General features: G+C 39.5%; 2 protein-coding genes, 3 long non-coding RNA genes and 1 other non-coding gene across 18 annotated transcripts; 4 read left to right on the forward strand and 2 right to left on the reverse strand.

The window, feature by feature from the left end:
* The first annotated feature begins 993 nt into the window (after positions 1 to 993).
* ERCC4 (ERCC excision repair 4, endonuclease catalytic subunit) lies at positions 994 to 14,269 on the forward strand. Of its 3 annotated transcripts, none has more exons than XR_014933753.1 (11): positions 994 to 1,190; positions 1,666 to 1,846; positions 4,341 to 4,536; positions 5,924 to 6,131; positions 7,079 to 7,259; positions 7,593 to 7,721; positions 8,319 to 8,429; positions 9,939 to 10,352; positions 10,756 to 10,848; positions 11,378 to 11,490; positions 11,888 to 14,269. XR_014933753.1 is itself a non-coding variant. In XM_085513785.1 (11 exons), exons 6-11 carry the CDS (start codon positions 7,719 to 7,721, stop codon positions 12,619 to 12,621), a joined length of 1,800 nt encoding a protein of 599 aa, XP_085369911.1. In that variant the 5' UTR covers positions 994 to 1,190; positions 1,666 to 1,846; positions 4,341 to 4,536; positions 5,924 to 6,131; positions 7,079 to 7,259; positions 7,593 to 7,718; the 3' UTR covers positions 12,622 to 14,269. The 3 variants fall into 3 exon arrangements, 2 of the variants coding, with proteins under 2 accessions (XP_085369911.1, XP_015731956.2); XM_085513785.1 differs by having other exon boundaries at positions 7,593 to 7,875; positions 9,939 to 10,530; XM_015876470.2 differs by having other exon boundaries at positions 9,939 to 10,530.
* A 9,471-nt stretch (positions 14,270 to 23,740) lies between these two features.
* On the forward strand, positions 23,741 to 93,252 carry MRTFB (myocardin related transcription factor B). Of its 10 annotated transcripts, none has more exons than XM_015876464.2 (17): positions 23,741 to 23,797; positions 25,469 to 25,521; positions 41,987 to 42,153; positions 61,406 to 61,471; positions 66,365 to 66,420; positions 66,985 to 67,060; positions 68,043 to 68,204; positions 68,598 to 68,782; positions 73,041 to 73,178; positions 74,625 to 74,872; positions 76,379 to 76,532; positions 78,418 to 79,446; positions 80,831 to 80,986; positions 83,492 to 83,650; positions 83,942 to 84,079; positions 85,819 to 85,879; positions 87,872 to 93,252. In XM_015876464.2, exons 3-17 carry the CDS (start codon positions 42,000 to 42,002, stop codon positions 88,408 to 88,410), a joined length of 3,321 nt encoding a protein of 1,106 aa, XP_015731950.2. In that variant the 5' UTR covers positions 23,741 to 23,797; positions 25,469 to 25,521; positions 41,987 to 41,999; the 3' UTR covers positions 88,411 to 93,252. The 10 variants fall into 10 exon arrangements, with proteins under 10 accessions (XP_015731950.2, XP_015731952.2, XP_015731951.2 ...); XM_015876466.2 differs by having other exon boundaries at positions 83,492 to 83,645; positions 83,940 to 84,079; XM_015876465.2 differs by having other exon boundaries at positions 68,601 to 68,782.
* LOC146758667 (uncharacterized) lies at positions 58,536 to 63,546 on the reverse strand. Its single transcript, XR_014933770.1, has 2 exons — positions 63,417 to 63,546; positions 58,536 to 58,659 (listed from the first exon to the last, which is right to left on the reverse strand). It is a non-coding gene; the product is annotated as an uncharacterized LOC146758667 (long non-coding RNA).
* Positions 63,916 to 94,584, reverse strand: LOC146758668 (uncharacterized). Of its 2 annotated transcripts, XR_014933769.1 has the most exons (4): positions 94,446 to 94,584; positions 93,741 to 93,799; positions 84,260 to 84,340; positions 63,916 to 64,053 (listed from the first exon to the last, which is right to left on the reverse strand). It is a non-coding gene; the product is annotated as an uncharacterized LOC146758668 (long non-coding RNA). The 2 variants fall into 2 exon arrangements; XR_014933768.1 differs by lacking the exon at positions 94,446 to 94,584 and having other exon boundaries at positions 93,741 to 93,870.
* Positions 94,585 to 98,545: 3,961 nt separating this feature from the next.
* Positions 98,546 to 98,617, forward strand: TRNAT-CGU (transfer RNA threonine (anticodon CGU)). The gene has a single exon. It is a non-coding gene; the product is annotated as a tRNA-Thr (tRNA).
* Positions 98,618 to 101,451: 2,834 nt separating this feature from the next.
* LOC146758669 (uncharacterized) lies at positions 101,452 to 104,126 on the forward strand. The gene is made up of 2 exons (XR_014933772.1): positions 101,452 to 101,571; positions 104,024 to 104,126. It is a non-coding gene; the product is annotated as an uncharacterized LOC146758669 (long non-coding RNA).
* The last annotated feature ends 22,962 nt before the right edge of the window (positions 104,127 to 127,088 follow it).

The raw sequence follows: 127,088 nt of genomic DNA on the forward strand, positions 1-127,088 counted from the left end.
CAGACAGACATAACCCAGCTGATCACATGTAATGAAATGCCTGAATTATTCTATTTTATTTGGACTGCTTAGAAAATATGGTTTCTAATTCAGATAGGCAGTAGCAGGACAAGGATATGGCTAGTTCCGAAATCCTATGGACTTCTTTAGATAATACTGTAGTTCCTCAAAGAAACGCCCTTTCATAAAACATTAAAAATACTATTTTTCTGACACTATTATGTCCCCAAATGAGCTTTGAATGCTTAATAGCAGCCAGCTAAAAATGAGCCAATGGACAGTACTTGGCACAGTAACTGACAACGTGAACCAGTTTACAAATCCAAAATTGTTCAGGTATCTGCATAAAAATTCAGAAATAATATAAACGTGTGAGAAAAATTTAAAATATTCCCAATATTTTCGTTATTTTTACCAGTCGATACCCATTTTCAATATTTTTATGCTTTGCTGAGTATTTGTACTGCGTGTTAGAAACAAAATGACAGTGGGGCACTTCTGAGGAGCTCCCTTAATTCTGGCAGCAGCTTTTCAGTCCCTCAGCACTACCGAGCCCTTCCCGCGCCGAGCGGATGGGAACGCGCTGAGGTAAAGGCTCCGCGCTTCAGTCTGCCTTGGGTTTGTTGTTCAAGGAATGTAAGTAGTAACTAAACATAAATAATTTGTAATACTCAAACGACTCCGGGGTTTCACATTTGCAGTCAGTACGCCCACTTCGCTATGAGAGAAAGCAACGGTGCTCGGCTCGCCTCCCTGGGAGCGCCTGAGGTGCAGCTCGGAGTGCAGCCGACTCCCGGCCCCACCTCATTCTCCACGCGGGTGTGTAGCTCCCGGGGTTGTCCTGCCTGTGCCGAGCAGGGCCGGCCGCAAAGCACCGCGCCGCAGGAGGGAGCCCCAATCAGCGCTGGAGGATCGCACGCTCCGCCCGGCAGGGGGCGCCGCCGAGGACAGCTCTCCTCGCGGCTTCGGGCTCTCGGGTCGCGCGCAGGCGCTGCCGCGGCGGTGCCGGGGCAGTAATGGCGGCTCTGCTGGAGCACGAGCGCCAGATATTCCTGGACCTGTTCCACCAGGACGGGCTGGTGGTTTGCGCCCGTGGGCTCGGCATCGACCGCTTACTGCTGCGCTTCCTGCGCCTCTACTGCGAGCCCGCCAGCCTGGTGCTGGTGCTCAACACGAGCCCCGCCGAGGAGGTGAGCCTGGCGCTTCCGCGGTCCGGAGGGAGCGGGGCGGGGCGCGGGCCTGGCGGGCGCTGTGGTTTTGGGGTTAGTCCGGCTCAATGGCTGCCCTGCCGCTGCTGCCTTTGGCTGCGGGCCCTCCCTTCCCAATGCTCCGTCCGTAAGGCGGTATTAAAATGAGCCGTTCTCTTTCGAAGTGCCGTAACGACCGGGGGAGAGCCGGGTGCTCACAGTTCCGGAGTGCCGACGTGCCGTGGGTCACGCTGATGTCCTGTGTGTTCGCTACTGAATCGTGCAGGGCTTTAGTCACCCGAATGAGGCTGGTGCTTAACCAACAAAAAAAGAAACCATAGCTTTCTTTAGGCAGCATTTCGTGCTGTTATGTTTTCAGTTGGTTCGGGGCCATTTTTCTAAATGAATGGAACGTGCATCGTTAAGATTCTCTTCACACCCGTCACGAAGCTCTGTGTTCTCGCTGTGCCTATTGTAGGAGTATTTTATTGACCAGCTGCGGTCAGATGGAGTTGTGCACCTTCCTCGGCGTGTCACCAATGAGATCCCCAATAACACCCGCTATGAGTTCTACACACGGGGCGGGGTTATCTTTGCAACGAGCAGAATCCTCGTGGTTGATTTCCTTACTGACAGAATTCCTGCAAACCTCATCACTGGTAAGAGCTTAATGAAATGAACGGATGACCTGTTTAAAAATATATGAAGTTTAACTCTGTACAGAGTTCTACTAATGGTGTTGGGGTTAAAGAAATCTTTCTTTAATAAGACTTTGGTGAAAGGTGCAAATATGTAGTTCCTTTTTTCTTGTAATAGTCATCACAGAATCACAGGGGTTGGAAGGGACTTCGCAAGATCATGGAGTCCAACCCCCTGCTAAAGCAGGTCCCTACGATAGGTTGCACTTGTTTGCTTTGTTTAGTCACCCAACACCCACATTCTTCTTAGATAGTGGATAATGCTTCTGTATGGATTTTGATGTCAGTAATCACTTGGAAAGCAATCACCAGATATATTACTACCAACATAAGAAACATAAGCATTCACACTGACTGCATTGCTTCCCAAGTAGAATAATTGTCTGCATCTGGTGAAGCAGCATCCAGAATACTCTCAGAACACAGCCTGTGATTGAAGCTGGCTGCTAGTGTGTTTGGGTGATAAGCATGCAGTTGTTTGCATTAATGAATTCCTCATGACAACTCTTCCCATCAAATAAAATAACAATACATAACCAATTTACTTCTTGTAATAACTTGGATGCTTTCTATTGTGAAATAACACTGTTCCAAAGATTCTGGAAATACCTTGTGACCTTTTGTTGTTGTGTAGATCTTGTTCACGCTTGTTCTCCCGTGTTCTGTTCCCCTTCTTTCCCTGCTTGTTTTTATATTCTTGTCAAAGGTGGAAGCCCTCTTAAATCCCACAGTGCTAGTAAAACATATTAAGAGCCAGGGATACAGGAATCTTTTAGTGTTACGTAAATGTTAACATCTTAATAATGGCTAAATACAACTGAATATTGAATGCTCACATGTATGTAAGTTTTTGCTTCAGAAACTCTTATTTTAGTCAGTATACGAGAAGTTCTAATATGTGAAACATTCTGAGCAGTTTTCATGATACAGCCAAAGGACACCACGCTCAGCTCTGTTATTTCTAGGTTACAAGAAATATAAAGTTTTGAGGCACCCGACTTTGGGTTTTGTGTTGATGAAGAGAAGAAACATATTAGAGACTTAAAAAACCAAAAACCTCCTGACCTGAAATGACCTGGAGTTGTTGCACCCCTCATAGTGCTACCAGAGGTCAGGCTGACAGCAGCCTCTGGAGATTCACAGCTCGGCTGAGATGTGCTTATGTTAGATACATACCGCCTGGATGTGAGATCGTGCAGAACCAGCAGGAACTTGTTTCTTGGGCAGCTAGCTTAGGAAAAAAAGTATGGGGAAGTGTTTGGAAGTGTTAGAGATGTGGCATGTCAAATGAATGAAGAAAGTTGTTATAAAAGTTAGACTTGTTTTAAGCTTGCTGAGGCATGTGGTGAAAGCTTTACTGTCTTTAGCTTCCATTTTAGGAAGATGTTTATTATTCCAATGGAAGCTGTGAACAGAAAAGAAGTATCATGTAGGCCTCTCCTCACTGGGGGAGTGGGAAAAGCACAATGTGCTGTGAGCCTTGGGTTTAACAAGGCTGAGTGAAATGTAAACCCCAGAAGTGTTTGTCTCAAAGGCTTAAGGCAGTTTAACTATTTCATTTCTCTGTACTAAAATAGTTTTTTCCCAGTGCTCATAGCCATGAATAAAGTTGTTTGTGTAGCCATTAAGTTGAAAATCCCTCTTGTTCACAATTGTGAATATGAATATCGGAAGGAGGGGAATAGCTCAAAAAATGTTTTCAGAAGTTCTTTGAGAATAGTTCAAGTTTTTTGATAATCAAAGAAACATATTCAACAAGTCTATGTTTATGGAACTTCTGTAATAAAAGAACTCAAAAAAGACTTGCTCTATGCTGATACTGTGTTACATCTTGCATTCAGTCTTCCTCCTTTTAAAAGTCCCAAGTCCAAGTTTTGCATTAAGAATGAAGCACTGTGGAAGCTACTGAGTCCTGCTACTCGAGCACAAGATTTTTTCACTAAAGATCATCACTAACCCAGCTCTGTAGGTGGGAGGCTCTGTGGGACTGAAAGCAAGGAGCTGCTAGGTTTCAGGAGAGGGACTGACTTTACACAGGAAAACAGTGATAGGACAAAGGGAAGCAGCTTTAAACTACAAGAGGAGAGATTTAGGTTAGATGACAGGGGGAAATTTTCAGACTGAGGGCGGTGAGCTGCTGGCACAGGCTGCCCAGAGAAGCTATGGATGCCCCCGGCCCTGGAGGTGTTTGAGGCCAGAGGGGACGGGCACTGGGCAGCCTGAGCTAGTGAAAGGCAACCCTGCGCATGGCTGGGGGCTGAAGTTCGATGATCTTTGACATCCTTTCTAACCCAAGCCATTTTATGAACCCTTGTAAGTTTGTTTGACATCATTTTAGGAGACTGAAATTGTACTTTAACAAAAACAGAACAGTAAGACAAACTTGGGGAAAAATATATAAGGTATTCAGTCTTTCATTACTACTTTTTAACTTGAAAACCATTTATTTTCCCAGGTGTTTTGGTATACAAAGCACACAGAATCATTGAGTCCTGTCAGGAATCGTTTATATTACGACTTTATCGACAAAAAAACAAGGAAGGCTTCATTAAAGCTTTTACAGATAATGCAGTTGCATTTAACACTGGTTTTTGCCAAGTGGAAAGAGTGATGAGAAACCTTTTTGTCAGGAAACTTTACCTGTGGCCAAGGTAAGGTACCTCTTTACTATGCTGAACTTAAAATTATTATGATTGTTACCATGGACTGCTAACAATGAATTTTATGTAGGCACGCTGCTAATCTGCATTCTGTATTTGTATTCACAAGCTGATTTCACTCATTTATTGACAGAAGTGATTTTAAATATGCTAAATTTCTTAAGGTATTTTTGGAAACATACTCAAGTTGAATCTATCGGAGGCAGAACCTTACAGTATGACTCTCCTAGCCAGTAGAAATCATAGTAGATATTTATCATAGCTTAAGACAAGTGTAGTTTATTGAACATCATCTTGAAGCCACAAAGTAATGTGAGAAAACAGTCTCACCATTCAGCCATGCATGAAAGAATTTGTTTCCAGTTATGAAGAAGATCCATGATTATCTCTGTCTGTGTTTTATTGGTTTGCGTTTAATCAGTCTGTTTTTCTTTGTTGTTGTTGTTGGTTTTTGTTTTGTTTTGTTTTGTTTTGTTTTGAAACCTTCCTCTTTGGGTATGTAATCTATGAGGAAAATTTCTTGATAACTGTTGCAAACTAAGTTCCCAAGCCTGTGGTATGCCTTGAGTCTTTCAGGAGCAGAGTTCCTTCTCTCTTTCAGGAGAGAGTTGGTCAATTCAGCTGATCACCCACTCAGTGCTCTTGCCTTGGGCAGGGGCTATGCAGATCTGCTCCTTCTGTTCAGACTAGGATGTGTTTCACTCCATCTTGTGTACTCATGCTCTGCACTGTAAACTCAAAATTTTAAGTTTTCCTTTTATCATTACAAAGAGATAGAAGTGGGCATAGCCAGGGTAGGAGAGGTTGAACACAAGCTCTAAATTTTCTTCCTTGGCTTCTGAACTACAGAGAGACCTGAGGGTGGTAATGTTTTTCTCTGTTGTCTTCTGTTAGTTAAAATCAGCTCCCACCCATGCAGCAAGAGCCTCGTTGTTACAACACAGCCCTTATAGCCAAGGTCCTGCTCCTTATTATTCAGAGCTACCTTATCACAGTGTTCGCCACTGGATCCATGTGATTTAAAAGGATTTATAAGCCCATTACAGTTTCCTCGTTATGAGAATTATTGTTTTTACTTCAGGATTTGTTACCTGCAATAGCGATGTGGAATCTGTGCGGTAATTCTCCAGGGATCAGTCATCACTGCTATAGGCTCATATGATGAGGATGAAAACAGCCGTAGTCGGGGAATCATCAGGTGGTTTTATGAGAACATTCATCAGACTGTAGTCTTTGCCTTTGTGGAAAGAGTTACAATTTGCATTTAGCTCACTTGTTTACATTTAATCAATTGTAACTTCAGTTTATTGAAACTTTTTTGAATTATGGTGTCAAGATAAATTCTCTCGTAAATCTTAATAAGCTGTTTTCCTTGTAGATTTCATATAGCAGTGAACTCATTTTTAGAGAAGCATAAACCCGAAGTGGTGGAAATACATGTGTCAATGACCCCTAGTATGCTTGCTATCCAAACTTCAGTCCTGGACATTTTGAACGCGTGTTTGAAGGAACTGAAACGTTATAATCCAGCTCTTGAAGTAGAAGATCTATCTTTAGAAAATGCTCTTGGTAAAGCTTTTGACAAGGTAATCATTTTAATTGTTTTGTTACATTTTGTGAAGGGATCCCTTTGTAAAGGAATGCAGATCTTTGAACAGTTTGGCATGCAAACAAGAGCATTGTCAAATAATTAAATTAGCAGACGGTGATGTTACACTTTGCCAGCAGGATTTTTGGTGAATTGGCATGATTGTTCTTACTTCATTTAGCAAGTTCCTACATCAAAAGCATTCTGATTCACAGTATAATAATAGAGATAGGTATGCCGTATTCTCGCCTTCCTTCCCTGCCCAACTTTCACTTCTTCAATTTCCTACCTGTGTTTTCTATTTTCTTCATTAGATGAAGCATGGTATATAATAGATAACATACTCATGCATGCAGCCGTTGTACTTTTAACCATCATATATGTGAATTAACTGTGTGTGTGGTGGTTGCAGACTGTCATGGCTGCAACATGATTGGCATACTTACGTATACTTTCTGTAGGGTAAAATCATAAATTTCGACATTTGCTTATTAACTAATCTAGTCAACAAGAAATGTTCTGTACTTTAGAAAATCTGGAAGCATTTCTGCATTGTATTCATCTTATGTTAAAAATTAAATGACATTACAATGTCTTCTACTCTACCTAAATAAACAGTCTTAAATACTAAAGGCAGAGGCCAGTGAAATGTATATTTATGTATATGTATATAGAATATGAAAATCATATTCATATATATGTGTGTGTGCTTATATGTATATTAATATATTAATATTTATAATGCCAATTTTTAATATGTGAAAGGAAATATGTACTGAACACATAAATATAGCTGCTAATTGTTAAATTGCCTAAGTTTTTTGTATTTTTGAATTTATGTAAAAAAATGTCTATATTACAGGTGTTTTTGTTTTTTAAAGCATTCCTGTCTTGATTAGTACAGTTGATATTTGACATCTTGAACTTTCCAATTTATATTTCTAGACAATACGTCACTATTTAGATCCTCTCTGGCATCAGCTCAGAGCTAAGACAAAATCTTTGGTCCAAGATTTGAAGATACTGCGTACTTTGCTACAGTATCTAACTCAGTATGATTGTGTCACTTTCCTTAATCTTCTGGAGTCACTGAAAGCAAGTGAAAAAGCTTTTGGTGAGAATTCAGGTAGGCACTGAATACAAGTTAATGCATGAAATAGTGAGTTGCTGATTCTTTTGATCAACATTCCTAAACATACGAAGGTATCTAATTAGGTTTTATATAACTAGCCATAAGGACGTAGGTTTTTACTGACACATAATGCTTTTATCTGCCCACGTAACTGCTGTTACTTAACAGTGTGAGATTTGTATCATATTTCTGTCTTTTATTAAGCTAGTAGTTATGTAGTGAGCAGGTAGTGCAGGTTGTACAGCTAATCCAGATAAGAGATGTGGGCTTTTCTTGGAAAAGTCTGAAGCATGTACATTTCAAATGTCATTTTCCTTCTGTCTTTAGGTTGGCTGTTTCTTGACTCCAGTACTTCTATGTTTGTAAATGCTCGAGCCAGAGTATATCGCATTGGAGATGAAAAACTGAATCAGAAAGGCAAAGTCTTTGAAAAGAAAGATGTAAAGAAGGAAAATGGTACTCATCATTCCTAATTTAAATTGGAGAGCGGCACTTGATTTTGAACAGTCTGCATATTATTATTTGTGCTGTGGTTCAATGCGTGGGTCTTACAGAGCTCTAGACCTCAATCAACTATGTAAGATATCAAGGCATAATCTTTGCTCAACAAGTATGTAATAAAAAAAAGGAAGTAATGAATAAAAGTACAAGATTCTTCTCACCTAACGCACCTAATCACTGGGAGGGCTTGTATGGGATTGTTCTTGAATTGCAGAAGTATTTAGCTTGATCTTATTCATTTCATATGAGGGGATAAGAAGTTGCCATTATTTTAATTTAAAATACATAGTTAAATATTCAAGAGTTTGAGAATTGAAGGACAAGTGAATATTTTAACTTTCTGCTTCATAAAAGCATTTTTCCCTATTTTTAAATGTTTATAATTTTAACGACAGTTCTTGAGCCCCATCAGTATAACAAGTTGCATATGTAGGCTACTGATTATTATGCTCGTCAACAGCTATCACGCTATGACATTGAACCATTAATTTAAGGTTCTGAAGAGTATTTTGGCTTGCAAAAACTGATGTGTTCAATTGTACTTTGTTTCAGAACTGAAAAGGGAATTGGTTCTAGAAAGTAACCCAAAATGGGAAGCTTTGAGAGAAGTATTGAATGAGATTGAAAATGAGAATAAAAACAGTGAAGACCTTGGTGGTCCAGGTGAGAGGTTATTAAATTATTTTACTAGTTTTAAATATAGTAATTTCTGGACTTAATTAAGACACAGAATCACAGAATGACCCGGGTTGGAAGGGACCTCAAGGATCATGTAGTTCCAACCCCCCTGCCTGGCAGGGCCACCAAACATGCACCTTTACTAGATCATGTTGCCCAGAGCCCTGTCCAACCTGGTCTTGAACACCTCCAAGGACGGGGCATCCACAACCTCCCTGGGCAGCCTGTTCCAGGACCTAACCACTCTCTTAGTAAAGAACTTCCCCCTAATGTCCAACCTAAGTCTTCCCTCCTTCAACTTAAAACCATTTCCCCTGGTCCTGCTATTGTCAGCCCTTTCGAAGAGTTTACTCCCCTCCTGGGAGTAAGTTCCCTTCAGGTATTGAAAGGCTACAATGAGGTCACCCTGCAACCTTCTCTTCTCCAGGCTGAACAAACCCAACTCCCTCAGCCTGTCCTCATAGGGGAGGTGCTCCAGCCCCCTGATCATCTTCGTGGCCCTCCTCTGGACCCTTTCCAAAATCTCCATGTCTTTCTTGTACTGAGGGCTCCACACCTGGATACAGTACTCCAGATGGGGCCTCACAAGAGCAGAGCAGAGAGGGACAATCACCTCCCTATCCCTGCTGACCACCCCTCTCCTGATGGAGCCCAAAGACAAAGACAAAGTGTTTATGTAGAAGTATTTGGTTTAAAAATTACTACAGAGACTTTATGCATTAAAACTTGACCTTTCCCAGAATAGAATCAAACCAAAAGCTGAAGGTGGTCACCAATGGTTTGTGTTGGTGCTTCCATTTGATGGAACCAGATGACTTCTCTACCACTGTAACTTTGGCCTTGCACCTAATCTCCATGTTATAACATCTCCATATTGTCTCAGTGTTATCTCCTACCCAGCGTGTTTTTAATTCCTTTTTTGCTTTTCCAGCTACCCCCTTAAATTTCACCAAGTTTTATTTTAGGAAATTGTGAGGGTAAAAAAGTGTTCTTTTCTCCCACCCACAGTGTTCTGACTGTGGATAAGAGCTGGCTCTCTCGCCTGGTACTGTAGGAGTTTATCTGAGTCAGCTAGCAGAGAATTGTTACTTAGGGCCCACAACTGTCAATAATACTGTGTAAAACATGTATTTATTACAATCCCTGACACAGATGATAGAGGCTGAAAACTAGAACAGTCCCAGATAAGCAGTCTTATTCCACATAAAAAAGAATTTATTTAAAAAAAAAAAAAAAGTCTGCTTCTTTATATACTATATCTGCTTTCTTTCAAATGATGAGAAAAAAAAAAAACTGATTTAGGTGGTATGAGAATAAGGATCTCGTTTGGTACAAAACGTGGTGTAATTCAGCCTTCTTGTAAGTCCACAGCAACAGTGACCACCAAGTGAAAAGGCATTTGACAGGCATGCTTCTAGGATCATTAAAAACTATTTGCTGAAGATGTCTTACGAAGTAACAGATTGCAAACATGATGTTGTTTCTTGACTGCAGGGCAAGTTCTTATTTGTGCCAGTGATGACCGAGCTTGTGCACAGCTCAGGGAGTACATTACTGATGGAGCAGAAGCCTTTTTAACGAGACTGTATAACAAAACACTTGGAAATGATGAGAAAATTGGAGAAGTGTGGATAAAGGACAGAAAAGTGGTCAAGTCCAAAGGAAATGCCAGACCAGACACAGGACCTCAAGCCAAAAAAGCCAAACTCCCTACTTGTTCTAAACAAAACAAACAGAAGAAACAGCAAGACCAAACTATAGTCCAAATGATAGGGAAAACTGAGGGGGAAAACAGAGAGGAGCTGGATGTGGAAGATAACAGAGAATTAAATGGAAGCCAAGAAGGCAGTATTGAAGAAACCGTTCCTGAAGATTTCCCTGTGAACTTACCCTCAGATTCTTACTATGGTATTTTCAGAAACCCGCTTACAATTATTCATCCACTGCAGGGATGCAGTGATCCCTATGCTCTCACTCGGGTGTTGCATGAAGTAGAGCCAAGATATGTTGTACTTTATGATGCAGAACTAACTTTTGTTCGGCAGCTGGAAATCTACAAGGCAAGCAGACCTGGGAAGCCTCTGAGGCAAGTTGTCTTGGTGCTAACCAAGAATGCAGGTGGTCAAATTTTTATCTCAAAAGAAAAATAAAATCTATTGTACGCTTCTGGCAACCTACTGTGCTTGAATCCCAAAGTTTCAGTAATAGCATGTGACGTTGGTAGAAGAATGAAAATGGGATATAAGTTTTTCAGGCAGTTACTGCTACTAATCTTAAATATGTCATCTTTTTTTTTCCTCCAAACCTGTAGGGTTTATTTCCTCATTTATGGAAGCTCAACAGAAGAACAGCGCTATCTCACAGCCCTGAGAAAAGAGAAGGAGGCCTTTGAAAAACTAATCCGGTAGCGATTAGCTTATTAGCTACATTATTAATTTTTCACATTGTTTCCTTACGTGCTTGTATTTTAAATGAAGTTTTTAACTGTGAGAAGACTAAGTAAGCTACCCAGCACAACTGGTATTTTTACTTAATTGTCTATGAATTTCATATTGGAAACTGTGTCAGCAGGTAACACATCTTGAAATATATTTCTAAGATTTTCATAACTTAAGTAGTATTCAGAAGCAAAAAAATTATTTTCTTGAACATTGTCTTCTCACCAGTTTATACTTCTAGTTCTAGTCATTAGTTCTAGAACTAACTAACTTAGAACTAAAAAGTTCTAAAAATAAAAAGACACTTAGAAGTGCTAAAAGTTGACAGTAAGTGTCTAGAATTTAGCCCAAACAATCCGGATTGCATTTCTTGTCAGGCTCTCAGTTAGCACTCAACTCTATGCAGTTGTGCATCATCATGAACATTATTAACGTATTTTGATGTATTCACATTTAACTGCAGTTTTTAGTGATTCTTGGTTTATGGTTCCGTAGAGAAAGGGCCAGTATGGTTGTTCCTGAAGAAAGAGAAGGAAGAGATGAGACAAACCTAGACCTAATAAGAGATGTCAAGCCTGCCTCTGCTTCCACAGATACACGCAAAGCAGGTGAGCAGTTTCTGAAATTAAGCTTGCAGATCCAAGCTGTGAAAAAGGCCTGTAACCTTCTGTGGTTCAGTGTCATCCAAAACATGTGGGTGGGTGACTGAGGCACACTGATTCTGCAGTCCTTATGGGGAGCAAATTGTATCTCATTGTCTTGTCTTAGAAATAACAATGAATTATATTTTTCTTTGAAAAGAAGCTACAGCTTGATTAGTGTTTTACCATTAAGATGAGATAACATTTGGACTATTTCCAGACAGCTTGTTGATTATGAGACCAACATTGCCTGTAGTGAGGTTGGAGAGGAAAAAAAACAGTGCTTCCATTATGTAATGTGCTTCAGGGAAGGTGGAGTCGGAGTTCATGAGTAGAGGTTAACTCAGTTTATTTTGCTCTTTAGGTGGTCAGGCACAGAAGACTGCTCAGCAGACTATAATAGTGGACATGCGGGAATTTCGTAGTGAGCTTCCATCATTGATTCATCGTCGTGGTATTGACATTGAGCCCGTTACTTTGGAAGTTGGAGATTACATTTTAACTCCCGATATCTGTGTAGAGCGAAAAAGTATCAGCGATCTTATTGGTTCCTTAAATAATGGAAGATTGTATACGCAATGCATTTCTATGTCACGTTACTATAAGCGACCAGTTCTTCTGATTGAGTTTGATCCTAACAAACCTTTTTCATTGATTCCACAAGGCTCCCTACGTCAGGAGATTTCCAGTAGCGATGTTACTTCTAAACTGACCCTTCTCACACTCCATTTCCCCAAGTTACGTATCCTGTGGTGTCCCTCACCCCATGCTACTGCTGAACTGTTTGAAGAGTTAAAACAAAACCGGCCCCAACCTGATGCAGAAACTGCAATGGCAGTCACAGCAGATTCTGAAACTCTTCCTGAGTCAGACAAGTATAACCCTGGTCCTCAGGACTTTCTATTAAAAATGCCAGGTGTTAATGCAAAAAACTGCCATGTTTTAATGAACCATGTGAAGAGCATTGCTGAGCTGGTGACACTGTCAAAGGACAAACTCTGTGACATTTTGGGTAATGCCGCCAATGCCACACAACTCTTTGATTTTATTCACATGACCTACAAGGAGGCGATATCTAAAGAGAAAGCCAAAAGGTGACAAATGGGACTGACCAGCATATCTTGTAGATAAGCTTTTCTTGTACAGTACTGTGGCAAGGTACATGAAATATGTTAAGAAGTGCCCTCTAAGATAAGCAGCTTTTTCCTACTAATGCTGTTCCATCAGGTTTAATATCTGAGCAACTTATTACTGAAGGCAGGTTTCATGAGGAAATTTTTTAATACAGAAATGTGAATGATTTTTATTCCTATAGCACTTTAACAGATTTTATAACAACACTGAATGAACTAAATTCTTCATCAAGTCCGTTAAAGTTAAGTACTAAGTCTTACTGGTAGAGATTTTCCTTTTGAAAGGGGTATGTCTTGTTAAAGCTAAAAGCTCTTCCACTTCATTTACTTTAAAGTAAATTATAGGCATACCATTGGGACTATTCTCTTATGAGAGAGCATGTCTTCTCTCATATAATGTGGTGGCTTTCTAGGTAAGGTTTTCCAAAAGTATTAAAAGTTCTTCCAATATTATCTTCTTTCCATATCCTATTGCACTTGCATTTTTATGTCTTAAGCAGAACATCTGTCAGTGAATTCAGTCAAGCTGCGTCACCTGGAAGGTATTTTAGTGTTCAGTGCAGTAAAGCAGGGAGGAAGCAGGATTATTTTGATATCTTGTGGAAGTTTACATTGTTAAAAAGCACATATTATGCACTCAACTTTGATGTGACAGCAGTGCAGCAAACTGCAATTGCCAAAAAGATCAATCATTACCAATCCCTCATTACATGCTAATAGATTCACATTAGCTGTTTACAAACTATTATCTGGAAATACTTGCATATGTATATTTTAAAATTTTAATCTATCTGCCCTCATAATTAAACAAGAAGTTACTAGTTTTCTGTTCAAGCTCAGTAAAGACCACATGTGCAATTTGAGATTCAATGTTTGCTGTGCATTTGAAGTATCAATTACAAACCTGTTAATTTACATTCTGAGCTGTGTGATGTTGAAAGTGAACATTTTTTCTCTGCAGCTGCAAACTTCACCAAAAAGATCCATACCAAATTAGAATTCATTAATTAAAAAAAAATAAATTAACTATACTGTAACTCTTCTTATTTCCCTGTATTGAGATCAGAAAATTTTTGGTTTTAGTGCATAGCTAAGATTAGGATTTCTATTGTTGTACGTGCTGCTTTTTTTTCATTTAGTATAAAAGTCCTTCCATGGGGCATTTGCTTATTTAGAGCAATAAGGCCAGAAATGTTCTGCATAGAGAATGCCTCAACAGTGGTGCTAGGATACCAGAAAACTGAACTAAAAACATGATTGTCTTGAATGCGTATTTAAGGGACTTGGTTCAAAAAAGGGGATTTGAGCAACCTTTGAAAACATGTATTGTTTGTGCATTTGCATTATTAAGATATTACACAAACTGGGTTGTTTTTTGTTTTTTTCTGTTTTTCCATTCACACGTCAGCTTTGTTGGTACTTTTTTCCTTTGGTTCATGTAAGGTGAAAATATGTGAAGATGTTGTAAAGCCTTTGCTGCATATACTAGATTAAAGTCATGCAGTGCAATCAAATAATATCTTAGATATACATAAATGTTGTTTTGAGTGGAATTTTTGTAACTTATTTTCTATTACATTTTTTTTTCTTTAATATACACTGCAGTTATTGTATGGCTTTGCTTCTTTTGTCTGGATGTCTTCATGAGGTCTGGTTACAGTCTAGGTTACTATAATCTCTGAATGCATGTTAGTGGTTTGTCCTTCTGAAGCAGTAGTAACCAGCTGTTAAGAAAGGTGGGAGATGCTTCATGTCATGAAAACACCTGAAGTTGAAATAACGGAGCCAAGGAGTCATACCTCACCTACATATGGCCAAAACAACATGGATAAATGATGAAAATCCTTTGGATGCATTCTCTGTCCTTTAGCTTTCTTTCACCAAAAGTAATGAATTTTGTGATTCTTATCATTGCTTGACTTGTGTTAAAGTTACCAAATTGCTTCTTTCTACACTTGTAACAAAGGGGCAGTTTGTTAGTTTGCACGAGGTAGGTTTCATTGTAGTTCCTATGTCTATAGTATCTGGATACTGTTCCTGGTACTGGTGACAGTTGCAAATTTTAGCTGCAAAAGCCAAACATGAGCATGTTACATTTGGGCATTTATAGAGTCTCCTGTTGTGTTAACCGCAAAAATTTGTGAGCCAGTTGCAGAGAAACTCATACTGCTCTGAGAAACTCAAACGTGCAACTGTGCTGTAGAACAGCGACTTCTAAAAGAAGCACAAAAGCTTGAATGTGAGGCCTGTCAGTGACTGAGGCTTTGTCATTTGCAGTGATAATACAACCACAAGTAATTTTCAAAAACATTCACCTCCCGACTTTCCTTTTAGTCATCTAGAATTCCACTATGACTGGAGAATAGAATCCCAAAGCAACTGTGTGCCAAAAAATAGTTATTACTATATAACTACATAATTTTTGTGCCAAACAGCATACAGAAATACTGAGGACTTTTACAGAACCATGTCCTGTGTTGGCTTCCCAATTGCCAACTCTCATTACAAGCTCCATCAGCTGGATGCTGCCACACGTCCATGTGCCCTAACACAGCTTCTAGGAGGATCTGCTCCACAATTGTCCCAGGCACAGAGGTGAGGCTCGCTGGCCTGTGGTTCCCTGGGTCTTCCTTTCTCCCTTCCTTAACAATGGGAGTAATGGTTCCCTTTTTCACTCACTGGGGACTTCATCAAACAGCCATAATTTTTCAGATATGAGATCCCTCAGCCTCCCCTTCTCCAGAGGATGGTGGCACCAGGACTGCACAGCTGCACCTTCGGTCCATGTAGCATGCCCACAGCATCATTTGAAATTAGTTTAAGTAACATCTTATGGCTTCTTCAAAACTTAGTTCTCATGACTGCTGTGTTTGCATTATCGTCAGATTTTCTCTTAAGCTTTCATCTTTCCTATGTTTGTTTTGCTTTCCTTCTCTTATCTTAAATTGATGTCTGTCTGGGTTCTCCAGTTGTTTGCACTCAGGAATGCTGCTTCAGTATTAACTGCAGTCTGTAATGTCTACTCAGCAGAATTAACATGGAGCTCTTCTCAAGACTGACTGCACTGGATCCTTGTCCAGTACTCAATGGCCATGGACTTACATCTGCAACATGTACTTTATTTTTATGTTGACTTGAGGTGTATCAAAGTTGGAAAACTGACACTTAGAGAAAAGACAGAGCAGCAGCCCACTGGCAGTTCTTGCTAAAAAACTTTTTTTCTTATATTTTTGGAAGCAGATTAACACCAGACTAAATATAGATAATGAGTGGATGATATAAGAAATTACAAACATTTTGAAGCATTTTTTACATACAACAAAATCACTGGAGTCTTAAGCATAGATAGCAGAATCTGTAAATTTTCTTCTGGCATTTATATCTCATATCCCTTTTATTGCACCAGAGTAATGCAACTGTCAAATTTTCAGAGCCAAAAATAACTCATATTCCATGTGTTATTACTTCTATCAGGATTAAGGAGGCCTAAACCAACAAGGACTATGAGCACATACTACACTTCCAGCTTCCACTCAGATGTTCTTTAACACCCAAACCCCTGTACCTTGCTCTTGTACTTGCCGAGGTACACGTTGTCCTTGCTCCATCTTTAAAATCAGTGAAAATGAAAAGTTGGAAAAAGGAATCAGAAAAAAACATCAATCACTTTATACTTGTATTAAAATATTACCTGATTCTAACAGCCAACATGTACTTCTTTACGGATGCATTCTGAAGTATATCAATCCACTTCTTTTCTTTCTTTTTTTCTTTTCCCAACTGACAGAACGTTACACTCTATTTATAAGGCTTGCAGTCTGAAAGTCTGAGACGAGAGATTCCTGTTACAGAATGGACACATGACCAGATCACCTTCAGCTACCTTAGCAGCAGACAGAAGTCCAGACATCCTTCAGGAGTCCTGCCCATCCAAACAAAACAACAGCTAGAAACATCTGAAGGCAAATCTGCAAATCTATGTGCCTTGTGCTAATCTATTAGAAAAGCCTTTTGAAATGGCAAAGATATTTCAACTGCTGCCTTGATTATCCTTCATGTAACTGAAAGCATTATGTTGCACATCACTCACCGACAAATCATAATCTGGATTTTTATTTTTTTTTTAATAATATTTTCTTCACGTGAACAAATAACTGTGACCTCAATCTTTTCCACAATGTGTTATAAACACTAAACTGAGATTATTTTTTCTTTCTCAGCCCCTTTGGCTTCTTAGGGATTCCTGCCGTATTTCAGGTGGCTTAAATACCACATGTGCTCTTACCCCAAACAGAGGAAATTCAATTCACATCCACCAGGAAACTCTCAATGCTCTTTATTTACTAGCAACTTTGCCATCAGTGTGCAGTCTTAAACATGTGAATTCACACACGTGTGTATGCAGTGTCTGCTATGCCAAGTAATAGGATCCTGTACATCTTTAATGTCTGTCTCTGAAAATGACCCTGAAAACGTAAGCTAAGCCCATCCCATTTCTATATATAGAACTGTTTGTTTAATTGGTGCACTAGGAATAAATAATGAGGTAATTTTGAAGATCATTCCCAGAATTGAGAATTGTTCCTACAACTCAGAGCTACCTCCCCTCCTTTGTGCTTCCAGTGTGTTTTTGTTTTTGTTCTCTTTCGTTTTTCAAAATAGTTTCATTATCTGAAGATGCACAGCCTCTTATCTAAATGCATGCTCAGGAACAGTGCTCTATTTCAAGGACAAAGCATTCTACACATAAGTGGATTTTTGTCTGTTTGTTTACTCAAGGTAAGACTGTTAAAAGCTTTAATCCAAAACCTGAATGTGAGGGTTCTAACCAGATGCAGGAGCACTCCCAGTCAGTTAGGGAAGACAGTCACCACATTTTTTCAAAGGAAATGAACAGAAACTTTACAGCTTCATAACTGCCCAAAACCAGGGATAGCTAAGAAGTGATATCTATTTTTTTTTTTTTTCAGCCTGGGGTACAAGTGATTTCCTAAATAAAATCAAATATACAAGGAAAAGCAACCTTGTGTTCTTTGAAGTCATGCAAAAAGACATGAAAAGTCAAACTAGGTGATCAGGGTGTGAGAAGTCACAGAGGGGGAGTTAAGGCAAGAGTTGGTGAATGGTGCTCGTTTAGACTGAACTACAAGCTTAATGAATGGCCACAAATAGAATCATAGAATGGCCTTGGGTTGTAAAGGACCCCAAGGATCACCAGTTCCAGCTCCCCTGTCACAGGCAGGCTGCCAGCCACATAGACCAAGCAGCAGACCAGGCTGCCCAGGGCCCCATCCAACCTAGCCTTGAACACCTCCAGGGACAGAGCATCCTCAGCCTCTCTGGACTGTTCCAGCACCTTGCCTGTCTCAGTAAAAAAAACTTCCCTCGACATCCAATCTAAATCGTTCTTCCTTTAGTTTAAAACGACTCCCCCTTGTCTATCACTATCTACCCATGTAAAAAGCTGATTCCCCTCCTGTAAGCCCAGTTCCTTCAGCCTATCCTCATAGGAGAGGTACTCCAGCCCTCTGATCACTTTATGACCTTCCTCTGGGCTCCCTCCAACAGCTCCACACACATTTATGTTTTGTTCCATAAAGACAAGCACACATTATGTGCAGCATTATGGGAGAGAGAGCTGAAATCTGAGCTGGAGCTCTCCCGCTGAATCACAGCCACAGCAGCACAAGTATTGCTGACGATAAAACTAGGTTGCACAACTTGACCAGCCACACAGTTCTCATCCCAAGCAGAAAAGGGACTTGAAAAGGATGGTGCTTAAAAGGTAGGAGGAACACAAATAATTTCTCTCCAAAGAGTGCAAAGCGATGTGTTCACCTTCAGATTTCCCCCATTTGTTGCTAAGCAGCATGCTTTAGTCACAAGCTCTGACTTACAAAATGAACTGCAGCCTCCGCACATTTTGCTATTTTTACATTTTGAACTGTTCTTTTTCCAAGCTTTCATTATAACAAGTAAAAATACTTTAACAAAATAAGATGTCCAAGAGATACTTGAACCCCTGGGGAAAAGGTCTTCATTACTGCCTGGGACAAGCAGGTCATAGACTCTCCAGTATCCAACGAGGAATTAGGAGACCCTTCATCTCCTAGTTAACATAGTAAGTGCTTCTTGCTTCTTGACAGAGCGTTACATGGCAAACAGAACTCACATGATGTAAAACGTGAAAATATCATACAGTTAGTTTTGTAAAGTCATCATCGGTTTTCAATTTGCAAAAAACAAATCCCAAAATTTTTTCCCCTGGTGATGGTGAATTAATTATATTAGTTCTTACAATGTGCATTAAGAATGTTTTCCCAGTGACCAGACGCGCATTTGATGCTCTGGGCATTCCAACAGAAATTAAAATTAAACCAACTCTGTGGAGAAATTCTCTCATTTAATCAGCCACAAGCAGCTGGCTGCCAGTGCTCCAAGACTCAACACCAAACATCCCCACAGCAGATATCCTCCTGTCAAACGCTTTGGTGCACTACTCAAAATTTCAGCAAATTCTAATTCTCAAAGACCAAGGGAAGCAAATGACAAGGAGTTCAGATTCTTTCACAAACTATAGCCTATGAGGAGAGCTAAGTGTGGCATCTTATTTCTGCAGTGCAAGCACATTGCACTTGCAACTCAGTTAAACAGGAGCAGTCACTTTAAAGTATGAATTTACCATCAGCTCCATCATCTTTGATATTCACAAAATGATCCAATTTTGAAGTAAGGTAATGCTGGGAGTCCTGTGACTATGTGATGTGGAGCAGAAAGTGCTTTCTGAAAAGTGAAAGAATGTATTCAGGGCTCTTCCTATATTTCTAAAGAAATTTTAGCAAGGCCTGCTAAACTAGCATCATGGTGATTAATATTATTCCTTCCACCAATCCCTTTACTGGCTATCAGTAAAGGAGACAATTCGTATTACCATCAGAGGCTCTTCTTCATTGGTTTGTTACCACTGGCAAGAGACTGGATTGAGATTCTGGAGTCTCATGTGGAAATACAGAATCTACCATCAGCTCAAGTCTTTGAGGATATAAACTGCTTAAAATGATTAAAGTGCAGAGAGAATAGGTATTTGCTAACGTATCTCCCAGTTAAAGACCTACCCAAAGAAATGGGAACTAATCTCTTCGGACAATGAAAATAAGGCAAGCACTTCCACGGTGTTTATAGAAAACTTCACTCTTGTTTGGACATGATCAAAATTCCCCACAAGAAACTTCTACAGCCAGACCCTGCAATGAATTTCACCTGAGCTTCACTTGGCTTCCTTTGTGGACTATGTATACTCCAGACATATGCTGGAAAAACTGGAATTACCTTCTGGCAGAAATACCTGCTGCAAGGAAGAAGCATTATAAAATTCTCTTCTCACTAAATGGATCCTAATAACACATAATTAACATCCTTATAGGCTGATCATTCAGTGTTAGTTGTGAGACAAAAAACTCATACACTGTCTACTAGCTGGAACACGAGCAAATGCTCCAAATGCTTTCTAGAGAAAAATGTTACAAATGAGCATCATTAATGCCTGCAGACAGGGATAATGAAAAAAAGCATTACCTGAATATATACACCAACTTTTGAATTATTTGCTAAAATTTACACTAGTACTGCAAACAGGATTCTACTGAGTGACATTCCTCAACAGGCAAGAGTGTGATTCCTTGATGTAGTGACGTATCAGAAAACCAGATTACAAGACCTGCTGAATGCAGACATGTCGAGACTGTGTGTTCCTATAAACAATGGCAGCAGGTCATGACTTATAATCAAGCCAGCCATGTGCACAGCAAAATGCACAGCATTTGCAACAGTGAAGTTATCAACTCAGGTACGTCCCTCTTTTCCACAACACTGATCATGAAATCTCTCCTGATGTGCTCAGGAAAGAACTGCTGGGAGCTTTTGGAAAGTGCAGATGGCTCTGAGGCATCACACTGCTCTAAGATTTTTACAGCTACCCCTCAGCCAACCACACTGCTGACTCTACCAGCACTGCTTGCACCTGACAGGACTCTGAAATGTGTAAAAACACACAATACTAGTGATGTTAATTCGATAACTTTGTGCTAATTACATTAATTACAGAATAGGCTTATTGTGGGCTTTAATGAATGTTCTCCCATTAACAAAACTGAACAGTATCTACATTTCTAGAAGAAATCCTTTATGTAATGTTATAGAATCAAAAGCATACGCTGTTCCTGATTTGCATTGTTTCTTTAAACACTGCCCTTCCCTAAAACACAGCTTTCAACTTTATGACGAAATAAGTACATCTCATACATCACAACAAATATTTACATTTCTGCAATAATTTGGTTTTTAAAGAACTGATATTCTTTTATTTTCCTGTTTTTCTTAACTAGTAGTTTATAGCAATGAAACACGCTGCAATAGAATGAAAGTGAGGTCTCTCCTTTCAGACAACAACTATACTAGTTAAGACTACTCCACCTCTGTTTGTTGCACTTATTTCTGTTGCAAATAGGGGAACACAGAGTTCACTGTTATTCTTGGAGGAAAATGCCAAGTTCTGTGACTGAAGTTCCCTGCAGCAAGAAGGAAGTCTCACAAATGTTTGTGCCCGAAACAGGAAAGGTGGTGCTCCAAGTCAAGAGCTATTGTGACGAGCTGGACAATTTCCACTGAGATTACATGGGAGATGCCATTTTCAAGAGATTATTTGATTCTTTAAATGCATCTTCCTTTCCATGCATTGGCTGCTGTCCAAACATCTTCAAGAGATGAGCATCAATTGCATTCAATGGAATCTTTTAGTACATCTTTTTTCTGACACTTCCTTTCTTTAGGTTTCCAGCACTACACAGTATAGCTTACTGTGTAAAACTCAGTAACTGCATAGTATAAACCACATCTACACCATACTGATGCTTTAATGCTTGCACAAGTTGAAATAAATAGAACAATCTAAGCTGCACGCGACAGTGGAAAGATTTTGCACCTCTTGCACAAGTACATTCTTCTTTATATTATGTGTATTATCTGTAATGAGGTAAAGCATTTCTGAACTAGTTACATATTTTCTAGTTTGATACACAAGACAGAAATATGGATAAATGCTGCTGCCACCTGAAATCACAGATAATCATTTTTTCCCCTGATTTTGCAATGCTATTAATTATTTGGCTAACTTAAATGTAAAACAAAAAGGTGAAGAGGCAGAATGAATATACAAAAACAATAACAGACAATAACTGCAAGTTACAAAGATACTTGGGGTGGTATGTAATTGGGAACCAATGATGAGCTCTGCTTTTGCACTATGTATGAGCTAATTATCTGCATTATAAATGTACACGTAGCCAAAGCAATAAAGGAGATTAGCTGATCATATGTCAATGACAGATATGGTCGTTTGCTTTTCTCCCGCCGTCTCCAACAGTGAAGCCTCCTTGATTTGTCCTTAGAAACTCAGTGCAAAAGACAGATGTATCCAGGTTCAGCTGAATCCTTGGTTTGTGCTGAAATTCAAACAATAAGAATCAAATGTAGTTCATTACTGATTACAAATTTCTAACTGTGGGAAAAGTGTCTTTTTGTGGAAAAAGTTGCTTGAACTAAAGGAACTGCAGAGGTTTTTTAAGGTGTGTGTCTTCTAGCCTCCCTGTAATACAAATCTCTCACTTTTTCTGCCACCTTTGTTACTGACAACGGCTGTTTGGTCACATGTAATAATTTATCCTGAGTTTAGAGCATCATTTCTCTCAACATGAGAACACGATGTTTGGTCACAATAGTTATCTGCTGAACTCGTTTCTCATATTTCTGCGTTAGCTTTCAAAGTTTTAGGATCTTCTCCAACCAATATAATGGCAAAGATGGATTAATATCATAATCCCTGTGACAGCTATTTCTGTTAGAAAAGGGAAAACCTAAAAATATTCAATTTCACCTTGTTCTATAATCCTAACTTACTGAATGGCACACATTATACTGTGTACATATTATTAGTTGCTTGCATTGCTATTTCTCACATCTGAACTGCTTTATTCAGAGGCTGACAGAAGTGAATCTAGACTGAGCCACAAGTTTTAATGAGATCCTTACAGAGTTCATTGTTGCTTCCAGGTCACTGCTGGTTTTACTTTGATTCTGAAATTGGTTACAACTGATTAAGTGTAATTTAGAGGAATGTGCAAGTTATGTGCTCTAGTTTAAAAGGCAAAACAAATACCTCCCTTCCAGCCCACCTAATTCATACAAGTCAAAGCATTAGCCTACAATGAAGTACACCAGAATGTTTAAAATCGTCTGGAATTTTAAAACTTTTTAATGTACACGTGTGTTTTGTTGAACGAAGGCATCAAAAACCTCATGAGAACCAGGAACCAAATAGGACTTGGAATCCACGAGGCCTCAGCCAGCCGCAGCCTCATGGCGAGCTCTATGGCACCAGAGCCGGCACCCAGCAAACACACACACCTGGCTCGGGCTGCTCCACACGTGGCAGCTCAGCCCTTACAGCTCCGCACTAAAAAGCGCAGAACAGAACCGGGGCTGCCAACCACGGGCACAGCGCCGAGGAGCAGCGCGGCCCGGACGGCGCCGCCCCGAGCTAACGGAAGCAACACCTCGTTGTTTGAGCTGCTTTTCCACGCAGGGGCCGCGATCCCGTCACCTTCTCCGAGCAAAGCGCCGTTTCCCTCACAGCTGTGGTGACGTTTGGCCATACTCAGACGCCTCAACCTTTTAACGCTACGGCCTCGGCTCCGGTATCCCCCCGGGTCCCCGAGGGAGCGCCGCTACCCACGGCCTCACCTCACAGCACAGCGCCGCGGGCTCCCCGGGGCGCAGGTCGGCGCCCCAGCGCGGACACCGCCTCGGGGCGGAGCAGACGGCCACGGCGGGGCGGAGTTCTCCAGCCGAGCGGAGCGGAGCACGGAGCTGCGGCGGGGCTCCGTGAGAGGGCGCGCGGTGCCCGGAAGCAGCGGCCCCAACCGCCGCCCCTCCCCGCCCCCACACGTGTGAGGCGGCCGCACGGCGTCAGCGCGCTCGCCTCCCCGCCCCCGCCCGAGGGCCAACCGGCGGGGCGCACGGCCGGGGGCGGTCTCGGCTGCGGAGCTCGCGAGAGGACATCATGTCCGCCGCGGCGTTGGGCGAGGGTGAGTGGGTGAGCGAGGGTGGGAGGGCGCGTACGAGCGAGCGGGGGGGGCGGACGGTGCCGCCACCCAGCCGGGCTCCTCCATGCGGGGTCCGCGCTTCAAGCGCTGGCGCATCGGCCGTTCGCCTCCGGCTGCCGGAGAAACTGCGGGCCGACCCCACGGAAGAGCGCGGAGGACGGCAGCGGAGGACGGCAGCGCAGCCCGTTGCCGCCGCCCGGCTCCTAAGTAGGCCGCCCGTTCGTCTGGGCCGGAGCCGTCTTGAAGAGGCTGAGGCCCGCGGCCCTGCTGCTGGGGGCCCGGAGCGAAGCGCCGTCCTCCCGCCGGCGGAGGGCGGTGTCCCCTCGGCGCGGGTTCCTGCACGCCCCACCGCGGCCGCCCCGCCCCGCCCCGCCCCTCCCCGCAGGTGGCTGCCGGGCTGGGCCCGGCCCGTGGCGTGGCCTGGAGGCGGTGTCCGTGTGCCCTCTGTTTCGGGCTGCCTGTGTGGGACTGTCCCAGACATACTCGCTTATTTTCTGTGTGGGACGGAGAAACTGATGGGTGAGGAGCCGGGCCTGCGCTGTGCCTCGGGCTGAAAGAAATCCGCACGGCCCGCCATTAGAAATGAGTGGGTTAAATGAAAGCTTTTCATTCCTCGGAGTACTGAGGCTGAGTGATCTGGTGGTCATCACCCCAATCTGCTCCTGCAGTCGATTCTATTACCTGTACAGAGGCCCTTGTATCAGGGTGTGCTGAGGTATTTGCATTAGTCCTGAAATAAGATTTGAAGTTCACAGGGCAGAGCTTCACCAAGGAGGGATCTCCAGGAAGAGAACCTATCCCATTGGCAGTCAGCCCTTAAATGAGGTCTAAGAGAGGTGCAGGCAAGCTGCACAGCTCCTGGTCACGCCACTGAATTACCTTCACCTGTGCTCCTAGGGCTGACTGAGTCCTTTCCCAGGTGATCAGTCTGGTTCAGGTCAGGACTCAACAGTTCCCATACACCAGCCTTCAAGATGACTGTGATTTTTGAACTTTCCTAAATATGATAAACAGTAGGTTTCTGCTGACATAGTCATATGTGTGTGTAAGTATAATTGTGTGTATGTGCATTCTGTAATGTGCTAATAAATGGTGATTGAACAAACGTTTGAGTTCTCATAGCGTAAAGCCAAAACATGATTGTTATCACTTTCCTTTTTCTTTAGAGATGCTCGTTTGTGTTGGTTTATGTAGGTATATCAAATATGTTTCTGATAATACATGAAGTTATAGTAAGTAAATATAACAAGCAGTTAAACTTTGAAGTGTGAAGTGTCCAGCTGTAAAGGATTCTACAAGTAGAACTTGAAGGAGCTAGAACTTGTTTGGTGTATTGCGGTTGGGTTGGAAGGGGTGGGTGGTGTGTCTCTAGTACTATTCCCCTTGCTAGAGGTAACAAGAAAGACAAATAACTGGTGTGTTACAATTTAAGCCACAGTATGAAAGGTGCTGATAAATGAAGTCAGAACGTAGTCAAAGTAGTGTACCTTAAGGATTTTTAATGCAGGAACTTCAACATAAATGTGCAAAAGCTGAGAAAGAAAAGCTTTCATTGTTAATGTCTTAAATTCTTGAGTGAAATGGTATATGTAACTTTTAAGGTAATCCTTGTGACATCTTTTGGGATCTTTGTTTTTCTTTTCCATTTACCAGAAATGTGCTGAAAGCAGACACGGCAAGAGGACACTGTAAGAGGAGGATCCAAGGTAAGTGCTGCATCTTAAAACTAGTGTAATTTCTTTTATATAAGTTTTTTTTAATCAATGACACTGTGATATGAAACTTATGGGCTTGTTTTTAATGAGACAAGTATTGAATATTAGCCATTATTATGTATTATATATGTATAATATATAGGATTATTTTATAGTCCTGGTAAAGTTGATGTTTTTTCCTATAAAAATGTTTTTTCTCATGCAAAAAAGAATTTGGGGACACAATTAAATCATGTGGGGTTTTTTTGTTTTTTGTTTTTTTTTGAGAATTGTCATGCTTACAAGCCTTTGCAGATTTTGGAAGGCTGTTTCTAAATGTTAACAGCATTTTGTTTATATTTAACAGTTACTTGACAGTGACTCAGGTTGCTCTACTAGCAGAGCATGTTACAGCACAGCACTTCTGGATTGCCACTGTACCAGTGTGCTTTGATTAAATAGACCCTGTTATAGATGAAGATGGGAAGCTGCCTTCTCACAGGGGGTAAATGAGAACGTTGTGGTAGGGGACTGTACTATGTCAACTTCAACATTTGCAGTTTAGAAATGGAATGTTTTTGCTGTTTGGCTGCTACAGAATTGGTGAACATTCTGAGCCTGCTCCATGTCTCGCCTTCCTTTGTATGGGAAGAAAGGATTTTATTCCTGGAAGAAGGAAGGGGTTTTGTTTTTCAAATAACTTAGGCAAAGCACCAAGCTGAAACCCTCCTTGATTATTTCTGAGGCATTATTCCACCTCTACTGAGAATGCCAGGCAAATTTGATAGCTATGAACTGCTCCAGGGACTGCAAGAAGAGCAACAAGTACAAACTCTTCTGGATATGCACAGAACAGAGTCTGCTTGCAGCCTAAGCCAAACTGGAATCTACCACTAGAGTACCCCAGCCAGACAATGGAATGTAGTGAGAATAGTGCAGTCTGACTTCAAAAACAAAGTCAATTTCCAGAGTTTAGTAAGAGTTTTTAATTGTGGTTCTAGGAGTGTGGTGGTCTGCCTTTATGCAAACTTGCCATTTGTGTGACCACACTGAATGAAGGGGGTACGTTTGACTTTCATAGTGTGTGAATGCTATCAAGGTACTTCATGGAATTACATTTCTTCCCTAGTCTTGAAATGCAATGAAAGCTACCAATAATGGACTTGGAAATATTCAACATATTATTTCTCTGTGCCTCACGTAATCACTTGTGAAAGTCTATTGCTCCCTTGATGGGAGAGAACCTGAGATGGTGACTTGGCTGCCTTCTAGAGGGTTTTGAATTGGATTTTTTTTAAGGAAAAGTTAACCAGCTTCTGAGAGAAACATCTCAACTGGTAGCAACTCCTAGGGTTGATGATCTGTAGAGAAATCCTCATCAGGCAGAACTCTGATTGGCAGCAGCTGTCTGGGCGGTCAGAAATATTCACTCATAGGACACCTTGTCATTTGTCTGGTGAGGGTGGCAAGTGAGGCGCAGCTGGGAAACTGGGGTTACAGATAAAAATTTAGAAGACAGAAAACACAAGTTTAAAGGAGACTAATCTTTGTAGTTTTCACTGCTCTTGTCAGTATCTGACCTTATAAAATATAAACATACCTATCTCAAAGTTCAAAAAAACCCTGATAGTTATTTACTGCTGTATTAGAAGTAATGATATATTTCCAGTATGGCTTTCTTATCCTGTGTGGGTTTGTTTCAGTGGCAACAGAATCCTCTAAGTAAGATCAGTCTGCATTATCTAATGGAGGAAACAGGAGAGTAAGTTGTTCAACTATATGTATGTGGAAGCTTGGACAGTTAACACATCACTAGTTTCAGGGAGAGTAATCTCATTTGATAAGCACTTAGCTCTAAAATCAGTAGTAAATGAAGAAATTGACTAAACAAATGAAAATACTATTTCAGTTTTTGTTGTGTAACTTCAAATCACTTTGAAACTTATTTAACTTTTCTATCAAAAGAGATAGATGTAGCATTAGAAATGAATAATTAATGATAATGTAGTCATGGTCCGCTTGAATATTATAGAACTGCACTAGAGAAAATATGGAGGTCACTCCAAAAGTAATACCTCCTAGTTATTTCAGTGGAAACTACAGCAGACATGAAGGGCACAATAACGCTATTTGAGAGAGCAAATGCTCAACTACAAAATACTGTTTTTTAACATAGTCACCAGTATTAATTAGGCGTTTTTGCCAGTAACAAACAAGACCCTGCATGCCACACTTGTAAAAATGTGCGTGGCCATCTGGAATGTGATTGAACTTTGACTATTGCCACTGCTGAAATGCACCACCTCCTGCCTCATGGGACTAATAGCCACTGTTTAGTAAATGTTTGCAAGTGCTGATGAATATCAGTGGGGGCCATTTTTTCACATGAATGAATTCAGTTCCACCTCTTTCCTTCAAAAGCACTTCCATACTAGGCGCCATTCTGTCAGAGTGCCCCTCTGCTGCCATCTGTCACACAGCAACAGCATGTCATGGAATGCTGATGGGAAGGTTCAGCCTCTGCTGCCATCCCACCAACAGCTGCCTCTGACACTGGGCTGACATCATAAAACAGGAGGCATTACTTTCAGAGTGAACCATGAATTAAATTATTGTCTCTTTCTAATTACTGTGTAGTAATTTTCAATTCTACTCAATACTGAAGTTAAATATAAACAGTCCTCTCTTTCTTGTAGTTGCGCCACACTTTGTTCTGTGCTGGTTAATAATAATGCTTTCTAGGCACATTATTCATACAAACGTAGAATTGCTGAGATAGAAAGACTGTCAAGGTCATCAAGTCCAACCTCAGTGTAACCATACTACCCTACCTCTAACAACCCTTGTGTCCCTGAGCACCACATCTGAACAGTTTTTAAACATGCTCAGGGATAGTGACGCAACCACCTCCCTGGGCAGCCCATCCCAGTGCTTAACAACCCTTTCTGTAAAGAAGTTTTTCCTGATATCCAACCTAAACTTCCCCTGGCACAACTTGAGGCCAGTTCCCCTCATCCTGTCACCAGTGAGAAGAGACCAGCCCCGCTCTCGCTGTAAGCACCTTTCACTTATTGGCAGAGAGCAATAAGGTTTCCCCTCAGCCTCCTTTTCCCCTGACTAAACAGCCCCAGTTCCTTCAGTCTCATAGGCCACATTCTCCAAGTCCTTCCCCAGCCTTGCTGCCTTTCTTTGGACCTGCTCCAGCACCTCCATGTCCTTTCTGTATTGAGGTGTCCAAAACAGTACTTGAGGTGAGGCCTCACCAGTGCTGAGTACAGGGGGGATCATGTCTCATGATAATCAAAATACAGGCTTAGGTAACAGACCAGCCTGGTGTGCTATTCTGAAAGTAATGGGGATTGTTCTCACGTGTAATTAAAGTGATGAAGTTAACACTGAGTTCTTTAGTCCCACACAGGCAAGAACTCAGATAAGTTGCAGGGCTCCTTGTTTTTCCAGCATGAAGCTGGAAGCAAAACATTTTCCTTTTTTTCTATCATGGTAAATACAATGCTAGTTTGCTCCATGTCCTGGTTTAGTCTATCTGCAACCCTTGGTTCTTACAGAGAATATATGTGCTGCTCTTAGCAACATGCCTGAAAAGACGAGCAACTAGAATTAAGCCTGTTTGCAGATCAACCATGGATGTTTCATCTTTGTATCTGTAAATGAAATCTTTCTGTGCTGCATCAAGCAGAGTGAACTTGACTTCCTGACATTGATTCTTGAGCAGTTTTCATCATCTTAGGAGCCTAAATTCCTTAATAGTCACTTTTGAGCAAAAGCTTTTCAATTTTTTCTTTTGTGATAGAGATTAACAGCTGCTGTAAAATTATGCCACCGCTACAAAAATCTTCCATATCCTGAATCTCCAAAGCAAACTCACATTACAGAGTATATTAAATTTGTGTTCAGATTATTGTTATTAAATGCAGATAAGCCGAATGTCTCTGATTGTTTATTCCATATTTTAAGATCTCATATTTGGTTCTTGGCTAAAGCTGTTAATTAAATGTTTGAAAACTGGTTTTAAATCTGGGCATGATGCCAAAAGCAACAGAGTGAGAGAGGAGTCAGAGTTGAGCTCATTTTTGATCTTCGCACCAAACAGTGAAACCAAATGAACCAAATGTGGAAAAAAAAAATCACAAGTCTGTGTTTTTACTTCCTTCATCTCAGAGTGAATTTACAAGGCAATCAGCCGTAATCTGTAGTCATTAAAAAGGTGGACAGTAGCATTTTAATTCCCTTATTTTGTTTCTGTTATTAGAAGTGTGTCGAAAGGTTAGGAAACAGTTGCTGGAAACTTGATTAAAAATTCTAGAGACATTAAAGTCACTTTGTAAGACTTACTGTAAATGAAACAGAGATTGCTCATAAAAAATTCAGACACAGAGAAACTTGTGAAAATTGAGCTTCAGGTGGTACATCCCACTGAAGTCCAGTTCATGCCCCTAAATGGCTCTTATATAAATCTCACAAAGTGACAACTTTCTCAGTATTTCCTATCCACAGAGAGAGAGACAGCAGCACACAGACAGGGAGGCACAAGCATTGCTGGCTCTATACTTTATTTTGCTCCCATTTCATAGAAAATGAAAACGTATTGTTTGATGAGGTTCCTAATCTTGCAAAGCTTTAAGAGTTCGTTTCTGACATCACACTCATTGCACAAAGTTAAACACATCCTTGTTGCCTTTCAGGATTTAGAAACAGATGTTAGTACTGCTTTAGGAAAGCAATAGCTGTGACTTAGCATAAGCCAGGAATCTATAAATATCATTGATAAGTACTCGGTGTAGTGAATTATGGTCTTAAATGTTCATATTTAAATGTAATCTGTGTGGACCTGCTGTGTCACCAGTAATGTCACTTTGTTTTAAAGCATTGCCTAAGTTGTACACGTTAACAGTATTTTTGTATGTAGTGAATGAGCGATCTTTCTCCATGTATTTGGTTTGGAATGTCAGTCACTTTGTAAGTTTGAAAGCAAAGCAGAGTTTGTGCTTTTTTTTTTTAAAATCTTTCTTCAGTTATTACAAAGTGAAAGAGGGACTTGGAATGTGTGTTTGGAACATGGAGCTTCCTGAATGTGCTAAAATTACTGTACAGAAATTAATGGAATCTTTATAATGCTTGCATTTGTCTTGAATTGTGCCATTTGTGTATTACTTAGATTTTTGACTAATAAATCTCTTTAATTATTTTGGAGCATGTGGGTATTCATTATGATAACATGTAACTTGGTGGGAAATACTTCCTTAGCTTGTTTTTCAGGGCTCTTTCTTTAAAAAAATAAAAATAAAATAAAAAATCTTAAAAGCACATCCATGAGAAATACAACCTAAACCATCAGAAGGAAAACCTCATGGTGTGAAACAAGCGATGAATGTGATAACAATACTTGCTATCCTGAAATACTGAGGAACTGATCCAAAAAGCAAAGCTGAGCAGGTAACAAGTGGGTTTGGGCCTTGCTTTTACTTCAAAAAATTCCCGTGTTTCTGGAGTTCAGCTGATACATTTTAGGTAATACTGAATATAGTTACAACATCACACAACTATGTGAAGTTATGGGGATGATTGAAAGCCTCGCTGTTTTGTACGTTAATGTATTACATGCTGCAGTTTCGTCAGTGTTTTCTGTTCAGCAAAAGGACTTTAATAACCTGTTTGTAATGGTAACGGCCACCTTGTTTCAAGTAAATAATTAACGAGAAGTCATTACTTACTGCTCAGCCTTGGTTGTTTCTGATTTTGTATCGGTTATTTAATTCTTCTTTGCATCTGTGTCAGTTGTAGCAGCAGTTACACTGTAAGTTGCAAATGCCATCAGTTTATAAAAGTGAGCAAGTTTGTACAAAAAAGCAAGTGATCAGTTTGTACAAAATGTAAAGCACCCATGTCAGGAATTAAACATCTTCCAATATGAAACAAGCTTCAGAGAATCACTCTGCACCTGTAGATGGTTTCAGCCATCTTTCTCTGCTTTTGTGAATAATGTAGTGTAGTGTAACTGGTGATTCCTCCTGGAATCAGATCGGCATGGTGACGCAAGCTGTTCTGGCTGCGGCAGATCTGAGTTGAGTGGTTAATGACTCCCTCCTTCCTCTGCCAGATGTTCCACCCTTCCTCATTTTTACCAGTTTAACCGTTTGACTGCTTTCTTACCAGGTCCTACAAAACAGGTCTAATTTTAAAAACTTATTTGTGCAGAACTGGAAAAACAGGAAGGTGGACTCTGGGAAGTGTTGAAATGCTGATGGTAACAACCTGCAACAGTCAGCAGCACATCTTTCTCTGCCCTGAGAAAGTTCTGAGCAGAAGGAAATGTAGGCAACATAGGGAGAAACTGGAAATCTGAAAACTAGGACAGATAAAGTGCTGTACAATACATACCATTCTTTTTTTGTTTGTTTGTTTTGTGTTTTTTTTTCTTTTCAGACTAAAACAACTGATTAACATTTCTGAATTTGCTGTTTCTTACATATTTGGGGCAGCAGTGGGACCAGAATGTAGTCTAAAAGACAAAGTTCTGTGTCTGTAGGTGGATGTAGTCAAGAGACTCCACATCTAGATGGTATGGCAGACTGGGCATATCTCTTTGAGCCAACAGTCAAGGGAAGAAAAGATACAGCAGGAAAAGCACACAGAGAATGTTTGATGGGTAAAGTGAAAGTTGGGATAGGTGCAATAGGAGAAGTGATTTGCTGATACATGGCAGATGGAAAAAACTAGTGAATGTGGGAAGAGGAATTGAGAAGGAAAGGGGGTAGTGAAACAATCCATGGAAGTGAAAAACTGTGATCTGTTGCTAGACATGAAATAATGGAATTAAAATTAGAAGAAAAACCTGGGCTGTGGAAATAATATCTTAGTAAATAATACTTAGTGAATATGTTGTTTTGGTAAGATTATCAGTAATTTTCTAACAGGGTCTCAAGAAGAAAATAGAGCGCAGTATAATGTAGAGTTTGGGATTTTTTTTTGTTTATTTTTGCAAAAATGTCTTTTAATGGAGTTCAGAAATATATCTTTGAGGAAGGAGAGGCGGTGGACTTTTTGGCTTTTTTTTTAAACTTATTGATTAACAATTAAAGCACTTGGTGTGTTTTGGTGTTGGTGAATTGCCTTCGCCACTGTTTAGAATCACTCCCTGATAAATGACCTTTGCTGACTGTTGGGTGATAGAAATTTCTCAGATATCAGAAGGAATACTAAAGTAAGTGCATTTTTCTTGTGCTATTGAAACAAAATGTTTAGTATACAAATTACTATATAGGAGAGAAATTGCAGCTTGAAATGTTTCAGACTTAGGAGTTTGTTAGCTGTGTGGTACTCTAGTTCTGATGCCTTTTTGAAATGCTCAGTAAGAGCTTTTTCTTCATTATGCAGAAGGATATTAGAAAATGATATTTAAAAATCTTTCAGCCTGCTCTGTAAGGGTTTTTCTGGCTGTCCCAGCAATTCAGACAAGGTCATATTAAACCAGAAGTAGGATGGTGTAATTCATCTGACAGACCACTGATTTTGTCAGTCAGCACAGCTGGTGGTTCTAACAGCAGCAGCCTGTGTTTGGTGACTGTCATCAGACCTACCTGGTCAATAGCTGGTGTTCCAGGGGTGTTCTGTGTTCAACAGCTCTTACAGTGTTTTAAGAATAAGACTGTGTAGCACTTTTTATATTAAAATGTATTAGCAGTGTTTTCCTTGTAATCTAGAAATACTGTGTTCTTTACTTTGAGGAGCAGTTTACAGACAAACTGTCTTTTACTCACATGTGAGTTACATTAATTCTTGAGGTTATTACTTTCACTGTGAATTTATAAATATTTTCCTTAAGATCTCTGGAAATGATCAGCCTTAACTGAATGAATGAAATAATTTGTTGCAGTTAAGCCTTCTCAGTTTTCAGACTGTACCTGGAAAAGTTATGTCTTTAATACAAGAGGCTTTTTTCTCTGTTTTTTTTTTAAACTTTCTCTTGAGTGGGTCTTAAGTTTTTAAGTACTTCTGAAGGCCGTTATGTTTCTTTCTGTATCAGCTTATTCTTGGATGCTGCCAGTTCTGAGAAAGGGGAGGACTTTCTTGTTTCATTCTGTATGGAGGGACATGAGAATAGTGATGGTTTTACAAAGGGAAGGTTAGGTATTTTCTTTCATCTGAAATTGTAATCAGAAATAATACTAAAAAATAGCAAACTTATGGATGTTAAAGCTGTTAAGTTTAGCAATCAGTGCAGAACTCAGTAAACAGTTCTATAGTTTGTCTCATTTATTTTCTATCAAGCAGCCATGTAGAAAATGAAATACTGAAACATACAATAGTTTAGCAGATAAGACTTCTTTGAAAGTGGCTTTAAGCAACATAAACTCTCTTGACCTAAAGTTTCTTCACTACTGGCTAATTTCAGTATGGAAAATGGAATTCCAGTTCATGTTAGTCTTGGAGTTCATGAGAAATTATGAGGGCATGGACTGTGGATTACAGCATTAAACTGTCTAGAACATCTGAGTCTTCGGGTACCCTACTAATAACATACTTCTTCTGGTTATTTTAGAGTATGGATGTTGATCTGGGGATTAAGTTGGATTTACTTATTATCTTTGTTGAGTACTCATAAAAAAGCAATAAGTGATATCCCTCCACGTGGTCTTGCTTTTTCAGCCTGGATGCTGGTAGGTATCTCAGAAACATTTGTGATTTGAGAATTAAAATGTTGGATTTTCTTTTGCAAATGGTATTGTTTTAGTTTTGAAGCCAAAATATTCTGTTTGCAACATATTTTCATGCTTAATTTCCAGAGTTCAGGAAGTTGGGGATATGTGAGGGCTTTTTGTTTTGCTGTTTATTTTTTATTTGAAGCTTCAACGTTTGGATTTAAGCATTCTCTCATTGTGCATTGTTACTGTACCTATGAAAAAAAGTATTACATTTTTCGGGAAGATGCTAAGGGGTTTAAATCTATTATGGATGATATAATTGCATTCACATTCTGACCTTTTGTCACTACTGTTTAAAAAATCAGGTCACTGCATACTGCATGGGTTATGAGCAGTAGAACTACCATTGACTGTTTGGTTCACTGTGACCAAATATAATGTGACACTTTGTACTGTCAGCTTCTGGATCAGGTGAAATAATTTGCTCTTTGACTCTGCTGTATTAGATGCAGTTTGAAGAAGAAGTGAGTGAAGACTGAGGTGTAAAGAGATTGTCTTTCTGAAGCCATGAACCTAGATGTGACAGCTGGTGTATAAATAATGAAACCTGGGTGCTCTTTTCCTTTTAACAGCTTTTTAAAGTTTGCAGTGGACTTGGTAAAGCCCTTGTTAATACTTTTAAGCCAGTCAAAGTTAAATTTGTTCAGTTTCAATAGCAGCTTTGGCAAACTGGAGAAGTATATTGACTGCAGAACTCATTCTGACTCTAGGATGACTAACACAGCAGAGAATAGTTTAGTGAAAAATTACAAGAGTGCAAAAACTTTGTGCCACTGCCTCTTTCAGTTGAGAGAGATGGGCATTTGTATCCACATAGCATGAATGTGATAACTATGTGTATACAGCGTGCATAGCTGTGGGTAACCCACCCTTTGGGAGCCATAGGGAAGTCTTCAAAATCTTCCACTTGTAGATTGTCAAAGGGCTTGGTCTAATTAAGACAGTGGCACAATAACCATTATCTTACAGCTTCCACCACCTGCTTTAGTGATCTTTGATGGTTCTTTTGTTGTTACATCACACAGTGTAAACAAAATCATTATAAAATAGGTCATACATTGAACTTCTAAGTCAGAAATGTTAAATCTAAAGCTCTATTTTATTTCTAGTTACAAGAAACAACATAGAGGACATTATACCCTTCTAACAACTTTGCAAGGTAAAACCAGTCATTTGGGACAGTTACGTATATATGATCTTCTGCCATGCTTTTTGCAGGGATTATAGAGTGCTAAATGAGAAAACTGAGAAGAAAATTTTAGACTTTAGCATAAATCATATGAAGAAAGTCTGATTAATTGCTGCTGCTTGGAATTTTTGGAACAGTGAGTTTTTAATTTACGTATTCATCTACCACTTTCTACATTTTCTTTTGTTCCAGTAATGAGTTAAATTGTATAAGTTTTGGTTTCAGAAATTAAGAACAACAAGTTGGCTGGCTTCAGTGGAAGCTAATTGAGAGTACTGTTTGCGCTGTTAATATCTGAAAGTAGCTGTGTTGGCACAGGTTAACAGGCAACAAAAGCTTTGTGAAATTTCTAAGCTGTCTTGAGGTTATGAATAGGGACCATCTGCCTGTGTGTGCTGGGCGGCAGTTCGGATATACTCATCCTGATATTTGTAAGATGTCTTAAATTGAAGTTGCTGGTCAGCCTTAACGGGGCTACATTATTTTGAATTCATACCTCATTAGTTTTTAATTTATTACTGAGCATTCATAATAATTGAATTTTGTTCTGTAATAGTTGACTGTATTTTTTAAAATGTTACACATTCAGCATTCCACATACAATGTTTTGTTAACCTTTTTAGCAGTGTCTGGAAATAAAGGGAAGCAAAGTGTTTCTTTGTCAAGACATTTCATTTTACAGAAATAATTCTGTAACATTCAGTTGCACTCATGAAGGAAGGTAGAAAGTAGCGTGTTTCACAGGAAACAGTCCTGCAGTTCCTTCCTCTTTGACCTGAATCGTAATGCTTTCCTTGCTTTGTTCTGTTCAAGGGCTTGGTTTACAGGCACTAAAATAAACAGAATAGCACCTGCTGCTTAGTCATAACTGGGAACATCTTGAAGTAGCAAAGCAAACAAATGAAATCATGGAGAAGTTAAGCCTTTTCTGAAATGCCTTCGGTGTTCAACCAACACTCATTTTTAAAACTGAGTTATATTTCGGCTATTGAAGAAGCCTGAACATTTTAAAGATTATGGACAAAGTTACTGATAAAAGTTACTTTCTGAACTGTCAGAGCTCCTATTAAAAAGCTTCTAAGATACAACAACACTAAAATATCTAGCAGTTCTGTGATGTGTTCATATTATTAATCTTTGGCCTTGACTCTGGACTTGAGCTATTGAGTGCCTTAATAACACCAAAATGAACATTTATGCTTTGATTTGTTTAGGTTGTCAACTTCAATTATATAAATATGCTCTACTAACAACACAAATTCTGTTTGCCTGCCATAGGAAATCATGGGCATGAGTCGCTCTAAAAGCACTGCGTCTTTTCGACTCCTTGAAGCAGGCTGACAATCCCTAGCTCTCGTCTCTGGGAAATCACTTTTGTTGCTGACATTTGCTGCAGGGTTCAATAAGTTAAATTCTCCTGTGTATTTTGCATATGTATGTCCAAGCCCTACTTGTACAGATTGGTGGGGAAGAAGGAGGTACAGAGCCTTCCAAGATTGTGGCTGCTGGGACTCGCCTGATTTGAAGATTAGAAGGGAAGTTTGTTGTGGACCTGTCTGTGCTTATGATAGGGCCAGCTGCGAAAGCTTGCCCTTATGAGAACACAAGGAACTGCTGAGTTTTTCTCATGCTGCTACTTCAACACACTATCCCAGATAAAAATCATTAATGCTCCGTCACTGGTGAAATTGAAGGGATTGAAAGTGTACCTGTCCTCTGAAAGCTTACTACTGTTCCAGAGACCACTGTCCACACTGCAGATTTTTGAGGCATTGACAAGGAGGTCCAAGAGCTTTGTGCAAAAGACTTGCATGGGCTGTTCTGCTCACCTGCTGGAGGTGGTGCTTGAGCTATTTTAAGAGCATCTTTGTAGTGTTTCATGACATGTTACAAAATAGATAAATAAATAAAATTTGCAATTCCTGTATTCTTTCCATTGATTATCCTGGTGTTTTACGAACTGGTGGCTATATCATTCAAATTTTCTGAGTTTTACAAGTGGAGAAACTGAAACCTATGTGATCTGCCAGCATGATACTGTAATAAATTAAGTACTGTAGCCTGGCATCCCTGATGTCTAATCTAGTGTGACAAGAATTTTATACTGCAGTATAGTGAAGCTATGGCAAGATCAGCCATTTGACTTGGCCTGTGTGTGTGCAGTGTGATTCTAGAGTTTTTTTCCAGCAGATTTTGTACAAATCAAACCTGCTTAACTGCTAAGTATGCTGTCAATCTCACCGGTTACACTGAATAGAACACCAGCTCTGTTGTTTCCAAGTGGCAGAGAGGTACGCATTTTCCCCCTCCTGCGGTTTTTCTAAGGAAATATCTTTAGGAGATAAAATGATTTAAACAAAAAAAAAGAATCATTTGTCTTCAGCAGTTAAGAAAGATAGCAACCACCTACGATCTGTGAGGACACTTACATAAGAGTCGTTTACAGTAGTTCTTTCCCAGTACTGGCATACTACTTCTGCGTAGTTGTCAGATAAATGTGAACTGATGCTTTGCTTGCAGGGTTGGCGCATGTTTTGATAATCTACTCTGAAGGTTAAGTAGGAGAATGATTTTGTTCTGTGATTCATTTTATTACTCGTACCTTTTTGCCTGATTGTGTGTAAAAAAAACCTCCAAACTTGAAATCCTTTTCTGCAGTTGCAAAGGAGTGGTTTTATTTTAATTACTAGAAATAAAATGGTATTATGCTTTAAATAAACTTAGTAAGGAGAAAGGTTTTTCATACCTAAGGGAGTGGCAGTTGATACACCTTACTAACCTTCAGGTGTGTTAGTTTGAAGGAGTGGTAGCCTCTGAAGAAATAACCATTGACTTCTGTTTGTCAGATTAGCTCTGAATAAAATGATGCTTTCTCAGATGACACAGAATTCTCTAGTACATTATGATGTAGAATATCAAGATTTCCATTTAACAATATGGATATTTTAGAGGAGTATTTCAACTCTTGTGTTTGAGTTACATGTTATTGATACGCTTCCGTATCTTGGCCTGCTTAAAATCAAGGGCCACATTGGTAACAGTTGCCAGCAGCAAATGCAGATGGCAAATCTGAAGTAATTCTTTAAGACTGAGTAGGTTTTGAAGGGATGAGAAAGGGGAAGCAAATGCATTTTCTTTGGCTGTAATTAAATAGTACTACAGTTGTACTATGGCACACAGAATTCTAAATCAGATCACAGTTTCTCACATTTACACATGATGACTGGATAAAGTATTCAGTGTATAGTGTTTGATTTCAAAGTAAGCAGATGTTTTCTCCTACTTTTTGTGTTTCAACTGCTGCTCACCAGTCAATTGTGTTACAAGTGCTGGAAAGTTTTTTGGCTTTCAAAAACTGAAGGTAGATGGAATATGTCCTGCATAACTGTTTGCACGGTAAAGTAAATGCTGCTGGTCATAACTTCCAGCAGATGCCAAACAAGTTGTGTGCATCTCTTCTAGCAGTTAAAATGAGTGTGCTGGAAACCAGCTGTGATTTATCACATCATAGATACAACAGTGTACAAAAGACATTGGTTACACAGTTATCTCTTCCTAGTTCTTTTTCTTGTTGTTTTTGATAACTGTTTGTCAAAATAACTCTCTTTTAAGTTTCATTAATTACTTTGTCAGTCAATAGAGAAAGCCCTATTACCTAAGACGAACTGTTAATTTCACAAAGGTTGTTTTTAGATGCTTTTCTTTTTAGGAAGTTTAACAGCTGATTTTGCCTTAGGTTTTAGTGGAACAAAAATGAAGTGTTAGATGCATTGCTTGTATTTTATTGCTTGTCTGCAATTTGTCATCTTTTTGCTATACTTTCAGTGTTCTGTTCATTGATTCGGACAGGAGCAGGCACTGATCTGAGCCAAGTTTTGATGGTGTAGGTCATGGACTTTATTATATTGATACATTATTTACATTTTTTATATTGATACATTAGATATTAGATGATCCTTTGAGAAAATAGCTGGATGCCTTGAAGCCAATAGGTAAAAAGACTTCCATCATCCTTACAGCAGATGATTGAAGGAGGACCTTCTGTATGTAACAGCTGTGTGTAACAACCTTACCCAACTCTGTCAGCCTTCACAGACAGCTTCTTGAGGAAACAGCAGGAATAGCTTTCTGGCATCTACTGTGGTGCTTCAGTGTGCACTTTCGTGCCACAGCCTCTTCCTGTTTTTCTTTGTAGAGTCCTATTGCTGTGAAGTCCTATAGTGAATGTCACTGCAAATTAATTTATTTATGAACATAATTATTTTTAGTGGTTAAAATGGCATACAATTCTTGCAAAGGTTTCTCAAGCAGTTTTAACACTATTTGTTTTGCTGGGAATTGGAAACTTTCAGATTAGGGTTAGAGCTCTGAGCTCTGTTTTAGAGGCTTCCCAGTAACCTGACTAATTTGGATACTGTGTGAAAGCATCGTTACCAACTCCATTTCAGATCTGTGGAGAGCAGTTATCATCCTGTGTTACAGCAAAGCAGCAGGACAGAACAGTGTCAGGTGGTACAGCGTGGGATGTTGTTTTTGAAGAGAGGGGATGCAGGGGGAGAATTCTGAGTGAAGTTCCCCAGAGGTGGTGGAAATTGCCAGCTCTGTTGACTTTCAGAACTTAGCAAGACAAGTTACTAAGCAGCAGGTAGCTGCTCTGAGATGGGAGCTACGCTGGATGACCTCCAGAAGGTCCCTCTGAGCTCAATTTGGACTGATTCAAGCTGGTTTTTGTGTGAGAAGTCAGTCTGGTTTGAGTTGCTATGCAGTGATGTGAGTAATGTCATTTAATGTGATTTGTAATTGCTACTTGCCTTTCTCTTGGTTGAAGGTGGACAGCTGAGCCACATTTACGCAGTAATGAAGCCAAGATGCACAAATAGACAAGGAACTAATTTGCCTCAGTCTTGTAGGACTGGTAGAATTTAAATTGACTTAATTTAAAATAAGGTATTTTGTTACCTCTCGTGGAAAACGGTTTTGTCAAAAGCTGACACGAAGCTTAATAAATGTGAAACTTTTCATACATTAGACTGTTTCTGTTAATTTTTGTATGGAGTGAAATTCGTGAGCACAGATAATGTGGTTGGATCTCTTTGAAAAGTGATTCCAAGCTGTAACTTGCAGCCAGTAAATTGGGGATAAAATGCTGTGATTATGAGCAGATAAGCAACTAAATTTTCAGTTAAATTCTGCTTTGAAAAGAATTGCATGGTTAGTAATGAACTTAATTTGTGTGGGTGAGTGGGAGTTTGAGCAGAGTGTAATGTCAGTAAAACAAACGAGAGCTAGGTAAATTGTGCTTCTAAAAGCTAAGAACAAAGAAAAAGATTGCGTAACAGAGTTAATGTGTCTTAATTTAACGTGAAAGCATCAGTTGGTAACTATGGAAAATAATAAAAAATATGCACTTAACCATCATAATTGTTCTACTGAAGTATCTGTCGAGCAGCACTGGCTTATGTTTCTTATGTTTCTTACTTTTAAATTGATGCTTTCAGCAACATGATTCTTTAATCCCTTTCCATAGTGTAGGCCATTCTTCAATGGTCACTGAACATTTTTGTCATCTTTAATTTTTTTTACATGTCAGGTGACACATGAGATGTTCTGGCTGTGGTCACTGAACCACATGTTGTGTGCAGATGGCAGCTAAATACACACTCCAGCATGGAAGCACTTATATTCAGCATACCAAAAGTCTAAATTTTAAATATGGGCAGCAGCAGTGTTTCCTAAGAAAAAATGATTAAAAATAATGAAACAGTTTAACATTAGGACAGTGGTTTTGTTTTATGGTTCTCAATGACTTGTTATTTCATATTGACCATGTTTCACAGTGATTTTATTGAAGTTTCAGTCATAGAAGCTCTGTGAGCTTTGGAGAGCTTGTACCATGCTTCTGTATTCCTCGCTGCGAACTGAGTACCACATGAATGGTAGAAAGTAAAGAAATAATGAATGGGGATGTTTACTCCATTCTAGAGAGGACTTTACAATGCGCAGCTAGTGTGAAATAGAATTAATTTGAAAAATTTCATGGCAGCAAGCTTTCCTTGTTAGAGGTTAACTAATCCTTGTGTGGTTCTGTGGCCATATCAAGGCCTGAATACCAAAGTTAATTATTAATCCTGAGAAAAGTTTTGCAGTGCTTCAAAAAAATTAAAAGCTATTTGTATGTTGCCATCCATTCATTCAGTATTTGCTAATAGAAGCTTCTGGGAAAAAAATGAACATTTCACTGATGACCCTGTGTCACTTGCTAGAACAGGAGCTTGGGGACATCATTGTTAAGAGCTAACAATGTAATTTTTCTGTAAAAGCCAGTAGATACATCTCTGAACTGTTAAATTGCTTGTAAATCGAGTCCTTTAGTGTATTTTTCTTAAATCTGTGCTTGTTGTGGAAAAGTATTAGATGCTGTAAATACAATTTTAAAGCTGAATTTTCTGTATAGAGAAACTGACCAAAGCCAGCAGTAACATATCTACATAGATTTCTTTTTCTTCTTTATTAGTTTTGTCAGCTGTTGTGTGATTAACAGATGGCTTGCTTTCCCTTTCTCCAGAGGATTTAACGCAATGGATCACGTGGGGACAACGGATGCTGAGGACGACCCTGGATCCCTGCCACGTCTTGCCCCCAGCCCTCACAGTGAAGCAGTCGCACATGAGTTTAAGGAGCTGTCCCTGCAGCCCAGTCAGTACTTACCTCCTCTCAATGAGCGCAAGAATGGTGAGTGCAAGAGGAGCTGTTATCCCTTTGCTTTGTTGTTTTCTCTGGGAATAATGAGCTTTGCTTTCCTCAAATAACATCGACTATGTTCACTTGCCTTTCCCACACCAGATCTTGTGGAGTTAAGGTGCTAGAATACTTTGCTGAGGCACATAGAATGGAGGCATTATACTTACAAATAATTTTTAAGAAACAGATAATGTACAAGTATTAATTACCTATTTTTGAAAGGAGTTTTATTATTACCAGACCAAAACAAGGAATAATTAAGAACAGATTTTTCTGCAAATATAATACTGAGTTGAAGTTTCACATCGTATCCTAGAAAGTTTAATTCACCACAGAGCTTATGGAAGAACAATGAAAGAAAATAAGATTTACATTTCAGGAGCCTATCCAGTGTCTCTCCGTTGATGTTGGCATGGCAAGTGGGAAAAAGAAGTGTTTCCACTGTTACAGTAAGCATTGGGAAGAAATCTGATTCCAAATGTAGGTTGTGAATCCAAATGCAAGACTGAATACAAATGTAGGCTCGTTTTTATTGGAAAGAAGGCAGGAACCTTTTATTTGTGGTGTTTATTTTACAGAGCTAATATCTTAGAATAATAAAGATTTGTTTTTTTAATGGTAGCTGTCAGTATTGGGAATATTGAAAGTATGTAAATGCAGTACTTGATTTTGAAGGGTTATTTTAATGTGTAGCCATAGTGAACTATTAATGAATACAGTTGCAACAGTATAAGCATTATTGCATAAGATGGCAGCTATATGAATATCTCTGCTTTAAAACAGAAAAAAAATGATGGCCTATTGCTAGGCTGTGTGTATCTCACAAACGTAGGGATGTGTCCTACTGAACACAGCACTGTTTCAGAAGCACAGCACAGTGTCTGTAATTTCATGCAGTGAGACACCAAGTCCCATGGTGCTTTGCTTGCATCCCCCAGAATCATACTGAATTCCAAGAGAGAACAATGTAATGGTGGGAACACACGGCAGAGGAGAGACATAAGATTAGCTTTTTTGAATATGGAATGAATAACACTTTGAATACTTGTGCTTATATTTTACAATTGCTTCCTTATTTTTGCCCATATGTGTAGATCCTGATATAGAGAATACTGTGTTTACTGGTTTATTAATAAAGTATTTTAAACTGAGGGATCTGCAACTAATTTATTAGTACTTTGTATCCTTAAGAATGTAATGTAGAAAAAAACCTGTACTTTTGGTGTCTAATGTTTGATACTAAATGGATAGTCTATATGACTCAGGGACGTACTTTGAATCTGAAGTCAGACTTTATGTATCTGAAGGCCGTTACCAATTTCATATTCATGAAATTAAACATCAAAAATCTCTTTCATGATGGCCAGCTTCTGAAGTTCTTTTTATGAGCAATCATGCTGAGTATGTCAAGTACATATTTATCCTGTTCATGTGATGTCATTGTTCCATTATTGTTCTGCTTCTGTGAACGCAGATAAATTGTCATAGAAGCAATGAAACAAGCTGTGATCCTAAGCTTATCCACGTTTGCTGTTTAGTATTTCATCTGTAGTTCTTCTGTGTCAGATGATTGTTTCTTTTCTTAGAAGTTCCTCCTGTAACTTGAAAATACTCTTGTACTTTAATAAATTAGTAAAATAATTTGTAAGTAAGTTTTGTATTAACTTCAGATACAAGCTGTTAATTATTTATTTTCCAAGGAAATGGCAGCAGCAAGAGACCCTGATGCTTAAGGGCTCTGGCTTGTTGAAATAACAGATAAATAAGGGGAGGGAGGGCATTACTAATTTGAGAAGTTGTCTTTCATTCCTGTGTGCCAGTTCCCTATGCCAGTTGGTTTAAGAAGAGTTACCTTTCATTATTTATCACAATTCCTCTTATTTAGTAGATCAGCTTTGTCTGAAAGTATCAGGCTCCCACAAAGATTTTTATGTCCTCTATGAGGAAATTCAATGGTAGGAAGCTCACATAATGGGCCTTGGTCTCACATCATTTAGGTCCTTTTATAAGAGTAAGTCATTTGTTGTTTTCAAGGCAGTTATTAGCACAACCCTATCAATTTTAAAAGCAGAAATGAACTACAAATTGAACTGCAGAAGAGATTAAGAGTTCATATAATTGGAGGATGTTTTTGAGGAATAAAGTCTGGTAGACACAGTAAAGAAGCATTTGATGGACACCAATACCATTTTCTTTTTTTCTTTTTCTTCTATTTCTAATATTAATTACACATCCTGCCACAGAGAATACTCTTCCAGTAGTATTTAAATAACTCCTGAGTGTCCTAAAGAGGAGGAGAATCCTGTTTCGTTTCCTGTTGTTATGGGCAAGAAAGAGCTGACTGTGTCTGACTTTGTACAGGCCTGGAAGCAGTGGCCATTTTGCGTTCCTGTTATTTTCCTGAAGTGGCAGGAAGAGCTGTGGGCACTATGATCTGATCTCCCAGAGCACCAAAACTATTTCTTGCCCATAATTTCAGGTTTTTGTCATCTTGGTTAACAGGAAAATTTGAGCTACATTTTTCAAGAAATTGTGAAAGTCTGAGTTAAAAAGAGTACGAGTAAAATTTGTATTTGATTTATTGATATTTAAGAAGCTTTAAAAATTAGTATCTGTTCTGACTTTTTACCAGACCTGGATTGCTTCTGGGGTATTTCAACAAGTCAATGTTTTATGAGGTCTAACTGTGAAAGACTACCATATACAAAAGTATCATGGCATTTCATTGAAAAAAAACATGGAATATTTAAGGTTTTCTGTTGAATATTTTCATGCAGGAGGCATTATACTTCCTGTGGGCTTCAGTAGTGATTCTTTAAAATTTCTGCTTACTTCTACGGGACTCTCTGATGCAGTCCAGTAGAAAGCTGAATTAGTATTGTCTGCATAGTGTTCAGCTGACTTGTACAAGTCACTAGAGAAAGTGCGTTTCAGTCTTTAATGTTGACAGGACAATTGTGGAAGACTTGTGTTTTGGTTTTACATGGAGTTAATTCACAGAAGGGTAAGAGAAACATGCAACAAATTTGCAAGCATGCGCCAATAGTTGTAGATGTTACTACTTTATGCTTTCCTTCCTTTGCCCCCAGAGATCTCATTCATGCAGCAAAGCTGGTGTAACAGATCAGGTGAGCATAGCTCAGTGTTCTTTGGTGCAGAGTACCATGGTATAGATTAACCTACAGTGAAACTGGTGTTCTTTGACTTGACAAAGGAGCACTTAGTTGTGCTGGCATCTGTGTTGAAGAGATTGTAACTTCCAGTTGAGTATCAATGACAAGTAGCTTGAGGGAAACAGCATCTTAAGCTTCCCCACCTAATTACTAGGTGCAGGTGTTTACTCTGCGAATAAAGACTGAAAGGCAGTTTTATTTGAGGAGTGAGAGAATGAGAAGAGCAGCAAAATATTCTACTCTCCAATCTTATCCTGTCATGAAAGTATGAAACAGAAATACTAACCCATTAACATTTCATAGTTTAATTGGGGGAAGTAATGGGAATTTTCAAGTTTATTTGCCAGATAAAGTTTAATTGTAGGGCTGAAAAATACTTCAGCTGAGTCATCTATAAAACAAACACTTGAGTTACTCAGGGTTAGAAAAACAAACTGTATTGAACATTATATGAACTTGTGTGTAATGACTTCTCAGTGCATCTATTTGTGTGTTGTAACAAAGAATCATCTTTCTGGGATATTACATGGTAGTCTTCTGGGCTCTCACCATTTTATGGTTTCCCTTTTTCTTTTGACCAGCTGTTTTCAGGCTGACAGCCATACACAATACTGAATTACTAACAAAATTCCTTTGAGTTTCTCATTAGTCTGCATCTGCTTCTGGATAATTAGCAAATACATGCTCTGCATTGATTGTGTAAACTAATTGCAATGAATTATCATGCCTTTTCTCTGGAAGCCAACTGTTGCTCATCTTTCTAAAAGCAGCAAAAGCTACCTTTTCATTGGTTCTACTCTTCAAAGACAGTTCTGGTAGTCTAATGGCAACCACTGGTGTATAGTTCAGGTCTGTCAGGTGAGCAGTTGGGCTGCTCTCATAAGTAAGGATTGGGAAGCAGACTGTCACAGTCTTAAAAGCTCCTGAAGAACTCTTGTTTGTGTACGCTTCACCTGTACTTAAATCTGGAAAGCCTTCTCTGTGTCAAGCTGCTGTATTCTTAGGAAGGATGGTGGCTGGGGGAGGAAAAATGTGACACAGATGAGTCTCTTATTTGGGAGTGAGGGGAAGAAAGTTGATGACTAGGTGTTGTTTAGCTGGATGGCCGTGGAGGAAGAATGACAAAAGTAGTAGGCATCATGGCACAGCTTAAGTACTTGTCAGAACAATATGCTGCTCACAGGCTGTACTGCACTTTCACAAGCCTCTGTATGAGAGCCAGGAGGTGGCAGAGAGAGGAAAGGATGGGGCTGTCTGCTGCTGACAGCAGGAGGGTGGATGGGGCTGATGTCCTGTGCTGCCTTCCAACCTGCTATTTCAGAGCCAGGGTGTGGGAAGGGGTTGCACATACAGATACCATTAAAAAAAAAACAACAAACAGTACTGCAAGAGCAAATTCTGCATGCTGAATTCCTAATTTCTCAGCACCGGTAAGCATGGTGTGGAGGGTCTCACTGTCACAAGCCATGCAGTCCTAGTTGTTTGAAGATACCTGTAGAGTGAGAAGTTCCTAGCTTCTGCATTTTACAGTGTCAGCAGTTCTAGCCCATTTCAGCCTGGTTCTGTGACTATACTGGGGTGAAGGGACCCATTGCCTAGGAAAGGGGGGTGGGGAAAAGGCAGGGAGATGGGCCTAGAAACAAAACAGCAGCAATTAGCTAAGGGATAAAATTAACTTACCACATATGATATTGGAATGTGAGATAACACAATATAATACAATATAATTGGAATTTAGGCTAATAAGTCAAGGAAACTAAGAGAGTGAGTGTCCAAAACCAAAGGCCTTTCCCTAATGCTGAAGGCAACACAGCTAGGTAGCACACACTGCAGAGCCAGGCAGAAAAAGAAGAGCAGTCCAGTGACTCCCAATAAGCTTTGTCTTTCCCTCTGAAAAGAAAATGGAAATGGAACAGGGAACTGTTCTGGGAGATGTAGTTCTCTTCCGAGATCCAGGTACCCAGAAATGTCAATGATACACAGAACTACAGCATTAACTCTTTTACTACTGGTGTACTGCATGATGTTATGATGTGGAATACCGCTAACAGATCACATAAAACCATGACATACAGCAACCCTTCCTGGCTTTCCAGTGACTTTCTTACCTATCACTGTGTGCCAGAATTGCCTTCATATGACAGTGGCTACTAGTTTTTGAAGGACAGTAAGTTACTGTTGTGCAGTCATTATCCACAGGTGAGAGCTTGGTTATACTCCTGAAATGTGTGTGTAATTGGATGGATCCCATACAGGCCATTGACTGTCCTGTACCACTTTGTAGGGCTGCTTCAGCTGTTTGTTTTGGTTGTAAATAATGCTGGAGTGTGCATGTGCACGTGCTCTATCCTCTGCATTGTGCATAGAAGGTTTTTCCCCATGTTGCTAATTGACATCTGCTTCTCAGAGCAGGTAAGACTCAGAGAGAAAAAAAGTTCTGAGACAATGAGCAAAAGACAAGAGTGGTAAAACCATATTAGAAGAAATTAGGCCCAAGAAATCAGCACTGTATAAGAACAATGACATTGACAAGCCAAAACCTTAAGGTACTGAAAGTCAGATGAGAATGACAGCTTGCTTTGAGATCACTACAGGGCTTGGGAGAACTGTAATTAATATGAAGTTCCAAAAAATAAAATAAAATCCAAATGGTGTATGTTGAATACTGCTAAAGGGGATGCAGGTGGTACTCAAAACAACTGAATCAAGTCTACATTGCACTTAACTTAATTATATGGTTTAGATAAACTGAATGCACCAGGGGATTCTTTTTGACATCTAGAAGAGTCACATGTGTACTCTTATATTACCTTATCTTCTACTTCTCACTCTTATCTTCTACTCCTTCATTATGTAGCACTGGTAACATACATTCTTGATATAGCTCAATGGCTTCTAAACAAATTCTTAATCCTCTGAGCGCTTAACAGATTTTGAGCTACAAATTTGATACTAAGGAATCAGGTGAATTATTTATTTATTTATTTATTTATTTCTCTCATAACAGTACAAAGAGCAGGTTACTGTCCATGGAAATACAGAATGTAATTTCTTGAGACAGCTTGGAGAGACAAAAGTAGAGGGAAGAGGGAAATGAGATAACTTGAGAACAGCAAATGGAAAACAGTTTGGATTAACATAATAAACTGGAACAGAAAATGAAGTGTATTCTAAAGACAGACCTAGATAGAGGAGTATACAAGTTTTATAAGTATACATTAGGAGTGCACATATTTTGTATAGTGTATAGGTGGTGTGTGTAGTGTGTACTCTGTAGAAGTACACAGAAGTATAGTTAGAAGAGAAGAATGGTTGGCTGGAGAGGTTGTGGAATCCTGCGGAAGTGCTGACAACCCAGCTGGGCAAAGTGTTGAGCAGCCTGCTCTGGCTGGCCATGTTGGAGCACAGACGTTAAACTAGAGGATCTCAGGATTTCAACTATTCTGTGACTTTGCTCTTCTTTAAGTTTTAGTAGTCCATGGAACATCCAATGTGAGTATTCTACTAAATAATCCCTCCTAAGAACACACAAAATGTTGTGATTAAAACATAGCTGTTTGTGTTTATTTTTGTGTGTTTGTTTTAAGAAATGGCATCAATAGAAAAAACAAATGTCTTTGTGACCCCAATAAAATTTGAATGTTATCTTATCTGTTTGGAGAGAGCAAAATGAGTAGGTGCTGATTTCCCAGTAAGTCTGTCTTTGTCATTGGTAGTGCCAGTTCCCACAATCCTAACATTCCCAGGGCATCAGTCAGTGTCTACAAGGAACAATTTTCAAATGTTAAAGCATGTGAAAAGACGTACAGGCCAAAACTCAGAGCTCTCTAGGGACTGTGACCTCGTAGAAGGAATATATTTTCACAGGCTACATGAAAGAATTCCAGCAGGGTCATTCCATTTGGTAAACTTCTAAACAAACGTCCTGTCATTTAAGTTTGATTTATAGATTTTCTTTTTAATTATCTGCTCATTGTGAAGAGATTAGGATGAGAGATTTGACCTTTGATGGACTCAATTCAGGACATCTGGTATATATGAAGAAATTCTGTTACAGAGATTGGCATTTGACTGATTACAGAAGATATGGGAAGTATGTTTTCTTTTAAAGAGATCTCTTGATCAAACTAGCTGATTCTGACATCTTTTTTTCCTAGGATTCTGTATGGATAGCTACATGCATAGCTAGAAATGCATGTTAATTTTAACTTCCAGTGTGTAATTATTCTGAATTGCTAGAATTAAATCCTAGCTGCCTATGTTATTAATGAAATGTTAGCTTGTGATACAGCTGCTGCAAGATTTTAATGTCATACAAAGAAAGCTGGTGATATACAGTAGTTACTATGCGAGTGTTTTGCAAATCATATGTAACATTGCCTGCTGAATGCCTGAATGCTGTCATTTTAAATTATATATATGTTTATGCAGTTGAATGCATATTTTTTGCTTATATACTCTTACACGTTTATTTCTTTAGATGTATATATGGATAGGTAGAATGGTAGAGTGTTCTCCATTGGTGCTGTGAACAGTGCCAGCATTGGTCCTCACCTGTATGGCTTTCACTGGGAGAAGATAAGTAGGATGTGCAGACTTCCTTACAATTTTGAAATGACCTTAAGAAACTTGTTATTTTTCTGGCAGGAGCAGCTGAGGGAGGTGGTGACCCTAATTTGGATTTTCGTTTTCATTACCACAGTGGGGTAGGATATTAGCAATATTCCAGAGAAATCTCAAATTTTTCACTTGAGTTTTTGGGAAAAAAAAACCCCAACATTTGGTGTTTTACTACCAGAAGAATATAAAGATAAAAAGTTGAAGTCTCTTAGAATCTTATGGCTGTATTTAAGGTGGATCCAAATTCACTTATGTTTGATGAATGATGTATGTGTTCAAAGCAAAGAACTTATGCACTGGTATAAAAAAAAGTCTTGCTTTGTTTCTACCCAACAAAGCAGGATAAAAGTCTTCTGAAACTTGGAGTTTTCTAAAAACAAACAAAAAAACCCTCAGTTACAGCTCAAGTTAACACATTTTTTTTCAGAGAAGTATAACAGGTATTGTTTACATGAGTATTTTAGTCTGTGTACTCAGAGCACTGTTTTCCTGTTTGAACAAGTTACTGTGCAGATGAAGAACTGAACTGAACTAACACAGTGTGAAGAACCCAGAAATTCATGGGAGTGTACAGATGTGTCCTCCTGCGCTCGGCGGAGATGAGGCTGAGCGCGGCTGTCAGCTGGGGTCAGGTGGGCCCTCAGCATGCTGAGCCAGCGGCCTGGGAAGGTGGGTTGAGGTGATGAGGCGTTGTGCAGAATGGAGTGATGGCAGCCTGCAGGGAGATCTAAAGAGGCAAAGCCATGTTTCCTTATTCCGTAGTTCTAAACTTCTAACTCAGACATCTGTCGTTGCATGTAGACTTGTCTGTATCTGATGCCATAAGAGCAAAACATTTTTTCTGAGGGGAGGTGTCCTTTATAATTTCAGGCTGAAGGATTTAAAATACCAGGGAGGAATGTGGAAAGTTTCTGTAACGACAGGGTTTGGGCCAAAGGGAAGGGAATGTGCACCTTTTGAAGTTATCTTCGATGTGTAATGGCTACTTAAAATTGCATGTGGCTTATTTCTTCGAAGTACAAACAATACGCGATAATATTCTGTTGCCTTACGGCATATGGCAGATCGTTTCAGGGGGATCCTCTTCCCCAAATCCTTCCTAACTAACACTGAAGCTGATGACTCACATAAGATAAATGTAAAGTGCTGGAGATCAGGAGCTGTGGGAGGAAATTCTTCTGAAACTGCTGGGAAATAACAAGAATTGTAACTAATGCAAAAAGTAAAACAATAAAATGCTTGTTTCTCAGATATTAACAAGGAGTAGATGCTCTCCTGTACAGCAAGGAAATGCATGGAAGCCATGAAACTCTCCTCTCACGTATTTCTGCTAGCTAAAGCCTCTGAAACAGGGATGGGGATGGGGGAACATTCCTTGACATTTTTTTCAAATGCCAATAGGCAGCTTTGTTGCCTGATGAAAATTAGTAAGAAATGAACGTGCCAGTCAGGTAAAGACAAAGTATTGCTGTTGCCTGCGGCAGTATGCAGAGCGCTGGGGGGAAGGGAGAAGTGGAAAGTGGAGAGACCTCAGCCATAGTTTGTCTTAGGTATCAGCAAATGCTGCTCCTTCAGCAACTGCTGGATTTATTTTTAACTGCTTGACTCATTCTTTGTCAGATGATTGACTGTCAAGCTGCACACTGAAACACGACTGTGCAGAAGAAGCAAGCACAGCCAGAGGAAAAGGGGAGTGGTTTTCTGGGAAAAGAGGCAGGATTTGAGAGTTGTGCTTCACAGGCTCTGTGCTGTCATCTGAGTGAGTTACAGGCTCCAAAGCAGACTGTGCATCTTGCAGGTCAACATAGACAGTGAAGAACGATGGCTGCTTTTGGCTTCAAAAAGATGTGATTGTGATTGCTCATTTCTTAGAAAGAAACTGGACGCAGTGTTCAGGACAGCAGTGTTCTGCTTGGTGACAAATTAATATTTTTTCCTGTGCTGGATGTTGCCAGTGTAAAGGATTCTCACCATGATCGATAGCTGCAAGAAGCAGCAACAGGGATTTTCTGAGATTTTACCTGCAGGAGATGTCAAGCCACTGAAGGAGAAGGAATGCCTTGAGGTGAACAGCCAGAGAACTCTCAAGGAAGGTCAGTTTCTTGTTGATTGTGGGACAGATAATTCAGAAGAACCGTGCATTCTCATTTCACAAGTATTTCTGGGGTCATACAGTATGTTGTGGAGTATCTTTGCTAAATTCAGAATTGTTAGATCAGCTTAACAGAAATTGCACTGTGAAGAAGAATGAGCGATCTCTCTCTTCAGAGAAATCTGTAGTTCTGAATTCATGAAGAACTCTGAAATTTCCTGTAAATAGTGCACAAAACCCTCCAAAATGTCACTATTGAATTGAATATAATGAAGTGGATATCGTGAAATTTGACAGTTACAAAAACCCACAGACTGTTAGTTCTGTATGAGCATTGCTAGCTTATTGCCAACACTGGAATCCTCAGCTACTGTCTTTTTCTAGTAGTATCCTTCTTTTCCCCATACTTAAATTAGATTAGAGCCTCATTTCCAGATGTCTGCTTTTGAAATTAATTCATATCTCCTTAAGTGATTGTTATTATACTGTACATTAAATTAATGCAATTCCTAAGCATCAGTTTGTAAAATACTAAGTATTTAGTTTGAGGATATTTGGAGCTTTATTTAAAGCTAACAAATGCTGCTATACCAGATTAATTTTAAGTAGTTGCTGGGCTGCAGCAGTGGCACTGCTGAGGCATGGAAGTTGTCTCATTCCTTCTAGCAGGAGATATTCTTGTATCTGGCCTGTGTTAAGGGGGACTGGGAAGAGACCGCCTGATGTCAGCTGGCAGCCCTGCTCAGCACACTGAGCTGGTGCATGATAACTTTCCAGACGCTTTCCAGTTCAAGACTCAGACTCCAACTCTATAATCAATCAGAAAGAAGCTCTATTTTGTAGTAGACAAAACTCCTTCCCTTTTAGAGCACTCAGATGGAGCTTTTGCTCCAGGTATCATTGGGTTCTTTGGTGATACAGAGATTTCTTCTTGGTTCATGCGTCAAGATTTCTTTTTTCCTTTTCCCCTTCCCACATCAGATGCCTTTCTCAGAATTTAAATCCTGGGTTTGGTTTTTTGTTTAATTTGCATCTTGATAACACTTGAAATAGAAAAAAGATACAAAGTTTCTTATAGAATTCAGTAACTGGCAGTTTATTTAACTGAGGGAGAAAAGCCATTATGTTACTAAGCAATAAGTTCAGGCTACAAAAAAAAATACTCGTTCTTATATACCAAAGAGTTTGTGGTTTGTTGTTTTGTTGTTGTTGTTGTTTTTAATGTATAAGATAATGAGTACTGTGCTGATGCACGTAAATATCCATAGCTGGGAGCTTAATAGTGCTGATTCCTTTCCTCCTAATGGAAAGACAGTGGTTGAAGAGAGAAGGCTGACAGCAGCTTCCTTCTCATAGTGTTTGCCTTGAGAACTTAAACAGGCCCACTTGAACCTGAGGGGATACAGGATTCATTCTTTCAGCATTTCTTCTTTCTAGAGCTTAGCTAAAGCAAGCAAATTATTTGTTATCTATGTAGAACAAATGATTGAAAACAGTTGTGCAGTGAAGATCTGCTGTCTTCACCTTTTCAGTTTGTAAAATAAATATGTAGTTTAGGTATTTTTCAGATTTTCCCTTTCTTGTTCAGATACTTTTCAATGTGTGAATGGTTAAAGCTGAAAAAATTGAAATTCATTTAGCAACCTGAGATGAAGCATGTAGAAATCTGTGTAATCCAGAAGGTGACATAACCTTTGTTTCCTGACCTGTTTTCTGTAAGTTTGATAAATCTAAAAATGATAGAGTTTGCTTATTTCAGGAATAAGTTCTGTTGGGTGCAGTCCTTTCTTAACTTGCTGGTTCTTTACAAGGAAAAAGAGCTTGGTGGAAACACAAATCCTTACACTGACCTCAGCAAATGAAGGCACAGGAAGGTTCCATTACAAGGATGATTTTATTTTCTTTGTGCAGGCTAATGACTAGTCAGTAAAATATATGTTGTAGCATCCTGTTGTTACTTATTGTCAGTTCTATGAAAATATTTCTTAGTTTTATCCATTTTATCAAAATTGCCTTTTGTATGAGCAAAGAACAAAAACAGTTTGTCTCTGAGGCTTGCTGTGCAAAGGTAGCTAAGCAGCTTTTTCAGATACTCCTGACGGATTGTCATCTAATACCGAGCGAACAGACAAAACATTTAGAAAATTATGTGAAAGCCTTGGATGAAATACGGACATCTTTGTGTATACAGTTAGTAAGAGAGAGTTGATGTGATCAACAGCACATATGTTAGGAATATGTTTTGGCTACATTTGTAATTGAGCAGTGAATTTGGGCAGTTTTGCTTTGTACCCTAGGTTGTTCCAGTACAGCATTAATGAGAGCATTTGACAATGTACAGCAGTGTAGGGAAGTTCTTGAAGATATTATTAAATTGGTAGAAAAAATGAGTATGGCGCTATCTTTCATGTATTAATTAGAGCTTCAGAATTACCAGTTGCCTACCAGTTATTGTAAGGAAACAAAGCTGACCAGGAAAGAATATTTTCCCTTCCCCTCTCCCCTTAAAGCGTAATTAATTTTCTGGGTTTGTTATTGCTTTTTTATTTTATTGTCTTGTGAGGAACTGTAGACTGGCAAGTCATAGAAATAGGATACAGGGCAGAATGAGAGAAGCACAAGCACTGCTCAGGTGCTTGCTGGAAATATCTTCATGCTGTCTGGTTAATGAATTGCCAGATTTAAGCAGGGGCGGTTACTTTCCTTCATCCATGCAGTTAAATCAATATTGCATGAGAATTGTTTGTTTACCAGATTTCCTGCAATTGCCTGCACTCTTGGTCATACTCTGGACTTCTACTGCTCTCCTGCGGTGGCATATAGGCATATAAAGTTTTTATATATAATGTATATTTATGTAAGTATAATTTAAGTATTTCTATATAGTGCCCCTCATCGGTGTCAGTTTATCAGATATGTTTCTCAAAACACAGATAAGAAAATGCTGAAAAAGTAGTATACTGTTTGTCATAATAAAAGGAAGCACTTCAGATGCAGTATATGGATCCTGTGAGGCTATATTACTGTCCTTAACTTTATCTACCATAAATGGTCTCTTTAATGACAGTGGGGTGATTGTCTTACAAGTAAACTAACGCTCTACAGATTTTTCTTCTTCAGTATAGCACTTAAACAGAGAATATGTATATGGTAGTGCTATTGTAGTAGCCACATGCTTAAATACCTTGATAAACCAAGATCACAGTGTAGTAATTATATATTATACATTATCCGTATACAATTAGAGGATACTGTGACTATCCAGGAGTTCTAAGAAAACTTCCTATGGAACTCCAGTCATGCCAAGATTTCCCAAAGCTTTCAAAGACAGTAAGGCCTAAGGCCACTGCTGCCAAAAAATAGGTGTCAGCCTTGTCCTGTTTGCTGCCGTCCTCTTTCTTGTGCTGGCATTAGTGATTATGCAGTCCTGAAGTAAGCTGGATCAGTGCATAGGTATCACTGAAGGCTATTTCAGTAGTCTTAGATTTCCCAAGTTAGAGTACTGACCTGGCAGGCTACGTCTTTGCTGGTATTGCTGCAAGTGGAGCAGCTGTGGTTGGAGGGAAGAAGGGACCATCACCTCTTCATTGGCATTCTGCAGTTGTAGATCAGATTGAGTTATGAAACCAAACTCTGAAGCCTCTCTGTTTTGTTGCTATGCTGGAGATTTCTTTTCCTTTAACAAAGCACCCATCAGTGCATGTATGTGCTTCCAGTCTTTCTGAGGCAGTAGCTTTGTTGTCACTGACTCATCCACTGAGTAGGCCCCCACAGAAGTTACGTTATTGTCTACGTAGCAGAATTGACAGAGTGCCATTGCTTCCATTCCAGGTTTCACCAGCCATCTTAAATATAAATTCACCTTCCTTGTTTTAGGTTAATGTGTAATCTTATGACCTGGGTGATTGGCCTGGGTACTCATTTTGTTTGCTGCCTCTACTGTGCGTAGGAAGACTGTGAAGAATGGAGGTATTAACTTCCCAAGAGGGCTTGTCTGGAAATCATCTGTCATCAGTCAATGTAATACGCTCCAGACTTATCTCAAAGCAAGTCTGTAGCTGATGCAGAGTTTGAACCCATTAGTCTCTTGACAGTGTGTTTCTGAGCTGATAGTAATGATGGAGGAAATACAAATCTGTTTTAAGAAAACATTAATAGACAGCAAAGAGTTATTGCAGATTTAGAATATGTAATTACTGTTAATATACTTACTGTGTGCAACTTTACAAAATGCTTTTGTTTTTTTAGATTTTACACCCAAGGTGGTGGGTCGTGTTGTTGTTGTTTAATTTGAAAGATTTTGAAAGAATTGTAAAAATACAGGTTTTGGTTTTTAACATATACATACATATATATTCATCCCAGCAGACCTTCCAGTAATTTTAGCGGCTGCTGCATGTTCTGACTTGTTTCTAAGCAACGTGTTCCATAGCAATAGGAAAAGATACAGACTGTTCTATTTCCTACTCATTTAGGCTTCTCAACTAATACTGTTGTGCTTCATTTTCTGTTTTTAATGATCACACTTCGCTATCCTTCTGGTCTAGTTTTTTATTTCCTACTTTTGGTAGCATAATGTTACTTCTGGAAACAGCTGTTTGTACAATATTACTGCTTAAATACAAAAGCTTAAATCACAGCGCTGTAGGATTTCCCTCCAGAATTTGGATAAGATGGTTTGAAACAGCCCTCAGTAGTCTCTGCTGCCATCATTTATAAGATAAAGTGATGGTATGACTGAGTATCTGCTAAAATGAATATGCATAAGAGACAGTTTTACTTTTCCTGTGTTGTGTTGGATATGTTCTTTGCAGAAAATTCACACACGAAATAATAGAAAAATATACATAAAAATATGCAAGAAAAGGTAAGGGATTTTTTTGTAAAAATAGATTTTTATTTTTTTAATGACACCAGCATATGCAGAAGTTCTGGGTTTAGGCGGTGTGAGATTTCTTTGATGATTAATCATTTCTATTTTAAAATCATTTAACAGGTAGCATCATCTTCATGCTAGTGGGTGCGCAGTACAAAGACTGTTGATGCATTTTATCTTTAACCTGCTGAACAAGGTAGAATCACTTCCAACAAATCACAGGCAGATAATATTCTCACAGCTTTCTCCTTACTTCTCCTTCTTTCTTACTACTCCTTCTTTCTTAGGCATGCCATATAAATGAGAAGTTCACTATGTCATCAGATTTCTGAGTTTGGACACACAGAAATGAGTAAAGCTGTGTGCAAACTAGTTATTGTATTTACCATTACCATGGTTTGCTTGTGAAGGCCACTTGCCATCTGTTAAAACACTCTCCTACTTTACTGCCACCCTGCTGTTTACACACTTGTATTAATCTTGGTGCTATAATGAGTCATCAGTTACTTCTGATGGAGTGCAGCAGATAGAATCATCTTCTGCAGCAGTGCCTCACTGCAACTAGTATGTGTGCTATTAACATCTATTGCTCTGTGCTTCAAGCCCAGGATGTCAGAGACTGACTGTGTAAAGACTGTAAGACTGTCTTAAGGGAGGCTGTTTTAAATGAAGGCTTTCTGTGTAACAGATTTTAATTTAAAGGAAACAACCCTGTTCCCAGCACTGTCTGTTTCCATGGCAGCTGGCCTAGCAGCCCACACTGGAGTTCCTACTGCTCTTGGAAATTTCCGAGGGAGAATGCTAGAATGTTGAAGATGGCATTTTCCCATTTTTCCTCGCAGTTGTAATGGCTCATTTCCACTGGAGGAAGTGGTGAGCTGATTACATAAAGGACTTTTTTTTTTTTTAATCAATACATTATTATTCTTGCTGTCAGTTGAAATAACTGTACGCCGACTAATGAACACCTCAGTGATTCAGTCTGTTGCATTTCTGTGCTTGTTAAGTGCCAACTATTTGAGTACTTTCATAGCATCTTTTGTAAAAAGACAAAGTTTCAATTTGAATTGAAAACATAGATAGAAAATGGTATCAGATGAGGAACCAGTGCTAGAATCATTGCGCGGCGTGTGTGCTGGCTTTTTTCAAGACAAGAAGCAGTGGTGAAAGCTTGCCAGTCAGTGCAGATAGCATTGTTCCTGACAGACAACTAACCATTTATTTTTGGCCTCCATGCATTCCAGTTCTTGGGATAATATAGTACAACTTCAAGACACCTTTTCCATAGGATACAAATTACTAATTTGTAACAGAGCGATGGCTGAAAATCACTTGCTCAACTTTGCTAGTAACTGTACTCTTAGGGCGTTTAATAGCACACTTTATTTTTACTTACTGAGAAAGTTACTGGGGGAAACATGGAAATTGTGGAATCTCTAAGCCTGATGCAGTGTATTAACATATATAAATCTCTGTCAGTTCTGGGCCTTAAGCTTGGAGATCCATCTTCCATGGTCTTAGATGTTACGTATGTTAACCACCTGATTTTAAAAGTGTAAGAGAGAAAAGCAAAAAGTCAGGCAACAGGCTGAATAAGATGTACCCTGGAGGATCTTTGTTTCATAGTACCTCATTTCTCTTGAATTCTCCCTTCCTGGATTTCACGATTTTGTCTGGAAATGATTATTTAAAAAACAAAAAAAAACAAAAAACAAAAACAAACAAACAAACAAAAACTGAAATGGAAAAAAGAAATACAGAGGGTGAGACAGGGAACAAATAATATGGTATAATGAATTAGTATAATGCCTTGATAGATTTCAGATCATTAGTTAGCTGTGTCTTTCTGTCTTATCCATTGTTATTAGATTTACTTTATATGTTACTGATTGCTGCAGAAATCTCTTGCTGAGTGTATTTCTACTTCTATATATAACCAGTAAATTTAGTTTTAGATTTAATTTATTTATATTAAATTTAAATTAACATAAAAACTATTGTATAGTTTCTCCCTGAAATAAATCTGCAATTCTTTGCTAAAATTGCAGCCTGAGCTCCATTCTCATACCTTTCATTCTTGTCTTTGAATATAACTTCATTACATTTCCCTTACTAAAACCTTTTACTTTAGTTTCCATGACTCCCATCTTACACATCTTTCTGGTTGTTCCAACTTGTTGTGAGTCCCCATTTCCTTTCTAGCTTTTCATAAAATATATTCTTAGTTCCCTTCCTTCATACCCTCTACAGGTTCAACTTCAGTATAATGATACAATTCTGTATATAATGTATATCTGCTAAACTGTAGGGCTGAGTCTCTGTGACTACAGTGACGTTTTAAAGGTCCTTACTGCCTGTACCGCGACCATCTGCTCTGACTCGCAGACCTGTAAGCTGACTTCTGTCTAGATGGAGCTGTCCAGCTCTTGTACCATGAGTTGTCATTGCCTCCTTAGAAACATCTCAGCTTCTTATTTTTGTCTCCATGTGACTAAAGGCATGTTTAATGTTGGATGTATAAATACTAGATCTTTTCCTGGTTTGTTTGCTTTGGAAAAGCAAAAACAATTTTCAGCTTTTCAACTTCTAAAACTAATGTATTGGTTTCTTAATTTGCAGCAACTACTGTTAGACACTTTATTCTCTTTAGTCACACATTTAAGTGCTCAACAGTTGAATGACAACAGCAAAAACTGAATTCCAAACTTTTTTTTTCCATCTTAATTTTTGATCCAACTTTAACTTCCTTGCTTTGATCAAATCGGAATCTTCAATGACTATCTTCTGATTCCATCTTTGAGTTATCTTTTCTTCTGTATTCTCCCATCAGTGTTTCCCTATTAGTCATGCTGCAGGCTGTCCTTCCCTGGCTATGTAATATGTAAGTTCTTGATATTTATTAGTAAGTAGATGTTCTGTGTCATTTATATCTAATTTTTTCAGTGCTCCAGTACAGATACACATGACTCAACTTCAAAGGCACCATATCTAATTTGCTTTGTGATGACCAGTGTAGATGATGGGTAGACAAGTAGTGCTATGAGACACAATAAGTATTTGTTACCTGTTTTTGCTAAGAAATGCTAAAACTTCAAATGTATGCACATACAGTTTATCTTCAGCTACACACCTACTGCTTTTCTCATACTTCTGCTGCATACAGTCTGCTCAGACTTTCACATTCCTGAGGATAGGGCTGAGTTTTTACTCCTTCCCACAAAGCTTAAGCCAAGTATCTGATCGTGACTTGAAGCCACAAATCATGGATAGAATATAGTCATAAATTATGTAACAGAGTTTCTCATGATCTATATTTGGAACTAATTTTTATTAAAGAATTTGTTTAAACTGTTCAGAAAATAGGAGATAAGATACCTACATACTTAGGTTTATTTACTTTTTTTTATTATTTTTGCTGCATAGATTTACTTTCTCCCTCTGCCATTTTGATTTTTTTTTCTCCCACAAACTTGCCAATGAAAAATGAAAACGCAGTAACCATTAAATGCTAAGGGATAGAATGTGTTTAGACTGTGCAGTCCGACCACATGACCTAGCAGTAAGCATCTGTGTTAGTGTGTTAGAATGCCAAATGCCAACTAGAAATTTGCTCCCTTTCATATGTAGATGGAAAAGTCTTTGTCTGAGAATCATACCAGTGTCTGGATCTGGGGAAGGCAACTCTACGACTACTGCTGTTCCATGTTCTCACATCTGTGTTCTTTGTAATTCTTGTGTAACAACACAAATTCTTGTGTAACGATATTGTAAACTCTGAACAGAACTGCTGTGGCACAGCCCTTAAATGTTTGTATTTAAATTCTCAGTGTTTGAGTCACATAAGAAAATAACGTCCTTGTTGTCAGCATTTGCTTTGCTATTCCCGGTAGTAATGCTTAAGCCAGAGGAGTATCCTTCCTGTACTGCAGAACAGGAAATAAGCTGGTTCCTTTAAATTCTGAAAACAATGAAGTTTGTCCTTTGCCTAATTTTTAGAAATTACATTGATTTTGATGTTCTGGACAATGTATTACTTTGTTTTGCTTCCTTGTGAAATACAATGGAAACAGCATGTCATAATCATACACCCATAATAAACTATTAAGGCAGAATTTGAGAAAGTAAGTATTACAAATTTAGTGCATTTTTTCTTAACTAAGCGTCCTGACCCTCTCTCAACCAAAAGATGAAATTTCATATTAGGTTAACAGCTGTACATATCTAAGAAATAGTAAAGCACTATGATAAAATGATATAGGTACAAGGGAAAATTAACTATTAAAAAAAACTTTTTTTTCTGGAGGGGAAGTATGAGTTCTTTGTGATGTATGTTTGAAGCAGTCCTTTTATCAGGTGTGACCTATCAAATGTATATAGCAAAAATTATTTCTAAAATTGAAGTACTTGGCACATTTTGAGTTTGTCTTGAACTTTTAAGAGGGATATTATGCTTATGTTTGAATGGTTGTTTTCTTTTGTCAGTACTTCAGCTGAGGCTACAACAAAGACGGACACGTGAACAGTTGGTGGACCAGGGCATCATGCCACGTAAGACTTGCTTTATTTCTAGTAATTTTTGTTAATATAATGTATTAATTATGAACTCATATATGTGAAGATTAGTGACTCATATCAGTGAAGATCAGGAGTTCCCTGAAATCATTAAAAATAAGAGTAGTGGGGTCCTTATGGTAATGAAAATGAGCAAGAAGTAAATTCATCAGGCTTACCTAATGTTTCAGTTAAAATAGCCACTGCAACCTTCCTCCAAACTTTTGCAAACTTATTATACAAGTAGATAGTGATAGGACAAAGGGAAACAGTTTTAAAGTAACGGATGAGAGATTTAGATTGGATGCCAGGTGGAAGTTCTTTACAGGTAGAGAATGGTGAGGTGCTGGAACAGCTTCCCAGAGAGGCTGTGAGTGCTGTCCCTGGAGATGTTCAAGGCCAGGTTGAATGGGGCCATGGGCAGCCTGGTCTGGTGCTTGACCTAACTGTTGTCAGCCTGCTTGTGGCTGGAACTCGATCATCCTTGGGGTCCTTTCCAACCCAAGCCATTCTGTGGTTCCATGAAATAAATCAAATTTTATAAGTGACTGAACATCTATATCAAAGCCAGCAGTCTTTTAAGAGTAGGATGATAAGTGTTGCCAGACCAAACTGAAGGTCACACAGAAGCTATAACTAGGGCATCAGCAGACACGTCTTCTGTGTTAAATCTTGCATGATCATCGCTGTGATGTTACAGGACATGTCTTTGGCTGGGCATTGTGCACTGGGTGATACTCAAGAGCTTTTGTTCCTAGCTTCTTCCCATCGCTGCATGTGAATACATTTCCAGAAATATGCGAAGAGGCTTTGTTTGTTCTGGGGTTGGTTTTGTTTTTTAGACGATTGCTGTTTTTTTTCCTAGTTGCCAGAAGTTCCCAATCCATTTGCCATATCTGGCAAAGCACCCAAGCTGGTATAAGAGCTGGGTATTCTCTTTCAGATTGGATTATATACCGGTAGACATTCAGTGAATGCCTTTAGATGCCATCTTTTGGAGCACTGAGATGCTACTGATCAGCCATAGTGCAAAGTGTCTTGCTAAGGCAGTAGTGTCCTCAGGATCATAAATTTTATTTATAAGTACATAAATTCATTTATGCTATCAGGGTTCTGTAATGCTGAGCTCCCAAATCTGAGTACCTGCCATCTTTCCTTGAAAGCTGTGCAAGACATTAGTAAACCATTTTCATCTCTAACTCTGTTCTACAATTGGAATCTAACTGCAGTTTATAGTGTCTGGACTCATAGCATTTTGTTCTGAAAGTAAGTAATTGACATTGAAATTATTTTGAATATTTTTTAATTATTTTGAATTTTGAAAGTAGGCAATTGACAAAAAAAAAGGACTTGTAGGACTTGCATAGTCATAGAAGTCAACTGCAACTAACAGTTTCCTTCAAAACATTTTGTTGTTCCTGCACTTGGGCTCCCAGTTACTGTGCTAATAGTTTCCTACTGTGTCTTCTAGCTGGCCTCAGAATGAGAGGTACACAAAAAACATGGAGAATACACCAGTGGGTAGTGTGGGTTGAGACTGGACTCCAGATAATAGCACCAAGCTGTAGAAAACTTTCAGCTGTGCAAAGTGATTTTTCTTGCAAAATATTAGTACATATGTATTACAAATAGCTCAATGTGCACTGGTGATTTCTAGCTTTAAAAATTCTATCCTGAAAGCACAACCTCTCAAAGTTAATCTCTTGCTGACAGTTTCTGAATACTTGTCAGGCTTTGGATTGCTTTGCTGAAGTATCTTCACCTTCTTAGGTCTATAGTGTCCAGTGAGAACTATATCCCATCATCCAATTTTTATTGCAGAAAATATATTACTATATGTTGTATTTGTATACTGCCTTAGTGTATATACATATATATGCATGTACATTACTAGTTGGATAGATGCACTCTATATACACAGCCAGCCAAGTGCCATACTTACATGAGATGTAAACAGGAGCTTGGGTTCCATTATCACCTGCTTCCTGGTGGAAGCTTGCTGGCATTCTCCTGTACAGGCGTAAGAGCTGTACCAAGGCCTGTTGTTTCTACCCCTAAAGACTTCTCTTTGTGGTCTGTCCAGAGATAAATTGTACAGTCTCATATGATGATTGTTTCTTCTTCCCCGGCTGTTTCACAAAGTTTAATAACGCCTAGGCCCATACAGTTGCCACAGATACTCCTAGGAGAGGCAGTGGATATTCATCTGTCATCGGGGAAGTTATCTCCAGCTCTTCAATGTGAGAAGTTTTGCTTGCACTTGATAGTGTATTTTATGGTATAACAGGCATGCATCCTCTCTTGTGACTAGTATGGGAATAGTGCTACCTTTTTCACTTGGGTGACAAGAAGAATTCAGTTTTGCCAGTGTGCACCAAGATAAGGAGCATTGGATTTCAGAGACGTACCAGTTGGATCAGCCTCTTCTTTCTTCCGCTTCCAGTTCTGGCAAAAATAGTCTTCACACTCAGTAACCAAGGGGCAGCTGTCCACCAACATACGCAAGATACAGTTTGCTTGTTTAACTCATTGCGGAGCTTACCAAAGGAGTGATGAGTCCTGGAAAATTCTTCCTCATCCTATTGAAAGAAATACATGAGTTCAGCATTCTGGAAGATCAAAGGAGACTGTAATGGTTTCTATTAATGAGTGACAAGATCTCTGCTTTAATCAGGAGTGTCTAGCTCCAATTGTAGAATGCACTTGTCTTGTGCATTCCATCACAAAGGAGTACAGGGCTGTACTCAGCAGTAGGAGAGCAGGGCTATTTTATAACCATCCAGTTTCTTGTGCTCTGATCACGACAGAGAAATCTACAATTGCTTTGCACCCCAAATAATCCTTGACAAAGAACCAGAAGATTGACAGCCTCTGAAAAAAAGTGGGGACCTTCCTATTGGTCTTCCTTCAGTTTCACCTGGAGAATTACCAGGATTTGTTTTCCAGTCAAAAATTCAGTTTACCACTTCTTTAGATTTTCCCCAAATAACATCCTCTGTTGTACCTTACAGTTAGTAATTAAGTCATAAAAAAACATCAAATTATATGCCCCTGTTTAAGACCAAGAACTATGGTGGAGCTTGAATCACCGTATGTGGTTGAATACATTAGAAAACGAGTAATTCTGCCTTCCTGCTCACTTTCATCCTTGATGGTAGTTCTTCTGGTTGCTATTAATTGTGCTTCAAGAGAAGGAGAAATTTATCTATTTATGACTCATTCTAGTTAATGTCCTCCAGACTCTGTCCTATGATAACTTTGGTGTTACACAGTAACCAGGAAATAAGCCTGCCAACTTTCTTCTGTTGCCTCCTGATTTTAGGGTAGACAATATACTTCACACTCTCAGTGTCAGGACATCTTTCTAAATCTTTCACTGTCTCAGATTCTTTTAGAACTGTTTATGTTCACCACTAAGAAATCCAGGATTTGGGCTTCTGCTCACAGGCTGCCTGCACTCCCAGCTGGCCCAACACAGAACACTCAACACACTGACTATTGATTTCACTGACTGGAACAAATCACTGTTCACATAAAGGACACTGACATCCTCCACCCAACTGGAGGGTTTTATTGCTTGTTTATATACTGCTTCCCACTTGCTATAACATATGCATACCCATTTAGAAAAAGATCATTTGCTGTAACTGATTACACCCCGCTTCCCCAACTTTCTCCTTTCCCTCCAAGTTCTTGCATATACAGCCCAATGGTTGAAAGCAATTCAGTACCAGGATGTGCATTCCAACTTTTTTGCTAAGCAACAAGAAGAGTGAGAGTTTGCCTTCTGTGGGTAATATTACTGATGAATGAGCTTTCTTTGTCTCTGTGGTAGATTTTTAGCACTGCAAAGCAGCTTTGGATTTAAATCACAGCAAGGAAGAGTCAAACTTGTTGATGGCTGTATCTTGCCTGGAAACATCCCCCTGAAGGTTTAGAAAGGCAGTACAGATGGCTGTCATCAGCAGAGTCTGCTGAAGTAGATCGTGCATTTCTGATGGAGAAGAGCTATGTGATCCCTGGAGGTCTTTTCCAGCTGTACGGTTCCCGTGATTTACTTGTCTTTTTTATATCGAGAGCCCATTACAGATGGGCTTTCTGCTGCTGTTGCGTGATTTTCACATAGGCAAATGGGCTTTCTGAATATTAATGGTCTTCTTGAATATTGCTTTGAATTGACACATAATGTAGATCATCCTATTTTCTAATCTCAACACACAAGGCTTATACAAAATTCTCGAAAAATCTGCATAAGTAGTTATTGAAGGACAATTCATCTCATCTCCTAGTAACAGCAAGGATAACATAGGTATAGATGAATAGCATGTAGAATCATAGAATAAAATCATAGAATCACCAAGGTTGGAAAAAATTTCCAAGATCATCCAATCCAAATGCCCACCTACCACCAGTATTTCCCAGTAAACCATGTCCTCAGTACCACATCTAAATGCTTCTGGAACACCTGCAGGGACAGTGACTGCACCACCTCCCTGGGCAGCCCATTCCAGCACCTGACCACTCTCTCAGAGAAGTGACAGCTCTTTCAGAGAAGAGTAGTGGAGTAAATGAAAGTATTTTAGCATTTTATGTCCTGCCTCATAAATTTTCTGCTGTGGAACAGTCTTAGTTAACAATCTCTCATGTACTTTGTGAAAAAGTTAACTGTTAGCATGGGATATCTGTTAAAATCATATATTCCACATATTCTGTGTTAAATAGAAATTAAAGGAAATAGAAATTAATAGAATTGTCATGAGTCAAATGTAAGCCTGGTCAGATGCAAACACTGCCTTAATGCATCAGTAAATACCCAAACACACCTGGTGACTGGATGTTTCTCTTGTTCATCACTTCTCATCTACTTAACTTTTACTTTTCCATCCACAGCTTTGAAAAGTCCCGCTGCATTCCATGAGCAGATCAAGAGCCTGGAGCGAGCCAGGGTAAACCACTTTGTGTAAACTTGCCATTAACATCTGAAAATGGACAGTCAGTTGTATATAATATTGAATTTTCAATTTGAAAAAAAATCTGACCATTACAGTAATAATATGAGCTTGTATCTTAAAAGAATCTGTTAGAGTAATGTGTTGGCATCAAATCTAAGGAAGTTTCTTAATCCTTCCTAAATCAAGCATGTATGTGGGATTAACTGTGGTCATATTTAATGCATATCCCTCTGTAGTATAAGGAAAAAATACTTTGATTAAATTATGCTTGCGTTATATTTCTGTAGCAAGTATCTAATCTGCACTACTGTAATTTAGCGTGGCACAAAGGGATCAACTCCAGAAACATTCCAATTTTGTTTTGGGAAGAAAGAAATTCATTAATACAGCTTGTCTGAAAAACTAAAAGGAAGCAAAGCAAAACCATTTCTGGTAGCCCTGTTGTAACAGTGGTGTCCACTGACCTGAATGCAACTGCTGAATTCATTGTTGGACATCAGTGAATTGCTTTCTGCTTTTTCAAATACCAGTTAATGATAATTCTTAATTTCTTTAAAGACTGAAAATTTTTTGAAGCACAAGATTCGCAGCAGACCGGATCGGTCCGAGCTTGTCAGAATGCACATCCTTGAAGGTATGTGTTTATCTTTTAAGCTGCCCCTACAAGGAGCTACTGTTACACACTCATCTGTCTAACTGGATTAGGCTTTGATGTGAATTATTTCTACATGTCTATATGTTTCTCTGCTTCTACAGTGTCTTTAATACATACAGCTGTGGCAGTAAAAGTATTCTTAACTGTGCATCTGTTGGCAAGTGCATACTGCTTTTAGTCCCTAATGGTAATTATGCCATGGTGTACATACATGTAAATATTACTTCAGTTTCTACTCATTACCTTAAAACAATTGACAATTCTGGACATTTCCCCCCCCAAAAAAACCCTGTCTATTATAAAATGACTTCTACCTTGCCATGTTACTTTGCTTGTTGCTCAGGTCTTTTGAAACAGTCATCTGTTTTAGGAATGAATCTGTATTACTGTCATTCATCATAATCTTATCAGTCACAGAAATTACCAAATAGTCATAATCCAAGTCAGTTGAATGTTCAATAGTTTCTAAACATGTATTTGGTCTGGAGAGATCAAGCACCAGAGGGGAGTGTCTTTGTTGATAAACCATCTCCACACTGACAAAATATCTCAAGGTTTTCCTGAAATACAATTTTGAAAATTTTCTATTTGAAAATCAGTTATCAGTTAAACCTTTACCAAAGCATACATTGGTAAATATTAAAGCAGCAAATGCTGTCTTTAGATTTTAATTAGAATTGGCTGTTTTGTATTCTTTGCTTTATTCTTGGACATTCTGAAAGTGTTTACAAAAGCATTACTGCTTTTAAAATGTAGGCTATGTATATTTATCTTATTTTTTAGAAAGCATAAGCATGGAGATGGAAAGTGTCTTTTTGTATCATCTTAGTACTAGTTTGAGATTTTTCCAAATAATACTTGTATGCTTTCAGTGTAAGTAGAATGGTTAGATGAGACAACACTAGTTGTCGTGAAATTGGGGAAAGGCTGAATAGAATATTTAAATCAATGTATATTTTAGAGACCTTTGCAGAGCCTTCGTTGCAAGCCACTCAGATGAAACTGAAGAGAGCTCGCTTGGCAGATGATCTGAATGAGAAGATTGCACAGAGACCTGGCCCTATGGAACTGGTAGAAAAAAATATCCTGCCTGTAGACTCCAGTGTTAAAGAGGCAATTATAGGCAAGTAGAAGAGCTACAACATATATCAAGTCTTAAGAGTAAAGTTCACCAGAAGAAAACATAGAGTTTACTGGTTTTTATTCTTTCAGCTTCTGACGTCTAAGTTGTGTCATCATTTAAGTGAATATAGTTACCCAGTTTTTGTTCAAATCCAAGTTAGAAATACATAGACCATAATACTCCATCAGAAAATATTAGTTTCTTACTAATATCATCTATATGGCTATCATTATATCAAAAACGCTATTGAATACTTAACATACAATACATTCAGAATGACCTGAAAAGTGATCAATTTCTAGCAGCTACCTAATTCTGCCACCAGTGAGTGTCTAAATTTAATTTGTATAACTAAAAGGAATTACTTTGCTTGTTTCTTTATAAACATTCTAGCAGTTGGACAAGAAAGTTACCCTCAAGCTTTGGATGACTATTCATTTGATGAAGACAGCAGTGATGCTTTATCACCAGATCAGCCAGCCAGCCAAGAATCCCAAGGTTCAGCTGCTTCCCCTGGTGAGCCAAAAACAAGTGACTCACCATCACCAATAACACCAAATGCTACTACTTCAACACAGGTACAGTTCTAAAAGATTCACAATATATTTTTGGAACATAGTTTCACATGAAATTAGTACGTTTGCTGTTGCAAAGAGTTAGCTGGGATTCCACTTTCTTTTAAGAATTATAGACTTGCTTGGCTGTTGGCGGTGGTGAAATTCCTATAGCCAAAGATTCACTGAAATACACTGTGGCCAGTAGAAAAACTGCTGTTTTCCAAACCCAGTTTTCTATGGCTGTTATTGATTACTGAATGTTTATCTTAGTTCTGGGCAAGCTGTTTACTTTTATCTGAATTTCTGCTTGTCCTCCTATGAAATTTTTTAGTTTGGCAGAGACGCAAATTAAAGGCTTCAGAGGAGGAAGAGGCAGCAGAGCTGTTATATGTTGTCTGACAGTGCTTTGTTAAACAATCAGCAAAGTCCACAAAAGAGCCATGTTTTTATGCTTGTCCTTCTATTAAGTGTGCTCATGGAAAACGCTTTTATTTATGTATTTAAGCTGCCAGAGGATATATAGCAAAGCCAGAGCTCTGCACAGGGGAACTACACTGCAGTTTTTAAAATAAGACAAACCAAAAGATAAGACAGAACTGAATATTGAGTTCATAGATTATCAAGTAAAATGTAAAATTAAGCAGCTATATATGAGATTAATATTGCCTGTTCTCCCAAGATGTCGTCCAATTCTTTTAATGGCCAGGGACAACTTGAAACTGTTCTTTATTTACTTATTAATTCAGTAATTCAAAAAGTATTGCAAAGTTCGTGCTCAAAAAACAACGCCAGACACAATGTACTGCACATCTGTTCTATGTCATTCTTCCCTAAGATAAAAAGTAAGACATTAATTGAATTTCTTATCAAATGAATGTAATTTGTGCTGAAGAAACTGAAAACAAAACACATGAAATTAGATTTCTAACAGATAGATTCCAAATGGAGAGCTAAATAAAAATACTCAGAGCAATACCTGCCAAAAGCTTTTCAAGTAGGAAGCATAAGATAGTTACATGATTGTGCCAAGAAAACAACAGAGCACTTGAAGCTAACTGGAAAGGCACTTCAAAAGAACTTCAATCCTCTGCTTATGGATTGGATAATGTATTACAGCCACTTCTGTGTACAGACCTAAAATGCAAAGCTGCTCCTCTGCAGAATAAAACTGATGCTTACTTTATTGCTCCTTGTGAAATAAAGAAAATGAGCCTGCGTGTCTCTGCAGGTACTGACTGGGAATTGATCCTTCATTCTTCTCATTTCCTCTGACAAATTTTATCTTTTATTGCAACAGAAAGTACAAAGAATATTTTGAAAACAGTGAAGTGCAGCCAGCGTTCTTTTCAAAGCTTCCTCCTCCACACATTTTCAAGCTTCAGATAAAGTAACATAACTTTGGGAACCTTCAGCTCATGTTTACTGATGACCCAAAACTTGATTTCACCTGATGTATTTGCATCTGGTAAGGATGAGGTGCTTTACCACAACAATTCTGACAGCATTAAACAGTCATCATCAGAACAATTATCTTCAAAACAGCTGAATTTGTTTGATGAGAAAGAATTGAATAACTGTTTTCATAATATATTCACTGCAACTTGTTGACCTGCTAAATGCTTGTTTGAATTTAGAAGAAAAAGTCCAGAAATAATATCATCTGTATCTGGAAGTAAAAGGTCTGTTCATGTGGTGTAATCCTTACATGACTTTATGAAGTGGTCAAGTGAAGAAGCTGAGATCTGTTCAGATTTATAAACTAAAATTTAAAAACACAACAGGTGAATAACACACGTGGTTCACTGCCTCCTTTGGCACCTGTGGTAAAATTGGCAAGTCTGAAAAAGTTTTGTATTTCGTGTAGTTAAGGTCCTATGTAGTTCAAGATAATTAATGTAAGAAAAAGGTAATACGCTGTGATAAGGTGATTATTTAACACCGTAAGTTTCAAGCAACATCATTTTCTGAAAGATACTGACTTTTCCACTTTAAACTGTTGTATAGTGTTCTTCTCATTCAACTGTTCCTATAAAGGATCACTAAGCAGTTTGAATTATCTGTTGCTGTCATGTTAAGTTCAAAAAGGATCAAAGTGACAAATTATGAAAGATTATGTAATGAATAAACTGAAATAGCAAATATTTTAAATTATTTTTAGCTGAGACTTTATAAAAAGGAAATGTAAGAACTACTGACAATAATTTTATTAATCATTAATATGCTCTTTCATATTTTCCTGTTTTCGTTGGTGTGGTTTATGATAGATACTTTCACTAGAAGACCAACTGGGTGCATTTTTAAATAATAATACTATACCTTGAATAGTCCTTGTAAACTTGACATCAAAAGCAGTACAGTATGATGAGTTACAGCACCTACACGCCTTTCTTTAGAAGGATTAGTCCTTCTAAAGTTTCCTGCCATTTCTTATCCAAGTCCAGCAAATAACAGATACTGAGTGGATAATGGACAGAGCAAACACTTTGGAAGTTGGTTATAAAAACAGAGGTATTTATATCTTTAGCCTGTTTTTCACACAGCACGGACTCGTGCAGCGTTTCACTGACTAAGCATGGCACACTGAATCTTTCCATTCAATAAAGCAGTATCAGAACCTTTCCTACGTGTTTCTTTTCACTCAGTAGCAATTAAACAGAGGTAGTTTCTTACAAATACACTGCATTGTATGTGGAATTCTCTTTGGTTCAGTAACATGAATTTTGAAATAATGTAAAATTAGACATCCCAGAGACACTGCTTTTAAGAAAGGGGGGAAAATATTCTCAGAAAATGGAAGTTCCTTGCAAAGTAAAAATCGGCAGGAGTTTGGCTGATCAAGATCTTGGGAAATATTATTTAGCTTAAAAAAAAAGAAAAGGAAAAGAAGGATCAAAATCACTATACAGCTTAAATAGCTTGTGAAAGCTAGGTAGCCTGTTTGCAGCTTTCAGCACATTAAGAATGGACATGACAGAGTTGAGTTCAATGAAATTTTATTATGTTAGAAGACATCTTGGAAGTCCTGGCAGGAAAATAATACTTTAAAAAAATGCAAAGTCTTTATGGCATTTGGTACAACTTGTAGGTGAAATGATACACCGTGCTTGTAACAGCAAGGGAACAAACTCAGGAAAGTGCAGGCTACTGAATTGTACCTCCTCAGTAATACTGTAATGGTGGCATGTCCTTAGCAAATGCTATTGAAGATTATTTCTTCTTATTATTTCTTATTATGTGACTGCTTTAATACTGTGTGCTCATTCTGAAAAGAATAGGTTAATTTTCCTATGTTGATGTTTGACCTTCATGAAAGGTTTTTCTGAGAGCAGTAATTTGTGGACTAAGATTTTCTTTGTGTGCACAAGATTCTGACTTCACACAGAAAACTCTGAAGGGCTCAACTCAGTAAATAACAGCATTTTTTCTGAATATGGTGTTTTTCTGTAACTTCAGTCAGCTGCTTCTAGTGTAGGTGCAGTGTATCCAGGGTCAAAATTTAAGGTGACATTCTGAGAGTTGCTTCAAGCAGATCAGTAACAAACAGTGGTAAACCTGAATGACTGGTAATGGTACATTCCATTCTTTCTTTAGCTATCTGTAACCTCTCTCTCCTTTTGTTTAAAATCAGTAAAATCATATAATTAATAAAATCTCCACTTATCTCTATATAAAAAAGAAAATCAGAATGATAGGGTAGGATCTTCGAACCAGGAAAAATAAGTGTTCATGATACTTCCTTTCAGTTTATTTGTTTTTCATGTATGTTGAAGGAGAAAAGACTTCTGCAAAGCAAGCCGCAATCTGAGCATTATGTGTACAGTGCCCTTTCTGAGGGCTTCTTTTATGTTTTGTAAATCCTTTATGGTTATAATTCTTTTTACTCGCAACAAATATCAACAGTACTAATTAAGAATAATTGTTGTAAAAATATTTAATATATACTATTAAAATATGATATTAAAATAAATTACTGTTTTGTCTTAGTGAGACTAGAAGTAAATCCTGTATGAGTAAAAACAGATTTTTGATACATTTAGATGCAGTAATTAAAATATGAACTGAGAAGTCAAGGTAAGAAATCAGTTTCTTAATTGATACCTTTCAGATGTGCCAAAATGTGTGTTTATAGCACAGTTGTGTACATGGAAGAGTCCTATTTTTGTCATTTCTTCTAAAACTGTTTTGTGAACAGTCTTAACTGCTTCACATGTTTTATATTATTCAGATGCTGTGGATGTTTTTAATGTTTCTCTTTTTCCTTATATTTTTTTAATACTAGTATCCACCTTTAACCTCTTCAGTTCCTGAATTCCTTAAAACTCCTCCCACAATTGAACACGTTGCACGTTCTACTGCTACAGCCACCATGACCACAAGTACTGTGTCTGCAGCAAAGCCCGGGCCAACATTAGTGAAGGTACATATCTGAAACAGTGGCATCTGAAGACAGTTCTTATTCTGTTTTGTTTTTCAGTGGCAGAAATACATTAATGATGTTACAGTATCTGTAATCAATGACAACTGCTTTTAGTGTTCAGAATATACTTTGCTGTTGACTGAAGCCATTGGTACCTTAAGAGCAACCATTAAGACTTGTAAGGGCTGGCTGATGATTTCCAGAGGTACTTACAGTGTAGTTAAATGAAGTGTTGAAGCAGAATGATGCACTACATTGTGACTGAATTTTTTAAAAATACATAGAGATATAATATTTTATTTTTGTAATTGATTTTCTTTTTTCTACTGGAGAAATTAAATCTTCTATTCTAGCTTTGTGTGGGGAATAATTTAATAGGAACAGAGGAAATGCATTTGTAATCTGCCTATAGCCAAACTAGTGAACTGCATTCCTCCTTTTTCACAAATATTTTGGTAGCTTCTTTATCGTATGAGAATAAATCACTTAAGTTACTGTATCCTTGTATTTGGAGATCAGAAAGGTGCACTCAGTTCTATCTTCCTCACTGCCTTATCCAGCAACATGGAAGATTTTTACAAGTACAGTGTGAGAAAGGTTCATTTTGGATAACGTCTGTCTTGTTTCAGCTCTGTAGTGATTGCATATATGTAGACTTCTACCTAACTACATGAAAATAATTTTCAGAGGATGACCTCTAATAGCCAATTTCTAGTATAAATTTGGCTATTTCTAGTGAAACTTTTTACCAACTTGCCTCACTGTGTGACCTTAATGACAAATTCAGATATTCCCCCAAAATAAATGACTTGTGTAATAATTGTGCATAGATCAACGCAGGATTTCTGCTTTGATGCCTTCTGTATGAATAGGTTACTGCCTTCAACTTGTCACTTAAAATAATTTTGAAGATCCTGTAAAGGAAGAGCATTTTACCAAATGTACAGATATTGCTGATAAAAGCGGTGCTGAAAGCTCCATTAGAATAATCCTGGACTTGATAGGACGGTCTGTCTGTGATTTTAATCTAGATCTGTAAGTACTTCTGACCTGTGGCTGTTTACAGATGGTGTTTAAGTTATTATCTTTCACATGTATGAAGTGTAAGTGGCTTTGAACTTTGCTTCTTCAGAAGAATGTCTCTTTATAATGACAGGTCATGACTAGCAGAATCCTTTAGCTTCATTTGTGCCATGTACTAACAAAATATTCACCAACTATAATTTCTGATGGCTGCTTCACATGCACAAGTATAAAATAGCTGTAGTACGTTACCTTTTCAAGGTTGATGACCAGTCCTTTTGAGTGGGATTGCAAGGACAATTGTATTCAGCAGCTCTCTTAGCAGTAATTACATTCCTGCGTACGTCATATTTGTGTCTTGCATAATTGCTCATAAATACAATGTCTCTTATAGTTCTTTCAATATTTTCCATCCGTAATCAGCAAAGCCACCCAAAGAACCCAAATGATAAACATCGGAGTAAGAAATGTAAGGAACCTAAACCAAGGGTGAAAAAATTGAAGTATCATCAATATATTCCACCTGATCAGAAAGGTGAGAAGAACGAGCCACAGATGGACTCAAACTATGCTCGTCTGCTACAACAGCAGCAACTGTTTTTGCAGCTGCAGATTCTGAGCCAACAGCAACAACACTACAACTACCAGACAATTCTGCCTGCTCCGCTGAAGTATGTGAAGCTTTGTTCATGTTTGCTAAGTGTCTTTTGGAGGCATATATGCAACAGTTGTAGGCTTTGTGCCTTAGAAGTAAACGTGTTTTTCAAATGTTACAGACAGATGGAAACTGAGAAAACTTAAATGGCAACATGTGTTAGTGTGGGTATTAATTAACCTCAACAAAGTGATGAGATAGGTACTTCTCAAAATGCCTCTGAAGTCTGAAAAGCTTATAACAAGTGCTATTTATTTTCAGTTTGATGCATATATGGAACTCAAAACATGTATGTGAAAGCAAGAAAGTTTAGTCACCATTTGCACTCAGATATGATTGAAGTAGGCAGCGCAGACAGCAGCTTTTACAAAGACATGCATGTTTTGCTGTTTATTTTGTCCTTCTATATCAGTTCAACTCCTGCAATTTTCAAGTAAAATAAGTCTTCGTAATTATGTAAAATGTGGATGTTTATAGCCTCAGGTCTAGTGCTTCAGCACTTCTAACAGTGAGAAGTGTACTTTGTTTTATAGATAGAAGCAGTCAGAAAAATAAGTCTTTCAGAGAGTTTCCAGCAGCCTTTAGCAGAAAGAGGAGCTGGCTGACTGCAGAGTCCCATTCTCACCATCTAAGACCATCGTTCTTTTCCTAGAAGTGCGTACAGTGCAGTGTGCCACAGTCGCACAGCCCTAAATTCAGGTGGCTTTCAACTGCTGTTTTTTCTTTTTTTTTTCGGTTTTTTAATGAGATTTCACCAAATTTTCTTTCCTCCACAAACGAGGCTAGAAAAGTAAAAGGATACCATCTGTGGTTATATTTATAATCACCATGTATCCTAACATTTAGACTAGAGATGTTTTTGCCTGCTTACCCACGCTTCTTATGTTCTGTTTTCTGACATTTCAGAAATGTTTCTTCCTAAATCACTTGAACAAAATGAGCTAATTTATGGTACCTAGTGTAAACGGTGGCATTTAACATTTTTTTTAACAATTACATTGAGATCCTGATATGAGATTCTTCTTTATGAGGGAACCACTGACTCAAAGCACATCATCTTCACAGTAAAGTCCCTTCACTTTGTTATTACTGGATGAAGACATTGGACTTGCATGTAGGGTTGGTACATAGATTTCACTATTATGGGTTTTTTTTCTGACATCAAACAGGAAAGTAATTGTCTGCCCTAATTAATGATGAACTAGTATAAACTATTTCTGCACTCCACAATAACCTTAAGGGATACTATGACAATAATATAAACTGTGAAGCATAAATATGTAAGCTTAATGACAAATAAAATATCAATATAGTATTCTCTGTATGTTTTCTTCTCTGTGCTGTTTTATTAAAAGTATTTTAATGTCATATCACGTATATATTTTTTAGAAATCATTCTTCATTAAGTTTATAGAATCACAGCTTCTTGACTGAAAAGAATATAAAATATATGTATTGTATATTACGTGCGTTGTATACCTAGCATTCACATTATTGTCTTCATTTTTCTCATTTCTTGAAGGCCACTGAGTGACAAACAGAATAACAATGGAAACACACCACTAAATGCTTTGAACAACAACACATCAACATCAGCTGCAAACTCAACGAGACAGAACAGTAATGTTCTTAGCCGGAAACCAGGACCTCTGCCTTCAAGCTTGGATGACTTGAAGGTAACAAAGAGACATTTTTCCATTCCTAAACATCAGGAGAGATCATAAAATATAGACAGTTGCTATCAATAATAAGTCTAAATATTATTTACCAATGAAAAGCATATTTTTCTTTTAAATGTTTAGTATAGAGTAGTGAGGATTTTATACACAGCTCTTCTGCACTTAAAATATTTGTTTTGTCCTCAAAAGCATGTATTATAACAATGACATTTATTTCCCAAAGAATTAGAAAAGAATTTCAGACATTGTACAAGGACCCAGTTTGATACGTTTTATAAACTGAGGTGTGTTTCATGTGAGATTTCCACCCTGACAGATTTTCACACTGGAACAGCAGTTTCTTCGTGATAGTTTTAGTACTTCATTGAAGAGGTTTAGTTAAGAAATAAAAACAAAAACATGCCCTAATAATTATATATTCAGAGAGGTCAGTGCTCTGAAGTCTGCACAGAAATAACACTGCTAAGGAGATTTTGTCACGAGAGTTTAGTGCATCATCTGAAAACAGACACTAAATTTCATAAAAGCTACAAATTGTAACTCTTTAAATTCTAATGTGAATGTATGTCATATGATTCATCCTTCAGAAGAACACTTACAGGACTTAATATTAGGACACAATGAAAATAATTCTGAAGAGGCTTGTGGGGGTTTAGGTTAAGATGCTTCTCAGTAGCAGCGACACAGGTGAACTGGACTGGAGCACAACAGTGGGGACATCTAGTGGGCAGTTGATATGTTTCTCTCTGCTTTGAGGTGTTGGGGTTTTGGTTAGGTGAGTGGTTTTTGAACTTGAAAGAGGAAAAGATGTCTTTCTGAAGACAAGATCCTCAGGACAGTAGTGTATTTGCGTATGTTAACGTTAATCATTTCATATGAAATAAGTCTACATGATGCAATTCAAACTAGTGTTTGAAATAGCTTTTTGAAACTTTTAAGTTATGAACTGTCAACTTACTAATACTTCAGTTAATATTTGAAGTTCTGCTTTGTGGTAATTAAAGTTCTTCTCGTACTTTTTCTGCGTAATCTATTCACACTAATGTGATAACATCAGCTGTACCTGCTGGTGATATTCTTGACACCAAATCATCTACTTCGATTCTGATAAGAATTTAGAAAAGTACTGTTAAATTCTTGAAATGTTACCCTTGCTGTAAGTCTGTCAGGGATACCAGATGGGGATGGACTGGGGTAGAGAGGAAGGGCTGATTATCTTTGTTAGGAGGACAGTTAATCAAAACTGCTGTGGTTCTCAGAAATTTGCTAGTAAGCATACTGGAAAACTAAGGACACTTTTCTTAGCAAAAGCTAGATCAATTTTGACTGCTTATACTTTTTATACTTGTGAAAGAAACCCAAATGGCACATAGCTGTAACTTTTTAATTGATAATTAGAAAAAGAGCCTTCTGTGTTTGATGTGTCTATTGAACCATCTAAACAACCTGGTAAATTTCTGATAAAATACATTTGTCTGTCTTGGTAGCATAACAGCGGGTTCAGCATGCCAGTAGTCAGAGCCTTTATTTGTACCATTGCTGGCTTTTCTTCAGAACATGTTAACCCACAACTGAAGCTGTACTTTCCGTTTCAAATTTTTAGTAGATATGAAAATTCATCATAACTCCACAATTAGTCATTGCGCAGCAGCTGAACACTACAGAGTTTTTGTCCTTTTAACCAGTGAAAGTAAGTTACTGGTAGTGGAAATGTACTCATGGATTCTGCATGTTTGCATGCTGTTAGAACCCAGAGAAGTAAATAACTAGTGAATGTGTTGAAAAATATTTTTCTTACTGAAATGTTACAAGGTAAAATGTACACTTATTTTTATATAAGAGTTATTTTCTTTGTTTACTATCATACCTTACTTTATTTCAGGTAGCAGAGCTTAAAATGGAGTTGAAGTTGAGGGGATTACCAGTGTCTGGAACAAAAACAGATCTTATTGAGCGTCTGAAACCCTACCAAGATCTTAATAACAATGGAGTCACTACTTGCAGCTCTGTTACAGTCACTACTGCTACTGGAGTCACTGGTAACACAGGGGAAATGGCTGTGGCATTTCCTGTTGCAACAGTAAATAAAACAGTGGCTAATCCAATATCCAGCTTTCCTCCAGAAAAAACAACTACTGGACCTGGCTGCAAAGCAGGAAATGCTGAAAATGTTAGCTCTCCTTTGCCTATATCTCCCTCCCCTTCAGAACAATCTAATCTAAGCACAGATGATACTGGTATGGCAGATACTTTCACAGAAATGATGACCATGGTGTCACCATCCCAGTTCTTAAGTACTTCACCACTAAGAACAAATACAAGCGATGATAATCAGAATCGTAGTAGTGGAAACATCTCAAGCATGGAATTTGATGTAGCAGAAAAGGACCGCAAGCTTCAAGAAAAAGAAAAACAGATAGAAGAGCTCAAAAGGAAACTGGAACAAGAACAGAAACTTGTGGAAGTGCTGAAAATGCAACTTGAGGTTGAAAAAAGGGGACAACAACAACAACAGTCTCAGACTTCTGCTAACTCAGCTGCTTTGGAACAGAAGCAACTCAGTGCTGCTGTCAAAGATGAAAATGCTCTTACTGATTGCTCAAGCACAAGTCAGTCTGTATCTGTAGCCAGTCATCCTTTAGGACAGTCAGTATACACCACTGGACAGAATGCAGTTGCCAAAAAGGCAGTTATCATCAAGCAAGAGATACCTGTGGCCAAAGCTGACCCCCAGAATGCGATTTCTCAATTTTATGTTCATCCACAGAGGCAACCACAAACAGCAGTTGTTGCCCAACCCCAAGCTTTACTGACTGCCCAAGGAACTGCACAGCTGCTCCTTCCACTGTCTATCCAGGGACCGAATTCTACCACTTCAGTGCAGCTACCAGTTGGAAATATAAAGCTACAGGTATGGATGTTTCATTTTTCACCACTAAAACACATGCCAATATTTTCTTAACTAAATGTAGATTGATAAATGTGTTGCTTAGAAGATTAACTGGTAAAAATCAGGCTTGTTTTTGCTTTAGTGAAAAAATTAGAAACACTTTAAGAGCCAACCTGTTTATAACTTCTAGGAATTGTTCTCAAACAGTAGTTGTTTTATCAAATACTCCTTCTGTGCGCAGTTATTTTAGATATATAGTACCAAATAACAAATTCCACCTCTGTAGCTCAAAACAAACAAACAAACAAACTCAGCTTAAAACCCAGCATTTTATTTCAAGGTATACCTGCTTCAAAAATACATATTCAAACTTCATTGTGTTCTGGTGGCTTATTATATTTAAAAATATGAATACTAGGTTGCAGAGCTCCAGGGGAGTTATAAAAAGAAACCATGTTTTCATAAGTAATATTTCCAGTCTGGTTATAAGGTCATATCACTGAATAAATGCAGCATAAAGCAGAATAGGATATAAATGTAGAGCTACAAGAGAAATCTGACCAGGTTGATTATAGTCTTGATCTGTGGTAGAATTAAACATACACTTCCCAGGGCAATGCTATTGCCTGCTAGCTGGATGAAATCACCTACCACTCTCATGGTTACAAAGCCAGACTGTTTAAGTTCCAGTGTGTGCTTGATGTTATGGCATATTATGGGTTTGGGCTTTGGTGCTATAGTATATGTACAGTCACATTTAGTAGCCCTTATGAGGACTGTGAAGTTGTGATGGCGTTGGAGCCTACCATCTGCAGTGTAAGAGCTACCCCTCGTAGCTACCCACCCACACAGATGTTTGTCTAAATTGTTTTGGAGTCCTGATAGAATTCTGTAAAAACCTTAAGCAGCTTTTTCTGGTGTTTCACTTCCTTGATACTGCAGGAAGTTTTCCTAACTTCCAACTCAAACTATCTTTCCTGGGGCTAGATGCAACTTGCCTTTAAAAACTGCAGTGATATTCTTATAACAGCTTTTTTTTACGTGATAGAAATCTTGTCACATTGCTTCATCAGTTTTGTCTTCAGGGTTGCTAAAATCCAGTTTTTTTCATCCCTTATTGGTCGTGCTCTCTTTATCTCCTGCTATTTTCATTGCTCTCTATTGGGCCCTCTCCAGTTTGTGTTCATTGTTCTTAAACTGTGGTGCCAAAATAAACAACACTGTACAGCTGGAGCCTACCAGCACTAGGGAGAAGAAAATTATTCTTTCCTGCTCACAGCTCACATCAATACCTCTTGGAATACTATCCCACAGCTATTCTGCGTAACCTATGCAAACAGATTTTTACATAATGTAATTTACTGTGAGATACAAATAATGTAAATATTTTATCTTCATCCTTTAGGCTCAATCACAAGCTGGAATACAGACCCCATCACAAATAGCCTCTCCTATTCCTTCCTCTGGCCTGGTCCAGACAGCACCTCAGATGCATACTCCACAATCAAAGCAAAACACCATCACGCAGCATGCACTTGGTCAGACCCAACAAATCAGAAAGGTTTGTGGATAGCAATAAGCACTAAGAGATGTACTATCATGTATTCTAACTCTAGGCAGCACTTTTACAAACTTTTGTGTGTCATATGTGTCATATACAAGCTCTTAACATCTCTGTACATCTTTGTATGGAATAACATGGGCTAGTAATTCATTCTTTTTCAAACACTGTTGTCTGTGCAGGGCTACTTTTACAGCTGCAAGCAAATACCGAGGCTAAAGACTTTTTTTTTTGTCTTTATGGTACTCTTATAACACACACTCCATTCCTTCTCATGCCTGGCACAAGTGGTATAGCAGCTATTCCAGTCAATTTCTGCTGTTTGCCACCATCTCAAAATGGAGGATTATTGTAGATGTTTCTTCAGAGAAAGCTTTAAGCTATGACTACAGATGTTCATGCTTTCAGTGCTCCCACTTTCCTTGGTTCATCCTCAGTGATGAAGAAAAATATAGACTCAAGATACTAGGGACAGCAGTTCCAAAGAGTCAAAACCACTCCACACCTCGAATAATTATCTTACTGAGGAACATAAGGAATAATGCAGAGATTCTCCTCTTCCTCTGTATGCAAAACTGTCAGTTCTGAAATTTCTCATTCCAAAACAGATGTGTAGCAGCACTGGATGCACAACCCAGTCATGTTCACTCGGTGACTGATAACAGCACTAAACACTCATAAGAAAGAGCTTTCTCCTCCTTTGAGCCTCATCTGGAAACTAAGAGATTAGTTTAGCTTCTTTATCAGTGCTGTGGTCTCTAAGGTTCTAGTGACTTAGGAAAACAAGGTTTTCCAGTTTGCCCCATAGGAAGGATAACTTAGAAACAACTAACATTTCAAAATGAGAGGATAATTTTGATAAGTTAGGTAACTGCCAATCTTGCTCTAGACAGCTCACTAGAGAAAAGGGGAACACAACTAAATGAGCATTGTTGCTCTCCAGGCTGCCTGTTCAAGATGTTTAATTTTGTGGGCATTGAAGTTATCCTACTGAAGCCAGAACTGTTAGGGCTTGCTATGTGGCTAATCTTATCTTGTTGACTGGATAGCTCCCATACATAAATTTTCCAGTCATCCTTAGGTATGTACTCATGCCAGAAGTTTCCACTGTCATCTTTTACATAAGAAAACTGCCGGTGCAATTACATTTCTTTTTTTTAACATCAGAATGTAAAACACTAATGCAGTACAATAGATCAGAACAGCTTTCATGCATTCAGCATTAGTTCTACCTGTCTTCTGTTTGCATTCATGAGCCTTAGATATTTCAGCAGGCATATTGGAGCCATTACAGCTGGTGGACTGTCAGTAATGCTGTTCATTAATGTAACGCTTTTTAGTGAAGTTAACCTTCCTAATGATAATCATCTCCATTAATAGTTGTTTTCCTAAACTAGTCTCTCTTTAATCCTTTTAGACTTTCTCAAGGAGCTTACATTTATATGCAAACCAGCTGATGCTTGCTTCTACTATGTGCTACACACATGAGCTTTCTCTTTGCATGCCAGTTCCCAAGTGTCCCTTGTTCAATTTGTTCATTAACAAGGAAACATCTCCACAGCTGTTCAGCTTAGCTGGAAACAGCTGGAAAATACACATAGATGATCCATATGGCTAACAAGATGCATTAATCCCTCTCACAGCAGACATCTTTTGGTGTTAAAACTCAGCTCTGCAAAGCTTATCCTACCTTTAACTTCATCCCTTACCTAAGATTTTTCTCTCACTTTTGCCATTAATGTATCTGTGTGATACTGAATTTAAAAGGGCAGCCTTATGCACTCAGATTGCCCCTTAAAAAAGGGCTGGAGGGCATGTCCTGTGAGGAGAGGCTGAGGTTGTCCAGTTTGGAGAAGAGGCTGAGAGGTGAACTTCGTTGGTCTCCACAACTTCCTGAGGAGGGGAAGTGCAGGGAGAAGCACCGCTCTCCTCTCCCTGTGAACCAGTGATAGAACACGAGGGGATGGCACAGAGCAGCACCTGGGGAGGTTCAAACTGGACATAAGAGAAAATGTCCAGGCCATGAGGGTAGTCAGACACTGAGACAGATTTCCCAGAGAGAGGTGGTCAGTGGCACAACCTATCAGTGTTCAGGAGCCATTTGGGTAACACCAGAAATTAGTTCTTTTTGTTGACTGCCCACTTAGTAGGGAAAACACACATACTGTATTAAACTGCTCCGTATTCCTGAAAGTATTTCAGAAAAATTAAATTATACGCTATCGTGCTTCTTGGAGAGTTGAAAGGAAGTGTTTTATTTATCTGGAGTGTATGAAAGCATGGCCCCACACAAAGTTTCTGTCAATGTATTTGCTCCAGCTTTACAAATTAATCCACCAGAGCGTAAAGCAGGTACAAATAGCATTCCCTTAATAGGAAAGTTAAGCAAGTACTTTTAAAAAAAAAAAAAAAAAAAAAAAACTTTTGAAACTTTTTAATGTCATTTACCCAGTTGCAGTAATTTAAAAACTGAAATATTAAGTCTAATATCTTAAACCTTTACAGGTTTTTCCACCTACCACATCAACTACAGTGTTTTCCTATCAGACCGCGCCGGTTACAACACCTTCACAATCTTTTATTAATAAAACATCAAACTCTAACATTCAGAGTGGTAATAATCAGACTCCCTCTGTGCAGAATGGACCTGCTCCTCCTAATAAGGTAAGAGTAGCCCAACAGTACTCCACAACACAGTTCTGTTTGATTTCGTTGCTCTTAAATAACGGGTGACTATGTTGCAGTTCACTCGAGAAAAGATGTTTGTAGATTTTAATAGTGCATATATGTGTGTTTATGTGAGAAAAGCTTGATTTTATTCCTCTGATTATACCATAAGTGTGTAGGTTGGTATGACAGAACAAGATAATCTGTGCATCTTGATACATTTCCATTTCATTAAAATGTACTGTTTTATTTACTAATAATACTGTACTATTTTGTTATTTCACACAGCCTGGCTCCCCATCTCAAGCCCAGTCTTACACTGTTCAGCAGCCCCTCTTCAACAACACAGTATCCAAGACAAAAGACCCTCCCCGTTATGAAGAGGCAATAAAACAGACCCGCAATATTCAGCCATCTCACCGTGAGGTAGTTCTTTTTACTTGTTTAGTCCTTGAAAAACATTCTACATTTTTTAGAATTATGAAAGTCGTTGCTTAGTGTAGTTTTTTCTTTGGTCTCAAGATTTTCTAATGTACTCCATTAATATTTCCTAACTGCAGGACTCCTCTTGTTCCTTTTGATTAAATTAAGAGACACATAACTAACCTTTAGATTCACCAGCTGGTGAAACATACAGTTGGGATCATGCTGCTGTCACTGCTTAACAATAGCTGCAGTTGTTCCACACTGAAAGAGGGAAAGTGTGTTAATGCTTTCCAAAGTGAGGAAACTTGAGGAAAATGTGTGCAAGCGTTCATGTGCATACAGGCAAACATCTACATACTTGAGTACACATTTCCTTGAAAGGACGCTCTATATGGTGAGCTTGGTGAATAATTCAGCAGTCTGTATTGATTTATTGTAGATCCTTCATACTGAAAGGAAGTTGTAAATAAATCTAGTGAGCGCACAGTTCATGTGTATTAGAACCATCCCAAAAGAGACAACTCTGATTTAGCATTCGGTGCTGTCTTTATGGTGGCAAGTGTGCAGAAGCATGGGTGTCTAACTGCATTTATTATGTTCTTGGCACATCTAAGACATCCTGACAATGAAGGCACAAATGACATGGGACATACTAGAATGCCATACCCCTGGAGAAGCAAGTGTGGTAAACTTAAGCAGCGCTTCAATGCATCACCTTCAGGAATCCCACTCTCACTCTCAAAAAAGATGTTTTCTGTAAACATAGGGACTTTGTTGTAAAATAATTCCCCCGCATCTTCCCCTGACTTCTCTGTGTGTTTCCCTCATCTAAGTGGTTAATGTATCATTAATATGCAACTAATGTTAAAAAAAAAAAAAAAAAAGAATATATTTTGAACATATCAGGTGTTCCATATATAGGTTTCGCTTGCTGTGTTTTTCCTTCAACAACTGTTAAAGAAAGCCAAAGCTCTAAATGGTTTGGGCCATCTCAAGTTTCATAACATTAACGTAGTAATTGAAATAAGCTTGATAAGTGACCACATCACTGCCAGCTAGCAGAGCGTCTCTCCGCAGGCCCTTTTTCACATCCCGTGTTTCCTGAAGACAAACTGCTTTCACCAATGTTATAAAACACAGCTTTAGTTCTGAGACCTTCCAACAAGTCTCTGCTAAGCTTGAATGTCTGTGGAGCTTGTTTATCTTTTGCTTAATGTTCAGACATTCAGGAGATTAGTGTTTGAAACAGGTAAACAAAGTTAATTAACACTTTCTCTCCACTCTTAAAAAGAAACACATGAATCTACAACTAGTAAATATATATATGTGTGTGTGTGTGTGTGTGTATATATATGTATATATAGTATGGTGACTATTCACAAGTTCTCTGTGAAGAGAAAGCAGGGGGTACAGACTCATAGTCCAGCTGCTCTTCCAAGTATTTTCCTGCTGCAGAGGTATAGCTATTCCCCTTATCTCCACTTTTCTGCATCTCTCTTCTAGGTAGCCTCCATGAAATCTGTTTTTCTTTTCATATTTTTTTCCCAATCCTTTGGTCTCAAACCAATGGGACAGATTATAGGTGTCTCTCCAAACTCTGTTTTCTAGATACACAATTTCATACGAAGAATTTTAGTGCTGATCATAGGGTTGGTACTATTTAGAGAAGCAAGTATCTCAGTCAGCTTAGAAACTTAATACTACATGAACAAGAATAACACTTTTCTCACGTATTACAGATTTCCAGCGCACACAGTCAGCAGATGGATGATCTTTTTGATATTCTCATCAAGAGTGGAGGTAAGCCAAGAAAAGTTTATGTGATGTATAGAATAGAAGCTGGTAATAAGAACAATATATTAATCAAAGAATTGAAAGAATTCTTCCAAGGACAGGAAATATCAAATCTGGATGAAGCCAGTACTTCTGAAGGTTTGTGTTAATTACATTTTAGAGAAGGCAATTACCAAAACACATGCAGTCAGTCAGCCAGCTGTTGAAATTCTCTGCTGGTAAATTATCTCAGGCAGACCATTGCTACAGTCCACACAGCATTCAAATGATTAAAAGAGCACCTTAGGTTTGCACAGGCATATTTTACCAAAATTGAAAACTTGCACAAATTCATAATATATTGAAGTAATACCATAAATAGAATAAGAGTTGAAATGTTATGATCTTAACATTTCATTAAATACAACCTCATGTTAACAGCTCTAAGGATCAAAGATACGTTGTTGGGAAAGCTGTGTATGAGCTACATAGAAATATTAAAGACAGAGATATTAATTCTGTGTCAGTTGAAGTAAGACAGCTGTCATCAGGGAAGTAAAATAACTAAACCAATATACAAAGTAGCCTAAAAAGATGTTTTCAGGCATAATTAAGCTTTGTAGACTAAGAAGCCATTACAATACTGGGGGACATTTTGACGCCAAGCAATTCAATTAAGTGTTTTGTACTGCTTATACTTCTTATAATTATCTTGACAGCAGTGGATATCAGAACATAAATAACTGACTTTAGTCATACTTCATACGTGTAGGTATTTTATCTTCTATAAAAGAAATTGCAGATTCAGCTGAAGAAAATGGAGAAGATAGTGATAGTGTAATACAGGTGACTTGTGCAGTGAGCAATTCCTTCTAAATTCACAGTTGTCTTCAGTGCTTTTGTTGGAACATTTCATTGGTAGTTAGAGGAGCCCTACTTCTGAAACAACGGATGCGTGAAACATGAGGGTGCTTATTGAAATATTCACTCCAAATATTACATTATTAAACCTAATTGATCTTGAATGTAACAACGGGTCTGTGCTTGTCATCAGAAAAGCAAAATCATATTCTGATCATGAAGAAGGAGATAAGTATGCAGGGCTCTTACATTTACATAAGCACATTCTGCACTGAAAAATGTTTCGTTTATTCATGTACTTTACAATACTGAGAGGATTCCTTTCCCAGCAGTTTTGATTTAATAGCTGCTTTTACACAGATCTTATAAACATGTTTTTTGCTCGGAAAAGTGATGCAAAATATCAGGTTTATTTTTTCCATCAGAAACATCATCAGTTTTAGGGGATTTATTTGCATGTTCTGGTCTGTCAGTATTATTGAAATGTTCTACACCTTACTTTGGACTCCATTCAATAGAAGCATTTCTGGAATTTATTTGCTGTGTTTCCTTTTACTGTCACTAATTTACATGGTCCTTTTGACAGAAGAGTGATTTTAAATTTTAGAATTTTAAATTTAGAATTTTAGAAGGTTATAAAATTGTCCTAATGGTATTAATTGATCTCAAAGAGTAATTCATCAAGGGTGACGTTGAAGTCAGCAGGGACGAACTGAAAACTGGTTCAGGTATTCTGTCCTCAGGGAGGGAATGCGTTGGTTCCATAATTATTTTAGTTAATCAGAAGAGTTATATATAATATAAATAAAACTATTTATAAAACTGTAAACTATACTTAAAACTATAAAAACTACTTATCTTTAAAACTCTAAATTATAAACTGGAGGTAAAGTTGAGATCTAAAAGACTGTTCATTCTGATAAAATTATTCTTATCAGCTGGAGTATTATTGAAAGCAGAACTCTGGAACCTGACATACTTTGTTGTTCACAGAGTATCTGACATACTTAGTCTGATGTATGTCTTACTCCATTGAAGTTCATTGTAGGCACACCTTCAGAGTAAGTTGGCAAAAAAAGAGTAGTTGTAAGTGTGAAGAAATGTCACTGTCTATTCTGAATTCAGGTTTGTTGTTTGTTTTTATTATTATTATTACAGAGATTTCCCTTCCAATAAAGGAAGAACCATCTCCGATTTCTAAAATGAGACCAGTAACAGCCAACGTCACTACAATGCCAGTAAATACAGTGATATCCCGCCCACCACCACAGATCCAAATGGCCCCTCCTCCTGTGTCCTTGGAACCAACAACCAGCTTGTCTATGAGTCTGGAAAACCAACTTGAAGCCCTCTTGGATGGAACTTTGCCACCAGGTAATGAAATTCCTCAATTGACAAGTGGTAATGTGGACCGAGAGTCGTTTTCTTTGATTGAAGACCTCCAGAATGATCTGCTTAATCACTCCAGCATTTTAGATCACTCTCATTCACCCATGGAAACATCTGACCCACAGTTTACCACTAATAGTTCTTGTCTATCTCTTGACCTTCCTGACACAAATTTAGACAATATGGAATGGCTAGACATTACAATGCCCAGCTCTTCATCTGGACTCACTCCTCTCAATTCCACTGCCCCCAGCGTATTTTCCACTGACTTTCTAGATACTCAAGACCTACAGCTGCACTGGGATTAAGCTGAAGCCAATAAGAAAATGACCTGGAAATCTCTTTTTACTGTAGAGATCCTATTACACTATTCTGATTTGCAGTTAGAATAAATTACGGTAGAAATGTTTGTAAGAACAAATCACAAATGCTTGAAGGTAATTCTTTTTTGATGTTCACATTTACAACAGTGAATTACTCCATGCTTCTACCATTAATGCAGGTCAGGGCTCTCTGAAAGCTGTCCTTTACAAGTCAAGAAAGGATGATTGTACTTACTGTTTCAAAGCACGACGAGGGAAATGCATCAAAATACGTCTCTGACTTTGTAATGCTTAAATGAACAATACAGCGTGGTTCATCTTAGAGAAGAATACACAGGAGAGATTTCAAATGTCCTTACTGACACAGCGAGTAAATGTTTGAGGGAGGTTGAGATATCACTGCACTTCATTGTTCCTGTGGATAGTCTGAGCCAGGTTCAAATTGAATTGTGAGGGCAAAGGCAAGTAGAAACACTGGCTGGTTCAGTGAAGCTTCATAAATCTAGACTCTTAATTTGTTCAAGTTGTCTTTATATTTTGGTTTTGTGGCTTTTAAAACTTCCCCATTCTTTAATCATGAGGGAAGAATTTTACCGCATCCAAAGGGATATTAAGCGTAACTGCGAGAAATTCACTGTAGCTTGGCCAAGTAATATTGAGAACACTGAATTTTCTATTACAATGCTCTGGATTTAATAGCTGGGTTTTAATGTATATCAGACAGTTATTTGTATACTCTTTTAAACTTTGTATAGATTATTTTTGTGAACAGAGGGGAACAGTGCTCTGAAGAAATTACCGTAATGAATATAATATCTTAATTTGTCATTGAGGATATTCTTACTTCATTGAATACACTATCGCAGCATCTTAGAACATTTTGAGGAAGCAAAATAAGTTTAAATGATGCTGTTATGCTCAATGATCCTACAAACATCTATGCAGGAACAGTACCAGTGCCCCTAGTAAAAGGTGTTTGTAGGATTGAGCTGAGTTGCAGGGGACAATATTGACAGGAAATCGATCATTTCCTAAAAAACACTTTTATCTCTTGAACAGCTCTGTCTACCACTACACGACATCAGGGAATGTAAACAGGCTCAGTAAGAATCCTAAATAGCACACACAGAAAACTGTAAAAGGCACATGATCAGGATATACCATTCTGTGGTGAGAAGGTATATTTCATACGTACAGATAACAATAGAATCCAACTCTTACTGCATAATACAGCGCATGAAAATTTTTAAAGCCATGAGTTGTTGTTTCTGAGTCTGTTATGTGAAGTCAGGAAAAGCAAACAAAACAATGCTATAGCATTAAGTAAAATACCTGGAAATTCTGCAGTGGTGTTTCCCATGATAGCTGTTAAATGTTTTTACGGATGAGGCAGGCTGATAAAATTGGAATTTTTCCATATTAGTGTGTTTCTAAATTAAGACTGCTCTTTCTTGAGCAGTGAAAAGGTGATGTTTCCTAGTCTGAAAACTGATCTTATTTTAGAACTCCTTCCTCCACCAACCTTCAAAAACAAAATTCGTTGAAACTAAGTTAAAAATGGTATGAAGCTTAAGTAGCAAAACACAAAGTACTTACTAACCACTTAGCAACCTCAATCATGTTTAAAAATTAAAAGAAATAATCATGTTAATATCAAACCAAATACTCTTGTCATGAAATGTTGTAGAATTATTTGTAAATTCCGCATCTCCAGATATTCCATTGGCTTCAGGTGAAATACTGGATTATATTACAGATTTGGGGTTTAAACTGGCATCATATCAGCTGTCAGCACTTTAAATCATCATCTATTTTCAGTAGTTTTACAGGTCAGGGTTTACTTACTCTGAAACCAAGAACAGAAGAACAATCTACCAATATTTTCACAACAGAAGCTGAAAGACATAATTCTTTATTCTTTCTTGCTGTGCCTACTGTACTTGAGTACAATGTCATGTGTGGACTGTTTGCCTTAAATTTTGATGATCTCTGACTCTTTTCAATAACACTGAGTACATTCAGTTTTTGCATTCCTTTTCATTGTATTATCTTGGGAGGTAATACTCTGAGATTCAAAGTGCCCTCAGCTGTTACTGGAACAAGAATTAAAGACTCTTGGTCTGATAGGAACAACGTTGAATGGAATTTATGTAGTCCTACAGTACCGTCAGCGTAGTGTGTGGTACGTCATGTACTGTACCACATACGTGTAGTTACAATTACAATTACCCCTTCTTGACCCTGCCTTCTGATTAAATAAGAGGCAAGTAAATTAATTGTTAGAGAATAAATTAACCGAGAACGATTGTACTGTCATTTTTTATATGCATGTAAATATGCTTGAAACTGGCAAAATCATCTTGCTACAAAACTATTCGCATTGGCAGCGTAGAATGTTAATTACTCCATAGGAATCTATGTGCAGAAATAAACCCAAACTGCTGAGATGTGTTGTTAGCAGTACAGTATGGCTTTCTGCTCTAAAAGTCTATTTGGGATTTGGGGGAGGGGAACAAAAACAAAAAAACAAAACAACAAAAAAAAAGTTAAGGGATCATTTTAGTTTTCAAAGTACAGATATTCTGGTGTGGGGGATGTGTGATTACTTCTTTTGTACATTTGAGGGTTGTATGTATTAAAACCTTATATATGATGGTTTGCTACAGCCATTGTTCTGAAATGTGATATATTTGCCACAGTTATATACAGAGGTTATGGCAGAAATAGCTTTTGCTTAGATTTGTGTGTGTGCATGTTTTGCATTATAATTTTTCTTACACAGATACAACACATCTTAGAAATTTAATCACGACTGTGCAGTTTGACTGTACAGTACTGAATATTTCTCATTAGGAGAACAGTTGCAGAAGGAAGCAGTGGCACTAAATTTGCCATACAGTGACTGCAGTATGCTAACAGAACACATCCTATTGAATCTGCTGTTACTAAATTCTTACGAAGTAATTAAGAATATCATTTTATCAGTGTGAAATTCAAAAGTTGGTGTTTACAATTCTTAACATAGAAGGAGCTCAGGTGTGTTTTACAGGGCTGGTATTAATCAAGAGGAGTCACATCCTTCAGGTAGTACAGAAATGGTATTTGTTAATGCACTTTTAGTGCCATACAGTATCACATAAGACAAGTAAGTTTACAGGCAAAATTTTATTCAACATTACAAACAGTTACAAATCATTGTCATAAACTTAGCAGTTGCATCTTAAAAAAATTAAATAAAACTAGTATATTCAATTGTTCTTTACAGAAATGTAAAGTATAATATGAATAAATAATTCAGTAATGAGAGCCTTGCAAAACCAGCCCATGAAAGAGCTGAGGCCATGTTAGAAGCAATCACTGTTTAATACTGAAATATCTTTTCAAGGCATCTCTAAGTTGACCAACAGGAATTATCTTCAAGGAAGCAAACGATCAGAAGTTTCAATATTAAACTTCTGTTACATAATCTCAAACATTCTGATGCCTGAAAAGTGTAGGCACCATATTTGGAAACCAAGCACAAGCTGCTGAACTGTTCTTAAGGCGGAGAAAATGCAGTCGAAGAATATAATTAACTGGAAAGGCATTATGTAATGGAAACACAATAAAGCTCACCGATGTATACAGTTATTTGGATAGCATCTTCAGTGTATTATAAATTTAAAGCAAATTCCATTAAAACTGGAAAAAATATTCTTCCACCTATACCTACTAAATGTTTTGTTAAATCTCTTTTTATTGTGGCCTATTAAATTGCTTTCTGATGATTCCTAGGTTGTAATAGAAGTTTCCATTTGAGAGAGATGTGGAATTGAGTTGCATGTAGTATATATGTGGCCAATAAAGAACATCCATTAAAAACTGAAGCTGAAATAATTTCAAATATTCCTTCAATTGTGATGAATAAAATGCAAAAGAAGCAACACCTATGTCATTCTGTAGTGTCTAAATACATAGACTTTTAGGTTAAAAGTGCATAAATGCATATGTAGAATTCTAGCCAAAAAAAAAAAAAAAAAAAGCTATTTAAGCTATGAGAGTGAAATCTCAATAAAAAGCAGGGAATGGTTAACAACTATACAATCACACTATTTTTATAAGAAGTACAGTTCAGAGATTTAAAAACAGCCTAAAATAAATTATAGTGATATAAGAATTTAAATAGGAACCAAAGCATTGCCATTTCTATTGCCAAAGAAGGCACTTTGTATTTTGAAGCATAGGAAAGTGAATCCCCAAAAGTATTACATGTACTTTTATAAAATTAAGGATGTAGATATTTTCAAAGCAGATTTTGATGTTTAAGAGTACAGAATTGTTTTTGTTGTTAGAGACATTTGTATTCAGTAATAGCACAGGCTTTTTGCCAGGTAGATTTTTTTCCACAGTACTGCTTGCAGTAGAAATGACGCTAACCCCAGGAGGTGATTCTCTTCTTATTTTCACAGTCATAATTATGTCTTAGCATCTCATTTTGTGAAAAGAAGAAGATATTACCTCTTCCCGGGGCCCTCTTCAGTTAAGCACTACTTTACTAAATGCAAATTATGGCAATCAGGGCGTGGTTTATGTTTTGCCTTTCTATAAGAAACCATGATGCCTTTGTATTTGTTGTTTGCACCCCTAAAATCAATTCCATATGTTTGAATGCCATATGTTTTGCACATTGTATTGTATATATGTAATGCATACTGTATTTTTATATGTGTAGTACATTTGTCAGATATTTTGTACATAGTGGCAATATTGTAGCTACTGAGGAAATGTTTGATATTTCAGCATTTTTGCTAAGTGTCTCAAATAAAAAAAAAAAAAAAAAAAAAAAAAGGAAAATGGTTAAGTTGCCTGGTTTTACTTATTAATATGAGAAATGCCTCAAATAACAATTTTAAATTGTGTATCGTAGAAGTGCCGCTCTGCTACACAGGATGCTCGAATCCCAGGGGTTGGACTCGATGATCTCTAAGGTCCCTTCCAACCCGCATGAGACTGTGATACTGTGTGATACTGTGATCGTGTGAGTCAGAAATGTTTGGGCAGTGTTTACAAGTACAAAAGGGAATGAGAAAGATACAAGGACTTAGACAAACTCCAAAAAAATGATGGTTTTTCTTCAGAATCAGAGAGAACATCTCTAACAATGAAGAACTCCCGAACTCCCAATGTTTAGGTTTACTGGGTTTTGTTAGTTTAATCCCTTTGCTTTTATTCTTTCAATAAAACGTAAACTAAGAACCCTGACATAGATACTCTGATGTATAGAGACACTGGGCTACTCAGTCAGAACAAAAGCACGATGCAGCATTTTCCCTTACCTTCAGCGAGGTACTTCTGTCATGAAGAGAAAAGCTGAAGGTATTGCAGGATTTCTAATCTGTGTAAAACACACACAAGGAACATGTGATGCTCTTCACTGTAATCGAAACAGAGTGGCTTCATAAAAATTAAAACAATTGTAAACAATTACCCTTTATATAGCTCATGAACCCTACAGACCTTTTTTCATTATGTGCAGCTGCTTAGGTTTACCATACCCCAAAACTCTTCTGCCTCCTGGTTCACTGAAAAACAAGCAAGTTCAAAGAACAAGTCTATCCTATTTATTCATGATTTTCTTAAGTTCTTTGAGGTTTTCAAGATGTGCTGGATTGTTGGATTTCATATTCACATTTTGTATTCTGCTCAGCTTGTTTTGGAGCAAACACCTACATGCATTTCTTCAGGTGAAAGAACCATGAGCTGTTCAGTATGCACAAGATTCTTTCTGTCATGAAGCTGCTTCATTGAAGTATTTGCCTCAATATAAGAAAGTATCACAGCAATCTCTATACCAACCCTTTCCTCATCAAAGTCTGTGCAATGCTGATGACCTTAGAATGTGGAAAAGTATTACAAAACCAAATTATTATTTAAATACCCATAAAACTGAACAATATGCCCTGTAAATTTTCTGAAATAGCGTTTCTGTATGAAGTTAATCCATTCTAAAAGTTTGTAGGCTATATGTGCCATAAACTTACCTTCAGATGCCAGCACAAACAGTGGAAAACCAGCGCAGCATTTCTTCACTGTGCATTCGTACATTACAGAATTTTTTATCATAGTGTAGAGATAAATCTCTCACTGGGTCCCAACTTGCAATTCTGTGTTTTAATAATTTCACAAAGAGCTACAAAATAAACATATACTCCTCCACATGGGAATTGCTGAGTCGTGCTTTGAAGCACTGACTGAGCACCTGGTGCAGGGACACAGCCAGCCCGGGTAGCACAGGTGGCAGCAATTCCAAAACCTGGTTGCAGCCCTTCCTACCCTGACTGTTTTGCTGGCTGCCACCAGGGAAGGCTCTCTACCTGGAGATCCCTCCTTTTGCAGTACTTGGTGAGCCCCGAGCCTTGGGATGGGAAAACAAATCTTTATTGAGCTGGATAGTGACCAGAAGCCTTCTTTGGGTAATTCAGAACTGGTTCTCTGCCATCGCCTTTCTCTACACTCCTAAGCTGCATTCATGTTAACATTATGGAGTAAACACCAAGGCAAGGGTGGATAAGGTGTAAAATGATGCTAAATGAACTTTGCTACTAGCAATAAACCCTGGTTTTCAATAAAAGCTCTACACGTTAACCATGCTCTAAAAGTATCTATCATTGCACATGCAACTTTATAAATGCTATCTACTCCTGACGATTAACTGATTGTGTATTACACAAATGTTGCTAAGGAATGTTGGATTTCTTAGAACATTTGTACTATCTCAAGTCAGACTTCTTGCTGGCAGAAAAGTCCTTCATGTTTCCCTGCAGTGCACTCTGCAGCCTCACTAAGAACTTACTAAAAGAGAGTCAAAGAAACAAACTAGAGGAACACCAAACAAACACCTAAAGTGTTTGAAGTGGGTTGTTTCTTTTTCCTGCACTAATCTATAAATTACTTATGAGTCTCTAGTCTCCTCTGCAGAACAAGGACTGCTGTTCCGTTCTGCCATAGCACTGCATCAATTCTGAGTCCCTCCAAGAAATCTGTGTTGATTAGAAGTGAAAAGTGAATGTTCTCTTATAAAGCCAGGACAAAGTTTCAGCACCACTGACTGACAGCTGTACCAGCAACCCCACAGTGTGTCTTTACAAACACAGTTACACAATTACAGAAATTCCATATAAAGATGTTACTCATATCTCATCAAGAGTTGGGATTTTAGAAAGGCCTATTCCTTAAGATTAAAACACAACGAAGACCTCTCCTAAAGCAACACCACCATCAGCTCATAAGAGTGACACTTAAGAATGAAAAAAAAAAACCAAAAAAACCACCAATTTTCTCCTTTTGGCAAATCCCTGACATTATCATTTCAGTGCCAGAGTCCAGAAGACTTTCCTTTAGTAAATTCAGGTAGTGTTTCAAAGCAGTTTGTGGCAGAAAGGCACATCACATAATGAAGATTCAGGATAAAGGATGAGGGCTTTCAGAAAGAGCTCAAGGGTAAGGACCACTATAAAACAAACTCTTAAAACTAGAAAGCAATTCAGGGGTTTTTTTACTGTTCTATCAGGATAGCCACAATTAAGGAAAAAATGGATAATTACTGAAGAGATCACTGAAGAGATTCTATATCAAAATCTTTAGAAATGCTACAGCAGCATATTGAGAAAAACCCTTCCAAGTATAAGTTACCACACAAACATGACCAGAAACCATTTCCAGGAGAAGCCTTCCAAAATTAATCAGAATAGTCTCTAAAAATATCATTGATAGTTCAAGATAACCGACAACAAAGACTGTAATAAGTAGCCAAAAACTCATCCTTCACCAAGTAATTTCACCTTAATTCCTTGTAGCTGTAAACTGAAACATCAAAAATTCTCTTAAAACAAACAAAAAAAGTGAATCAGACAGCAGTCATATAATACAGCAGCAGAACTGAGGAATCAGAAATCTCATCTGGCAGACCTGAAGCACATACAAGTCCTCCGCATTAATCCCTGATGTGAATGTGTGTATCTCGGCAAAGCCCCTTTAAGGTAATTCTGATAACATCTCTAGAATGTCCTTTTCACAGTCCCCTACCAAAGAGAATGAAGTGCCCACAGAACCCAGGAGGTGAAGCATGGACACAGGAGTGCTACATCAGTGTTCTGATTCCAAGAACTGTCTACTAATACAGAGATCTCGCTAGGTTGCTTACAACCTTGTTTGGGTCAAGGAATTGCCATTCAAAGGTAAGAAATCCATGGCCTGTATCTCGCAGTGACTCCTTTCATAATTGCCAGGATGCCCTCAGCAATGCTGTCACTCATTCTAGAGTGGAACAAGAGGTGAAATCTATCCCTGTCTGTACATCATGCTGCCACTGAAAGGCTGTCCACATCTGAGGGGTCCCAGAATAACATTTGGGATCCAGGTTAACCACACACACTTAACATCACAGGCTCAACTCCTGCTTCGCCTCTGTTCACCAGATTTCTGACCAGCTCATCTAGCTTTTCATCCCAGGTAAAAATGCAGCAACAGCATGAGACATGCCTGGGGTTTTGGAAGCTCTACCAGCTTGGCCAGCTCTAAAGAAACCATCTAAAGGAAAGAAAGCAAGAACAGTCTTTAAACCCAAGCAAGTATTTCTTCTTAATTTACTCGGAAGCTCTTTATGATTTCATCTTGAACATCCCATTTCCCTATATGTTTACAGAAGAATTTCAGCATTAGAATTTGCTTTACAGTTAAATACTATCTCTGATGCCATCTGAATAAATTTTCAAAAATGCAGTGTATTTGAAGTGAAATAACATACGTGAATTCCAGCTACCGTTCAAATACTCCTCTTGGCTTCTTCCTGCCATGAGATTATTACATCTTGGCTCGCAAAATTAGGAAAACACCAATCAAACACAGATGGAAGCTGCTCAGGAACTGCGATGACAGGTTGCAACCAGCAAATACAGTACATAAAAGAAAAATTTCTAATATGCCAGTGTGTGGGAACTGTTGATCATGGCCTGGACCTCTGATTGACCACCTGAGGCAAGCAATGAGTCGGCCGTGGGAGCACAGGTGAAGGCAATTCAGCTGAGTGACCAGAAGGGGTGGAGCTTGGCTCCACCTCTCCCAGATCTCATTTAAGGGCTCACCACCACAGGTTAGTCCTTCTGGAGATTGTTCCTTTGTGGAGCTTCACTGTGAACCTTCAACACTGGTGAACATTTTTGTTTATTATTAATTATCTTCCATCACAATAGTCTTATTTAACCAAACATCTGTGTAAGTCTAACCTCAGTACACCTATTGATTGTACAGTCAGCAGAAGTAGCAAGCACAAGGGCTGAGTAGAATTACTAGCACAACAATGAATCACCAGTAGGGTACAACTAACCTGCCTCACGACAGTCTAATCCCAGCTCATGTTCTTTATAAGTGGTAATTCACCAGCGCTTGGAGAATTCTGCTTCACAGTGACAAAGGGCTGCTGCAGCCACAGCACTATCGGGACAGGAGCTCTGGAGGTGCCGCTTGGGGCTGGAAGCAGCAAACAGGCCGGCAGATGAACTGCAGCTGGGGCTGCCCAGCCCGTCAGTATCACCCTCAGGGGATGGAAGAAGGGCAGGAGGCAGCGCTGGGGCAGCAGACCCCGGGCAGCACCGCGGGCAGCAGGGGCTGCACACAGGAGGTCCATCCATTCAGACACCCCCTGCTGCAGGTGAAGCTCATCCCGACTGCTCTGTGTGCTGGAATAGGGCGTGCAGAGCAATGGCGGGGACGCTGACACACATCGATCAGCAAACCGGCCTTTGTTCACACATCTGGGCACGAATCTTCCTTAAGGCTGCAGCACAAAGAACGGCCCAGAAGGGCACTGCTCACGGCCGCATCGGGTCACCATCCAATCAGCGGACCGCGCTTCCTCTTCCTCCGCCCGTCCCAGGGAAGGCCGCTGCAATTACTTCAGGCCGCTCCAATTAATTACCGCTCCGAACACGCGGGGCCGCGCAAAGGCGGGACGGCGCCGCCGGAGGGAGCATCGGGCGCGCTCCCGACGGCCGCAGGTGCTGAGGCGCGCGCACGGCGGGGGCTGCGGAGCGGCGGGAGGGGCGGCAGCGATAGAATGGCGGCGGGCGGAGCCGGGGAGGCAGGCGCGGTGGCCAAGTGGTAAGGCGTCGGTCTCGTAAACCGAAGATCACGGGTTCGAACCCCGTCCGTGCCTCGGCGGCTCTGCGCCGGAGAGTTTGTTGCGGTTCCTTTTTTAGAGGACGGCGGCAGCGCGGAGACACCGCGATAGGACGGACGGAACCGCCAGCAAAATGGGACGAACGGAACCTTCCGCGGCGGCCGTGCCGGTCAGTCCGGGTGCTGCGGGAGGTCGGTTCGCAACCCGCACGGCGGTTCTGCCGGGCTGCCGTCCCGCTGCGCTGCGCTCCGTTCTCTTCGACGTTCGTCCCCGTCGATTCCGCTGCGCTGCCGCCCGGGGTCAGAGCTGCGCCGCCGCCGTGCGGATTAACGCGCCGCGGAACAGGAGAGGGATGTGGGAAGGGGCGGGTCCGACCCGCTCTGCGGACTCCGCCGCTGTCCCAGCTGCATTTTGGCCTAAAGACGGGCAGCAAACGTTCAGTTGGACTTTGGCTTTTGTTTCTTTACGGTCAGGACGACGATCGGACCGGACGGAGGAGCACGCGGGACCAACGCTCGGACTGTGCCGATCCCACGCGGAACAGCGCGTGTCCGTAACGGGTTTCATTAAATTACTTTGTCAAATATGAAACTCAGCCGGAGAGCCCGGAGCTCTTACTGCGTTTGGACGCTCTGCCCGTCTCTGACGGAACGACGAGGAGTTCGTGTGTCTGAGGCGAATCTCATTCCGGGAGTTCAGTTCACCTGCCACGAGCTGAGACCCGTCCCCCCGGCACAGACACCAGCTGTCGTGTTTTCTGTAGCGGCGTTCGCCACTCGTGGCTAAACGATGCTTTGTTAGAAAAGCGCTGGGATCTTTGCAGAACTGGTAGCGCGTAGCGGCACGTTCGCTCTTTGCAAGCGTTAATTACGCTTCTGCTTCCTATGAGAGGCCCGGCTTTTCGATGACCGCCACGATGTGAGTCAAGCGCAGCAGCGGAGCCGCTTATCTCCCCTCGGCAAAAGCCGACACGGGACGTTCCGTCCGCACGAGTTCCGCGCAGCCGCGGCGTGAATGATTGACGGCAGCGCGGCCGGACGGGAGAGCGGCGCTGAGCGTTTCTGCCGAGCCCGTTTCTGCCGAGCCCGTTTCTGCCGAGCCCGTTTCTGCCGAGCCCGTTTCTGCCCACCGGCCCCGGCCCTTCGATCGCTGCGCGCGGCTGATACGCGAAAGTCAATACGGGCTCCAGGCGCCCATAAACGCGGGTGGAAATGCGTGCAGGGGTCACTCATTAGCTCCTGCTCCTGTAAAGCTCCGAGATGTTATCGGAGAAACGTGAGTTACGTGTTTTACCGTTCTTCCTTTTTGATCCGTTATCGGATCGAAGCAGCGCGAGCGGCGCTTTATTGCTCACTTGATTTTCTTTCTCCCGTGCTGGAGCCCTCTGCAGGAAACCAGGCTGAATTTCACAGACCGGCCCTTCCTGCCGCCTCCCGAATTTCTAGGAACGCCGCTTCCCGTTTGTGTATTTCGAAGCAGTTTCTAAGAAAATAAAACACCAAACAAGCGGTTTTCAGACGGTCGCGGTCCCGGCGGGTGCGGGAGGGCGGTGCGGGGCGGCGCAGCCTTTGTGGCAGCGGTGCGGGAAGGAGCGCAGCCTTTGTGGCGTTCTGCAGTGCGGCCGCTCCTCTCATCTCCCGGAGCCGGCGTTTTTCTTATTTCCCCTCCTGCACTTCGTTCTTTACAAAGGAAAAGGAGCGGACGGAAACGGGAAGGGGAAAAAAAAGAGAAAACAGAAAGAAACCTGGATCTTTTTCCTCCGCTCCCCCCGCACCCCCCTCCCCTCGCCCCCCCCCCCCCCCCCCATTGTGGCCTCTTGTTTGGCTCGTGGCGTGACCGTGATGAAGAAATGTTTGTGGGCGCCCGGCAAGGAGCTCCTTCTATGTCACGAGTCGGGATTTTGCCGCTGGAAGGAGCCAGCGCAAGAGAACCGCGGGCCGCCGCTGTCCGGACCGCGAAGCTGCCGGGGGATCCCCGTTCCGCCCCGGAGCGCCACCGGGCACCGGCACGCGGTGAGTCGCGCCCGCAGCGCCGTGAGCCGCGCCCCGCGGCGGAGTGGGGCCGTTCCGCTCCGCACCCCCGGCCGCCTCCGTCTCTCCCTTCCCCTCCGGCGCCGCTCCCCGCAGCCCCGTGCCCAACGTGCCGCAGGCCGCGTAGGGGCAGCCGGCGGGCGGGAGGCCGCGGGGCGCTGCGGTGCGATGCGATGCGGTGCGATGCGGTGCGATGTGATGCGGCGCCGAAGGGCTGCGGCCGCGCCGGCCCCGCGGGAGCTACAGGTGTGCGCCCGGCGCCGGGCGGCCATCGCGGCGTGCGGCGGCTGTACGGCGTGCGGGGGAGCCGCTGTCTGCGGCGGCCCTCAGAAAAGCTCCGCATCGCGGGGAGAAACGAGCCCGTCCATCGCCGTTGCTGCAGGCCCGCGTTCATCCGAACCGCTCAGTCGGAATGTCCGCGATCTACTCCGCGCTTTTCTTTCGAGATGCGTTCGCTGAGCACACAGTCCGGCAGCGTTCCTTGGCTCCAGATTTGGCTTTCCAAAAGTAGCACGAACGTAGTAGTGGATTTTTGAGCACAGTAATTAGTTTCTTTAACATAACTGACAACATTTACCTACTTCGGCTGCCAAGTGTAAACTATAATGCTTTTAAACGCGGTATTTATTTAGAATTTCTGTAGGAATTATAAACGGAGGATTTAGAAAATATGTTTCCTTAGTGTGCAGAGCTCTCGTCCCTTAAAGAAGCTGCGGAGGAAAGCAGTGCTGAGGGCAATGAGGGGCAGACACAGCGGAGCGCTCGAGCTGCCGCTAACAGCGGGGAACTGGGGTCCGGGTGAAGCCTCTTGTGGAGGGCGGTGCTGTGACCCAGCAGGAGGCACGGCGGGCACCTCCTGCAGTGGTTCGGCTTTAGTTTGCGATACAGAACAGATAAACGAGATGATCCTTTGGAAAGATATGAATAGACACTTTGGATCTGGTAAATCTGCTGCTCTGGGTGAGTCCAGCGTGACTTTATGGGCGCTTACAGAAGCTGCTTAGTTAAACAAACTAATCCTGACGTGTGACTAAGACCTCATGGTATCTGTTAGCAATTCCTGCCGTCCAGAAAGCTGAGCGTGTATTGTGGCTTGATACAAGTCTCCTTTATCAGTTCCCAGTTTAGCTACTTATAAGGATTGATTCTCTCAATTGGGCATTTCTTACAAAGATACCTGACATACAAATTGAGTCTCAAGGCTGTGGTTCCAGAGTCGGGGTTTTGGGGGCAAGATGAGCTTATGTTTTATCCAACTGGCCCACAAAGTCCCGCTTTTGGTTGTCACTTTTTTCTGCAAAAGAAACCAATGTGTTCTGGTCTTACAGTGGACACTAAACTTAGCACTGAGCTACTGCTGCACTCAGTAATGGGCTACTGCACACTTAAATATGCCATAATATTTTAACTTTAATGTCATCTTCAGCACAAAAGGTGGACAGATAACACTAGCATCCCCCCAAACTAAACATTAAACAGTTGTCTGGCCCCTGTTGTAGTTTATAAAAGGTCTCTGTTTCTTTTTTTTTTTTTTTTTTTTTCTTTCCTGCATAAAAACCTAGCGAAAGATGAAGAAAAAGCGATGTTTCAAAGAGCAGTTGTTTGGCATAAGAGGCCTGGGAGAAAAAGAGAGTCATTTCTAGCAAAGGGAGACAGCTTAAACCCTTAGAAAATGGTCTAACCTGCCATAAGGAACGTTTGTGTTGTCCCCTCCATGGTTCCTTTGCTGACAAACTGTGTCAGTTTCACATCTCTCCCTCTCCAGACAGCCTGGTTCTTCAGCACGTGCCCAGTGTGTGTGTGTGTGTGTGTGTGTGCATGGACTGTATCTTCAAATCCATGTGAAGATGACTGATCTGTGTACTGATAGAAGTTGTATACTTTGATGAATAAGTCCGAGCTTGGTAAGGCTATTCAAGTCTGCACTACTGCGTACATTTCTATATTGGCAGCCTAAAGGACCTAAGCATGATTTGTACCTGTAGGTGATGTAGTTTTATTTCTTAACAAAATTCTAACAAGTGTTCAAAAGCTCTTAGTGGATAAGCTGAGCTTTATTGTGGCTCCAACTGCAATGCACGTATGTTTAAGACAGAATGAAGGACTCTATGAATGATACAGTGTGAGAGAGGTGGCCGATATGTGCAGCACACAGGATCCAGGGGCACACTGTCAGTGGCTGTAAGGGTAGCTGTGGAGATGTGGAGCAGCTGATTATTTGCAGAGTTACAGACTGACACCTGGATGTGGCTGTAGCACTGAGCCTGCAGTCAGGGGCACTTCCAGCACGGACCTACTCAAACTGCATCCATATGAGCATTTCAGACAAGCCTGGCAAGGCAGTTGAGTTACACAGCAGTGCAGTGTTAAAAAATAAGGTGTAGGCATAGGGCATATCAAGTGATGATATACAGGATCTGCATGTTGATGCAAATTGATATTGTGCCAAATTACTCATATTTTTCCATGGAATTTTGCTCTTTCTTGTTGTATAGCTACACAATGGGCACACATAGGAAACAGGACACAGCAAAACCTTCATGCAACACATTACTCACTTGTTCAAGACTGAAATCTGACTTGGGAGATGAACTTGTATGAACTTGTATGAACTTGTCTGCCTTTTTGCTCCTGTCCTGTGTGAAGTCATACTGTTCCAAAGCAGCATTTTTCAGAAAGTTACGTTTTCAGGAACCGATGAAGCTGTTGGTTTACTTTAACTTTTACTTTTACTTTAACAAGTACAATTTTTAATTATACTTGTCTGCAGTGTACTCACAAACTGTCCAGTGCCACAAGTTGTGAGACTCAGGTTTGTTCGGCTCCCGTGGACTCTCTGCTGGTATTCCAAGAACAGAAGAGCAGAGAGTTAAGCATTAGAAACCAGGCTGACTGGAAGGTCTGGCTCTCAAGGAAACACACAACTAAGTCACACGTTTCAGCAGCAGCAGAGATCAGCTCTGCTCTGCTGCTCATGGAGTTTTTCCTGAAGGCTCTTCAATCAAAGCACGTCTTGTTGTGCTATTTCAGTGAGGTGTGCTTCACATCTTGTTCAACAAACAGCTAAATTTGATTTTTTTTTCCAGATAGATTCTATCTCGTTCTCTACGGACAATAAAGAGAATGCACATATGCTCATTCAAGTGCAACTTACACAGTTATAAATTGTGTATGACCATGTAAGTGGCTACTGAGCACTCTTAAAGAACATAGTGATAGTTCTGTAGGCCTTTCTCACTCAGAATTGTTCATCACCTTCACTAAGCCCACATAATGAGAATGGATGGATATCACGTGTAGCTGTTAAGCTTTAAATGTATATTTGTTAGCCAAATTAATCACCATTAGGGAACACATTGATCAATTCCCTAAACGTTTATCCTGTAAAAATGTGGTCTCTGTTGTGGTCCAGGGCTTCTGTGCACAGTGGAGATGGCCCCAGCACCACTGCTCCTGGAGCCTCCTGCAGTGCCCAGCGTCAGCAATGGGACAGCTGGGATCTGTTTGTTTGAAAAGCAAGAAGGAATTTAGAGAAGATAAAAGAAGGCAGTATGTCTGCAATCAGAATTCAGTATGTCTGCAATCAGAATTCACTTTTCTTGAGATAAAAACTATTGCAAATTATTGAAAAGATAATGTTTAGAAAGATCAACTCCAATTATTCATCGCATTCATCATTGGTAAAATTGAAAGCCCTACTGGCTCTTTTCTATGCAAAATAAATGAAAAGTTCGCTTTTAGAATGATTTTTCAGTGTTTTGAAGCAAAGCTTTAAAAAACAGCTTATGCTCAGTGAAGCAGGGGAGGGTCATCCAGTGATTCTCTGTTCACTTCAGAAATGTGTGGACACGTTACTGAAAGCAGCAAGATCAGAACCGGGTGGCATGGCCTGGGGACTACTCTGTGGCCTGAGTTCTGAAGTTCTGAATGCTGAAATGGAGGACTTCAAGTGAGTTTAAGTCACCACTTGCCCTGTTCTTGGTGCAAATTAGGTAATAATTCATTGTAATGTAATGTACTTTTTTCCTCAAGTGATGCAAACTAGGGAATTTGTTAAATGTACAGGAATGGAAAAAAGAACAAAGAACTGGAACTGGCTTTTCTGCCTTTGTCATAGTGTGCCAGCAGTTCTGCCCGCGGGGCTGGGCTGGTCCTGTCAGTGGCTGCTGGCTGCTGGGTGCCACATCTTTCCAGGTAATTGTTTTAATAGATTCATGGCCTTTCCTCGGCTGACGTAATACAGGAACCAGACATCCACGTCTGAAAGTGACAGTTTTGTAGGCCAGGAGAAATAAAGACAAAACGTGTTCTGTCATCCACGACAGAACACACGTCCATGTTTTTTGGTAAGGGTGAGAAAAGGCCCCATGGAATGTCCCAGGACTGGCCCACGAGGGTTGGGAATAGAATGCAGTGATTCTCCCACTGGGATATTTATATTTGTTATCCATAAACTCCACTGGAACCATCAATCTGCAGAGTCATCAGAACTTAGTTTTTTACTTTGTTGTTGCTGCTGTCCATATAAAAGTTTTCTTTTGTAACAAAAGGCCTATTTGAAAGCAGGCAGGCAGCACACAGCCCTGGCAACAGGCACATGGGTGCTACTGGAAGCCACAGGAGCTGCATCAACACCAAATTCAGGCAAGATTACAGTAACGTTTCTGGAACATGGGGACAGGAACAAAGAAAGACTGAATGGATTACACAGCACGGCCTATTAATGTAATGAATGAGCAACTGCCTGCAGTTTTTATTTATTTTTTCCCCAACCATATTGTATTCTATACGTTATGCTCCACTGATCCATTGAGGAATATGCCTGTGAGGTGGTAGTCAGTGTGTACTAGTGGTAGTAGTTATTTTAAAAGAGAGACTTTTCATTAGGCTTGTTGATTGAACAGCTCCAGTGTGCTGCTTTCTATGGAGATCTGTAACTATGCAATATGCAGCCTTTACCAAAGGGGGATTCTTCTTTTTGTTTGTACTCTGAGCAGACCTTCTCTTTGCATGGGAAACTGCCCACATGACTACAAGTAAAATATTTGGAAATGCTTTAAAACAAAACATAACAGTTGTATGAGTGTATTATCTATTCCCTTTCCCTACCAACATAACTTTACATCGTCACTTGTAGCAAGTCCTTAAAAAAAACAGACTACAAATGTTGGTTATTCTGCTTTATTTTCAAATTCTGGGTAGGTGAAAGAACAAGAATTGCCCCACAATTCCGTGTAGTTCCTCTCTCTGTCTTTCCAGTACTAACAGTGTTTCCAAGGGAACTCTGTCAGAATTCAGCCTGGTGGATGAACAGAACAGTTAATGCAGCCCAAGTGTGTTTGCTGGGGATTTTTTGGAAAACTACTGTTTTCCTATGGACCAGGCTCAGGAAATGCTGAAATCCTGAAGTGCAGTTGGAGAAGTGTTTCAACTAAAAAAAAAAAGCTTTATAGTTTTTCAATGTTCCACAGAATTCACCACTTCCTGCATGGCTCTTTACCGCAGGGAAAATGAGGGACTTTTGGGGGCAGATGTGTTTCCATTACACTATCATAATGCCCCTAAAAATCCTTATTGCTCTTGCAGTATTCTTCTGTGTTGCTGGGCCTGGTGTGAACTTCTTGAAGACCTAGCTTCTAAGTACAGCTTCTCTCTAAAAACACTTTAAAAGAGCAACTGATTTTGTTTTATTTACCTTATTTTTGGTTGCGTTTAATGCTGCGTAAAATGTAATTGCAAGATATGCCACCATCTGCTGATAAATGAATGTCATTAAGTCATAAATGCAAAGGACATGCTGATAACTGCACAGTACTTAGGAAAAGAAACGTATTTTGGCATAAAGGTGAGAGCTGCACTCGGTGCAATGGGTGTGTTTTTAACTTAAGAATTCAGTAAATGTGTCTGAAAATGTGACACAGGTTTTGCGCAGTTTTGGATGACTTTGTTACAGCAGACCTCACTCAGAATGTTAACTGCTGGTAGGACCATTCTTCAAGACATTTATCAAATTAAAAGATCTGCGCAGTATTTTTAGTTAGATTAGATGCACGCAGACTCCAGTATTCAAATCACATCCCCATACAGTCCCCAAATAAAGAAATTTAAGATGAAACCTATAAGAGACGCTGTGAGTGCACAGCGATGCTGTGCTTTTTGCTCAGGATGTGTTTGTGTGGGCAGGACCAAGGGGTGCTGGTGGCCCTGCTGGGTGATGCTGAGCCCAGACTCCTCCCCAGGCACAGTTTATTCCTGGTAGGCAGCACAGCTCTCAAATTCTACAGTTTTCCACAGTTTACTTGATGGAAAGGCAGAACACACAAATATAAACACTGTTTTTGTCTGGACACTGCAGCACAGTATATCATCACTTAACATGTGCAGTGCTAGTAGCATTTACTTCAGTAGCCACGTGTAGGGCTGGGTTGTGTGCAATGTACTCTTGACTGCACTAACTAGCTTAAAAGAAATAATAAATGTACTGCATCACTGTGACCCTGTGTCAGTGCCAAATATCCTCAAATAGCCTTCAGAATACTTGGTAACGTAGGAAAGAAACTAGATTCACACACTGCTCTCCCATTTTATACTACTTTAGCTCCAAGGAAATTTTCTTCTTCATTTTCCCGAATAAGTGTTTTTAATTTTTCCAGCAGGAAAATCTTATGGGTTAAGTCATACCCTGTAGGTCACAAAGGGAGGTAGCTGTCAGGAGCAGAACCCCAAACCCTGGATGTGCAGGTAGATGCTGCAATAAGAAAACCACTGTCTGGAAGGACTGAATGAGCTGCATTTCACAGTATTGTGCTCACAGGTCAAAGCATGCTTATGTATCCATTCCAACATGGAAAAGCATTTCAGGTGTGTGTCCAGGCAGAAAGCAGCAGAAAAGCTATGCATTTTGTCAATTCTCAGTGTTCCTATCCTGCCTCAGTGTTTCTATTTGGCTTGTTGATCACAAAGTGGTTCCTGGCTCCTTCTAACGTGAACGAAAGGTGCTGGCTTGAGGCTTATGGAGCCCTAAAAATGACCAAAATCACTTATAAATATTAGATTACCGAATATGAATACAGGGGTTTGTTGAGTAAACTTTTAATTTCCAAGCAATGCTTCCAAAGATTCTGCAGCTAATGTGTTAAAAATGTGTGAGGCTGCACTGACTCTGTCATGTTCTGCAGTATTAAAGGTCTGCAGAGGGATTACTCCCAGAGCTATAATTTTTATCACCTTTATATAGAAGAAACTTAATGGGAAAAGACTGGAAGTCTAATTACTTTTTAAGAGTCTTCTGGGGGGTTGTGCTTGTGACAATATTATATAAAGAGCAGTTCAATAGTTTTGAGCATTAAAGCTGATCTGATTTTGCATTTGCCCTACGTTACATTCTCATATGACACATAAACTTCTAAGAATATCAGAAAAAAATGTATTTTTTAACACAAGCCATCTTTCATGCAACTACTTGGGGATGCAGCCTGTAGATTCCAACAGCTGACCCTTACATACGAGCTGCTCAGAGTCAGAGTCTCGAGACTGTAGCAAAATTAAGATCTTCCCTCAAATGCGCATCTGTGAAACGTGTTTATCACAACACCACTGTCAAGAACATTTCTTTAGAGCTGGCAGTTGTGAGAATAAATTTAAGGAGGGAAATAAAAATCAGTTTGTGATACATCCTTAAATATTCAAATTCAAGTACTTGCTTCAAATTGTATATTTTAACCATTTGTATGATTTTGACTAGAAACAGCCTGTTACAAAAGGCTCAGGACCGGGCACAGCCCCAGAGGAAGGACTGCAGAACTCGTCTGCATGCTGCCTACTGACAAACAGCACCTTGTGAACCGGCTATGGACAGGCTGCAGTATGAAATGCTTTGTCAGTGGTCATTTTACTGCGTGGTTGGTTTTTTAAGTATGAGCAAAGTGAACATTTCCCTTAGACTGTCCAGGATTTTGGTCTCTTTCAATTATAGGAGTTGTTAATGTGGACCAATGGATTCATCACATTGATCTGCATGTTAGAACAGTAGCACATAGGTGGTAATTTTTCAAATAGCACTTCCACCTTGGAAAATACATTAAATGTTTGTTACATGCCAACAAATGAGTAATATGAGAATATTTTCATTCTTTTACAGAATGGAAGAGTGCTACCAGCATTTTAGGTCTTTATTAGATGTATTGTGTTTGTGACTACCAGCAGTCTCTAAACAGATAAATAAAAATAGCAGAAAAAGACGGTTCTTAAACGGACAGCCTGTATAAAGCAGTATAATCCTCTGATCTATGTGCTGAGTCCAACTGTTATTATCTCAGCTACAACAGTATCTCAACTGTTACGTGTACTGATTATTACAGCCCTACTCAGAAGGCAGCACCAGACCCAGTTCTGTACTGAATTGTGGCAGCATCAATTCTGCTTCAGTGGGTGCAGAGGGGACACATCAGAGATTGATGCAGAGCTGTAGTGCAGGAAGCACTGCTGCACCTGCATTGCAAAAAGCTGCTCAGAAGAGCTGAGGTACGTCATGTAGGCCCTGGCACATCCCAGGGAGGTGCCAAAGGCCTTCGCTGGGACAAGGCAAGGTGAGCTGCTGCATAAACTTGGCTGGGCACAGTGAACAGCTGCAGCCAGCAGCTCCCTGCAGAACACTTGATTCCCACCATGTGGGGTGGCAGCTCTGGCCTTAACCATAGTATCTTCCCATACCAGCTTTATCCCTATCTCCTTCTTTGCTGATTATCCCGTTAATAAACAGAAACTTCCAAGAATTAAAATAAATAAATAAAAGCCACGAGGTGGCTGTTTCAAGATGCTCCTGCCAGAAAGGAGACAGCAGCTGCAGTTCCCTGATAATGCACCTTGTGCTGACATCCCACCATGGTGTACATGCAAGAAAAAGCTGCACCAATTAGTGAATTCAAACCTCTTGATTTTCTCCAAAAGCAGGACACTCACCACACTGTCCTGAAAAACAGATGCTCATCCAGTGCAGAGGGGAATGAATGCATGCCCTTGCCAGGGCTGTGCAATGCCTTGTCACTGCAGCAAGCACTCTGTGAATGTGGTGAGGGCTGGCAGGCACCAGCCCAGCGTTACTGCTGTTTGGTGGGTCTGGTTGTGTTGACTTTTTATCAGAGACCTGCAAAGAGGCAAGGAATGGAGAGCTGCTGCATTGTGTTTCTGTTTGCCTGTATCCCTAAGAAAATGCCTTTGGTCAGTGTTAATTCTGCACCATATGTAACAATACCTGTAACAGTAAGTTTAAATCATTTTAAATGTTAACTTTTCCAGCGCAGCGTAATAGTGGATAGCATTAACATTTACAGGTATCCCAAGGACAAATTCTCACTTCTTATCAATATCACAGCAGAGAGGAAAGAGCACTTTCCTGTTTCACCTATGAAACACTGAACAACACCCATTTTTCACACTAGCACATCTAAATGCAGCAGGGGATTGGGACTTTGTTCTGTCGTTCTGCAGAATGCTGATGTATGTGTTTGGCATTCAGGTGTTAGAAAACTGTAAAGAACAAAGAATAATTTGAATGTCTTTTGGAACTTTTTTCTTCCTTTTTGTTTGATTTTACTCCAAGCTGTAGCTATTCCTCAGCAGTCGTTAGCATCAGAGTTTAGAAATCATTGTGCTTACTCATGTAAAAAAAGATATGGGAATGAAAAACAGAACAGCACAAACCAGAGTCCTATTAGGCTGCAGTTCACTGCCAGGGTCTTTCTGCAGGAGCTCTCTGTGCTGCTGTTTGCTTTGAGTGGGGCAAAAAGATAAACATTTTCTTGTTGCAAATGCTGCCGTCTGTGACAAGTTGATAAGCAGTATCAAGAGTTGTACCAGGGGTTCATTAGTTAATTTGAACATGATGGAAATGTGAGGAAAAGTTTTATGTAGCTGAAAAAACAAATAATTGATCAGTGCCTAAATTGATCTGCTGAAAAAAGACATTTTCTGTCCTTAGTAAACAGAGCTTTCACTGCTATGGACACTTTATTTGTTGTCGTCAGTGGATCTGCCTCCTTTGCACACCCTACACCACTAAGGCTGCAGCATGTGTTTTCAGCTGGGGCAGATGCAGGAATATCAATTTGATACTGGTGCACGTAAGCAACTATGCTACACACATGGACAGTGAGCAGAATTTGACTGGTGACTTCATTAGATGAAAAATATGAATTTTCTGCTGTTTGTCTTTTCACTTTGTGGACACTGGGGCCACGTTTCCATGTTTTTGCCTTTCCTATTGAAAATCAGGTACTATGTATTTGGATATGGCATGAAAGAGGTGCTGCGGTGCGTTCTGCTTCGTGCCTCCTCCAGCACTCCCTAAGCTCTTTCCTGTTTTTGTTACATAGTTATACACACCTTGAAACCGCCTGCGTTTGTACTGATACTGTCACTAATTGTATTTGAACTAAAATGAACAAAAAATATATTATTAGAGATTCTGTTATATTTATCCCAAATACCACTTTCCATTACAATCTCATAACGATGCACAGCATGATAGAACAAGGAGAAACAAAGAGATAACGCACAGTGATGCATTATAGAATCATAGAATCATAGGGTGATGCACAGAGCTGCTGGCAGAAATTTGAGGTGAGCACATTAATTACAAATGAGAAAAGCACAAAGAAAAAGGGCTTCTTCCTGCACTGCAGAACATTTATCCTTCATACTAATGGCATCTTTGTGTATTATTACTGAACAGCTATTTTACAAAACTCTTTTCTTTTTTTTTTTCCCATACAAAAGTAAGGAAATACTATTTTTGCAATCCATTTCCCCACCAAGACAGGCTTTTAAGCACCACTGGCATTTATGGAATGCCAACTTTCATGGCTCTAGAGAAATAATAATCCAATGGAGAAAAGTGTGACACATTTTGCCTGGAAAATGTTGTTACACTGACAGAGAAATATGAAGAACTTATTGTAATAACCTGTCTCACAATATGGGGTAAAAGCGGAAAGAAAACCAGGACAGACAGATGAAATACATACTTCTGCAAGATGATCAGTAACCAGAGGTCTAATATACTTGCAATATATATTTTCAAGACTTCAATGAGGCCCAGATGCCTGAAGGACAAGAATGAGGAACCTCTTCAGGATTTGATGGTTGCTTGGCACTGTGGAATGTAGATACCTTTGGCCATCTGTATGAGAACCGTGCCCTTTGCCTTGTTCACACTGAGAGCTCACAAGTCTTTCAGGACTTCCTTTCTCCTGCATTTGCACACATACAGGAAGTGCACATGCAGGATATATATCATAAGGAATAAAAAGGTGGTACTCTTCCAGCAACTGACCGTTTCGAAGAGAGTGCCATATGCGTATCGATATCTGGTGAAAATAAACATGCTCCTGTCTGTCTTGAAGGGGATTTAGCAAAGGCTTTTTATCCGTTCTCGCTGTTCTCTGTCTCACTTCTTTTTCATATAGTTGTAATTAGAAGAAATTAGCATAACCATGGTGCACTGCTGAAAATGGAGAAAAATCTTGGAAGATTTAGGCTGTAATTTCTGAAACTGTTTACAGTATTGTTGTATGGAAACTCACTTTCCTAATGCAATTTGTCTAGCTTTTCTCCAAACATCAGAAAGAGAATTAACATCTAAATGCACCAATATGTTTTACAGAAGATTAAAAATTACTGTTATTTGAGCAGTTTCTAGGAGCAGTGGTGGAAACTGCTGTATGCGCTGCAATGAGTTATAGTTTTTTGTTGTGTATTTTTTTTATTCCCACTGCAACTCAATAGGATTATAAAGGCATGTATGAATAAACACAAATTCAAGATGTTGCAACTGAGCACAGGAGTACAATGATGGTAATTTTTCCCTGCAGATCAGAAGCTTTAAATGTACATTTTCCTCAACAGAACAGTTGGATGTTATCAAAATGACTGCTGTGCCTACATGTGTCCCTTGCAGCATCATTCCCTCATCGTTGATTTGCCAGAACATAAGCCAATGCAGAGCACTGCCCAGAAAGGAGTTTGTTGTTACCTGCCTATGCAGTTCCCACAAACACTGCTGCTGAAAATTCTCTCTGTACCTGTCAGATGTTTCTCCACTGTGAATGCCAAGGAAATGCTCATGAATTTGCACAGTTTTTAAAGAAACCAACAGGAACATCAGATTTCCACAATGATTACCATTCTGCTTGCTAATATCAATCCTCCCTTCAACAGAAATGAATGCAAAACAAGGCTGGAGTTATCATGTACCAGTAATGTTTTGCTTTTCTCAAAAAGTAATGATAGCTACTACTTTTGTACCTTCTATTTCCTTATAATCTATGAAATACAAGCAGTTAAAACCCTGAAGTAAAAGAGATGACAGAGGTGGCAAGGCACCTAGATGTGGATCCAAATCTAACCAAGGTTGTTTCTATCAGTGAGCTCTACCAAAGGATATGCTTTTATGCAACTTTCTTGGTCAGAGAGTCAAGTTTGCAATGCTCCCATGTACTATATTCTTTATTGTTCATATTCCAAAGGTCATTTTTGCAAATAAATCAAAAGCTGAATTATTATCTCAGTTGCAGAAATGGAGAAACTATAATATTGATGCTCACAGAATCACCAAGGTTGGAAAAGACCTACAAGACCATCCAGTCCAACTGTCCATCTATCACCAATAGTTCTCACTAAACCATGTCCCTCAACACAACATCCAAACATTCCTTGAACACCTCCAGGGTCGATGACTCCACCACCTCCCTGTGCAGCCCATTCCACTGCCTGACCACTCTTTCAGAGCAGTAGTTTTTCCTAACATCCAGCCTGAACCTCCCCTGGCACAGCTTGAAGCCTTTCCCTCTAATCCTATCACCAGTTACACGAGAGAAGAGGCCAACCCCCAGCTCACTACAACCTCTATTCAGGAAGTTATAGAGAGCAATGAGGTCTCCCCTCAGCCTCCTCTTCTCCAGGCTGAACAATCCCAGCTCCCTCAGCCGCTCCTCATACGGCCTGTGCTCCAGACCCCTCACCAGCTTTGTGAGGGGTCTGAATGTGTTCAGAATGCTCCTCTGAACACATTCCAGGGCCTCAATATCTTTCTTGCAGTGAAGGGCCCAAAACTGAACACAGTACTTGAGGTGCGGCCGCACCAGAGCTGAGTACAGGGGGACAATTACCTCCCTGTTCCTGCTAGTAACACTGTTTTTGATGCAAGCCAGGATGCCGTTGGCCTTCTTGGCCACCCGGGCACACTGTCGGCTCATGTTCAGCCGAGCATCAATCAGTACCCCCAGGTCTGTTTCCCCCGCACAGTCCTCCAGCCACTCCGCCCCAAGCCTATAGCACCGCCTGGGGTTGTTGTGGCCAAAGTGCAGGGCCCGGCATTTGGTCTTGTTGAACCTCATCCCGTTGGCTTCGGCCCAGCTCTCCAGCCTGTCCAGATCCCTCTGCAGGGCCTCTCTTACCCTCAGGCAGATCGACACTCCCTGCCAACTTGGCGTCATCTGCGAACTTACTGAGGGTGCACTCGATGCCCTCATCCAGGTCATCAATAAAGATGTTGAAGAGGACAGGCCCCAGCACCGACCCCTGGGGAACACCACTTGTTACCAGTCGCCAGCTGGATTTACCACCACTCTCTGGGCCCAGCCTTCCAGGCAGCTCCTTACCCAGTCAAGAGTGCACCTGTCCAAGCCACGGGCTGCCAGCTTCTGCAGGAGAATACTGTGGGAGACAGTGTCAAAGGCTTTGCTGAAGTCTAAGTAGAGCACATCAACAGCCTTTCCCTCATCCAGCAGATGGGTCACTGGATCACAGAAGGAGATCAGATTGGTCAAACAGGACTTGCCCTTCATGAACCCATGCTGGCTAGGCCTGATCCGCTGGTTGTCCCGCACATGCCACATGATATCCCTCATTTGACTGACTCTGTCAAGTATATGTTTATTATTAGAAATAGGATGACATTTCATATCATCACTACAAATCTCACACCCAACCTTCTTGCACTGGTGACCTACCATAATGTAATACATGTTGATATGATCATTTTGAAGTAACTGACACCCAGGGAGGAGCTATTTCCTGAATTCCCAGGTGAATGACTAAACAATTCCTAAGGATCACTCAAGACATTAAAGACAAAATATCATTTTTTGTCACAGTTCATATTTCTGCTGCTTCTCAGACATGCTCTGTTCATCTCTCAGTAATACTTTATATACTGTAGTTTATTTTTCTATCACAACACTCACAATTTGCCATAACTGCAGTTTCCCTTGTGCTGTCTGAGCATTGCTGGCTCTTCAATCAAATGTATACAGTCCATTTCCATCCCTGCTCTCTGTCTTCATTATTATTTTTGCAAAGATAAGAAAATCCCATTTTTACCACTGGAGAGCCAGGCTGCTTAGGTCACAAGATTCTCTTGGCTTAATCCTTGAGTATGAATCATGAACTTTCCCTAAGAAGTACTGGCATTCTTCAAATGATCAAGCCAGCTTACTAAGGCTTCCAGAGCTTTCCACATTAACAATCACCATGTTTGAAGTATCAAAAGCAGTAGCTGATTAAGAATTAAACTGTTTATTCTTACTTTGCCCATTCCCTCTGTTTATTACTCTTATGTGGCTTGGTACTGTAAACAGCTGTAATGCAACTCAGTTAAAAGAAGTAAAAATGCCTGTTTTACGATTCAGATTAAAGAAAAGCAACCAAATGCTTACACTTTGCATTCACAAGACACAGCAGAATGTCTTCACCTAATAATCATTGCTCTTAATTTTGATTTATGGACTTGAAAATATGAAGTTAAGTATTTCATTTCAGCAGGGAGGCAAAATCAACTTGTAAGGCAAAATACTTATGCATAGAATATAAGTTCAGCAGTGGTGATGATGGAAGTTAAACATTTAAAACTTATTTCTTTAAATGGTTTTCTTTCCTTCTATGCTATTGATGATTTTCATTTAGCCACCTTTTTCATTATTGCATAATATATAACTAGAATTCTTACAAAATCCGCCTCCTTACAAATTCAAAGAGCAACAATGTTAATTCTGTGTTCAGGACAAAGAATGCAGCATGTTATTTCTATGTATCAATAGGAAAAAAAAAATAATAATAAAGAGGAGATGAACCAGGGGAAAAGAAAAACAAAATAAGAAGTGAAATCCAAGTTTCTAGTGCAGAGATGTAATGCCAGTAAACTGTTCCAAAGAAACTGTTTAGCTGCCAGCTTTTCTACCTGTTGCCAAGAAAGCATTGCTGTGTTTACAGATCCTAACATGAAACTAGGTATGTTCTGAAGCAGCTCTTTCTGAATGGTGCCATCTTCTGTGAAGTGGAAAGGAAACTTCACAGCACTTAGCACCACTAGAAAGATGCTTTTGCTCAAAAAAGCAGGTATGGAGCAAGTTTGGTTAACTCATGTACACACACTCTTAAAGAAAAATCAATTACAGTTGGAAAGAAAAGCCTTGTTGACTACGGATTGTTGGCAGGAAGCATGGGACTATAATTTGCATCTCTGAAAATACCAATTTGCGAGGCAAAAAGTCTTAATGTTTTTCAGCACCCTGTAGCATCAGGTTTGTACTCCTGCTGACTTGTTTTCTTTAGAAAAAACAAAATGCTGGCATTTTGTAATATTTTCTTGCTAGGTTTTAAAATAATTGTCATTACAGTTATCCATGCTATTCAATATATTTGCATATTTGCATGAGTATGTCAGTAAAAGAGCAGTTCACACCAATGAACTTCTGCCACATCATACCTTGTTCAGCCCTCAGACACTAAAATACAGAACAGGCTGTATTCTATTTAGCTCCACAACAGTGCAAGGCTTTATTTTACTTCTAGCAAGGCTTTACTTTAGTTCCATTTCTGCCAAACTTTTGCATTTCATGTTTGTAGCAGAAATGCTAAGTCATGGCCTGAGCCATGTGATGGAGCACCTGGTGAGCAGGCAGGGCCAGCCCAGGGAGCTCAGGTGCATGCAATGCAATGCACTGAGTGACCAGAAGGGTGGAGTCAGGATGCACCCTTTCCCAGCACTCATTTAAGGGCTGATAGTGGAAGCAAAGGGATTTCTCTGTAGATCCCTACATGCTTGAGGCTCTCCAAAGCAATTTTTCTTCCTTTGTTGCTGCAGTCCAGGATTGTGCTGCTATTGCTGTACTTTCTATCACTTTACAGTGATAAAAAGTATTACCGCATTACAGTGGGTTAAAGAAGTACTAGATTCACTTCATCAAATCCCAGGTTTATGCTGTGGCTGGCTGTGCTAAACATGCAGTGGTCCTCTCAGATGTGAGGTCTTGCGGTTCTTATTATACCACAAAAGGTCTGGATCACCTCATTAAGCTACAGAAGAGCTCTAGCTTCCTGGATATTTACTAATTTTCAGCAAAAGAAATTTGGAATCCCAACAGATGACACTGAAGTTTACATTTTACTCTCAAATAGTTCCCTTACTCATTTTGCATGCATTCTAAATAGCTTTCTATCAAACCACTTAAAGTGAAGATGTCACCGTAAAGGCTGAATAACTGCTGTAAGCTCTGTTTGGCTCAGCCTTTGATTTGGAGCTCACCAAATCAGTGCTGACCAACTTCCCAATGATGCCTTCCCTTTTCTGTAGCGATCTCTATGGTAGTGCAGTTTTGTTAACACTGGGAATTTCAGATTCACTGTAGTACCTCTGGGACAGAGAGGGGCTTGAGGGGAATTAAAGCTGTTGCACTTCTTTTGGAGTTAAGAGGAGAAACTTTCTGTACCAGAAGTATTCTGTAAGTGTCAACAGCATTTACAGCAAAGGGCATGACTTTCAGCCATCGAATGACTCTAAGCCAGAAGAGCTCAGGCTGTTTTGTAGGCTAAAGACTTTAAGATGACTACACCCCAAATTTATGTGCCAGTATCTAAATTACGGGGGACACTGTGTAGTCTGTGAGTCAGTTGAATAGACTGCATGAGTTAGAAGAGTGAGGAAATGTTATTATGTTATTCAACTCTTCATAAAGATTTTTTTTAATTAATTTTTTATTTTTATCTTCTCACATTTAAAAAGTTTTTGGTATTGAATAGTCCTGAAGAGTATTTCTGTTCCTCTTGGATCCTTTCCCACATACACCAACAGCAGAATGTGTAGGCTTACTGCTAACAAGTTACTCTGGAGTATCTGAACGTGCCTGGCACACACATTCCACTTTGGTTTTCTTCTGTTTAGGCTTGTTTAGCTAACAAATATCAGATTAGAGTCATTCACCAGACAGAAGACTCTGCCACTAACCTAACTACAAAGCAAATTTGGAAGCTGGGCCAATTCACTCTTGCTTTCCTGGCTTGATACTCTTCTGCTCTCTATTGCTAGTGCACAAGTGACTACAATCAGTGAGTATGTCCAGGTGGCAAATTAATGATCACTGCTGCTCTTCCTGGCACCAACTATTAATTCTTATACTTCTGAGCTGAGCTTTGGTTTCTTGACAGTTTGTTTAGTGGGCCATGAGCAGTTCTCTGTTGATACTGATTCATTCCTGATCACCTGTTATTTCTCAAGCTGTCAGTTTGGACTCCAAATGCAGCTCCTCAGATTTTCACTACTGTGTAGTTTCACTTGCTGTAGACTAAAGAGCAAATAAATTATCTATGGTTTTATGTTTCATTCCCTAATCAACCACTTTCTTGTAACCCATTTTGACCTTTGTTAGTATAAAACATCAATAGGAAAACTTCCATTGAATAAATGCTCTGAAACTATACTTTGTGACCAGATGGTTCCCTGAGATGATGCTTCTATAAATGTCTCTGAGGGTGCTGTGCCTTAGGTCTTCCCCAAGATCTCCATCCAGTCTTTCCTGCCTTCTGCTTATGCGCTTTAGGTTTTGTTTGCCTGGGAGTTTTTTGCTGTATTCTTTTTCAGGTGGGTAAGGTCTGCAGTTCAGCTCCCTGATAGGCCATGGGCAGCTATGCCAGCTCTGCATGGCAGAAGGAGAGGAAGGAGAGTTGGGGGAATAGCAGGAATGAAAAGCAGAGATCCTTGAAGCTCATCTGACCACTGCAGATGCTGCATGCTTCCTTGAGACCTGGATTCAGTAAAGTACACAAATACCCCATAGTAAGAGATAGAAACCATATTGCTTAAAAGCATTGTTAGTGGAAATGGCAAGTCAGGGCTTGAAGCAGTGTTGGAGCACCTGGTGGGAAGGCAGGGCCAGCCCAGGGGAGCTCAGGTGCATGCAATGCATAGAGTAACCAGAAGGGTGGAGCCAGGATGCACCCCTTCCCAGCCCTCATTTAAGGGCTGGCAGTGGAGGCAAAGGGATCTTGTTGGAGATCCCTGTATGCTTGAGGCTTTCCAAAGGTAAGCAGTTTTTCTTTATATGTTTCTGAATCTGCTGCTGCAGTATTTGGGCTTGTTCTCATTTGCTGCAGCCTAGAATTGTGCCACTCCACCATTGCTGCTGTACTTTCCACCACGTTACAGCATTACAAGCATGGAGTTTTTCAGGAGTGTATTTCTCATCAGATTTTATTTTCAAGTGTGTTGGAGCCAAGACACTAGGGGGGTTTTAAACAACTCCTGGTGTTGTGGTGCCTATCTAAAATTATATTGACTGTTCAGAAAGGTTAAAAGGAATGGGTAAACGAAGAGTAGTAAAGATGCTCAAAAGGTCCTGGTAAAACTCCAGTAGTTGCTTCTTCCTAACAGCACGTTGTTGCATAGTCCATCTCCAGCCCCCTACAACTTTCAGATCTTTTTCTGTATAAGCCTTGTGAGATTTTTTTTTTAAATGTAATTCCACATATTTGTATTCAAATGGTTTATTATTTATATTTCAACATTAGTGGTTTTTTTCCTTTCTAAATTGTGCCATCCTTTTTCACGATGTTTAATGAATTTGTAAAGCATGGAGAAACTCCACTTGGAGTGATCTGTAAGAGCATCTCTCTTTTTTAAAATTGACACAGTAGATACAATTGTGAAGAATGTGCTTCTTAACAAGAAAGGGGGGTGGGGGGATGTAGTCTTATTATGTAGTCCTGGAAGTCTTCTGAACCTGAATGTTTCATTGCCTTCATTGCCTCCTAAGCAGTGTGGGTTAGCTTAGACAACAGACTGATTTGATTCAGAGCACAGTGAACTACAGGGCACCAACCAGATTGTGAAGCAGCTTTTATTTTCCTGAAAATCACAAGCACCTGGGAATCCCTGTGGTGAATTAATAAAGGTGTGAAACTCTCCCTGCTGCTCTGAGATCCAGATAGAAAAAGTGTCAATTATTTTTCTAATGTGCAAGCAGTAGATTGCTGAAAAAATACAACAAGAGCATTCAGTGCTTCGCAGTGGCTGCAGACTTCTTTGAATTACCAGGAGTAAACATCAGCTCTGGTTTTGTGAGCAGTATTTCTCAGTAAGCATTTCTGATTAAAAACCATGTTTTTATTTTACTGTACTTTTTACTTTTTTGACCTTTCCAATCTGGGAAAACATATTTGTACTTGGTGAGCGTTCCAAGGATGATGGCTTTATTTCTTTCTCTCAATTCTTGTGTGAGTAGGAGAGATTCTTTGGGAATGAATAGAAGCTTTTTGGCCTACAAAACTTGTCCTTTTTTGGTTCCGACTTTCTCACATGATGTCATGCAGTTATTTTTCTGAGTGATTTCAACGAGTCTATTTTATTGTTATACTTCTCATCTTAAAAAGAAAATTCCACTCTTTAAAGAATGTTGTTGTTCCTCCCCCTCCCCCCCATTCCCCTTCTCTCATCTTGGTTCTTCATTATATCTGGGAGAGGCATTGTCAGGAATATATAAGGTGATACATGTGACGCTGTAAAAACCAGTTTTATGTCTCCTACTACAATTTCTATATTCCTGTACAGGATATATATGTTGCCCTGGCAGTAAATATGAAGCTATGGCAGATAATATGCAGGCCTCGTGCACAATTTTAGTTGTATAGTTTTTCAATCTGTTAACGGTATCTACTCTATTACAATATGATTATGAAAGCATGACTATAATTGATACCACTGTCTTAGTGGGAATTAAAATAAATAAATAAAGATTCCCCAAAAGAAATTACTATTTCCAAAAAGCAAAGTATCCAAAGGAAATTCTGAAAGAAAGAAATAAAGCTTTCTTTGAAAGATTTTTTGCTAAGAAAGATGACAGACAATTTCTCCTTATCTGTCTTCAGAAATGCTGCTGACATTAAATTTTGGATTGCTAAAATGGAATTTAACAAACTGGAGTTTGGAATGGTAATTTGAGATAGCAAGCCTGAATTCAACAAGGAGAGGTCATTCATGGCAGCAACTACTGTTCCTGCCCAGTTTGCTGGTGAGACAAATCTGTTGATCTGTTAGATTTTTGGTGCTAAAATAACTGCAAAGTATTTTCTTTGGGACCACTGCTCTGCTTCTCTGCTAGTGACACTTCTTCTGTACTGGTATTTTGTCCTAGGGGAATATATAGAATTGAAGTAGCTGGTGTTGGCATGTTCTGCTGCTTTAGGGCCCAGCAAGGTGCCCCATATTCCTGTCAGTCACAGTTCTGTGCTATTGGAGAGATGGATCTTTCCCAAGCAAATACTGCCTGTACATGGGATGGCTATTTTTGAGGAATTAATGTATCTGTGGATATCTCAGTGACTTATTGTAGGTAACTATGGAACTCTGGAGAAGAGCTGGATGAGGGAGAAGATGATTCTAGAAATCCCTCCCTAATATCTGCAGTGGACTTTGTAATGTTAATGTAATTATGTGTCATTTGCGTAAGTTCAAATCCTTACAGATATTCAGTTACTAAGGCCTTGAAAATAATTTGCTATACAGCTACTTTATTGTAACTCACAGGAGGTTGTTTGAATGGAAAGCTGTTACATAAAAGTTAATTCAGAATTTTATCAGTTTGGGAGATCTGCAGAGTCCCACTGACAGATCAAGGCCCTTAAACCAACATAAATATGATAAACCAGCATGTTTCACATCCCTCTTAAAAGCAGGTGGAAAGGCTCAGTATCTGCAGATTCTTTACAGCCATTAACTGTTGCTTACATCAAAGGCCAACCTTTTACACACTGTACTCCTTTCCTACCAGCCATCTCTACAGTTTGCATCCATAATTATTTATGCTACTTCCTGAGAGTAAAACTGGGGGGGAAAAAGTCTACAGTTTACTGCTGAGCATGTGAAATTACAGAGCTTCCTATCTGTTAAATTTTAACATCCAGAGCTGTGAACTGCTGTGACCACCCAGCCAGCATTCTGTGGGTTCTGTAGCCAGCAGAGAGGCAGGGCAGATACATGCAGTGAACTCTAACCAGCTTGCCAGGTAATTCACCTACTTGGGCTCTACATCTGTGGTCAAACACTTCAGAAACAGCTGCAAGATACTATTTTTTTCCTATCCCCAAGTCCAAGCAAGTGATATGTACAGACATCCCAAGCCAGGTGGTTAAGCTGAATGACCTTCAAAAGCAGCTAGAGATATACTGCTGAATATCCTGTACCAAAAGGTGTAGGTTGAAAAGGACCTAAAATTTAGTCACACTGAAGAGACAGAGCCCCTCTGTGAGACTGGTACACATCCAACTTGGGCAGAGAGCAGCTAGAAGAGTAATTAAGTTATGGAATTCCCACAAATTTTCCTAGTAACAACCAGCATTCAGAATCTTATTAAAAATTATGTCTGAAGGAGTTAAAACTTGGTTAAATAGGTTTTTTTTTTTTTTCCACAGAAATAACAAAAAGCACATGCTGAACAGGAAGGCCAATTTCCTGCCAACACCAAATCCCCATTCCAGGCCTTTAGGTTGTTCTCAGTATTTCAAAGAAAAAAAAAAAGCAAGCCAGACCTTTGTTTTTTAAGAATAATATAGAGCCCTGGTCTCTGGCTTTATTAGAGATAAAAACCAATTTACTCAATTTGCACTAAGAATATAGAAGGTTTCTGCTTTAAGTTCTCTCCTTTTTAATAGTTAATGTACTATTAATGTAAACCATTCCACAAACAAAGAATTGGCCAAAGTTTATTTTTTAGGTTCCATGGCTTCTTTTTAGGTAAAGGTATCTTAAGAACTTAAGTATCTAGCAGAAACTGCATTGGCACTGATTGTGGTCTGTGATTATTTGGTTTTTGTGGCCTAAGAGGCTTTACTTTCCTTGCTCCTTTTATTTAAAGGATCGCTGCCATACTCAGAATTAGCCAAAAACTGTCCCACATCACCACACGTGGATGCTGGGTGCAGCAATATAATTTCCTGGAATGTTCATTTAGAATATTTAGATGTTTGGACTAATTGCCAACATGTTAATCCTGCAATCTAAAGATTAAATTTTTTGTTCTCAATAATATTCTTCATATGCAAGAAATATTACATGTTATAGGATTACAGGTGGATATACCCAAATTGTGGATAAACGCTGGTAGTGTAAATGTGTGGAATTTGGCAAAGAGCCTCTTTCCTTACAATGTATCATTCACCTTCTTTTTAGCATTTCATTGCCTGTTCCTTTTAGGTAGCCAGAAAAACAGAGCAAAATTAAGTAGAACAATACATTTATATTACAATAATGAAATGTACAAATCAGGAGCAATAACCTCTTCTAACTTTGCAGCAGCAGAAATTGTCTATAGCATCAATCAGGTTAAGGACTACAGCTGGTCCACCCCACAGATACATCAAATCTTTAAATTCTTGTTTTCATTTGTCAGTAGAATGTGAAGTTCTCTGTGATATGGTTTTATGGAAAACTGAAAAAAAAAACATAAACAAAAGTGGCAGTAAAATCACTGAAGCAATGCACTGCGTCAAGCTATGAAATGTAGGAATTACTGTAAGGTTTCCCTCATAAAGCCATAAATCTCTTCAGGTTCACTGGAATCTGCAGCTAAGTACTTTATTAAATTCATATTCACTAAACACATTAAACCCATGTGGGTCTGAGTGGTTGAGCTTCACTCTATGCAATGCCCAACACTTCATAAACCAACGTTCTGAGATATACCCTAGAAGGTTGTATATATAATAAGTGAAAGTCGGAAGAATTTTATGTCAGGAAGAAAGTATGTCTGAACTCTGAATTTCCTAAAAATTAAGTCTAAACTAACGAAAATATGTTTGACTTACATGAGCTTTGCTACAGCAATATAAAAAAGGCATTTTTAAATCCAGCATAGCAAAGCGTAAGCACCCCAGGGGGAAAAAAATAATCTTTCTCTGAGATTGGACTGATTTTCCTAAGTAGAAAATATCCTCACAACATTCCATCACCACTAGGAGAAGTATCAATAAATAATCCATCATGTTTGGCCATGAGGTCTCTACCAATCCCACCATCCAGCTCTTTACATGTACTGCCTATGAACCTTTAGAAGACACCACTTTCATTCATGTCTCCCATCCACAGCTACACTCATATCCAGCCCATAGTCAAAGGCTTCTGACTTGTGAGAATGAGATTGCTTTTGGTTCTTCCAACACAGTGTGAAGGTCAGTAGGGAATCCCTCAAATGCTATTTCATGCTATTACATTTGAAAATGTAATTATAAACTGTGGAAATACAGATGAACTACATGAGAAGAAAGTCATTAGTAACATTTGCTATGAGATACGGTATACATGTATGTAAAAAATCCCAGTTCAAACTATGGAGTTAGTTCCCACTAACTCCCATACCACGCACTTCACCCCACAGTGGAATACAGACAAATCAATCCATGCAGAATTACTATAGTTTCAGACAAATTATTTCTAGCAGCTTTTCAGCTTCCAAGCTAAGGAATCCGTAATGCACAAGGGAATGTGTGCAGCCTCCTGACCTCCCAGACATACATTTGTAGCTCCAGTCAGCTCTGTGCTTCAAAACAACTCTTTCAGAGCATGGAAGGTGCAAGGAGTTGGGACAGCTGCTGGCACTGAGAGTGAGCTGGATTCAGAGCAGCACATGAACTGGCATGGCTGAGCACAGTAAGTGCCAAGCAGATTTACAGTGATTTTAAGCAGGGCTTGGAACTACAGGAAATGGGTGGGGGGTGGGGGGGAGTGAGAAATTGGAGAATTGATTTTTGGATGTGGCATAGTATTACTTAATGACTATGCTATTACTTTCTTCTAATGAAATGTAAGAACTCTGTATCTTCAACTCAACTGTGTAAGATCTTCAGTTATTCCTTTGGAGCCTTGGAATTTTGTAAGGGTTCTTAAGTGTCTGCTTTGCTTTTATTATTAAGCAGATACTGTCCATCTATGATTATGGATACTTTAACCTATTTATATTAGCCGTTTTTTCCATTCCAGTTTCCAGTACTAATTTCAGTTACCTAAAAGCCAGTCAGAGCACATTAAGATGGATCCACCTACTCAGAGGTTACACCAAGGTTTGGCCTTATTTCTCCTGCCACTATCAGACATCCACTCAGGAGCAGTCATCAAATACATTTAGAGTTAGACAAAACAGTTTTGTGGGTATTTTTAGCATAGGCCCTGCAATACAACCAGGCCTAAAGAAAACCAACCAGAATTACGCTGTGTTAAGAGAAGACTGCTCATGCTGTCTGGAATGAGATATCCAGGCACTGAAGTGATGCCTCTATGTCCAAAATCTGGTAACAAACTGAGCAATTATCAGAATAGAAAAAGCAAGCACAACACAGAGAGATTTAAGAGTGCATATAGAAAATTCCTACTAAGGCTGGGCAATTGAATTACTGTTACTGTTCTCAGCAGTCCTATACCACTGCAGAAAAGACTTTCTGCTGCAAAATGGCAGCTTCGGTAAATGAAATACCATAGCTGAAAGCATCCAGTACATATGAAAATTAGAAAGAGAGGTTGAAATGTAAATTTCTCCCAAACAAAATGGGAGGGCCAATTTTACAACACTGCACAATTGTTTACAAAATGAAAAATAACACATATAATAAATGTGGCAAATAACTACCCTAACACAATCTGAAACGGCAGGTTTACTGACACTCGTACCAGATGTGCTTGGAGCAGACTTATGTTTGAAGAATAAGCAGCAGCCCTTAACGAAGACATCTAACTTCTAATTACAAAGTAATCAGAGAACTGTTTAAATGCATAAACATGTCGAGTCTTCCTTGAACATTCTAAGCATCAGAATTGACTATGAATCATAGTGTACACCAAGCCAGTTTGCTTACATAGTGTTCATCACTTTTCCCTTCAGCTTCTTTCTTAGGGTCTATCTGATAGTATTTGCTTTAACATTTTGACTTCTCTGATCACAGCTGATAAAGATATTCAAGCCATAAGTTTAAAACATACATATATACATACACACGAGAGAGAGAGAGAGAGAGAGAGAGAGACAGAGAGCCACACACTGGTGCTCACACTGTGTCCCATCCCTGCTGCCAGCAGCTCCTCATCTCACCACAAGCACAGAGCAACACAGCTCCACTGCAGTGCCCACCAGATGCTGAAGGAAACTTTTCACTTTGGTGCAACCACCAGCAAGGTAACACTGGCTATTTTATGCAACTGAAGAGCAGAAAAACAAGCCCAGTTACAGCTGCTGTGCACTTACCTTGTCCTGGCTCCACACAGCCAGCTGAGCAGAGCTGCTCCTGTACCCACCAGTAGGACTGAGGGCACCCCTGCCCTGAGGGAAGATGGAGGCCAGGTGCCTGAAGCCACTAATGCCAATCACCTGTGGAGATCTCCTCCTGCCCAAAGCTGTTCTGGCCCTGATTAGGGCAATTGCGCAGCACAGGGAACCAGATATAGCCACTGCTGCTTCTTCAAACAAAACAAAGGAAGAGTACAAAAACTAAACATCGATGGGGTTTACTGCATACTTCTCCTGAGGAAACAATGGAATAAGGAGAGAAAAAAAAAATTAAGTAATTCTGTCCAGGTCTGGTGGATGCACCTAACTTTACCAGGCCCAAACAGCCTCTGTATATCTCAGTGCTGCCCCAGCACCCCCACACAGTCACCCCCACCACAGGTGCCCATCCCCTCCCATCACGGAGGGCATGCAGCCCAGAGAGCACAACTTGAGAGACAGAGCCACAGACAGCAGCCACAGCAACTTTGTTTTGTGAATAAAAGCTGTAAAGGGATATATTTTAAACTTACACGAGGAAACAAATGTGGATCAAATTTAGGAAGCCGTATTCCTCCTCTGCTAGAACTGGTGTTCTGATTTACAGAGAGGTGCACAAAAGACACAGCACAAGATCTGATGCACTATCAGGGGGTCATTTCCTCTTTACAACAGCATCTATCCAAGTCTATCTATCTATGTCTGTTCCATCCAAGGTTAATACTAGCAATCCCACAGTCCTAATCCCATCTCATTTTATTAGAGTAAGTAGGTATTATGTGCTAAAATCAAGGGCTATGAAAGGGACTAGAAAACAAATCAGCATTATTTTCTTGAGAGGTACTAAGTACAGCGGGAGATGAATAACATCCTGCTCTCCAAAATTCAGAGTGGGAAGAA

This window comes from Coturnix japonica, chromosome 13 (genome assembly GCF_054131305.1).
Source record: "Coturnix japonica strain WE chromosome 13, WE-NBRP24, whole genome shotgun sequence".
Classification (NCBI taxonomy): domain Eukaryota; kingdom Metazoa; phylum Chordata; class Aves; order Galliformes; family Phasianidae; genus Coturnix; species Coturnix japonica.

Excerpts from the sequence above, each read along its gene's own strand:
- MRTFB (XM_015876464.2), top strand. The coding sequence starts at position 42,000 with ATGGATCACGTGGGGACAACGGATGCTGAGGACGACCCTGGATCCCTG. Across the intron at positions 68,783-73,040 it reads ATGCTACTACTTCAACACAG|TATCCACCTTTAACCTCTTC; the intron begins GTACAGTTCTAA and ends TTTTAATACTAG. Across the intron at positions 76,533-78,417 it reads CAAGCTTGGATGACTTGAAG|GTAGCAGAGCTTAAAATGGA; the intron begins GTAACAAAGAGA and ends ACTTTATTTCAG.
- ERCC4 (XM_015876470.2), top strand. The coding sequence starts at position 1,017 with ATGGCGGCTCTGCTGGAGCACGAGCGCCAGATATTCCTGGACCTGTTC. Across the intron at positions 4,537-5,923 it reads AAACTTTACCTGTGGCCAAG|ATTTCATATAGCAGTGAACT; the intron begins GTAAGGTACCTC and ends TTTTCCTTGTAG. Across the intron at positions 7,260-7,592 it reads AGCTTTTGGTGAGAATTCAG|GTTGGCTGTTTCTTGACTCC; the intron begins GTAGGCACTGAA and ends TTCTGTCTTTAG.